Source organism: Phallusia mammillata, chromosome 5 (assembly GCF_965637545.1).
Source record: "Phallusia mammillata chromosome 5, kaPhaMamm4.hap1.1, whole genome shotgun sequence".
NCBI classification, from domain to species: domain Eukaryota; kingdom Metazoa; phylum Chordata; class Ascidiacea; order Phlebobranchia; family Ascidiidae; genus Phallusia; species Phallusia mammillata.
This window is the reverse complement of record NC_137256.1, coordinates 13,025,339-13,151,434: the sequence shown is the minus strand read 5'-3', so window position 1 is coordinate 13,151,434 and position 126,096 is coordinate 13,025,339. Positions and strand designations below refer to the sequence as shown.

At 39.2% G+C, this 126,096-nt stretch overlaps 8 protein-coding genes, 3 long non-coding RNA genes and 3 pseudogenes across 18 annotated transcripts; 8 read left to right on the top strand and 6 right to left on the bottom strand.

The window, feature by feature from the left end:
* Positions 1-134: 134 nt before the first annotated feature.
* LOC145229103 (uncharacterized) lies at positions 135-1,650 on the bottom strand. The gene is made up of 2 exons (XR_013860355.1): positions 1,175-1,650; positions 135-952 (listed from the first exon to the last, which is right to left on the bottom strand). It is a non-coding gene; the product is annotated as an uncharacterized LOC145229103 (long non-coding RNA).
* A 3,043-nt stretch (positions 1,651-4,693) lies between these two features.
* LOC145230766 (calmodulin-like protein 4) lies at positions 4,694-10,694 on the top strand. 3 transcript variants are annotated; one of them, XM_080096293.1, is made up of 7 exons: positions 4,694-5,077; positions 6,692-6,898; positions 7,186-7,353; positions 7,632-7,793; positions 8,333-8,562; positions 8,722-8,869; positions 10,600-10,694. In XM_080096293.1, exons 1-7 carry the CDS (start codon positions 5,040-5,042, stop codon positions 10,658-10,660), a joined length of 1,014 nt encoding a protein of 337 aa, XP_079952419.1. In that variant the 5' UTR covers positions 4,694-5,039; the 3' UTR covers positions 10,661-10,694. The 3 variants fall into 3 exon arrangements, with proteins under 3 accessions (XP_079952419.1, XP_079952418.1, XP_079952420.1); XM_080096292.1 differs by lacking the exon at positions 4,694-5,077 and adding an exon at positions 5,992-6,297; XM_080096294.1 differs by lacking the exon at positions 4,694-5,077 and adding an exon at positions 5,995-6,297 and having other exon boundaries at positions 7,674-7,793.
* A 38-nt stretch (positions 10,695-10,732) lies between these two features.
* On the bottom strand, positions 10,733-15,263 carry LOC145230767 (COMM domain-containing protein 4-like). Of its 3 annotated transcripts, none has more exons than XM_080096296.1 (9): positions 15,082-15,263; positions 14,094-14,254; positions 13,948-14,019; positions 13,408-13,473; positions 11,786-11,825; positions 11,474-11,593; positions 11,176-11,342; positions 10,987-11,065; positions 10,733-10,854 (listed from the first exon to the last, which is right to left on the bottom strand). In XM_080096296.1, the coding sequence occupies exons 2-9, from the start codon at positions 14,094-14,096 to the stop codon at positions 10,811-10,813; spliced, it is 591 nt and encodes a 196-aa protein (XP_079952422.1). In that variant the 5' UTR covers positions 14,097-14,254; positions 15,082-15,263; the 3' UTR covers positions 10,733-10,810. The 3 variants fall into 3 exon arrangements, with proteins under 3 accessions (XP_079952422.1, XP_079952424.1, XP_079952423.1); XM_080096298.1 differs by having other exon boundaries at positions 14,083-14,254; positions 15,082-15,255; XM_080096297.1 differs by lacking the exon at positions 13,408-13,473 and having other exon boundaries at positions 15,082-15,258.
* LOC145230764 (ephrin type-A receptor 4-A-like) lies at positions 14,592-33,090 on the top strand. The gene is made up of 20 exons (XM_080096291.1): positions 14,592-14,791; positions 17,069-17,133; positions 19,058-19,215; positions 19,291-19,414; positions 20,570-20,680; positions 20,834-20,992; positions 21,270-21,390; positions 24,987-25,142; positions 25,893-26,001; positions 26,785-26,929; positions 27,161-27,251; positions 27,628-27,851; positions 28,087-28,280; positions 28,512-28,723; positions 29,860-30,110; positions 30,835-31,044; positions 31,137-31,286; positions 31,386-31,573; positions 31,801-32,067; positions 32,457-33,090. Exons 1-20 carry the CDS (start codon positions 14,710-14,712, stop codon positions 32,596-32,598), a joined length of 3,159 nt encoding a protein of 1,052 aa, XP_079952417.1. The 5' UTR covers positions 14,592-14,709; the 3' UTR covers positions 32,599-33,090.
* Positions 33,091-34,047: 957 nt separating this feature from the next.
* LOC145227647 (ephrin type-A receptor 4-A-like) lies at positions 34,048-60,323 on the bottom strand. Its single transcript, XM_080092526.1, has 20 exons — positions 60,020-60,323; positions 55,835-55,899; positions 54,011-54,168; positions 53,817-53,940; positions 52,873-52,983; positions 52,430-52,588; positions 51,837-51,954; positions 47,768-47,923; positions 44,885-44,993; positions 43,145-43,289; positions 42,279-42,372; positions 41,166-41,395; positions 40,749-40,948; positions 39,205-39,413; positions 38,096-38,343; positions 36,857-37,066; positions 36,614-36,763; positions 36,337-36,524; positions 35,752-36,084; positions 34,048-34,977 (listed from the first exon to the last, which is right to left on the bottom strand). The coding sequence occupies exons 1-20, from the start codon at positions 60,114-60,116 to the stop codon at positions 34,803-34,805; spliced, it is 3,279 nt and encodes a 1,092-aa protein (XP_079948652.1). The 5' UTR covers positions 60,117-60,323; the 3' UTR covers positions 34,048-34,802.
* Positions 60,324-62,087: 1,764 nt separating this feature from the next.
* On the bottom strand, positions 62,088-75,646 carry LOC145228145 (ephrin type-A receptor 4-A-like). The gene is made up of 20 exons (XM_080093138.1): positions 75,428-75,646; positions 75,064-75,125; positions 73,651-73,808; positions 73,461-73,581; positions 73,227-73,337; positions 72,925-73,099; positions 72,266-72,373; positions 67,330-67,485; positions 66,669-66,777; positions 66,379-66,523; positions 66,217-66,298; positions 65,387-65,589; positions 64,931-65,279; positions 64,727-64,852; positions 64,414-64,652; positions 64,093-64,311; positions 63,801-63,950; positions 63,495-63,682; positions 63,224-63,376; positions 62,088-63,029 (listed from the first exon to the last, which is right to left on the bottom strand). The coding sequence occupies exons 1-20, from the start codon at positions 75,495-75,497 to the stop codon at positions 62,915-62,917; spliced, it is 3,039 nt and encodes a 1,012-aa protein (XP_079949264.1). The 5' UTR covers positions 75,498-75,646; the 3' UTR covers positions 62,088-62,914.
* Positions 75,647-78,508: 2,862 nt separating this feature from the next.
* LOC145230529 (1,4-alpha-glucan-branching enzyme-like) lies at positions 78,509-82,842 on the top strand (annotated as a pseudogene). Its single transcript, XR_013860674.1, has 15 exons — positions 78,509-78,708; positions 78,819-78,985; positions 79,056-79,165; positions 79,284-79,412; positions 79,504-79,730; positions 79,802-80,008; positions 80,069-80,184; positions 80,258-80,385; positions 80,786-80,884; positions 80,955-81,065; positions 81,127-81,289; positions 81,352-81,536; positions 81,753-81,883; positions 81,954-82,071; positions 82,228-82,842. The product of XR_013860674.1 is annotated as a 1,4-alpha-glucan-branching enzyme-like (transcript).
* Positions 82,843-83,641: 799 nt separating this feature from the next.
* Positions 83,642-87,169, top strand: LOC145229570 (b(0,+)-type amino acid transporter 1-like; annotated as a pseudogene).
* A 1,575-nt stretch (positions 87,170-88,744) lies between these two features.
* Positions 88,745-90,985, top strand: LOC145229569 (uncharacterized; annotated as a pseudogene).
* LOC145229301 (b(0,+)-type amino acid transporter 1-like) lies at positions 90,903-95,737 on the top strand. Of its 2 annotated transcripts, XM_080094613.1 has the most exons (7): positions 90,903-93,187; positions 93,410-93,762; positions 94,003-94,176; positions 94,263-94,410; positions 94,476-94,663; positions 94,928-95,134; positions 95,216-95,737. In XM_080094613.1, exons 1-7 carry the CDS (start codon positions 93,034-93,036, stop codon positions 95,465-95,467), a joined length of 1,476 nt encoding a protein of 491 aa, XP_079950739.1. In that variant the 5' UTR covers positions 90,903-93,033; the 3' UTR covers positions 95,468-95,737. The 2 variants fall into 2 exon arrangements, with proteins under 2 accessions (XP_079950739.1, XP_079950740.1); XM_080094614.1 differs by lacking the exon at positions 94,003-94,176 and having other exon boundaries at positions 90,904-93,187.
* Positions 95,738-96,083: 346 nt separating this feature from the next.
* LOC145229302 (uncharacterized) lies at positions 96,084-97,313 on the bottom strand. The gene is made up of 4 exons (XR_013860412.1): positions 97,219-97,313; positions 97,096-97,152; positions 96,954-97,004; positions 96,084-96,892 (listed from the first exon to the last, which is right to left on the bottom strand). It is a non-coding gene; the product is annotated as an uncharacterized LOC145229302 (long non-coding RNA).
* A 2,528-nt stretch (positions 97,314-99,841) lies between these two features.
* LOC145229918 (uncharacterized) lies at positions 99,842-101,311 on the bottom strand. The gene is made up of 3 exons (XR_013860512.1): positions 101,228-101,311; positions 100,261-100,350; positions 99,842-100,068 (listed from the first exon to the last, which is right to left on the bottom strand). It is a non-coding gene; the product is annotated as an uncharacterized LOC145229918 (long non-coding RNA).
* A 240-nt stretch (positions 101,312-101,551) lies between these two features.
* LOC145228042 (spliceosome associated factor 3, U4/U6 recycling protein-like) lies at positions 101,552-111,905 on the top strand. Of its 2 annotated transcripts, none has more exons than XM_080093015.1 (24): positions 101,552-101,758; positions 102,308-102,433; positions 102,526-102,631; positions 102,782-102,852; positions 102,972-103,085; positions 103,159-103,264; positions 103,333-103,469; positions 103,538-103,693; positions 104,263-104,394; positions 104,701-104,806; positions 106,301-106,393; positions 106,605-106,776; positions 107,258-107,456; positions 107,518-107,635; positions 108,264-108,350; positions 108,408-108,521; positions 108,754-108,828; positions 108,880-108,977; positions 109,047-109,178; positions 109,671-109,736; positions 109,814-109,966; positions 110,030-110,122; positions 110,183-110,262; positions 111,474-111,905. In XM_080093015.1, exons 1-24 carry the CDS (start codon positions 101,651-101,653, stop codon positions 111,634-111,636), a joined length of 2,805 nt encoding a protein of 934 aa, XP_079949141.1. In that variant the 5' UTR covers positions 101,552-101,650; the 3' UTR covers positions 111,637-111,905. The 2 variants fall into 2 exon arrangements, with proteins under 2 accessions (XP_079949141.1, XP_079949140.1); XM_080093014.1 differs by having other exon boundaries at positions 101,574-101,758; positions 109,811-109,966.
* A 1,949-nt stretch (positions 111,906-113,854) lies between these two features.
* Positions 113,855-123,898, top strand: LOC145229568 (uncharacterized). Its single transcript, XM_080094921.1, has 29 exons — positions 113,855-114,045; positions 114,103-114,270; positions 114,336-114,523; positions 114,592-114,657; positions 114,786-114,905; positions 115,281-115,435; positions 116,414-116,554; positions 116,620-116,749; positions 116,810-116,898; positions 117,143-117,320; positions 117,417-117,503; positions 117,621-117,826; positions 117,954-118,054; positions 118,409-118,607; positions 118,935-118,960; positions 119,493-119,585; positions 120,027-120,194; positions 120,265-120,452; positions 120,512-120,577; positions 120,640-120,759; positions 120,927-121,081; positions 121,232-121,372; positions 121,757-121,886; positions 121,943-122,031; positions 122,400-122,577; positions 122,641-122,727; positions 122,892-123,103; positions 123,161-123,261; positions 123,555-123,898. Exons 1-29 carry the CDS (start codon positions 114,000-114,002, stop codon positions 123,794-123,796), a joined length of 3,870 nt encoding a protein of 1,289 aa, XP_079951047.1. The 5' UTR covers positions 113,855-113,999; the 3' UTR covers positions 123,797-123,898.
* The last annotated feature ends 2,198 nt before the right edge of the window (positions 123,899-126,096 follow it).

Genomic DNA, 126,096 nt, shown 5'->3' with positions numbered 1-126,096 from the left:
TAACGATATTTTGCATGCGTTTACTGAATGTTGTTTAGAGTTGGCGTGTAAAAACCGTTTACATATACCTCAAGTCGTTAGTGGTCTCAAACACGTTAAAGCCTGTACTAATGAAAATGATGAAACACCAAATGCACAGTGAGGACAACACTTTATTGATGGAAAAAGCACCTTATGAACCCAATTTCCACACTTCAACATTTTCAAGTTGAGTCCCATAGTTATATGAAAGCAGAAATAAATGGGAAGAGAATAAATAATTACATTCACAGCAATTGGTTGATTGGTCAGTTAAAACCTGCATTTACAAGTACATAGTACATACTAAACAAGGATCTTTAAGTAAACAGACTAAAATAAAACAAAAAGGTGAAACAATATTGTACAGCTGAAAATGTAATGATTTGCTGAATTATCAAGAAAATTAAACCGGATATCATGTGAAAGATGAGGTTGAACCACTCAATTGTTACAACATGCTATCATGCAGACTACTGGTCAAAATTAGAGGTTGTCAATTTATGTCTGATGAATCACGTTTACTGTCCGATTCTACATCAGAGTGCAAAACATTCTCAGAATTTACATGAGACCATAATCACCATGGAGGTAAAATAATATCAACGCCTACAAATGTTTGAATACAAATTCTTAATTTGGGTATAAGAACTAATAAATAAACTTGCAGGCAGGTAGAACAGTGGAAAAGAAATAACACATATTCCGATTTGATTCATGTAAAACTAAAGTATGTGGTGCATATCTCGACATACAATTTTCTCCTGTGAGGCAAGTAACAGGTCGTATACATCAATGATTTTGCTGACACTTTAAGAGAGAGCTGTTTTTGTCGACAAAATTCTTCCGCAATGAAAGAGTTTCTTCAATTTTTTTGATATGGAATGTTTCTGTTGATTTTTTCAAGCTTTAAGCATTTTTCCCGGATGGTGAACTGCAATAAAAAAATAAAGATAAAGTGTATGCTCATTTGACTTGACAATTATGGGTTAAACAAAAGAGGCTTGAGTTTAGCCACCAATAAGCAGTCAAGTGTTATAAAACAGAGTTAATATTCAATATTGGGGGTTTTAACTGTGCTAAAATTCAAAATAACATCAGCCAGAAATACAGAAAGAGTTGAGTTTAGAAAGGCAGTAACAAGGCAGCCACTTACTGTAAATCATTTCAATTCAAATCCAATCTACAAGCCCTCATATGACATAGTGTGCTGGTCCTCACTTTGCTTCATACAAAGGTAAGAACTTGAAATTCTTCTCACTGAAAGGTCTCTTTGCATTGCTTCATTGCCAGAACCTTGATGCCAATCAGGTACTTCAATCTTGATTCTTGGCTCATTTTAGTGTTTAACATATTCGTTTCACAGCTTAGAATGCATTTGTTTTTGTCTTGCTGTTTTACAATCAACTGCCATTTTGATATAAAACCCAATTTACCTGCGATTATTATCACAGCAAAAATAATATTTGCCAATAAAAAACAAATTTAATGCTCCACTGCCATTACCGATAAAACCGTCCGCAATCGGGCTGTGTTATAACACAGGTTCTAAAGATTCTAATCCCGCCCGATAAGAAACGCATTATTCTGCGTAACACAGCCGATTTTAATCGGGGACTTCCAGACGGATCGGGTGGAAACAGATGTAAACAGTGTTTTATAATGAAACGGTGTGAAAATAGTAACAATGACACGCTTTAGGAAAATTATTCACTGAGGCAATCGACGCTTATTTTGGCAATCAATTACCGAGTTGGTCGTGAGGGGATGTTTGCAAAGAAGCACGTGGTACTGCGACAACAAAAACAAAACGTGAACGTAGACAAGTATACATGTACATTTGAAAGTGAAGATGCTTATTTTATTATTGTAAGTAAATAAATAAACAAAGACAGGTGAAGAAATTTGTTATGAAAGAATCATTACATTATTTTACGAAACAAATGCTAACAGATATTTATGATGAAACGTTGTGAAAATAATAAGAATAGCAATAACACCAAATAACACGCTTTAGGCAAAGTTTTCAGTCACTGAGGCAATTGACGCTCATGTTGGCAAACGATTGCCGAGTTGATCTAGAGGGGAATGTTTACAAAGCAGCACGTGGTACTATGACAACAAACAAAAACAAGACAGGGTATGAACTTTATGTGTATTCTTGCAGAAGGAACGTTTTGACAGCACGCTTAAATTGTGGCAGGCTGAGTTGTTTTATATGATCAGGTATATGGTCCCAAGCCTTAATGCACGCGTATTTTAGCGTTTGTTGGGCACGTGTTGATAACACACGTGGAAAGTGGTACTGCATTCTGTTAGAGCGCCTTGTTTCATGGTCATGTACGTTTGACGTTTGTTGAAAATAACCATTAAATGTTGCAGGTAACAAATTGTTTTTAAACAAGGAAACGAACTTAATTAATTCTAACTGGTGCATTTCACGTATCTTTAGAATGTTTGTTTGTTTGTATAGTTTATCGGTTGATGTACGAAAAGGACTGTTTGTAATATATTTTAACACCCGGTTTTGAAGAATTACTATTGGCTGCAGATGCGTCTTATTTGCAAACCCCCAGGAAAGAAGGCCATACAATAAAATTGGATGAACTAAAGAATGGTACACTGTTTTTAAGATGTTCTTTGGGACGTAGTAACGCAATTTTCCTATTATTCCAATGGCTTTTGCTAATTTGGCACAAATGTATTTGATATGGCTATGCCAGGATAGTTTATTGTCTATAATTATTCCGAGATACTTGATTGTTGTGGTTTCATCTATTATCTGACCATTGACTTGTAACTGGAATGCTTGTCCTTTTGTGAGGTGTGAGATGCTGTTTGAAAAAATCATGTACTTTGTTTTCCCGTAATTAAGTGAAAGTTTGTTTGTCCGCATCCATATATCAACTTTGATCATTTCAATGTTGACAGATTTTTGTAACTCATTAAAGTTTTTATGCTTCATCCAGAGACAGGTATCATCAGCGAACAGTCTTGACTGAACGGACGATGAGTTGGGCAAATCATTGATGTAAATGAGGAAAAGCAGTGGCCCCAGGACAGAGCCTTGCGGGACGCCACAAGTAATGTCATTGCTGTGTGAGGAATGGTTTGAAATTGAAGTGTATTGTTTTCTATCAGCCAGGTAACTTTTGAAAAATTCAAGTGTGCTGCCCCGAAATCCATAAAATTCTAGTTTTTGAAGGAGGATGGTGTGATCAATTGTGTCAAAAGCTTTTGCGAGGTCAAGGAAAATTGTACATATATGAAAATGATTGTCAAGGGCTGTAACAATTGATTCATGGATTTCAGTAATGGTCAAGTTTGTGGAATGCAGTGTGCGAAAACCATTTTGAAATTTCGTGAGTATGTTGTATTTGTCTAAATATGATATCATCCTGTTGTACAAAATTTTTTCAAATATTTTTGAAACTACAGATAGTAAGGAGATTGGCCTATAGTTGCATACATCATCAGCATTTCCACCCTTCAAGAGAGGAATAACTTTTGCTAATTTCAGGCAGTTGGGATAGGTGCTAGACGCAACGCACTCATTGAACAGTCTACACAGCAATGGTGTGAGAGCGGGGGCAGCCAGTTTAACCATTTTCGGAGGTAAGTCATATGGTCCTGGTGCCTTTTTTGCATTGAGGCTAATAATGGTGTTGAACACCTCATTATCTTCAATGTCAAAGAAAACAAATAAACTTTTATTGGAGTTTGTAAGATAGCTAAATGGCGAGGTTGTGGTAGGTATGATCTTTGATGCCATATCTTTGCCAACATTTGAAAAGTATGAATTAAATTTATTAGCTATATCTGTTGAATTTGTTAGAGGTGTTTGTGCATCTGCCAGGTGAACTATTGGATGTACATTTAGATGGGTCAAATCAGTAAGAAATAATCTATTCTGCCCAGAGGAAGGTCGACGAAACCTTGGGTTGCTTTTCGCTGCTAAATAGCGTTCTTTGATCGACCTTTTTGTATTCCTTGTCAGAAATGTTATGCCCTATACTTCTGTAAATAAAGCATAATTAATTTATTCAATGAATTCGGTACCGTCTTCTTATCAATTTTTAATGAGAACGAATTTTCAGCTATTATACTTTTTGGTACATGACATATGTAGACGAGGAATTGTCGGTGTCCAGGAAAGCACATAATACAGACGTTTAATACCTCAAGTGCAGTAGTAAAAAAGTATTATAATGTACAAATACATTTAAGCAGTACTTGAGCGGTCGGTAAATTGACTGTCACTGGCAATTAGAGAAAGCAATTAGCTTTTAAGACGTGGGATATTCAGATTCAGCAAAACAAGCAAAATGATGCCTTTGACTAAAGCAGTTAACAACTTTAAAGCAGTCAAATTAAAGTAACATTTCACTCGTATTAGCAAAGATGGTTACTTTTGCTTTTTTGTCTTGCTATTGATCGTTACAGCAAAAATATCTTGCGCTGAAGACGAAAGACGATTTTGTTCATACTCAACTCACACATCAAGAAACATCGATTTAAATAGTATGATCAATACAGTGACATGCACATTTAATTAGGTGCTCAGATGAGTACAACCACATTTATTAGTTAGTTTGCAAAATCAAACAATTTAGGTGGTCAGTACGCAAAAGTTAAACAAATGTGTGCAAGTACGTGATGAGAATAGATTAAGTATATTTAAAAACTTTGAAAAAGGGCTCTAAAAGTTTAGCAAAGATCGTGACAAAAATGTTCTGAAATTTTCAGTTTACAGATGTGAGTGGTTGTTTATTGTTATCATATGTTTAGTAAAACGCCAGTAAACGCATCGTAATTATTTGACTGTAACACGCTTCCCAAATCGAAGGGTTGACTTCGCTGCGAGCATAAGTTCCGAAAATAAGGTTCCTAACAATTTTGGGTTTTGATAAGCCTACAGTAGGTTAAGAAAAAACGTCTTCCCTTTGTTAGAAGCACGATTCAAATTATTATTGGTAACAAAAAACATATTCTGCTGTAAAGGCATTTTTCTTCATTTAAAAATGTCCAAAATTGCTGGAAAACTTCACTTAAATTCTACGTAAGTACTAATTAAGGAACAGTGTAACGGACAAGAAAAAGAGCAAAAATTATGTATAAATGTTTATAACATTGAAGATAAATCTTTTTGTTATATTGCAAGGTGAAAAAATTACTGTATAAAGTTCATGTTAATTTAACAATATTAAAATAATTCAAAATCATTTCCTTCAAGGAGAAGTATACTTCAGTGCTCTCTAGCGCTAATAAAAAGGAAGGTGTTAAACTTAAAGTAACTGAGGGTGTAAAATCTGTTTTCCTGTTGCAGTGGTCTTGTGTAAGAACTATTGATGTATCGAATAATCCGTTTACCGAATTTAATTAGCTATTTTTACCACGATTCGCATTCGATCTAAATCCATTGTTGCGATTAGGCTGAAACCGAATCTTTTACGAACACGATTTGCAAGCGTAAACCGTGTATTTTGACTATTATAAAAAAGTACCAAACAGTTCTAACCTGAGCAAATACTAAAATCGTATCAGCTGCAATATTTTTAGAGCACTGTCGTTTGTCCACTCAAGACAAACGTCAGGATGATAACGAAGACCAAAGCAATCCTAAAACCCACAGAACTGAGATTAGAATGTAACGTTAATAACACCACAGTTTGGTAGAAATACAAATGTATTAGCGTGACGTCATAATGAAGATGGTCGAATCACTATTGTTGGAACCAAGTTAGATCCTTGCGAGATTAAGATTGTTTTTGGAAATTACCTATAGGTGGAAAAAAATCTATTTTGCAGACGGGCGTTTGAGGGATAGCTTAACGTTCCATAACAATTATAGAAAGACGTACCTTAGTAAATGTCAATCGATGCTAGTGTAAGCAGAAATATTAATATTTTCAAAAGTAATAATAATCTATTTATTGGGCCACTTTATGACTGTGATGGTGGTCAAAAATCGAATCGTTGGTATAGCCGATCGAATTCTCCCATCATAAGATTTTCAAACTATGAGTTTGATTAGCCACAAGAGAGCGGCGTGATTGTTGCAGCTCTGCTACTGCAGCAGTTCGACTAGTTGGCTGTGCCGTAAATGTGTTAGTATTGGTTTTGTTAGTCCCGAAGAAAAGTTGGCGAAGGTGTTGTATATTGTGTATTGCTTTAAGTTTTGCATTCAGTTTTTCCTGTAGTAGCACATTGAACCATTATGACGCACAGATCTCGTGGGCAGAATATCAAGTTAATAGATTTTATGGGCTGGATGACAGGGTATGTTACAAAAAACAGGAAAATAATCATTTCATGTCGAAAGTAAATTAACTTGTTTCCCGAACCCAGCAGAAATTTAAGGAAAACCAATGCTTATAAGCTAATATTGTCAAACAAACAAAATAGCATGATGTTTAAATGTTGTTGCACTTTGTGGAAGGATAAATCTGATCACACATATAATCACTTAACATTTGTTTAAACGGCCGTATCCTGTTCTTTCCCAAATTAGCGCAATAAACTTTTTCTGCAAATATGCGAATGTACACGCGGTGTTACAATATTTTGTGTCAAAATTTGCAAAAAGTTTGTAGCCTATTATGCAGGAAAAGCTTTCTTAACATTAACATTGGTTCTGGAATAGTGCTAATTAGGTGTGCCATATTATTTGCAGAGACGTTTCTGGACGTGGCAATCGATCGAAGACCCCACTGGGGAGTGCAAAGCGACCGACGGGTAGATCAGTTCATCATGGAGTCAGACAACGACAAGAACAATACGACGCAAAAAGAATTTCGGGTTTTTCAAGCGAAGATGTTGACGAATTTCGACAAATCTTTGAATTCTATGATATCGACAATACCAAAACAATGGATATTGGGTTGGGAATTATTTATAGTATCCTTGTTAGAAATTATTTAATTACACAATGACTGGCTAATCAAGCCAACGCAGAAAATTGTTCTCAAACATTAAACCTTTTAAAGGATAAAGAAGTTGTGGTTTGTCAAATTCTAAAAATGAAAAATCCCTCATGTAAAAATTGTGTTAATCCATGTATACATCAACAAACAAAAAGTAACTCTGTATCAACAAGGGATTGGTGTTAAAAAAGAGTGCACCGCATTTGCGGCTCGACTGAATTGATATCGATTGTTTTCTTGGCAGAGATTTGGATGTGGCTTTGCGAGCTCTTGGCTACAATCCTACACTTCAGGAAATAGAAGAAGTTACACAATTAATGGACGTTGATGGAGATTCAACCTTTGACTTTAGCGAGTTTTGCATGCTAATCGAACACATTACCGAAGAGAGGGGAGAATACGGAGAGTTACGGTATTTTTTGCTCGTCACACATTTCCACACCTAGCTGTTTGAAATGGATCTGTTTGTGAATGCTAGCTGTAACCTTAATAATAAGTGGGCTACAGAAATCTATACTTAGGACAGTAAAAATGCATCAGTGGTTTGCACATTTTATCATTCATCTTTTGACTAATTAAACTGTTTTCCTATTGTTTTGAACCTTGGATTCCATGTGAATCAGGGATCTTTTCTCCACTTGAAACATACTGATAAATTTTTGTTTTTTTGAAAGTTTTATTACAAAACAGGCAAGTGCAATGTGTGCAACAAATGTTTGTGACACTTGACAGAGAGGCATTTAGATGCCTTGATCACAACGATGACGGATTCATTCTGGCTGACGACCTCATCCGAATGTTGACGACTCACAGTGAAGAAATGACGCTAAAGGAAATTAATGAAATGATTAAGTAGGACGGTCGTTCTTAAACTTTTTTCTATGCGACACCTTTGAACCAGCATAGATTAATACCAAATTTAACGCACAAGCAAAAAATGTTATTGATATTTCTTGTTAAATCTTATTAAATTATTATTAAGTGATAATTCCAATTGCACATGTCAAGATGGTGGTAGTCGGATAAGGGTGTCTGTAGTCTGGATCACGAAATGAAACACGAAACTCTTTTTTTTTGTTTTTTTTTGAATTTTTGTTTGCAACTCATCTGAGTTTTGCTACGAAACTTGTGCGACGCCCTAGAAAATTTAAACTATACGTACCATGGCATCGCCACTCTCAGTTTGAAAATCACCGAAGTATCTCCTATAGGAGATGTTAACTTATAGCCTGTGAAGTTGATAAAAGGCCCAATTTTAAATGATCTTTGTGTGGTTTATCATGTACAATGTAGCATGAAAATGGTTTGAATTGTTAAGGGAGGAATTCGTCGATAAAGGATGGGGACTGCTGGTGTAGTCATTTAGGGCGTTACTTTTTTCGTTAAAATAGGTTTGCGAAAAAGAACGAGTCGGGCTTAATTGACTACGAGGAATTCGTGGGCACTATAAGAAGAATGGACAAGATGTTGAAAAGACAGAACGCGGCAAAAAAACTTTTACAAAACTTCATTGTATCTACTCAACAAAGCAATATTTTACCAACACTACCTTCAAGTTTGCCGAGTCCTGGTGGTTCAAAGCGACCCTCTCATGACAAGAAAATTGCATCGCAAAATGATGGTACGAGATCACATTGCAGCCAATTTTCTGAATACACTTCTAAACTAACTGCATATTTTGTCAGCTAGAAATAATTTCTTTCATTGATACTCGTCATCAAGAAAGTGTGACCTAGCTGTTATCTTCCAGTAAATATTTGTTTTTAAACTTTTCGTTTAGGTTTGTCCCGAAACGTGGAAACAGTCGACACGTTAATAAAAGCTTTGGGAGGACCAATACTTCTCACCAGCGCTATAATAATCACAGCATCTACTCCCAGGAAGAGAAAATTGAAATGGCCTTCACTGAGAAGGGTCTTGGGCTTGTCGTAAGTTGGAGTATTAACATGTCTACATGTAGAAACCATAATCAAGTTCTGACTGTATTTGCCCTAACTTGAGAATTCTTACTGTGGAGAAAATCAAGGCATCAATTACAAACCTTTCGCGAATTTCTTTTCATTGATATAACATCTCGTGATTTGGCGTTTTATACTTTTTTATTTAGTGGTCTTACGAGATCGGCCGTATTGGCTAGTGTAGCCATCCAACGGCACTCCAGTTTGTGGTGAGCAACAGGGTAGGCTACAACAGGGTTGCCAGGTTGGCCTATTTTCGGCCAGAATCGCTCATTCTTGCCTTGATTCAGAGCCCTTGGGCGAAAAAACTTCGGTCTGGCCGTCTGGCCGAAAGTTTGGGCGTTCTCACACTTCCATCAAGCGAGCACGCTTCTCAGCAGGATTTGACGCTTTTCGGTCCCGACCTTTTTGTTCTCTTCGCTATCGCGATAAGCGCCGTGTCTCGAACGAGATTCTGGCCTACGATCTGGTCGATTTGCAAAATTTTAACCTGGCAACCCTGGGGTACAACCAGGGAGTCGAACCGGAACTGAACCCGAACCCGCGAACCGGTTTGAGTGGTTAATTTCATTAAACCCGAACCGAACCCGAACCGCTAATGACGATTTTCAAAAAACCCGAACCGGAGTTGAACCCTATTTTTTGTTTGGCGTTGGACCCGAACCGGAACTGAACCAGAAAACAATCCAGTCAGTTTTATATTTTGTGATTTTTTTTCAAAACAGCGCACTGAAAAACACGTTAGATAACACTTATAGGGCGTGTCAAAAATAACAGTGCACGGTCAAAATTATTTTGGAGTTTGATAAGGCCAAGTAGATGATGGGTAAAATTAAATCGAAACGAATGAAAATTTGAACCGGTTCAAAAACCGCAAACCGGTTTGGACCGGATAATTTGCCCAAACCGGAACAAAACCCGAACCCGAACATTTTTAAAAACCTGAACCGAACCCGAACCCTTAAAAACAAAACGAAGTGAACCCGAACCGAACCTGGACCCATATGACAAGCGGTTCGACTCCCTGGGTACAACCCCATGCATCACCTAGTCTGTGCGATGCGACAACTGGGCATACAGCACAATTGAAACTGGCTCACAGTGGCCAAGCAACTGCTTGGGAACCACAGTCGTTTAATTTAGTTCTTGAGACCAGGTGTCCGCAAATGCTTTTTGGCGCGACCCTAAAAAAATTGCTCTAAATTATCGCGACCCAAGCATTTTGTTAGCATGTAAGTTTGTGGAAAATACTAAGCAACTAGATATCAACACTAAGACTGCTATTATGCCTTTGTCAGTTGCTATATTCTTGCACAAAATAAAGCGAAACTCGGCACGTAAAACAGTATGTAAACGAACGTATTTATTCAGCAAAATGGTAACAGAAAAGCATGACTGCTTGCGCAGGTACGCTTAACTTATTGTATTGTTACATAGACTGTATATAACAGTTACGTAGTCATATGTAACAATACAATAATAATTAAGTTGAAAATACTGAAAGTTCATTAATACTATAGATGCGATGCTTATATTCATGGAAAATTTGAAATATTTTGCGACCCAGACTGGAAGGTCTCTCGACCCGCTATTTGCGGACCCCTGCTTTAGACTGCTATGTTTAATTTCAAATTACACACCATATTGGGAGTATTACCACGGTATCTTATTGTTTTCTAACATACTGAATCTTTGTTCAGGAAAAACAACTCTAGGCCACGGCTACTGGAACAAGCCATGGTACATATGAATCCAAAGTAGTGTGGAATATGCGGAATATAATTAAAAAGGCCTTGTTTCATAACGTGATTATCTTCTTCGTGTAACATGTAGTTGTAAATGAAAAATTTATTGCACTTGCACAAAAGAACGGAACCAACAACAGACAATGATAAGAATGGGTGAATACAATCAAATCTCAACTTGCTGCATTTGACTCTGAATAACTTTCATTTCTGAAATCAAACGTATTTTTGCATTAAAATAGTTAATACAACACTAGTTTTTATTTCTTTACTCTTTAGTGTCTATTCATTGTAGTGCATGATTTATGTATGTTTTTCAATGCTGCTTACTATTTCACTTACCATGTAAAAGAACCAGAAATTTGCTTTCATTTGCGACAAATTCAATAATCTCCTTCTGCTTTGTGCACCTATCTTCCATCTATTGTAACAAAACAAAGTACAAGTGACCAAGTTACTGCTCACTTAAGGCAACAGAATTATACTAGTGACCAAGTTAGGCTTGAATACGTATTGTTGTATAGTACCAACCATTAATCTGACATCAACTGTGCGTTCCTTCTGACCAGGTAGGATGGGGTTTATTTTCCAATCTACATCTTGTAAGCTGGCAGTTTTGCGAAAACTTTTCGAAAGTAGTTCTTGTTGTAAGGCATCAGATCTTGACTCATAAGTTTTGCACAATGCTGTTGAATGTTCTGCAAAAAACACAATTTATGGGCAAAATTAACAAAAGGGTAATGGACATTAACTTTGCAAATTTATAGTGTGCAGATATGACAATAATATTCAAAGAAATTGTGTGCAAGCAACCATAAGCAATAGTCACCTTTTGGAAGACCAAGCTGCTGTAGTTCATTTGACAATGTTTCTCCATCCACTTCATGCTTTGCAGAACTTGAAATAATAAACTCCAGTCCGGCAACACTGGCCTTTATATCTCCAATATCTTTTCCAAGAAAAATATCACAGCAATTTTAAGTCTATTTACTACTAGGTAGACATGTACAAAATGGCAAATACATTTAAAAAGACTAGTTCACAAGTAGAGTTGTTAGAATAACAACAGTTATTACTAAGAATATTTATGGATAAAACAGTTCTACTAAAATGTTCCCAGCTATATTTTATTTGCACTCACCATATTTGGCATCTGCAGTCAACTTTTCTATTTTTTCAAACTGCAATAACAAATAGATCAAAATGCTTATTTTCATGTTTTACATGCACCTAGCACCAAACGAAAATATTATAAAACTAGAAGGGTGGCTTAGCATCTATTGCTTATGCGCATACACTATAACTTATTTTAAAACATTCATATATTTATATTGGGTCTCACAGTAGCCAATGTTTTCTAATTTCATTTGTTTCTGAAATCAGAAACTCATGGGTCCCCAAATATGCAAAGTTGTAAACAATGCAAATTCTGAGATAATCAAATTTGGAGATATTTATTAGCTAAAATAACCATGCTATAGAAGGTACAAACTGTCCAGTCTCAAATTCTGGCATTGTTTCAAACATTCACCCAACATTTTTTTAGTGGTTATGGGGTAAATATTAGGGCTTCAAGGTAAAACTTTACAATTGACACCTAAAAATTGCATATTCTGCAAACTGTCCCAATTTTATCCAATTTTGACATCGTTTAAAAATTTCCACAATAACCTAAACTGCAATCCTGTAGATTTTTATGCAAATCGGCCAATGTTTAAAATTTTGATCAATAGAGGTGTTTTGAGCAATATTTGTCAATGCTTCTGATGACATAAGCTGTTAAACAACCCTGCAAAAACGTGCACTAAGCCAGAGCTTCCCAACCGGTGGGCCGCGGCCCACTGGTGGTCCGCGACGAACTTTCTAGTGGGCCGCCAACTTTTCAAACTATTACCATACCAATGTAGAAGTTAAAAAAGTTACACAGTTTGTGTGAACGTACTTTTAAATTTAACCACTTTAAAAAATTTATAATATTAGCCACTATGAACATAAGATTTCACATTAAACAAAGCTTTATTACACAACCAAACTGCGACTGTCGAGTCACAACAGTACTTGCACTAGTTGTAAAATCTTGATGCTAGAACTGTCTCTATTAGCTTTATTTGGTCTTTGCGTAGCTACAAAATGGATAGTTTTTTTTTTAAAGAAAAATCAAGAAAATTAAAGAAAATAAAAAAAATCCCAGAAAGTTGTAGTGATCTCATCACATCAAATCAGCAAGCTCAGGCTTTGCATTGACAGAAGTATTGCTTGTGCGGTTATTATTTTTCTGTCTCAATTTTAGTTCTCTTTCCGTTGTGGTTTTGTAGCAATATTAAACGGTGGTCCGCCAAACAAAATTTTTTTTAAGTGGGCTGCGAGCTGGAAAAGGTTGGGAAGCACTGAACTAAGCAATACACAAACACATGTAACATATGCCTGGTTGCCTTTATGGCACTATTACACCACAGAAACCTTTTATTTGCGTTGCCCAGCAACACACAAAAGCGTTTACACTTTGGAGGCTTTAAGGGTTATTAAGTCAAAAGAAATCGATCTGTGAAAGTTTCATCCAAATCCATTAAAGTCTAAAGCAAATCAGAAAAGAGGACAAAAAAACTGAGTGAAATCAAGATGTGTCCCCTTCAAGAAAGGACACCCATATTGATAATTGTTGTTTTTTACTTTCAACAGTGGCACCCACGTAACATTTCTTTCTTAAAATAAAATGTGAAATGGTGTTTAACACTTTGAAAATAGTAACAACATTGAGCTTACATCAATTCCTTCCTCCAGAAGCCCTTTTATCACTTGAGTAACGAGTAATTTCATTTTGACAGATGTCTACAAATAAGTAAAATCAATATCATTTTCTTTGATGTGTAAATGGTGGGTAATTAGGTTTCTCTTATAAAGAGTGAATAATCTTTATGTTTTTGACTGTGAATATCACAGGTTCCTCCTGTTTCCTAACATTTTTCCTGGTGAAAGAATAGTACTATCATCAGGTGGTAATATGAACACCAATGCAGGGCAAAAAAACTCTTCTCACATCAGTTTACCAGCAAAATTTTGGCAAGATTTCTATTAATTCAAGACCACCTGTAGTATATTTTGATATACATGTCACCAATAAAATATAATTGTATGTTGGACAACAGGTTTTGTACCCTTGTTTAAAATTACAATGGTTTCTTCCAGTAAAAAGAAGTGTTTACAACAAGTGTAGCTTAAATTGTTGTCATGTGGAAAAATGCTTGGTTCAATATTGATAAATTGATTTAACAACTGTATGGTGATAACAATGTTGATAGTTACCAATCTTGCCAATATGTTGATTTCTGCCAAAACCCAGTCGGGGCAATCTAGATCTCCACAAAACCGAAATCTCTAAAAAAGATAATAATGTTTGTATGCATTTATGCCACTAACCACAACCAAACTTTATGTTACCAAAATTTTACCATTATCCTGGAAAGTTTAAAGGTTCAGTTTCGTCAAAAGAATTAGTGTGTATTTTTTCATTAGCATACGATCTTCAACAACGCACGTCGATTCGTATTGAACAGAAGCTATGAAATTCTGGGTAGAGCTACTAACACTGAGCTTCACCTTTGGCCCGAACCTGAACAAATGACAAATTCAGTGTTTACTTTTTACGTGCGTTCTTACTTCTTAGTTCTTAGTTGGCATAGAAATATTAATATTTGTTAGCACAGAAGCATCGAAAGCACATTTAGCTAAGTCGGCCAGAAACTGCCTGCAAAAAAAGTTAACAGCCACATGGACCATAAAGTGATACAGTACCATAAAACGAGCAATGACTAGTCAAAGTACAAAACAAAATAGAAACCCACTAGCGGATTAATAAATGCACAATACATGCCGCATCAAGCGCCAAAGAGTTCCTAGGCTAAAAAAAGGAAAAAAGAAATCTTCTCAGCCGATTGAAAGCGCGGTCTGGTTTATCATTAGTGGAACAGAACAGACGAACAAGTGCGAATAACTGTTGCAGATTATATCATATCGTTCCACGTCTCAAACTGCCTTTGAGAAAGGTGTAGTTAAACTTAGCATACAATGACAAGAGTTTGTGGATTTTACTGGACATTTATTCTGTGCTTTCTGGTTGCGCAAAGCCATCGTGCTCAAGCTAATGAAGGTAAGCCTGCAGCATTGCATTTTTTGTGCTAAATGTCGGTGTCAAACAGTATCATGAAAAATCGCTTTTAAATATAACGGCACCTTCCCAAAAGAAACATTTAAGTTCCTTGCTTGCTGTACTTGGAAAGTCGTTTATACGTCGTAGTCGTGATTACAAGTTGCGTTTTTGCCCGCGGTGAAACGCATACAGTAGCTACAAAGCCTTGTCGTACATTACAATGGTTCTGCAAAACCTGTCTTGTTCGGATAACGACTGTTGTCGCCATAAAGGCGCAATATTTGACTCACTTGTCTTCAAATCGATTTTTGCGGCTCCAATCATTTGGCAAAGGTCTCCACTTCATGTTGAGTGCTTTTGTAATGCCGTGATTTCAGCCGGTTCGTCATCGCAATATTACACGCATAGGGGTTGTATTAAGTACTACCACTACTACGTCTTAATGAAAAATCAAGTGAGCAAGCATCTGAAACCCTTATGATTATTCTAATCGTGTGCACCAAAAAAACTTGTGCTGTACTTTTGCTACTTACGGAGCACAAGCTGGTATGCTGGCGTAATAAGTCGCCTGAACAAACAGGCAATCATAAAGTAAGACGTGCAGCAAACATTGTCTCCCCTGGGACAAGAGGCTTACATAGTGGTTTCCCACGAAGTAAAAAGACAAAGTGGCACAAACTTAACTCTATTTTTGCCGCCTTACCATAATCTACGCTTGGCTTTATTCATACATGGTCCTTGTTTTAAAGAAAAATGTTCACCAAGATTAGCTCACTAATTTTACATCATTATTCCTTGAGATAACAACTTTGTGAAGTTGGGTTGAACACACTGAGGACATAGGAAAACACGAGTTTGATTCTGTCACACTTATAGCGTTTATTTTTTCGGTTGCTGCAAAACTGCCCCGAAATTTAACTCGAGGACCCAAGGGGTCAACAACTGGTAACCGGGCAGCGAAATTATTTGATTTGGATTCATGAAATATTCATTCGCGTAGTCCATTTATTTCTTGTACGCGCTCAATAGCTCGTATTTTTTTGTCTGAAATCGATGCTGAAGAATCTGTTAGAAAATTTCAAACTCACATCGATTTAGGAAATTAGGTTAAAGAGAACAAAATTGTTTCATTGACTTTTCATTCACATGTTATAACAGCTGTTTTATCGCGTACATTCATGTTGGGTCATGGTAATTTGAATCAAAACATTTTTGATTGAGGTGGCGCAATCTCTACTCCAGTTTCCAATGGGGACCTCTCTTGTTTGTAAGCATCATGGGAAACAACTGAAGTTCCCGAAAACTTCTAAGAGCCCTTGACGTACCAGTACTGAAGCACTAACGGCGCGACTGTCTTACAGATTCCGCCTAGTGGCCTACATAATGAAAGTCACCTCTTGGTATTATTTTTCTTTAACTCTAGGCTGTTACTTTTGAAAGTTTTTGAAGAACCGATGACAGATTTTGTTTAAAGTGCTGATTTTTTTTCAAAAATGGCAAGTTTTCTGATAGGGAATTTGTACGCAATGTATAAACTTCATGTTTGTTCCAACGCAGCCCAGAGTACCTATGTATTTGCCACTAAACCACTGAACGTTTTTGTCCCGATTTCTGGACCTAAAATAAGTACTTTTCATTGTTTTCTGCGGAATTCATTGTGAAGTTCCAGTATCCAGGGTCCTAAGTCCAAGCCGTATCAGTTGTTATTTTTTTACATGCGCCTGTCCTGGGTGACGTCTTTGTTGGTCGCACTGTTGTCGAAACCAGTCAATATTGGCTAAAACACTTCAAATGATGTAATACCTGACACATATGCATTAACATTCAGTAAACCCGGAACATCTGTTGTTAAAGGTCAAATGAGTATAAAACAGCGACAATAGACTTGAATAGAAAATAATCCACCTGGTACGATTTCTGTTTCCATGCCGGATATTTGGTTGGTTTTATTTTAATCGATGCCAGCGTGCTTGCTCACTCAAGTATGACGCCAAGCAACGCCTCACGTGACTCGTTTTTGTTGGACTGGGATGGGCGATCCCCGATTGTTTGCACATCGTGGGTGGCTCAATGTAGGCATTTGGGATTTCAAAGAATGCCTGGCACATCAGCGGCAACGACGTCTAATGTTTGCCCCTGACAGAACGGTTGCTAACACATCGGGATTCTCTTCAGAAAGTCTGTCGCGAATCAATTTGCGTTTGCGATCGTGACATTAATATCTTGATCACATACACATTCGCATCAAATCAAAATGACAACTGTTTCGTTTTGCAGCAATTCTGATGGACACCAGAACAGCGACTTCGGACGTCGGTTGGATGATGTCTCAGGGCTCGGCGGTAAGTTTTTGATGAATTATACATGGAAAATCTGTCATTTTATTAGCGTGTAATCGGATGAAGTGGTGTAAATACCGGATAATACCTTAATTTGTCGCCGATGGTCATGATTTGCTGGTCGGCATGCTTGAGGGTCTAAGCATTATGCACTGGTATTGTTACCTGTGATTTGTGGTGTTATGTCAGATTGTAATTCAATTATGCACGATCTAAGCTGTCACATAGAGAAATCCTACAATTCATACTAATATAGGGTTTAACTCCACAGCAAGCTAAAGGTTTTCAGTTTTCCATCGTCGCCGCAGCTGCGACGTTATGGTCTTATTTTAACCTTCAATTTACATAACATTGTTCGTTTCTCACAATCATTACATGAGTCCGTGTCGCTTTTGAATTCGCGGCAAACCAGTCATTTTCTGCGTCTCGCTTATTTTGTCTACTCCCCGTGAGAAGTCAGTACCGGTGCGCTTTTCAACTAACGGCCTTTGTATTGCGTCAAAGAAAAGGCCCAAGTCGGCCTTAACCAGTTCTGTGAAAGGCAATGACCTTGAGCGCATGTTGACTTTGGAGAATTACACCTTTATAAAATAGCGTCGTCGGGTTTAGCTGTAATTTAAAAATGCCTGGTCGAGCTGAAAGCCATAACCGTGTTTCCTATTTAATTATCGCGCGTATAGTTCGGCGTTGGGGAGCGATCGGTCGCGTAACTGCGACGTAAACAAGGCACCGGTTTTGATCAGTTCAGTCCATTTCGCCGGTCGTACTCAAAGCGCTTTTTTGCCGGCGGCGTATCTTTGTAACTTCTAACAAGGGGTCAGACTGCGGACGGCGGAGGGAAAACGTTGGTCGATGGAAAGACGATCAAAGTGCGCGTGGCTCGTCAATGCCCGGCCGTTCCCACTTGGGCTGAGGTCTCGCCTTCGACTTCCGTCGTATAATTGGCGCTTGCTGTAATTGCGATATCTGACTGCCGCAAGCCATCCTTTGGTGCACAGGAAATGGCTATTATGTGGTTAACTGAAATTGTCACTTTAGTATCAAATATTTGTAAAATTAAGCAACTGTTTAATCAATAAGTCACTTTCTTCAAACATGCACTAAAGCCCTTTTAAATAATACTAATTTAAAATTATATTAGTTCAAGAAACTGTTGCTGACTTGAAAGTAATTGTTTCCTTGTCTGAATACAAAAAAAACAGATAAAAAGTATTATAACATTTCTTTTTACTTTGTAATTCACTAAAACAAATAATATGTGGATACTTGTTATATCCGTCGTATGATGATTTCGATTTACTATCAATCATGTTAAATTTACATCGATGAAGGGAATTACACAAGTTTTCACAAGACCCCAGCCGTTAGACCAATGTTGTGACAAGGCGCCGTGTGTTTGGCGACGCGAGTGGATTTTGTAAAAACAAAAATTGATAGCGAAGGCGAATGAAGATCGCGCGACTTTTACATCTATAAAAACGTGATTCAGCAATCACTTTTACAATAGGGTCGGTCGCAAACATCGTTCTTGGCTGTTGGTACTACTTTCATTTGTTCCGTTTCCCGTGACACCTGTGTTGGTAGGCTATAGCTTCAGACAGAAAAAATATTTTTGCTGTAGGGACTTTCTCCAGTTTTTCAATTTATCACTTTTTCGCATTGCAAGTATACTAGGTCAAGTTATCTAACATTAAGTTATTTGATGCCGCCAACCAAACCAAATTAGAATTTTCAAATTTGTCTTCGTGATTCCAAGATACATAATTTAGTTTCAATAAAACATATTGTGTGTCATCGTTACAAAAAACTAATTTATATAGGGTTTATAGTATAGGCTCGTTTCTCTTTCATTTTTTACCTTTTATTCCTACACCTTCGTTCAAACTAGTTATTTTCACTCAATTGAAGATAGTCTTTCAATTATTAGTGGCAAGAGGTAAGCAGTCCGCACCCGGATAAAAGCGACCGAAGAATGTTGATGGTCTGCGGGATTCGCAACGCTCATCAGGACAATTGGGTGCGTACGCCCTTCATACAAGTGGACGGAGCAAAACGCATTTTCGTTGAGTTCGAATTCACCATCAGGTATGTGCTTTGCATGTCAGGTGCAAATGATCGACCCAGCACAAATTTAACCCTAACGTTTATTTTGACATCCAGATCGTGCGAAGATGTGCCGAACGTAGCCACATGTAAGGAAACTTTCAACTTGTATTATTATGAAACTGATCGGGACGAAGCGACAACCACGTTTCCGCCATGGAGGGAAGGCGCCTACATCAAGGTAAGACTGCAGGAAATGGTTGTGTAATGACAGCAACCGACAATCGGCCCGTATCATTGGTAACATTATATGTCTTGCTAAATACGTGTGGTGGTGGGGGGCAGGTTGAACTTTAAATTTCCGTTCAAAAATCTGCCTTCGACTTCAAAGTATATGTTTCCCCTTCATACCGTATTTGCTTTTTGGTGACAAATTTGAGAATAAAAACGCCATGTTTAGCCCAGGTAGCCCAAATGTCAAACCCATGAGTCTACATTCGGTCATAGGTATTTCCCTTTAACGGCTTTGGGTAGCCCACGCAAGCGAGGGTGGGCGATGACAGACAGGTTTAGTGAATGTGTCTGTAGTATTTCGATTAATGGTTATGGCACCTTACGTCATTACATGTGAGTAAAACTATATAGAGCAGGGAATTTATTGTTAACTCACGTGATATTGGTGGATCGCTTGTATAAAAATGCATCTGAGTTTGTCATGTATTTGTTGTCATCGTAATGTGGTTTTGACATGAAATTGACGGAAAATCTGCGCGAATTCGTGGTCTCGCTTTCTGGATTGTAGTTTTATCGTGTCAAATTAACTTCCCTTTGTTGGTTGATCAATTCTGACAAATGAAAAGCAGAAAAAGGTGTGGCCAAACCAGACGGAGACGCAAAAAGCTGGTTCTCACGCTCGCAATTACACGCCGTTTAGTTTTCGTCCATCATTTAAAGATAACACTTCGATCCTGCTGATCTGTTTCTCTAAATGTGCAACGTAGTGAGGGATTTTGTTGACCTCAGTAGAGCTGCTTACGTCTGCCGTATGGGGTCCAGTGAAAGTTAGATTTATTACGTTGTTTTTCTGGGATATTGGCTTTTAATTAAGTAAACTGTACTAAATCTTATATACTAGGCGGTTAAGTAATCATATTGTTAGATTAACGTTTTGGTAAAAAATGTGATAGGTTTCAATAAACACACAGAGATTTTCTTTCCCAACAAATATATATTGCGATGAACTTATCGCACCCCAATGTGAAAGTCATACCCGTTATTAAAGGCGATACGTCCGTGATTTTCATTCAATTGCCGTTAATTGACGTACATTGTGGCTTTAGAAGGTAACTGGTACCGCGCTGTCATTTAAAGACTAATTTCCTTCCAACATATGCAGGTCGACACGATCGCGGCAGACAAACGTTTCCGGCCCGGTTCAGAAGAAACTAATTTTGAGACGCGCGAAATTGGTCCCTTGTCGAAGAATGGAATCTATTTAGCTCTGCAGGTATTATACCATTATAAACATTGTCTCCTATCCGAAAGAATTATTACACTGCCATACAGCAAAATTTACAACCCATTTATTTACATCCTCGTGTCTTTGTGCTAATTTACACGAGCAAAAGCATGTTTATATTGAGTTTCTGATTTATTGCAGGACACCGGTGCTTGTATGGCTCTAATGCACGTTCGGGTCTACTACAAGTTTTGTTCCCCGTCGACTCAGATTTTGGCGAATTTCGGACGAACTGTAGCCGGACCTGAAATGACATCGCTCGTGGAAGTGGGCGGATCTTGTGTCAGCAACGCTGTGACGGTAAACAAAGCGAAATCTCAATGTTCCCGTGCGAACCAACCTCAACTATGGCCTTGGTTTTTCTCTTTCTTTTTCTTAGTCTACCTTACACATACAGAAAAGAGCAAACATCATATGTTTGCACTTTCACTTGTAAAACGCCATAAAATGTAATCACACCAAGTTGGTGTGGAAATTGTCTGGAGGGTTGCCTGATTTATTATTTTGTTTTTTGTAAAGTTTTTTTTGCATTTAAAGCGTTGCTTATTATAAAATATTTAACAATATTATTGTGCAGGTTCCAGGACAGCAACAACCAAGCCTGTTTTGTAATGGAAAAGGCGAATGGACAGTTCCAAAAGGTTCGTGTATCTGTACAGCAGGCTACGATCCAGATCCCGATCTTACAACGTGCCAAGGTAATAACACCACATCCTATGAATAGTTCTGTTCAAAAAAAACCATCAACATTCTCCAGCCTATTTTAGGGCTGATAAAACGTTTTGCTTGTAACTCTCCGCTTTTGAGCCTGCTTGACAGGTCTTTACGATGACCTGGGCGTATTAAGACGAATGACACAAGCGCGGACAACCTCTTTCGTCCAGTAAGGTGATATATTAGTAGTTCGTCGGTTTCGCTCTTGCGTTTGCAGAGGGGGGTCTGCAACCAAATAGTTAGCATTTTTTAGTGCACAACTTACGCATTAGGCTGATCAGTTCAACTTTCCAGGCCTTGTATGGTATTTACCAGTTCATTGCAGTTCGACTTCGACTTAAGGGCTTGACTTGGCTTCAAGACAATGTTTTGTTTGTGGCGTTATCAGACACGGATTTTAGGGTCTCCTTTAGAAATCCTGCCAAAGTCTCGATGCTGGTTTAGAATAGGTGAGCAAATGTACGCTTAAGTTCACCTATGCGTCAATTTATTATTCCCTGCGGGTTAGCAGTGCCGATTCACTGACACTGCCGGTCGTTGACAAAGTCGACATGCCAGAACAACGCTTACACTGAGCAAAAATCGATTTGCTAAATCGTTAGCATCTGTGTGACATAGCATTGATTTTCGCTGCTGGTTTCCATAAACTTGAGCACTCAGTACTGCCATTCCAGACCGATGTTTTGCTGTCATATTTCTTTGCAATACACGGACAGAAAATCATTGCTTTGTCGTGCCTGCCGCGTAAACTTTGACTTTGTACCACCGAAAATCTCTTATCGGTAGCAATGATGCAATGTTGCAACAAATTTGTTACATTGTTACTTACGATATTTTCTGGTTTAATAACTTGCCCTCTGAGCTCCAGATGTCGAAGGAAACCAGTCTAATTTTTCAGTGGCACCCAACAGGATGAAAGTACCGTTTAATTGAAGTTTAGCTCTCGCAACATAGCTACCGAACAAACTTAAAAACTTACAAAAATACCGACGTTCCATCTAACGGTATTGTGCGCGTGAACGCATTTTGTATTTTATTGCTTCGGTCGTATGTCGACATTCAGTACATAGCGGGGTTGCCCTCAAGCGCAGGAGACGACTTCAATTTTGTCTGACGCCTTACGCTGGCCCCTGAGTTTTGAATCAGGCTCAATTCAACCGGAACTTTTGCGACTGGGTTTTATTGGCGTCGCCTTGTTATGACCTGGGCGGTTGCAGTCGAGTTTATACAAACAAATGCTAGCGAAATGGTGAAGTTGGATATAAATCAAAGGGTGTGGAAATGGTTAATTATAAAACAGAGTATTGTTATTTTAGGTTTTGTTCGATGCTCTGTAGACGTTCACAATGAAACATGGCGAATATTTTCTTTGTTGGCCTTTTTTGAAAATCCTATTGACCTCTGCCTGTTACATTGACTCTAGTTTCTTTGTTTGGGTCCAACGCCCAGCTAGGTATACATCGCCGTTCGTCAATGAAAATAAATAAAACCTTCCCTGTTTTGTTTCAATGCACTTGTATCCAAGATAATAAAATGAAAGTGGCACGCGACAACGTCAAATCAACCGAATTGGCAAATCTCCGGAGTTGCACTGTTTATTTGTAAACACCGCAGACAGTGGCGGCTGTTGATAGTGATAACATAAGGCGCGTGGGAAGAGGATAAAAATCATCGAAAGCCATGTAGCAATCGAACTCCGCTCCGCCCTAATCCTCGTCTAAAAGAGGGTTTTCAGTCGACGAGGGTGTTTTTACCAAAGAGCATTCGTGCCTTAATGCCGCTCCGAATCAGTATCATGTAGATAGTGTGTTTTGTAACCTATTCGAGTTATAACACACGACGAACGGCGACCGAGGCTTAGCGCTAACAATAGATCAGTGCTTCACAGCCCGCATATTTGCCGTTAAGAATAACAAACGCACGAGCAACGTTGCGAACGCTATTTCCTAAGAAAAGCTCGATTGAAAAGCCCGTGAACAAATTAGCCTCGTGGAGATTATTGCGCTTGTCTGCTGGGTGAAACTCTAGGCAAGGGGCGGGGCGGAACAGGATTTTCGTTTTAAGCCTCGTTTGAACTGTGTCAAAGAGGGAAATGTACTTGGAAACGTGCGTGCGGTCTGTGTTTGTTGTTGTCCGTTAAGTTTTCTGCTAAACACCCACAAATACCCAGGAAATGGAGAGATTAAAGCGGCATGTCGTGGGCATCGGCTCTAAATTGAATTGGCAGCCTTAACTTATGTGTGTTGTCTTTAATCTTTACCCGTCAAATCGGCAGGAAATATTCATGCTTACCTTCTATACTCTGCCTATTTGTTTCAAGCAGCCTTAACAAGGACTTACACAACTAATGGCGCCCCTCGCAATTAAATAATGGATTATGTCAGACTTTCTCCTCTGCACATAAATGTGGATTTGTACACGGCTTCCAACTACGAACCACGCACGCCTTAGGATTAGCCCTGCTTAATCTTAACCGGTGTTTATCATATCACCGCTTGTTGACGGTATATATGGCTAAGACCAGCAAACGTCAACACAGTGCCAGACTCTGTGGAGTCGAATTATAGAAATTTGTGTAGTTTTGTTCACATTCTTAGAGGTTAGCTCCCAGATGCACGAACAAATTTCACACCCTTGTAAATGACCACATACCTTAACGCTGTTGCAACCGGTTGTACGCATCGCTGGGCTAAACACCTGATACTTGAGTGTCCTGTGGGCAGGGGGAAATAGGAAGTCTTTTGTTGGGTATAAACAGCAGCGTTGAATAAAACAACTGGTAAATGTGTTGGATGTAAGAATCGCTGAGGCATTAAGTGTCATAAGATTAGGCAATTACGTTTCCGACTTTTATAGGATGCTTTGAAACGACTTTTTCGGGCAAACTTTGCCATTGTTGCATCGGCGATATGAAAACGTGCGTGAACAATAGCTGTGATTTTTCGTCGCTCGCACACGTGAATCTGTTGCGACACGGTGGCAATTGATAACTAAATGAAAAATTACAGGCTGTATGGATTTGCTTGATAGAGTCACAATACGTATCGTCCATTCCGTAACACGCTTTGTTGGACTATAAAACATGAAGTTTACATAGTCACTCTTTTCACTGTAAATTGGGGTAACCTGAACATTCACAAGATGAAGGGCATGTGTGCAAATTTTGTCGACTGATGTGAACTCCTTGTCTACGTTTTTTCCGGTGATAAGTGACAACCTATCGCATTTGCCACCTGCTCACAGAATTGTCTCTGCCTTTTTTGCTCAATGCCAAACATGAAGTGGGCCTTACTTTTTGTTTGCTGTGAGGACTTTGTAGCGTTTTCTCAGAGCATTGGGTGCTAGAGCCCAATGACCCAAGATCGTTGTTCCCGAAACTTGATACGCGACTGGCAGCCACACGTTTCCGAGTTCGCCTTTTTGTAGCTTTAAATCCAATACTATGCACTTAAATACAAACAAGGGCGTGGGCTCAAAATAGAAACGGTTTAATTTTTGCACGATGCGATCACCATGGAGAAACCGCCGAAGTGATAAACTGCCTTTTCTATTTTTCTAATTATTGATACTTTTCTTTCAGCTTGTGGACGAGGTCAGTATAAGTCCGAGGACGGCAACTTACCGTGCCAAAGATGTCCTTCCTACAGTCATTCAAGGAACTATGCAGCAACCGAATGTGAATGCATGTACGGATATTACCGAGCACCGACTGATAAACCCACAATGGCATGTACAAGTAAGTAAACAAACTTTTCCCTTCTTAAGGCCTAATTAAGGCGATCATTAATGAGTGAGCTGGAATGGCGCTTGCTAATTACTGCCATTTTAAATTGGACATGCGCTGATCCAGTCAGTTACAAATTAAGATGATGCGTTCTATGATTTAAGCGCTGAAGTTAACGCGTAAATGTCATGACTTTGAATCGAATCGCAGTGACCGGTGGACGGTTAACAACAATGAGAGGCTTTGTCGTTGCTTGTTTGTGTTGTTTCGAACAGGAAAAACTTTGGTATTCAACTGTACCCATGCGCTCAAGCATTTGCAAAACTCTTCTGTGTTCGGTTTTTGGCTCAACAAGGGAGTAGAGCGGAAGCGTTGAGAAAACCATTAATTTTTAAAAGCAACGTCACGCAAAGTCTTTGCCCTTCCATTGCTGGTGGGCATTAGTTCGTTATGGTCAGAAAGGTTGCGCAAATCGAAAAAAAACATGCAACAGTTTTAAGTTTTGTGCAAAAAGATGCATTAGCAATGACGTTTTTTATCAATAAAAAAAAAATTCACGTGTATATTCTCTGTGTAACACCACGATCATGCTGGATCAATGCAAAAACTTTTAAAGAGAAATATTAATTTTCTAACCAATTCAGTGTATCGTTTAAAAAATTGCTGTTTTAAAGTTTTTATCCAACTTTATGTCTTGTTGTTTACGACCTTTGTGTGGGTGACGGCCAAAGCACTTGTTTACGGATGTTTATCTTGCTGCAGAGACACCAAGCAAACCGGAAAATCTTCGGGCTGAAGTTAATCAAACCAATGTCAAACTCACTTGGAATCGACCCCTACATGATGGAGGCCGTGACGACCTAACATACAGGTAACCGAATCGGGTAAACATGTCGGATGACCGGAACGACGGCACATGTCACAAAGTAATAATCTCAATTGCTACATCCCTGGATAATTGAGAGGGAAAAACTACTTTGGATGTAAAATCATTAAGTTGATTTGAGCATAATTGTCAGCTTGTGGTTCAGGGCGGTACCTTTCATGCGTCAACGCATTTAAACACTGCTGTGAAAGGAAAAGAGAATTTCAGTGTTTCATTTATCACGTGACCGCAAAATTGACTTAAAATTATAACCTGTGTGCGGATTTTATGTATTACACAAACTGTCGTGTTGTTTGTTTGTCGGATATCGAGATTTTACTGGGATTAGAAAGGATTCCAGCTAATGGCATGTAATTGAATCTCTATAAGGTGTATGCAGACGATGCAGGTTGGCTTGTCACCCCAGCTGTCCAATTTGCAATAGAAAGTAGCCTGGAACTGCGCCTAATTAGAAGCTCCGCTACATTCGTGCGCATATCTTGCGCCACGAGATGACATAGCCCTGACATGAGATGGGGATTTCGTATGTTTGGGTGCAGATTACCGCTTCGGATTACTAAACAAACGTCCTTCGCTGTCGATGTATCTATAGTACATTCCGTTCAATCACGCAGCAGCAGACATCTGGAGCGAAATTATTTATTGACAGTTTACAAGATTTGCAAAGCAATGGCAGCAACGCTAAACTTTTATTTACATTGCTTCATGCCAATCGGATTGTTAAGTAGTTTTGCAAAAGTTTGATTAATTTTCCAATATATTGTGCAGAGTTGAATGCTTCCAATGTCAAGACGACTTTCAAGTCTGCAACCCTTGTCCCAACAGCGTTGACTACGAACCTTCACAAAATGGCCTCGTCTCCACCACCGTTGCAGTGCAGGATCTCAGCGCTTTCGCTTATTACAAATTCAAGGTACGATTCTAATATTAATGAGTCTGGGAAAGCTGGCACACGATCAATATCCCACTCTGCGTCCGTGGATGCGAATTTACTCTGACGCTGCAAGATAGACAGCCAGGCGTGCTTAAAAACGCATTAAATTCCCATGCTAGTGTGTCACGGTTGCCTTCTGCGGCGTTTTGTTGATTCTTTTTATATTTACCAAACTGATTGAAAACAATATTTTAACGTATACTTATTTAGGTATTTTCTCGCAATGGAGTGAGCAGCGTTGCAACTCACGCAATAAACGCAAAGAATTTTGCCACCATAACAGCTGAGACAAGCCAAGCAGGTAACTTTGACATGATGCATGCGGGTGTCGATGTCAGGCACATGAATAATTTCTTTCCACCAAAATGACAAGCTGCCCAGTTGGTGCATGAGCAAGCTTATATAGGCACGAAAGGGTGCCTCGCTGAAGCTTGCTGAAAATAGTTTTGCCTGTGTTTATGTTTTGTGCGTTCAATCGTGACCCCTATGCTTTTTGCATCCAAAAATAAACCAAAAGCAAATGACTAGACTGGGGTTTGAAGCATTAAAAATGTCGTATTAAAAAAATAACGTTCGTTTTCATTTTTCAGCATTAAACACAACCAAATTATCGTGGTTCAAAATACACAAATCTGTGGGCATTTATTCATGGTTTCAATGCAATGTTTATGTTTTAGTGCCCGAGGCCGTACTTCACTTGGAAGTCTCCGATGTTACGCCAAGCAGTTTTGTGATAAGTTGGACGGGACCATCCGCTGCAAACGGTGCTATTCGTCAATACGAAGTGACCGTGATTGGAAAAGGAATTGAAGAAGGTGCTTCCGAATCGATCGTGAAGTTTACGACCAAACAGATGATGCAAGTAACCGGTTTGTCTGAAGATACTCAATATATTATAAAGGTGAGATAAGGGGACTTTTAATCGTAATTTGTGCTGTATTATAGTTTTACCACCTTGCCACCTTATTGTTTAAATTAGGTCCATAGTGTTGTTTATGTATGATACAAACACAAGCGCAGGTGCAGGCAAACCCATACAAAGAAAAAGATTATAGGTTGAGCATTTCCGCAACTTACAAATTATAGGCGACACCGCAAGTTCGCTTAGAAAGGTAATGTTTGTGTCCATAATTTAGGTACGTGCAAAAACTTCGGCTGGCTTCGGACCTTTCAGTGCTGCAGTGAAGACCTCGACATTAAGTTACGAAATAACAACGGCTGATGGTGACAAAAACAAGCCTGTCCCAAACACTCTACATCTTATTGTGGCTGTTATTGCCGGATCCCTTTTTGTGCTCATTATTATCGCATTGGTATTCTTTTGCAAAAAGTAAGTTTTTTTCCAACTTTGTTAACTTATATTTTCAAGACCCCTGTATACAGCTGATGCACAAGTAGCTCAATCAAGACAAAATGCACAAGTAGCTCAATCAAGCATTTGGATGCATTATAAACTTTTAAAATGTTGCACTTTTTGTGCGGCCAGTAGAACGGTCATTTTAGTAATTTTTCTAACGCCAAAGAGTCTTAAGTAATCAAAAAAATCTTTGCGCTTCCGCAGACGCACGCATAAATTCCGTTCATCAAAGATGGATTTCGAAAAGTTTGCGATGTTGCCAACAAACGCTCTCAGGTGCAACAGCGTCTATCCACCGTCCATACATAAAACATACATTGATCCAACCACGTACGAAGATCCACACCGCGCAGTGCTCGACTTTACCAAAGAGATCGATGCAAGTTACATATCGATCGAGGAGGTGATTGGCGGAGGTAAGTACCATGTAATGCACAAATAACTGATGTTTCTACTCGATAGTTTATTGCACGTTTACCTATTCATTATAGACTGAGGGCCCTTAGAGACCTTATGATACTGTTTTACTTTATTGACATACCAAGTCGTCAGTGTAGTAGGCAGAATACGACGTAGGCTAGAACGTGTGTCGAACAAACGACAGAGGTCAAATTGTAAAATTATTGTAATTTTTCGCTTTTGCCCTGACGCAGGCTAAAAATTATCTCTGTTTTGTCAAAATCGATTGTGCATCTGTGCATATATATCACAAAAACAAAGAACCAATCGAACAACAAAGTTTTTTTGTCCCTTAGCGTATAGATTGGAGTTGACTGTTGCTAAGTCATTGACATAAATTTTGACACACTAAACGCGTGGTGAACGCAAAAAAGGCGCTTAAATAGAGATTAAATTCGTGGCGTTCCATCAACGTTATCGATTGCTTTTACAGTGCGCATTGTCTAGGTGTCGCACTAAAGCGTGAGGCAACAAATAAAAAAAACATGTAGTGTTTTGAAATGTTTGAAGACCCACGCTGAAAATGCTCATAAATGATATCAAATCGCAACAGATTATAATCTCACAATGGAAAACTATTGGTTTTCTATTCATACCGTTGCGCAAATCAACGTACAACGGTCCAATCACCAATACAGGAAAATTTGCCTGAGCTTTCTGGCATGCGAGCGTGCTTATTACGCAAAGCGGCATGACCATTGTGCAGGTGCATCACGGCCGCCATCAGATAAGAGAGCAAATTGACTCAAACACCCTTGGTTTGCGGTGCGCTTGAATTCGACTGATCGCACCAAAATATGCTTTTGCCCCATTTCGTCATATTTAAGATGTTGGTGTGATAACTTAAGATGGATTGATTTTATGGTTGAAAGTATAAAACGTTCGAATTTGCTCATATATATAGCCTCGATTGCGCACAGGTCTTAAAATGATATCAGTGGAGCTTTGGGGGCGTATTGATCTTGGTAATTGCCAGACCATAAGACCATTATCATGACATCACGTTTATATACCCGTGCGGTGCGATATCCCCTATGCCTTTAAAGTTGCTCTAAAGGCGATTGTGTAAGAACAAAATGTGTTTCCATTACAGGTGAATTTGGGGAGGTTTGTCGAGGTCGAACCGGACTACCTTGTGGTAAAGGTGAACAGCAAGTAGCGATCAAGACCCTGAAGTCAGGCTACAGTACGCAACAAAAATTAGATTTTCTCGGCGAAGCATCAATTATGGGCCAATTCGATCATCCCAATGTCATTCGACTCGAAGGCGTCGTCACTAAGAGCCGGCCGCATATGATAATCACCGAGTACATGGAAAATGGCTCGTTGGACGCCTTCCTTAGGGTAAGTGACATGCAACTTCGGTACGGTAATGAGCGGTGCTAGGCGCGATTTCGCACGCAACCAACACACATTATTGCCTTGTTAGCATTTCCTTTGACATACTTTAATTCTACCTTACTCGGAACGTGTTCTGTACAAGAAATTGATAAAACCTACATTGTATTTTATAATGATAGATTGGGGAGAATATTGGCTTGGTATTCACTCCCAGAGCTTGCTTAATTTCCATAAATGATTAAGCCTCGTGTTGTCAAAGATAAGATGCAATCAGTCTAGTGCAAAACCGCTGATAGGCAGATAGGACAGGGAAAGCATATACTCTCTCCTATTTCGGTATGTTTACGTCTCTCTCCACGCTTGCTAACCCGTTAAATTTACTGTTTACCTTTACTGTTCGTTCCGCACCTTCCGTGCTTTGCCGTACCTGTTTGTTTAAGCCATTCTTCGTCACGCTTTTGTACGTGTTAGATGCCAATCTCGATTCGAATAAATAGGAAAATACAAGGCAATATTTACGTGTAAAATATTTTCTATATCTCAACAAGTGCGCTTGTCATAAGTAGGAATCTTTCGAAAATACGGCGCACTTGCTTGCCACAGTAATAAAGTGTCATTAGTATTCAGATAGTAGAATCGGCCAATTTTGTTGGCACGTTTGTATATTGCACGAAAACACTTTTCACTATCGATTGTAACCGGTTTGTATTAAATGAATTTATTGCAGAAACACGATGGAGAGTTTACCGTGATCCAACTTGTCGGAATGCTCCGTAACATCTCAGCAGGAATGAAGTATCTGTCCGACATGGGTTATGTGCATAGAGATTTGGCTGCACGAAACATTCTTGTCAACGCACATCTAATTTGCAAAGTGTCTGATTTTGGCCTTAGCCGCGTACTAGAAGAGGATTCCGATGCCACCTACACAACTCGGGTAAGCTACAATGATTTGCCGTTGTTATGGTCAGTACATAAACTAACATTTTCATAGCTGGGATTATTGTTTGACCAATGAACTTTTATTAGGGAGGAAAAATTCCAATCCGCTGGACGGCGCCAGAGGCCATCACCTACCGAAAGTTCACGTCGGCCAGTGACGTTTGGAGTTATGGAATCGTCATGTGGGAAGTGATGTCATATGGAGAGAGACCTTACTGGGGAATGTCGAATCAAGATGTAAGTTTGATACATATACACATATTTACATTAACGCCTTCTTATCGTGTAAAAATGTACAGAGGTAACAACAAATTAAATTGTTTGGTTTTATTTTAGGTGATCCAAGCTGTTGGTACTGGTTACCGTTTACCTGCGCCGATGGATTGTCCACAAGTTCAGCATCAGCTAATGTTGGATTGCTGGAAGAAAAATCGAAATGATCGTCCCAAGTTTGGTCAAATTGTCGCTTCCTTGGACCGAATGCTGAGAGACCCATCGCAGCTCAAGGCTATTGCGGGCAACGAGTACGTGTACTTGTACTTACATTGTTTTCAACCCTATATGTAATGCGTTGAAGTAAATCTATAGTATGAGCCATGTCCAAAGCTACTCCTTGCAGATGTAACGCAACAGAGTAACATTAAACTTACATTACAGTAATTGTGCTTGCGCAGAGTAATGACTGGTAGTGGAGACTGGGCTCTGTGCAATCAACAAAACATCAGTAATAATGACATATCTTTATCCGCAGCCAAAATGGAAACGGGCGACTTATTAACGAGCACGGCAGTTTGGCTGGATTCGACACACATCGATCGACGAAACCGAGCGAAACGTCAACACTCCTTCTGGAACACGCACACGAGAAAGGGAGCGAACTGTCAGAGATTTCACGAAGTCACATCGACCTCTCGTCGCTCGGCAGTTGGCTAGAAAGCGTGGGACAAACCGAGTACAAAGAGAATTTCATTCAAAACGGATGCACTTCGCTTGAGCAAGTTTTACAACTAACAATCAGGTGAGGACAGTTTGCGTTGAATGTTAAATTTAAATGTCATTTTAATTAGGAATCCGATACCAGCGCCGTAAAAATGCCACTCGTGTTTGGTCTGTTTGTTTTAATATTTGATCTAATTACATTAATCATAAACATTACTGCCAAGGTAGTGGTGTATAAAGAATACATCGTTCAGACGTTTCGACAATCTCTGTTGTCATCATCAGTGCATGTTTTTCGAAACGTCTGAACGATGTATTCTTTATACACCACTACCTTGCGGCAGTAATGTTTATGATTAAACTACTTTTCAAGTCCGTGTATGGTGTTACTGATCTAATTACGTTGTACTACTATGAACACATAAAATGAATTATGGTTTTGCTAATGACGTCCCGTTGTGATTACAGTGACCTTGCCCGTCTTGGAATAAATGACATCGACCATCAAGACAGACTAATGGATAGCATACGCGGGATGCGAAGCATTAATTATCAAAAACACGATGTTTCGCAATATCATGATGAAAGACTAACGGGAATCCCTGTGTGAAAACAAATTGCAATCAACGTCTTTGATGTGAAAGCATTATTGGAATGGATCCAACTCAGATGAAACAAAAAGAGATAGACTGGAAATAACGACACGAGAATATAGGGCACCCAAAGCAATACTTTTCTATTTATACCATTTGCTCCTGCGCATTATATTGATGTTTCCTGTACTCACTTACGCTTAATTTATCATGTCCGTCTTATGCCTTTCTTGTATGTTTGACGATTGCGCTTATAGCGGACTCTTGAAGATTGCGCTGACATAAAGTATTGATTACCAAAGTTGAGCTACCAAAGTACGTTTCTAACGTGTTTAACTTGTGTCAAAGTTTTTTTTTCTATGCTTCGCCACATTTGCGTGCAACATAGTTGACTAACCAAATCGTTTCCTTGATGCTTTTGCGTTTAGCTGTTTCTCCACTTTTTATTTATTTTGTTTTGTTCACTGTGCTCAGTTTCCAATAGCAACCAATAAACTTTGCTAAAAGTATACAGATAAAATCTTTACCAATTGTGGAGATAGTAATGAGTATGTATAAGTTATATTCACCTGTTTTTTTTCTTCAAGATTGCGTCTGAAAGTAAACTGAAAAGAAAATATATTTGTCCTATACTTAACGGATTAAATTTATAATCGCTTAGGGGCGCCCCTAAGCCATTATTGTCTTCGACCATGCCTTGCAGGTAAAATTAATGCAAAAAAGACGACTTTAAATGCAATAATTATAAGCTCCCTCAGTTCCCACTAGAGGTATACAGCAAGATAAAAAGCAAATATTTTTGGTGAACAAAAATCAACATCTGTTCAATCAATCAGCGGATAAATATCATGAGACTTTGTGGTAGAAGGCTAAAACAGCATTAATCCTAACAAGTACCGTGCCTTTATTTCCAACTTAAACTTTGAATCATGCTAACCACAATCGGATAACAAAAGGAGTATTGCAGTATGAGTTTTCGGGGTGCTCTATAAATCAGGTTAAACTTTTAAAAATCAATCTTTTGATGTGTCGGATTGACCTGTGTAGAAGCAGGTCGTTAAGAAATGACCGTTCCATTGTTTGTAAAGTATCGATGAATGCCCTTGGGTAACAGTTTATGACGTTTGTGACAAATTCCAAAACAGATATCGGTTATGAGCTACGTAGTTACACGCCAACATACGTTTGATATAAAATAATCTCAATTTTATTCTAAAATGTATAAAAAATTCAGAGTGTGAACATCTTATTGCACATTTCTGAGTTGCACACGTTACTTTTTAAATTAACTAACGTTACATTTTGAAATTAATAAAATAAAACAAAAACGTTTGGACCTTTAAATTTTTACAATATACATGCGAAACATGATTATTTTTTAGCTGCAGAGAAAAACAAAAAAGAAGGCCTAAGTGTGCAAAATTGATGCAGGCAAGAAAACTGTTCGTTGAAAAAACGACAAATAGTTCACAAGGTTTTTATTTATTTAGTACACAGATCTGCCCGATTCTGTATAGCAAAGGAAATACAGCAACATATAAATAGCAGTGTGCGAATTAGTAGGAATATGATAAAGGTAAACTTAAAGTACCCACCAATTTAAAGTACCTGCGTTTTAATTTCGATGAAATTAGGCACTTCGACCAACATTGAAATATTTAAACATTTAAAAGTATTATTATTGTAGACAAATACAGCGTGTTTTATAAGCAAACCACATTCACCAGGAGTGTTTGAAAGCTTATCAAGGCATAATAAGGAGTTGGGATACTGCTGACAGCCACTTTGCGAAGTGTGCAAGCACACCATAGATAATAATGTAACAAAAAGAAAGAAAAATAGGAACATAGCGATCCGAACAAGAAACACCAGAGATGAAATAAACGATTTCAACTTACAGCAATTTTTTATGTCTAAACGTTATTATATAACTTTCAAACAACAATTGCACACAACTACAAAGCAACATACGAAATCCCAAAAGCTGACAAACAGAAATACAAATGATTGTCGATTTTGCGATTTCACGCGCAAATTAGTTGGTCATGGGCCTGAGCTGTACAATGTGTCCTCGCACAAAGTCAATTAATGTGCACAGTATGCCGAACTTTGTAATCAGCCGGAAGCGTTTTGCCATCAAGTTTTTCCTCCACTTTATGCTCTGTACTCTCGGACAAATTCAACTCATACATAGGTTGGTCTCAACCGGTTCAGTTTATTTTCACACAGAAATCCCTGTGAGACGTTGACTCTCGTTATAGGAAGGTAACATGGTCGATGCTGATCTACTTTGATCTGCATCTTGGTGCTCTTCCTGTTGTCCCGAGATCTTCTGAATTGTTTCAATGAGATGATCTTGATCTTCTGTGCTGTCGATTCCCATTCGTTCCATGTCACTGTTGAGACACAAAATAGGAAAATGTTTGCGATTTGTGGCAAATATAAATGTGTTTGAAACACACAATACTTATATAGTGAGTAATCTACAATAAAACAACATCGCGTTTACTTATTAAACTCCATTAGCGTTATGCTGACGTAGTTACCCATTATAAAAATGTTTGCATACAAAATGTTGGCTGTCAAGTCGACTTGGCAGCAGACTAAACGCGGATGCGCAGGGCCTATAGATCTTAAATCAAACAAAACAGAAAGCCAGGGTCGGGTGGAATTTTTGTGGTGCGAAGACAATGAGTTTAAGGTTTTCATCTCAGACGAAATGTCAAGAATGTACGCGAACCCAACGAAGCGTTGCCCCCAAGCCCCAACGTCAGTCGACCCAATGACCCCAAGATTTGTGCGATAAACTCTCAACTTGACTTGAACTAAGTCAGGTGGAAAACTTGACGGGGCGTAAAGTCACTGTATTAATCCCGGCACATTGGTGCCGTTTTCAGGCTTACAGGAAAAATATTGTAGTAAACTCACAACTACTACGCAGACAAATGTTAATCTGTAACCAAAAATTTCAAAATTTGAAACTACTTTTAATCGTAATTGTCATACGCATTCAGTGTTAAGTTATAAAATGAAACAATAAGGCTGCTAAACTACTAAATTAAAACAACCAATTCGTATTAATCCCAATACTATTCCACCACAGTAATATTTAATGCTTTGGTAAGTTCTTTGCTAAAACACGTACTTCCAATTTGGTTTGCAGATCTTACCTATGAGTTAGCTGCAGAACTTGTTCAAGTGAAGTGCAACCGTTTCTCGTAAAACTTTCTTTGCAGTGGGAAAGTCCAATGCTATCCAGCCATACTCCTAAGGATGAAACATTGACAGAATCCGCCTTGAGCTGTTCATTCGTTGTCGTCATGAAGGGAACATCCTCATCAGTCTCCTCATTGCTGTATCCAGAGTCGCCATTGGATGAGGAGTGCGGAGGTGGAGATGCAGTCCTGGAAGCAGGAGCGTTGTCGGTAGGTTTGGGTGTTGCTTGGCCTAGTGCAGATGTTGGGCGGCCGTGGGCATTGGGGATCCTGCCGTTTCGCGGTCGTCTAAAGGAAAAACAAAAGTGACCCAAATTAACCTTTACAAATTTGCTCAACTGAATATTGTTGAGGGATGGAAAATGCTAAAGATTGCAAAGTAGTCAGCTGGATTTTTTTACTTAATATATCGAACAGTTTGTACAGTTAACTTTAATTAGTTCGGGTTTACATTAGCCGTTTGTGACCAAATAAAAACATTTCACTTTGTTAAAAAGTTAATTTGGTTCACCTAAAAAAGATGTCAGGTTAACAACTTACTCGTGGCCGGCTTTGATCTTTAGCTGAGCTGGCTCTCGGAGCATTTTGTCAAGATTCGCAACAATCTGTGCAAACTTGGGTCTCTGATTGCGATCTTTCTTCCAGCAATCAAGCATGAGTCGGTGTTGAACTTGTGGACAATCCATTGGTGCTGGTAAACGGTATCCAGTCTCCACAGCATTCATGACCTTTAGTGCAATGCAAATTGTAAGCACGAAATAAAACTCTAGCAAAATAGGTGGAAACACATAAGTTGGAGATGTTAAAGATTACTTACATCTCGGTTCGACATTCCCCAGTAAGGTCTCTCTCCATATGACATCACTTCCCACATGACGATTCCATAACTCCAAACGTCACTGGCCGACGTAAATTTGCGAAAGGTGAATGCTTCTGGCGCCGTCCAGCGAATGGGAATCTTACCTCCCTGCAACGATTTAACAAAATCAGTACAATATTTTTTTCAGATAAAAAAATAAAAGACTACACTTATGCATTTTAGTCAGTAGTTTAAGCTTACCCTGGCAGTGTAAGCAGCTTCAGAGTCTTCTTCTAAAACGCGACTCATTCCGAAGTCGGACACTTTGCAAATCAGTTGAGCATTAACAAGAATGTTTCGTGCAGCCAAATCTCTGTGCACATAACCCATGTCGGAAAGATACTTCATTCCTGCTGCGATGTTACGGAGCATTCCGACAAGTTGGATCACAGTAAACTGGTTGTCGTGGTTCTACAATGAATAAGTGACGTTTGAATTTATTAAGTTAAGCAAAATGCAACATAATTTTTTAAACACCCAAGATGGCATTTGTGAAATGTCTGTATAAGGCATTGCTTGGGACAAACAACTCAGGCATAGCTTAATGTTCCACAAATTTGCCCAAACCAGGACGTAATTTTTCAATTTTCCTGCTTATAATCTAATGAAAATCGGTGGGTTACGTTTTTGTGAGGTTGTGAACTGGTTTCTCAAGGTTGCAGTAACCTGATACCGAGCTATCGTTTGGCGTTAAGCTGTTAATGCTTGGGTCAATAATTTGCGAGTTTTGTCCCCGAAAAACGGAATGCGACTGGGGGACATTGCTCTCATGTACTTTACTTTGCGCACAAATACTAGTTTACGTGACAAATATTCACTCAAAACGTGTTTGATCTCTATTATTTCAGTGGCGTTCACGCTCCATCGCCTGTTGCCATGAAAGGTCGTGTTTTAGGGCCAAGCGCACTGTTGTTTCGAAGATGCATCATTGGGCAGACGCACCACCTACAAGCCTCTTATCAGGTTGCGATAATCATCTGCAGAGAGCGGATTGGCTGAAAACACATGCCAAAATACGACGGGTTTGAAACTAAATCCCTCGATTTGGCACTTTCCCGGTTTCCCTGCCCTTGAGATTCATTATACTTTGCCGTTTCGCTTGAAAAGTATGGATGTTCACGGTACCCGGGCTTCCCAAAGTCAACTTCACAGCATGAAGTCTAATAGTTGATGGATGAAAGCACGGAACTGAGCAGATAACAGTTGTCAGACAGCAAGACGGACAAGCCCAACTATGCAATGCCGACTACGTAATTCTACAGGCTGATTGACGTTGACGCCCGATATCTAATGACAAACAAAGCAAATGTACACAAATACCGATTAACTACCGCGTTTTAAACTTGTGGCCAATTTAGGTCACCTGTTGGCGTAATGCTAAAATACTGCTTTTTCATGGTACAGCCTGTTTACCACGCAGTGGAAAAGCTATTGACTTACTCTGAGGAATACGTCAAGTGAGCCGTTTTCCATAAATTCGGTGATGATCATCAACGGTCGACTTTTGGTAACAACACCTTCGAGTCGAATGACATTGGGATGATCAAACTGGCCCATAATTGATGCCTCGCCGAGAAAATCCAATTTTTGTTGCGTACTGTAGCCCGATTTCAAAGTCTTAATCGCTACGTCTCGTTCACTTTTGTTGTTTGGTTGCAAACGTCCACGACAAACTTCCCCGAATTCGCCTGTAATGGAATCAACTATAGTAAGACAAAAGTATATTTCTTGTAATATTTTGTGTAAAATCAAATATTTTAGTGGTGACTGCTCCCATATCATTTAAGACATCTTCACGTTATTTGCCGACAGGGTTGGGGTGCGGATGTTTATCGCTTTTCATTTGTGTGAATCTGCTCTGGTCTTCCCACATTTTTGTGATTTTAAGATTTACCATTTGTTTTGCGCCACTTCCAGGGACAAAGAGAACAGAGAAAGACCGTCGCAAAAATTGGCGAAGGACAGGTTACTACAGGAAATTCGGTCACGCTTTATTCAAGAGAATTTTTATTGCGTGCCTACATAGCAGCTTACGTACGTAACCTTTACAGAAACAGCAGTGTCGTATCGGCATTTTATTCTATCACTGCTGCTGTTTTAGAGAAGCCTTTTAGCGTGACTGCGCAAATTAACAGGATTTAGATGCACCGGAGATAGCGTCGCGTCCTTAATCTCACGTTTTTGGGACGGAACATCGCTCATCATGCAACTCAAGGCGAGACTTTCGCGATGTCTAAGACGATGGATTAAGATTGGCACCAGACGTATTTAATCACAAAGTGCACAGGCATTTTTAACCGAAAATAATAAATATTCACCAGAAATAGCTTGTGGCAAATCATAAAATAGAAAAAAATAAAATTATGCTTAATGTAAAAAATACAGAAAACAAACAAATACTTTCCAAAATCAAAAAAATGTTAATAGTGTGCATATAATGCTGTCAGATTAGTAGGCATTCGTGTAACCTTTTATATCGCTATGGTATTTAACTAAAAGTCTTTGAGTTTCAAAACTTGACCTTTGAAATACAGGGGACCCAAACTTACCTCCTCCAATAACTTCTTCGATCTTTACACACGAAGCATCGATTTCCTTGGTAAAATCTCGCACGGCTCTTTGTGGATCCTCGTAAGTGGTTGGGTCAATGTAGGTCTTGTGTTGGGATGGAAACGACCCGTTGAAACTCACTGAACTTCCATTGAACATCGGCCGCTTCTCCTCGTCCGATTTTTCTGACTTCGCCGCCTTTGTACGCCTAAAACAACGTTTCAGCACGTTTTATTTTATTACTTCAAATAACGATTTGCAATATCTTGATTTTGGCCAGACAATCCTATTTAATTTGGAGCCTAAATCCACTGCTTGCAACAATCCTATTTAATTTGGAACCTAAATCCACTGCTCCTAATTATTATTTGTTCAGTATATTTTACGTTTTATTCAACTGCAAAACGATCGTATTTCAGTTTTGAAAACTAGATTTCTAAAATATTTATGCCCGTTACCATGCAACGCTACTTTCAACCTAAGAAAGAATGCATAAAGTCTATTTTCATTTACCACAGACACGCCCTAGTGCCGCGTATATAAAGGCGGGGTCACGCCTTGTATCACGTAAAGCTAAGAAAGAGTTCAAGCAAGTGAAAGATATTGCGTGACAAGCGGCCAGTGGTATAACTTGTCTATCTGCGCTTGCCTGATAAGCATGGGTGGCATGGATTTCAAAACTAATGCAGAAAGATTAAACACAAGCCCAGACTCATCGCAAAACTTACAACGATATGAGTTGTAACAACCGACAATGACGGGTTGCAATATCGCCTTTCGCACTCAACCTAAACTTCAGGCACATTGTGGTTTGATCGCACGCAATCAACTGTGCATAAATGCCAGGGCATACATATTAAGCTTGCAGTTTTAAAGTTTGTCTCATATACCTTACAGCGTCAATCGCATTTTATGGTCGGATAAGCCTTTGCTCAGGTACTCTGCATTGATCCTATGCAAACGGTGGAATGTTTCAAACCATTTTTAAATGTCGCACCAAACCCCGATCCCATCAACTTTACCACACCGCGGGGATTAAGTCGATCACGTGACACGTTAGTCAGGCAGGCCAGGATTTTGTGAGGCAGCAAACCGCAGATCGTGCGCGATGAATGATGATTTGTCTCGGAAACCGAAGCGCCGTTGTTTCGTAACTGCCCGTAAACAACCCTGTTTGGCAGGAACGATTTCCGCGCCATGTTTGGTCATTACCTGACCGCAAAGACCGCTCTAATACTACAAGCTGTGGATCGATACAAACCACGCTGGTGCTAACAGATCGTTACCGAATCAGCGCAATCAACGCAAAAGAATTATCGGGGATGTGCAATAAAACCAACATCCATCAGTTGCAATTTTAGCAATAAACCATGTCAGACTAACTCAATATAAGACAAGCTAAAAACAATAATTCACAATAGGCGTTTTGGCAGGCAAAAGGATCGATGTCCCCCCAAAAGAGTACAGCCACTTAAGAAAGCCATCCATCGTTGGAGGAGCCCAATATTCAAGCTTGATCACAATCGTGTGCCCTCAGACTCACCTTCGGCAAATAAAGATAACGACGACAACGGCGAGAACGAGTACCACTCCGCCAACCACAGCAAGGATGAGTTGTAAGATATCAACCCCAGGTTCAGGTCCACTCTGATGATTTTCTGCTGAGACAGTCGGTCGATTACCAGTTTTGGCGCGGGTTGGAGCGCTAAATGGTCCATAACCCTCTTTTGTTCTTGCTCTGACCTGCGTGAATTAAACAAAGTTAACATAATTGTGTAAAAAGTTGCTTAGCCTTAAATATTAGAAATGAAAAAAAACAAAAAAAACAACGAATACTGTGTGTATAAGGTCGATGCGATGTACATGCAACCGAAGCTCGATTACACGGCACCGAGTAAATATAGACGTGGCCCTGCGGCAAATTCCATACTGGTGCATGTATGTTTTTAGATCCTATTACCTTTATGATGTAGCGAAATGATGGCTTAAGAGGTTCCACTTTAATGCGCAAAGCCGTTGTACGGTTTATGTATTCGCCACTGGAAGGGGCTGGATATCCGTCCACAAGCGATGTAACCATCACTTCATAATCGACAATCTGACCATTGGTGGTTGCTGGTGGACTCCAAGACACGTAAAACGAGTCTGGTTCGACTTCTGACACTCGGACGTCGAGAACAGCCGAAGGCGCTGAAACGATATGAACTCAAGATCACAGAAGCCCGTGAAATTACTCACTGTTGACAAAAATTGGTCAAATCCCTAAGCTGACGGTAAGTGGCATGACTTATATCGGAACGAACGTCTGTCACCTGGTTGACGCATCCTAAGCTGGTGGACGAAATTTCAATACAAGTGTGCAAGTTGTGTTTATCCGAGCAGGTATCCTAGTCATGTCACCACGTGACTCACCGACGGGCATTTTCGTTCAAGCGTGAAATGGTTGTTCTTACATTAAAGTGAATCATCAAATCAAAGCGAATGTGTGATGAATAATTGGGCATTTATCATATTTCTAACTTGGAAATCGCATTACGTTCGTAAATGAAAATCTACCCCTTCCGGGTGGGGCCAACTGCATGAGGTTCGACATAATTTCCGTTTTGTCTAACCTCTACACAAGACTTATTTGGAGGTTCAAAATGTCGTGCAACCGCCATGGATTATCATTGACGTCATTTGGATTTTTGCAAAGACCAAGTATTCACCCTAAGCACGACACTCAATAGCAGCTAATGGAGCATTCGACTTTGTCTTCCCCCTTACATAAAGCACTGCTGCTCTCCCAGACATTTGAAGTTTTGAAAACAACCCCAGGTCGTTTGGGTCTCTCACTGTAACTCCCACAACCGACCTTCATTACATTACCGGCCCACCTTTAATTAAAATCGGTTGATCGATGATTTGTGAGGTTGACTTGCGTACGTTAAATGTAAAATTTATAAAATTGCTTCGTGGCACTGTTTATACGCAGCAAATCAGTTTCTCGAAGTTTTGCTATTTCCCACGCATTTTAACCAACTTGAGGCTCACATGAAATAATTAAAAATTCCTAGAGTAATTTGTAATTTACCTGCTTGGTTAGTCTGTACAGTGATTTCAGCAAAGTTGTTGATGCGATGTCCAGACGACGCGGCGATGTTTGTCACAGCATTTATCGATAAAACCTGCCAAGGCAAATTTATTAGAAGCCGACAATAAAGTGTGGAATTTATGTTGTCGACGCTAATCACACAAACTATATTTGGTGCTATATCATAAGGTCATCCGGTAGCCACAACGATGTCAATACAGCAGATGGTTGGCGGCCACAAGCTTCAAGATATGGCGGCAATGCGATAACGGCTATTCTAAAAAGCCAAAATTCGACAGCATGCACGAAAACTAGATTAAGTCCAGTTACCAGCTGTGTTATCCAGGGTAGTTGGGTTAATTTTCTTGTTATGTAGCAAATTTAGAAAGATATGAATTTAAAGAATTTAAAGAATACAAACAAAGTCATGGAGCAAGGCAACATAATTGAAACTAACCCATAAACTCATAAATCCTTCACTCTTTGATTGTTCGCAGAATTGACACAAAATGGGATTAAATTTACGGGATTTCAAGCGAATTCGTCCACGATACTTAAACATCTCTAGGTCAGTATTTCATGACCTTTTCAGGTCGTTTTCGCCTTAGTGGAATTTATCACTGATTCAGTGAAAATAATTCTCATAATGAAAACAGTATAGATAGAACAATAGTTTTTTAAGTCATCTCGTGGTCGAATATTTATATGAATCCCTTCATGTTTGACTAACTCTGGTATAGGCCAATCTCAAACTTTAGATATTCAAAAGGTAACCAAACCAAGAGCATATATACTTGAGTGTACATGTTGCAACAGAAAAGTGTAATAACTTATTTTGATGTCACCAAATGTGCATAAACTTTTACCTGGAACTTGTAAAATGCATAGGAGCTCAGAGACTTGATTGCAATTTCCGTTTGAATGAGTTTTTCTGGTGAGGGGTCGTAATGAACCTGGTTAGAACATGGGGCACAGGCCACAAAACCAAGCTGGCATTGAAAGCATTGGATGCTGAAATGTATTTAAAAAAGCATTTGTCATTTTCCGTCCTCAAAATTTTAGACCAATATTCTGTGAATCTGGAACGCTGGCATCTCCAGATGTTGCATAACAACTCCATTACGCGCTGTAACTATGATTGACAGGTTTGTAACGATCAACGCTGCATTAAGTACGCGCAATAAACAGCCTGGGCGTTTGGGGGATTATGTTCAAGCCGGAATTTTGGTCTGGGATAAACGTATTCGTCTATGAGATGTCATCCACCGCGTATAGTTTATTTCGAATTTAACATTCCTACATTATGTAAGCTCACACTTCAAGCTTTGCCACCTAATGTGAGAGGTTTGATGGGTATAGACCACCCGTCGGGCGTCTTTGCTATTATCACCTGCTGCAAGATGGTTCGTTCTCACAAGCTGGCACAAGCAGCGCATTAGCAAGGCGGAGCACATTACGGGATTACGCTATTGCAGGCTTACAATCAGTCGTACAATCAATCTGTATTTGACTGCGGCAGATGTTGTGGCGTTTGCGCCCGTCAAAAACAGTGTGCTTGACAAGTTAAGCAAGCGTTAAGTCGAATTCGGCCGAGCACGACAAGCGTTTCTTCCATCGTACACGAACGTTTTGCCGTGGGCTGTTGTAGATACGGATATATTCTGTGTTATGCATGTCATATCTTTTGCACACATCAAAGATTGTCGTGATACTGTGATGTGCACACACGTTGCCTTAGATTGCAATGCTACTTCTAACATGTAAAGTTACCAGTTTGTGAAAGCTGTGTAAACTAAATGCTATTTGCAATTTTAATTTTAGTTGAAATTGAGACACTTAATGTTTAAGGAAATTTTCAATTTTATTTTTGAAAGGACTTAATACCCTTAAGGGGTGAATGTTGTTTCTAGCGAAAGCGGTCTTTGAAACCAGACACTGGTCGCATTCCATAATTTTACTGCTCTGCGACTATGTTATTTTGACTGGCTTTTACAGCACTAACGTGACAGGTCGTTAACTTCGCCACTTGGTTGATGCTCGGTGCCGGGTTACATTAAACTACCAGTGCGAGGGTTGTACTTATAATAGAATACACAGGCGAAGGTGAAGAAAAATTTGCAAACCTTGCCATTTAAATTCAAATAGTCTAAAACGCCCATGTTGAACCGTTCTGGGCCAGTCAATTAACAATCAAACATACAACTCACGAAGCGAATTACAAGTCTGACCAGCAATCATAGGTTGGTCGAGAGGGCGGGACAGGACGTAGACACGTGATTTTCACATGGAACTTATCAATACTTTTCATTTAAGCCGATGTTTCCGATCGGACCTGGCGCGTGTGAGGTGTAATTAACCACCAGCAATTGAATTCCTCGAGAAAAACGATTGAAAGACGCGATCGTTTGTGTAGCAATATGGCTGACACATGACTGTATGAAAGGCCTTACTGCAATGTGTATCTTACTTTGCATTCCCAACATGATATTTAAAAAAGATTTATATCTTACAACGCGAATACACATTAAACATATATGTTTGATTTCTTTAGTTCACTTATCTCACTGATCTGCAACAGAACTGTTTTAAGTAGAGTATAATCTTACCTGTACCACAGCTCACTCCTCCCGCCATCATTCTGTGGTCTTTCCCAATAAAGATGAACCGATGTTTTATTAACAACGGAATATAGGTTTCGAGGTTTAGAAGCAGGCACTGAAAAGCAAAATTACAAATCTGAACTCACAACATGGTTATAAAGTAATAACATTTTCAAAACGGGAAATAAGTATCCGCTATAAATTTTACAGTATAAAAGCCTATAAGGAAGAGATAACAAGAATTTTGTGAACGGATAGGCTATAATTTTAATAGCGTTGTTTTCCTGAGCCAAAACCGAAAATAACGTAAGTCAACAAAAACAAATACAAACATATCTCAGTGGCAACGATTAAGTTCTGTTTAACTGTTTTTTATCGCCTACAGTTGGCAAAGCAAAATTGGTTTAGGAGCTGGATATCAGTTTCAGTGACACTTGCGCGTCAGATCGTCGTAATCCAACGTAAACAGTGCGACGTAAATGTATCAAATAAGGTCGCAACCCAGATAGATTTGCAGGATCGCTATTTGCCGATCCATTAAGCCTCAGAATTGGCGTGGATGGCAAACAGTGAAGGGGTGATATGCGGCAATACTGACGGGGTCAGGCTGGGCGATTGGAAGTTTACGAACTGGCTGGTCCGGTGCGATGTGGTCAATTTGCAGCGTACAAACAAAGGAACTGGACAAAGAGGCGTCGTTGTAGCCCTGCACTCAAGGTTTGTTTATCTGGTGTGGCCAGTGAGGTGTATATCAACCTTATTCCCAGCCAACACAAGTTTACCAAAATAGGGAAATTGTTTGGGATAGCTTATACGTGGTTTAACTGCACATCGTTTGATACATTCATCTGATAGATGCAATAAAACTGTACCCTTACACGTAAAAATGCACCAAGCAGGATTACACGCATCAGCAAATCCCATTTTGTACACTGGAAGGCAAGCGTTGTATTACCTCCATTGTTTTGGGAACTTTGTGGCGCGCATTTTACCTCGTCTGTCGCGCAGAGAACCGAACCGAATTCCAGTGGTCTTTTTGCCAGAAGCGCATGGCAAAATATCAACATACGATCGTCGGCTCAAGTGGCGGGATTTGCCATGCAAGCACTGCGCAAATTAAAACAAACGACCCGCAGATGGAAACTTGCTGCTGGTCAATCGGGTCACTCGATCCTGACCGATCGCATACGACGAACAGCAGCGAACATTGCCTCTCCGGTGTTCGAAATCAAAGCGCGACGCTGCGTTAAAGTTTTTTCAGCAAATCCTGGTTTGGCCACGCTGCCAGTTTCAGGAGTTCGAGGGCGATGACTGATTTTGCAAAACAAGCTTCGGGTCTAAAAATAGCTTTATGACCACAAAATATAACAGGTATATAGTTCCGGCTAAGTTGTCCGACAACAGGAAATATAATTTCGCGTGACATTTATACAGTTGTGATTAAACGAACGTACAGGTTTGCGGTTTTGTAACATTGCTCTTGACAGGTGTGGGAAGCAGACTGTGGTGAAAGAGTTAGGACAAAACCGGTTTAAATTAAGAAGTGTTAAACTTTCCAGACGCATTTAAACCACGCACAAGTGTGAAGTACCTTAAACCTGTCTTTGAACCAACGACGCCGACAGGCAGTGGACGTGAATGCGACCAGATCTAAACGAGCACCAGAAGTTAATTTACAACTGTCGACTGAAACATCCTTTCGTTACGGTTTGTCGACTTTTGCAACCAAAAAGTCAACACGCGCTTCCTTGCAAGTTAAAAATGTGTTGTGACACCCAGCAAGGTCACCAGCCATTTCCACGCTACTAGTAGGAATGGCATGTCACGAAAGGTTTTGTCTTGTTCCAAAAGGCCTCAAGCACCAGCGGAAGCAGCACTCAACATTCAAACACGGACGGACAATTGCCAGAGAAACCGCACGGTAGCTTGTAAAAAGAGGAGTTGGATTTCTTCGACAAAATATCCTAGACGACTGCAGGTTACTCGGTTGCTGAAATCCTATGCATTGATACCGCAATGAAATCACCATGCCCACCTGGTCGCCAACCTAACAATCTTTGACTGTGACGGACAGGGTCAATATTTAGTCACCGCGGTAACAGTTATTCGTAAGGAAATAGGGAGAGAAAGTAAGCTGGCACGCGAAAACCCAGCTGACCCAACATATCTCGACATTCAGGATCGAAGCTCGTTGAAATCTTTGCGGTCTACTGGCATTTCGATCTCCGCAACACAACAGAACTGGAGCGGGGCTCGACTTACGTGCATCACCCCCAACACAACCTTATTTGGCACGAGAGGCATGTTTTGACTACGACGAGCCGCGTGGAAGTTTATTCACGGCAAACGACCGTGGCCCGTCGGAACCTTGATGAACTGGTGAAATTTTAAATATTTGCTGAACGAGCAAGACAACAGTTGTCTGTGCAGTGCAGTTCCTTGTATAGTATTTAAATCAGACAGTTCCTTATAGCAGATTACACACTTTCACAAAAACGCGCGATGACCCAATGCTGTCCAACAATATTACTACATTCAGCGAAATATTGCATAGTGCCAGTGACAATTTTGTTACATACACTTGACAAATCCGGTTAGGCACCTGAAAATGGTCCATATGGTACGGCGTTGCTGTCGGCAAAACATCCAAACATAAAGCACTTCCTAAAATAAACTACGACCGGCGCCAAAAATACTTCATTCCGGTATGTTAACTGGGCAATGAGTCGTCAACGCAAGTGGTTGGTGTTCAAACTCAGTCCAAGTCTAATTCAAAGGAAACGCTTGTTCTTAAAGCCTCTCGGCGAGCCGGGATGCGAAGTGCTAGTTGAAAACCGAATGGTGTAATCCAATTATGGTGGCTTTGCCGGTAAATGCATATTCACTCACTTGTACAAGCTTTGTCCACGCCGTCGGTGGGAGGCCGAAAATAACCGTACGTGCAGCGGCAGAAAGTCGACGCTCGTCCGCGGGTCGAACTAAAAGCAGGGCAGCGCTCACAATCGCTGTTTGCCACGCTCGATTTGAAGTATCCAGGGGAACAAGCTGTGAAAGCAAAAGAGCAAACGATAAGAAGGCTGAAATAAAAACTTGCAGCCAAAAACAAATTCACTTGACTTTTTTCAGTGCAAATGTAATAGCATTAGGCGTTAAATCAAGCATGCATTTAAAAAAATTACCTCAGCCCCAAATAATTAGTGATTATTCAACTACAAGTGGTAATACCCTCATTTCCGCAAGTTCGAACAACTGTGACAGGACAAACAAACATTACATTGATCGGTGGGGTTTTGGAGGGAAATGGAAACACGTAAAATTTGCTCTACATTTTTGTTATTGGCACAGCACAAGGCTAAATTTACTGTTTAGCGGATTTAATCCTCTTCCAGCCCAACAACGTTTTATGGCAGTTGTTGTCTGACATTTGGAGTGATTTATTTTCATTTGTTTGAAAGTACGCTCGTTTCTTTCCACTTCACCAATGTAATCTCCAAGCCCATTTTTTACGCAAGAAAAAATTCAAAGTTTTGCAGACACCGCGGCTTTTAGAAAAGATTGTTCTGTGGGATTATCGGGATATAACAGACTCCTGCTGCGCACGCAAAGTTAATGGGCAGAAAACAAGCTCCAAAGTGGACGGGGCCATTCAGAGCTAACGACCAAAAACAAAAGTGTTTAATTTGCCACGCAGGAGCCTTTTTCCGAACAACCGATGCTTCAAACTCGGGGTTAAAACAGGCGCTGACAGCCCCCGATTGTACAGGTTTAACAGCGCACGACTAGTTGAAATGTATCCAGCAGTTGGGGTCTGGTGAATGCAGCAGGCCTGAAACGCGATCACCGTAATAAAGATTTACCGCAAGTTTCTCACCGCGGGGCCAAGTGCCGGGGTTTACAATAAAGTGCAACTTTGACCATCCCCAGTTTTTTAGCCAAGTGTTATAAATCGCGGTTAATTGCTGAACGCATTCGATTACATCTAAAAATGGGGAACGCACAGGTGAGAAAGTATTGTGACTGAAAACTGCCACCATCACAAAATGAAAATCAACTCCGAAAACAGTATTTTTTAGCTTCCAAGCGGCTATGAATCATACAATCAGTTTTTGCAAGATTGCCGTATGTCAACCGCAGTACTTAAGCCAAACAAACAATGTGTATCCCCTTAACAATTCCACACATGAATGCACACGTACATGTACGACTTTTGCCCTCGCAGCCGTTACGCTCTGTCGTCAAATTAAGTCATGAACTATCAAAATCCCGAAGCCATCGTAAAATAATTGCTTGGAAAATTAATTTCGGCAAAGTACGAGAATGCATTGTCCCAAAAATTACCCTTACATACACGTTTGGGTCATTTATAGCCGCTCTAGTGTTTGGGTCATTAATAGCCCAAGGGAAGCACAAATTGACGTATTAAAGGATTTACGTGGATTCGATGGTCCCTGGTAGGTTAGGAGGTGAAACCTGATTGACGTAAAGGTAAATTATCAGCAAGAATTGCGGTTGATTAATTATTTAATAAAGCCATTTCTAACATTGCCCAAATGGTCTACTGGCTTGAAATTAAGTTTGCAGCAATAACATTAACAAAAACAAGTTCAGCAAGTTACCACTGGAAAGGTAATAAAAAGTGACTGGGCAAAACGGATAACTAACGAATAATTTACAAACAAACAACCGTATCGCAGATCTCGCAGAGAGCGTTGACCCGGTCAGCAGGTCACTTGGGGTCAGTTGTACACGTCCAACCAGCTCGCTGTCGTAAACAATAGGCAACCAATACTGATATGAGAGGCGAACATAAGAAAATTAACACAAACAAAACAAGGACTTTCACAATAACACGTCGGGCGGTGTGACGAGAATGCGGGATCGATTGTTTAAATTGAATTTGATGGATTGCATTGGATAGAGAAGCTTTATTACTCGGTTTGTGTGCAGCAATTTCGAAACGTCTCCATGCTACACGAGACATGCAACTGTGATGAGAAGTTCATTAATGCCATACACGACTTCGTATTAATCGATGTCAAAACTATCCTATATGCGCAACAAACGATATCTGACAGTCGTGAATCGATATGTTCAAATTAGGTTCTGTTTAGGACGCGGCGGTTACACCAACGTTTAAACTGTAATTAACAAAATGCGATTTCAGCTGTTTGGGAAATAAGTCATACGTAAGTGCTAATAAGATTAAGTTGACGAACTTGGAGGAAAATTTGATGGGTGGCCGGAACAGATTTTTACTCGGATTTGGAAAGGCGCGACAAAGTGTCGTTGTCAAATCTGTGAATTTTGGACGTCTGCAATAAAAGCTCTGCATCATTCAAATCAGCCTTGCTTTATTTTGCGTTTCACTGCACTTAATGTTTCAAACATATAGCAAAAGTCACTACCCTAATAAAGACAAAACGGGCAATAAAGTTTCGTGTAGTTTTATAAAAGATGCTAGGCTTTAAAACATATTGGTTTAAAATGACCGAAATACTGTTGGAAGGTCCTATTCTATGAGTGATTGATATTAACTGAAAACCTAACAGAATATCTGCTTCTGTCAGGTGGACATTCTCCATGAACTAATCCGTTCATTAGAAGCAACCGTTTATGTATACAAACAACATATTAATAACACATTAGTGGTTGCCTGTCGCTGCTTGGCGCAAGTAACCGTGTTTTGGAAGAATTAGGCGACGAAAGAACGCGAGGAACTATCTGATCCGTGTACCGGGCCACTTAGGATCTCAGTCACATGGCTAAGAATTCACACTCAAATGTCGGACAGTTGTTAACAACACGCAAAACACCTAAATTTAATCAAAAACTAGACGGTCAAGAGAAAAGCGCAGGTTAAAGTCTACAAACTGCGAATTCGGTGTATTCAGAATTCCTCCGTGTAGTTTAACAACAGGATTTGGCTTAAATACACCGGATTTTAATGCTTATTAAAACAGACATCGGAACTTACAGTGAGGTACGCCATGCTAATAAGTTTGTTCCCAAACAGACAAGTGGTTAAATATAAGGATTAAAAGCAAACGTCACATGTCACGATTTTTGAGTAATTCGACGATTAAATCCTAGACTCTGAAGGTGGCATGGTGCAAACATGTTTGTTGGTAAATCATTTGCAGGAGGCGACCTGAATATGAAAGAATCTAATTAATTAATTAATTGCATTTGTAATCAGCTTTCTAAGTTTCGCTCAATAAACTCCAAGGTATTTGCCTTAAATAGCAACCAATGCATTGTCAAAAAACTTTTACAGAAAGAAACAGACAAGCACTCTACACGGTAACCCGATGCGATTCGATCTAATCTGCAGCGATCTGGCGCTGCCAAGGGGCTATTAATCAAACATTAGAAGCTTAGTGGAGGCGTGCTGCTTATCGCCCGGTCACCGTGTCCACTGAATGACGGGCAATCGACCATGACAGCCGCGCGGCATTGTATTCACTTCAAGACGCTCACACTATGGAGCCCAGGCGACTTAATTGTGTTTTGGGTAATAAATCACCATTGAGCAAAGCAATGAGGCCTGGCGGACAGAGAAGACGAAAAGAATTAACAAGAGCCGCGTCTTATCGGAGCACACAAGAGCGCTTGAGAATCCGAACCGCCTGCAACCCCAAACTGGTCCTTGCATCAAGTAGCATCAATCGCCAACGTGAAAGCTTTCTGCGAGCCACACGCAGATAATGGTAGCGTTTGTTGCAATGCAGAGCATACACGCCAATGGGTTGGGACGTTAATAGCTTACACGCCGGCCCTAACTAGCTGCAACCAAGGATTTGGAGGGCGGCAATCCAGCTTAATCAAGTCCCGATAAATGAACGTGCAAACAAGGTTATTAAGTATCGACCAGCAAAACAGTTTTCGACATTCTACCTGCCTATATTCAAATCTGGGAGCAAAATTAAATTTGCCTGCACAAGTTACAAAGCAGTAATACCTGTACACTTGGTCGTATCGGCGTTAACTTGATATCCTTGGTCGCAAGTACAAGTTCCAGAAGGAACCATCCAATCTCCTTCCCCGTTGCAGTAAAGTGTTGGTTGCATTCCGTTCGTCTGCATTCGAATAATTCGTATTCCATTTTAAAATTTCGCAAATGGATTGTATTAAATCGATTATAAATTGGTGAAAGAATTTTAATTCAATCGAAGTTTATATTCAGGGTTCCGCCTGTCACACTCAAACCACAAAGTTCTATTTGCAGACATCGGCTTTTTAATCTAAATGGAATTTCCTTCGGATTTATGTCCATCAGACTTTTGAAACAAAATTACCACCTTGATGGAAATTAGACTTTCTTAACACCTATAATGTTCATAAAACATGTGAACTATCGTGTCCTTAAACCGCAAACGTTATTACAAAGCCCTGTAAGACTTGATCACAAAACACACTACAGCAAACATTTTATGCAAATAATTTTGCCCATTTTTTCCACATGATGTAGAGACGAATTGAACGTGGAAAAAGGCGTTATGAGCTCGAATAAAAGACCTTTGAAAACTTATTTAGGAAAGAGATTTTTCTTACCGGTACTGCATTTTTCACGCAGGTTCCAGTAGTGTCCACTAGTGACGTCATCTCGGATCCGGCTGTGGTTCGTCCAAAGACGGCAAGGTTGCTAATTGATTCCTCGCAGTATTTATAATAAACCCGTATGTACATGAGCGCCACGCAAGCACCTGTATCCTGCATAATGGATAACTTGTATTACACAACATGCTTTTCTCCACGACCAACAAGGATGTGGTAGCTTTGTTTTAGAGTAAATCGTGCAGGCAACCGTAAATTCTGTAATCACATAGAAGTTGGATATTTGTCGGAAGGGGGATCTAGTATTATCGGACGTCCATTACGAAAACGTGCAACCTGCTTTGTTTACTCGTCTTGCTCGGATCCGGGTTTAGAGGTTAATGTGGGTATTGGAACACAATCGGAAATCTGAGATTTAGCTTTTCGTTACAAATATTTACCTGAAAGGCTAAATATAGCCCATTCTTTGTAATGGGTCCGATATGACGAGTTTCGAAGTTACTGTCGTCTGACCCTGGTGAAAATCTTTGGTCGGCTGCTATAGTATCGACCTAAGATGAACGTAAAATGTTTGTAAACGGGTTATGAAACGTTTTTTTCCTTGGTAAGTCAATTTGTATTTTCCCAGGACATGATTAAGATTTTATGTCATCACTAATCAGTTTACCTGACGGAATGATAATTATAAGACGAATGCTGCTGTGGTGAAAAACATCTTATGGAATTGTATGTGAAAGGTTAGTGGTGAAACGCAATACCTGACGCCGAAGAAGCTGGTTTTGTAGCAACAACAAACACTATGAAGTACCTCCAAATCAATCGACGCTTGTCAGACGCGTAATCTAGTTACTTCGCATTTGATCTGGTACTACTGTCACATTTGTTAGTCCAGTTGCGTTGCAAGCAAATGTGAAATGGAAATCGATAACTTTGCTTTGTACAGCTACCAACTAATCCCATTAGTCATGCAGGTATCTTGTGGACGGGCAACTAAAGCACTGCGAAAGGGCGCAAGTTTCTAACAGATTTAGACGATTCAAACGTTCAAACGATTTCTCAGCTCGACGCACTTAGCAACGCTGTAAATCCTGGAAATCTTCTTGTTACGGGTGACGAAGCGCCAAAGTTAGCAAAACTATCGGGCGGTAACAAACTGTAAGAAAACACCGCTTGCCGGCTCAGCATCGTTCGGAGCGTGTATGACAGATAACCACCTACCAACATTTGTTATCACAGGGGTGTGGAGGTTGACAGCACAGCCATCGGGTTTGTCAATACAGCAATAATTTTATTATGTGCCTCTTTGAGCATGTAACACAGGTATGTAAATAAATCATATGGAGCTGATACAAAAGCTTAAAATCCTTGTAAACGAGATGCACACCTTGGTATAAGCTCCTTCCCTCCATGGAGGAAAAGTCGAGGTGGCTTCATCCCGATCAGTTTCATAGTAATACAAGTTGAAGGTTTCTTTACAAGTAGCGACGTTCGGTACATCTTCGCACGATCTATGAACGCATGTTTAAAGTCACCATGCCCAAATCAAACACCGCATCAAAATCAAAACGAACAACAAACCGAATTGTGAATTTCACTTCGACGTATACGCGACGAGCTCCTTCGGCTGCGATGTAATCTGTCCTCAGCCAGTTGTCCTGGTTCGGTTTGGTAATTTGACATACCATGTTCATTCGTCGCTCATTGCCCTGAGCATCAGGGCTGGTCATTTCTTGCCACTGAAATAAGGTTTCTACCATGAAAATTCTATTTCATGTTGAAACTAAGCAAATGTATCAGACTATTTGTGTAATTGGACCTTGGATTGTTTTAGGCACCGGAGCATTTTATGTCCAAGAACCTTTGAGTCGCCATGTTAAGTAGCTGAGGGAGCCTTAAACATACTTCAATGGCACTTTTCCGAAACTAATTACGAAGGGCACTTGACAAGAACATTCCTAAAAATCCTTTTCTATCCTTGACGAACTAAACACTCTTGCCCAGTTTGTGTAGTGTTAGGATTTTGAGGGTCAATTCAGATTTTCATACATTCAACAAACTCGTAGTATTTTTTTCTATTAACATGACTCACATAGAATTCGCAGAAAAATCGATGACTACGTTACACTTTAAGCGGCACCGACACTGGACAAAATTTGCTGTCGAAATAAAATCCATTTTAATTACGTTTGTTGAATGGACAGCGACCGCAGTTTGCGTGTTTGGGGGCAGGATTTGATTTCAACTGATGGCTTCTTTGAGCGCGACAAATTGTATGTGACCGATAAAAGCAGTTTATGGAAGCCATTGTACGTTTGAACTCTTATTTACATTCTTACTTCCAATTTACTTTCTTATCTTTGCAAAAATCAAAGTTAACATTCGCACGACAGCAGTGATTTATTGACGTGTAAGTCGCACGCTAACTTCACATTTTTACTGATAAACTTATGAATGTACGTCAGTTTGACGAAATCATACCAAAGAGGGGGACGTTTTCCCTCTACACGCTCACAAAGGCTGAATGACATTCTTAAGTGACCAAACGCCCACCCATGAGAATTCAAAAAAAAAACTCGCCGGGTGTAGTGTTATCGCCAAATGTAGTGAAGCAGTATCAGTAAATCGATTGCCCTATGTGAACTGAACGGGGCCCCTTGAAGCGGGTTAAACATATGTTTCTTCGCTCTGCTTCTTGCTGTCTGTTGATCGTCAATCGTTCCACCTTTTCCATTAAGCCTAGAAACGGCGCCGTCAAAGTTCGATCGGTCAAAGAAACCGTCAAGTATTCCCTGCGCTGTTTCTTGCACACGTCATTAACTTGATAGAACCATTACAAGGTCGATGAGGCGACGAGTAGCAGTTGCATACTACACAGGCGTAATTTATCACAATTTCTAATGACCATAGCCATCAAGCCGATAGGGTGCGCCAGTAAAATCCGCATTAATCAAATAAAATCCATCAAAACCATACCAAAATTGCGGAAATTACGAGGAAAAATGCGTTGCATGCTATACCTTAGATCTTAGCACCCTGTCTCTGGCGATTAGGCCAGAGTGAAGTATTAGTTTTTGTGGTTTGTGGTCTTCCCTTATCGTTCTGACACACTTAGGACAGAATCAAGGTGCGCAGGCGCACGAATCGTAAGTTCGCGTCACAACAAAGGAAACCGTTCTTGCAACGAAGCAGAACCGCTCGTTTGGCGGGGAAGCGTGAGCTCGCAGTTCTGTGCTCAAAAATCCTTTTACGGGATTTACGTGGAAATATAAGCAGTGCCGTGGCAGCTGTGAAGATAGATCGGACTGCAATTGGCATTGGTTAATTTTAGTTCTGCAAAGTCCTGTTCTCTTCAAAAAAATGCTGCCTAATTTAAAGACAACTGATTTTAAATCGACAACTCACCTCTGATCCTGGAGACATGGTCCATCCCAAGTCGGACAGTGCTGTTCTTGTATCCAACAATATAGCTGTTAACAACAAAAAATATATTGGTTGGAATTTGTATGCACGCTTTTAATGCCTTTGTCCACAAATTACACAACTGCTAGAATTTTGCTCCGAATGCACGTATTTGCTTGGCAAACACAGAAAATTGTTGTGGCAATACAAAAAGAGACCAACTGTCAAGAACGTGCGATCAATCAAAGATCAAAGGCCCTCGATGAAACACGCGCTTGCTAACTGAAACTAAGGAATTTGTAAAGTTTGTAGCTTGATTTCGCTAACGTTAATCCAAACGAAAAAGCTTAGTGTTACAATCTAACAATCAATTTTACGCGTAACTGTATCGACATCAATGTAACACGGTGTACGCCTTTGCTAAATAATAATTCAGCAGGAAAGGGCAAACTGACGTTGCGAAAAGCGACAGTCAATAGCGAGTAAGTTTTGTTGAGTTCGCTCGTTTATTCTGTTCATTGAAAATTCGTTTGTTCCCAATTTGGTCGAAATGTGCAGACTTGTTTGCTCTGTAGCTTTAAATAGTGAGTCATAGACTTGCTATACAAATCAATGATTACTTATAACTTAAAAAACAAAGCCCGAAGTCCTAAACGCAATTACAAGAGCATGTTACGTGAAATGTCTCTGATCCACGATAACTTTCCATTCAAACTGATATTGTACCATTTCGATGCCAATATTCGCGTATAATAGGCCACCAGTGTTGCGCAGAGAAGCACGACCAAACAAGTCACGCAGGCGCGAGGCTGAGAAACGAAAATTAAATTATGTCGACAAAACGCCTCTGATCTGTGATATTGCGTGAAATTGTCAAATTGTATCATCAGAATTAATATTGTCCATATGTCCATCAGTATAACCCATATATTTTAAGATCATGCGGTCATTTGTATCCCATACCACATTAGGATGTCAATATTTTTCTTTTTTTTTACATTAGGATGTCAATCATTGAGGTGGAATGCACAATCACTGCAGTCGGACACCAAGTGAACGGCATCCACCAAGCGGATATACACACTCGGTGCGGCAGGTGTACCATATTAAGTTTCGCAAGTACTTGATCCGAGCAGCTTCGACCAATAGTAGCAAAGCACGCCAAGCATTTTCCGAAAACAAAAAAACCTACGAATTTTGCCGCAGTATGAGATGTTTGGTGGTTTTTGTGAAATTAAGTATACAACAAAGTTTTTAAACAGAAGTCAATATTTGACAACCGTATGTTTAATGACTACTTTATTAGCTTCGGACAAGCCCAGGCGCCTCAATTTGGGTCACAAATTGTCAAATCAATTATTAATGCAAGAAAGGTCGGCACATAATAACATATAGGCAACATCAAACAAAAATGGGTATAGGGCGCATGTTTGCTACCGGAAGCTTCGAGGTGGGAGCAAACCTGCAGTAAAATAAGTTTTGAACAATAATAGGTTTGTTCCCTTCATAACGAGCCCGAATCTACAAAGTGAGTAGACTCGTTCAACACCAAATTGTCAAACACACACGAAACACAAGACTATAGTAAATCTTAGCGTTGTTTAGAGTTGATTCAATATAGTGCACAATGCGTTGGATCCATTTAGGACATGAATAGAAAATGCCATTGTGAAATGGCGACTTCCTTAACACCTGTGTCGGTCAGTTGCTTTGTTCGGGGGAAAAATTTCATTTTAACCTGTTTTGAGATAGCAATCTCCGTATCGCTATTGTAGTCGATGCGACACACACAACTCTACGAATGGCCAGCTTGCTGATCTGCCTGAGGGTATGACGTGTTGGAAGGTGTACGAGAGACACCCTGTCATCATCGAAATTGATGTTGCAGCGGGCAGGATGTTCTAAGCACAGACGACTGTAATTTACCTCGTTATAAAATATTACGGTCACAGACTTCGAATTGACTGGTATTGCGCATGCGGCTGCAGAATCTTGTGCCTTGTGTGTTACGAAATCTCCGACATTAACTATCTTCCGATATTGGCCAGAAACGAGTTTCGTCAGTACAGTCAACCTTTCTATGCTGCCATTTCCTTTGAGAAATTGGCAGATTTATGGGATCAAACCTTTCCCTATTTGGCAATATTACAACGCTCAATAATTTGGTATTTTCAATCTGCAATTCAAAATCATGGCGGACAAGTCGCCCTGCCGCCCGCAACCACTTGATTTAAATTGGAATACTTGTGGTGTGGTTTAATGATATAAAGATTTAAATTGCCTTTCATTCAAAATTCGGCAATCATTTAACTGAACTAAGTTCAAGCACCAAAAACCTTGTCAGCAAAAGGCCAAAATGTAGCAATAGTTTCTATAATATTGGTTTTACAGTTATGCCTTGTTTTCATAACAATGCGAAAGTTTTTTTTAAGTATGCGTTTTTGTTCGGAAAGACTAGAAAAACAAATTTGTCTTTAATATCTCACAAAGATTGCGCTAAAATCAAACACTCTTGTCGCCACAAAGGAACCAAGCGACAGAGTGCGAAACCTGAGGGTATTGGTAAACACTCCAAGTGTCGCTTTGTGTGAGAAGAAGTCGTACTAACCCCTGTCGCGTCGCAAATTCGCCGTCGTCTGCCCAGACTTTGACGAGCCAGCCCATTAGCAAATACAACGGAACACGTCGTAAAAAGCACGAAACTCGGACGAAGACAATGTGTAAAAACGCAGGTGAAACTACAAAGCACTTTTCATGGCAATTCAAATGTGGGTATCGAATCAAATTGAGTAGTTTGAAAAACCACGAATCATCTCATATATCGTTGTAACTTGTTGGATAGCGGGTGATAGGGGAGTAATTGCAATCGTAAACCGTGCTATTTTTATGAACTGGTGCCGCTATGGCGCGCGTGGAACGCCTAACACCAATGTGGCATAGAGATACTAATTGGGGTTGCATTAAGCTGGCGATAAAAATTGAGCTGGAGTTTACGGTATTTAGCTTTAATCCCGAGGTCCGAATAGCACCGATATATGGGCACATGATCGGGTCACGCTAAGGTTCGCATGTAATTAGGTCGAACACAAGCTAATATGGAAATGGTGGACAAACAAACGTGAAAACGGAAACTATTTTAAACGGTAAATAGCGGAAATTAGCATTTGACGATTCTTAAAAACTAAAGTAGCATCCAAAACACAAGTAACTTGAGGTGCTCAATGGTATTGTGCGAACATAAAAAGCCACTTCATTTGTGCGATACAAAACCTGTAGCTAACTCGTTTTTGCCCCAAGCATTAGGCTACTTGCGAGTCGTGTTAGAGTAACGGGTGAGAAGAAAATCACCACATACAATCATTTCGACTTGCATTGACTAAAATGCAGACGGGTGCGTGGGTTGTATACAGTTTCACGTAATCTGATACCTTGGCCGTCCGTTTGGGAGATGCCAGTTCACTGTCCGAACTATGACGTTACTACATGTACAGTTGAAGCAAGAGAGCAAAGTGTTTTGCTATTAGTGTACACGTCGAGTGATTCATTCGAAGACGTTTGCTATAAACCCAAGGTTTCCGTTTTCGCGTCCGCCCTTCATTTGTAGGAATGGTCGTTAAGATTTATGTTTAGCCTGCTTGATATACGAATTAATGTTTTGTACATTTTTGCGGCAACGTTTCACACAAACGCCATCAAATATATAACCGTGTACTTATTTTTAGGCCTGTGAAATCTATTGTATTTTTACCAAAATTCGAAAAGGTCTGATATTGGCTTGTACCCAATGAGTAATTGTTTTGTTTATGTCTCACAAGCACAGACCCGACACTGCTTGCAAAGCTGGACATTTTTATCAGGATTATGAGAAACGCTCCCACGACAGGTTCGGCCAACACTTTGTCGGTAGGCGGTATTTTCACATACATCTGCGAAGTCTTGCTAATTGAACTTTCCGCAAACGCCTGGTTATTACCGGATCGCGAAACTCTGCGCCGACGGATTAAATTAGCTTTTAACAGTAGCGTTCAATGGGTTTATGAAGCGACTTGACTGGAAACGCTAATTAAACGTCCTGGTCAGGAAACTGCTTCGACCATCTCTAAGTTTAGCTATTCCGAAAACGATTTGCGTGACAACTGACAACAATGACAAAGTAGGTGTGGACAATTCTGATTTGAAAGCACTCACCTTCTTTTCCGCTTGTTAGGTTCACAATCGCCGCTAGTAACAATAGGGCGATCGCATTTCGTAGACTGACCAAAGAATGTCTTCTCTTAGACGACATTATGCAAAGGTTATATCACAGTTTTGATGCATATAATATTTCCACTAAGCAAGGTATTTCCACTGTTGTGTAATCTTGAACTTGGCGCCAATCCGCTTTTTCACGCCCACACAATGTTTAAAGCATTCGTTTACTCAGCGTTGTTTTTCTCTGGTGGCGACAGATTGCTGTCTGCAGTCCTGTTGAATACATATTGAATTAGTTGCGACATTTCACGTACATGTTAATTATTTTCTAGCTTTCCTTGTTGTTTTATCTCTTAAAGTTTATCTGTCGTCTCATGCCAATCGAACTGAACAAACACAACGACAACAAAGCCATTGTATTCCACTTCAACCTGTTTAAATATCAAATCGACTCAAACTGTCAGAGGCCTTGAGACAAATAACAGCATTACATACTACGTGTGCTGTACTTAACGTGAAAAACTGACCACGCAACAACAAAACAAAGCTCGTTTTGCTGCCTTACTATGCGGGACATTGCAAGTGGCACTCTGGGAACAGAGCGCATAGAAAAAGCATCTTCTCTTTTCTTCAAGCCTTTTTCGCCCACATTCTCTCGATTTCGCACCGACACCCGCACAGATATTCCAACAATTTTTTCAAGAAAAAATATTTTACTGCAGCGATGCTTAAAACCATATCGGAATAATATAATCAATCCTCTGAATATTTTGTATGTCGTATTTATATATGGACACCGGTAAACCTTTTTTAACAAACAAACGGATACAGAAGTTTGACAAAACAAAACTCAGAGATCATGTTAAAACTGTAACATGTTATGCATAAACAGAGAACACTATACTAAGTTGACGAAATGGGCTATTCTTGAGACGACCCGATCCTGCATAACGTTACCCAACTATGATGTAGTTTTCCAAAGCCGCATCGATATCATTTAACATTTTCTCGTACGCCGGCGGGCGAGCGCTGTCATATCACAGGTGTGGTGCGAATTAACACAGACCCGGGAAAACCAAACTGCAGGCTTCCTGTTTGTGCGACCCACATCTCCGTGACAACGACAGCTTAATCTACTTGCTCTTTTAATCCGCGTTAATCTGTACACGTTCTGCCAATGACAATCGCCACACAATAGGTTCGTCAAATGGCCCCTTTCTACGACGCAAGCTGACTGACGAAATCTGTCGAATAGGCAACCTGATTAAACTGGACAATCACGCCCACGTTTTACAACTTCCACATTCTTTGTGCGCTGCTGACTATTGCTGTCTTTTCCCCTTCAGGTGAAGCCAGATCACAGTCGGTGTGTGAAAACGAAACGACCCCACATCTGTTTGCGATGAATCATGAATTACCGTCCTCTCCTGCCGAATTTGTCAAACAAAAAATAATTTCCCAGAGATTTCGGGAATGTCTTAAAACCAAAGTTGGAACTTTTTCTACAAACATCGTGATTTTTTGCGGCAGGTGAAAGATACGTATAAGTTCAAAGTCACGTTTTACGGGTACGTATGCATAGACAAAAACGACAATATAAGCATGTAAAAGTCAATAATGATATGTAACTTTTATTTTAATGTTGAGTTTCGAACTGAAAAATACTTCAGCAAATTTACCTCTGGCGTGTTAAAGTAAAAAACATTCCGATTCATACTACTCGTAAAAAACACTGTTTTGGCACTGCACTGACCGAAAAAGAACAGGAAAATAGACCACTATTGGTAAAGTCATTAAAGGTGTTTCAATTGTACTATAGCTGTACGTTTACGTGACGTAGAAAAGGAAGAGATGGTCTGAACTGCGATGCCGTTTTAGTCATAGAGCAATCCCAGATTATTTAACATACCTAACAAACCTGGGTTTACATAAACCAATTAGCTCTTGCACATCCCTGCATTTTATTTGGAAAATTAGTTATCGAATAAACCCTACCTGTTGACAATTTTGTGTCACTGGCCTCTAACACACTTTTTTTTGAAATTTTTAAACTCACACCATCAACTCGCGTGTTATTTTATATTTCAAGTTCATTTCACTCAAACAACAAGAAGCAAATGCCGTTGTCAAACAACGAAGAAATATCCAATGCAATATTTTCAAGACAAATAAAAATCTTTACAAAATTTTAGGTTACACCCTGCAATATCGGAAGGCAACATTCGCCTTCTAACGTTTAATAGACAGGATATAGCTGATACGCAGTGAAATAAACAGTCGCAATTCCGAACGCGAATTTTTCCAGATGTGACTTGTTACATAAGGTCCCTTGCAGTTAAGTTACGCAACGCTTAATAATATTGGTGTCGCGCTGTGCATGGTTAAGGTTAAGACCTTTATCCGGTAGATATAGATAAATTGAAGGTGTGTGTGGGTTTAAGCTTAATTATTGTGTGGTGTACATGCAGTAAACAGTGGAAGCGCATGAGTGTTGGGACCTCCCAGTGTAATAAGCGTTGTGTCGGCGACTATAAAGCAAAACAGTGCCATGACGGATGACGGATTGGCATCTTTAACAATATCCAATTAATTACACAAGGAGAAAAAAACGTTAACACGTAAAACGTAAGGTGATCGGTAAAAGGAACTCAAAACAGATTGTCTTTGATGCTTCGAGCAAAGCAGATGACAAAAACACACAGTGAAATAATTGAAGTGAAGTGAAAAACAAGCGGACCGGCCGCTATTGTATAACACAAGTGTGATGTGAGTTGGTGGGTAGGTGGGGGTGGGATTCGACTTGATATCTTCCCTCTGAGTTTCGCCTCGAACATCTCAGACCTCTCGGCTTCCAAGGGCGGTTTCCCACGTTATGTGTCGAAAAGATTCAATTCACACAGCAATCCCTTTGTTGTTCACTTCCTCTATCTTTTGACGTAAAACTTGCGCTTCATGAAGAATAGTTTGAATGTGACGTGGGTCTTCGATGCCCATGATTTCAAGCTCACTGCAAAAAAATAGTTAATTTAAAATCAAACGCAAAACTTACTATACTTCGTTATCTCAAAACGTTTGGTTGTTAATATTGAACAATTCGTAACGATGACTATTTGTTGGGGCAAAACTATTGGCTTAATACTTTTAGCGTTACGCCTTGGTCAAAACATACTAAAAGTAATAATTTGTTTTGTTGATTTATACCTCAGACTAAGTCGCATTATTTGTTCAGCAGTTACACATCCGCTTCTAAGCATCGCAGGTTTGTGTTGGAGAAGATGCATTTGTTCAAGCCACTGACCAAGTGAAGAAAGATCCAATAGTTCAGGAATGCAATCTTCCTGTTCTCTGTAAGGCCTGAACGGAAAAAGGGGGTGTTAAACAGTGTTTTACTTGTAACAAACCCATTAATAACAAAAAGTATGTAACACGTATAAGGACATTTTGTATTTGAACAAATGTTTTTTGTAAGTACCTGTTGTTGATGGTATCGTTGAAACACAGGCCGTCATTTAAGAAACGGTTTAATTGCGACACCAAGTGTTTAAATGTAGGTCGGTGCGTACGATCTCTGTTCCAACAATCCAGCATCATGCAATGAAGGATTCTGGGGCAATAACAAGGGGCTGGAAGACGATATCCACTATCCACGAAATGCACCACCTGTAAAAAGGTTTTGTTTATACCTGTCCGAAATTTTCATCGGTTGTTTGCATCAAAATCCTCATTTATAAATTATTTTAAATAAGACTATATGTGCAAAAATTTTTAAACGACTTACGTCTTGGTTAGACATCTCCCAGTAAGGTCTCTCTCCGTACGAAAGTATCTCCCACGTCACTATGCCGTAACTCCATACGTCACTAGATGAGCTAAATGTGCGTTGCGTAATTGCCTCTGGCGCCGTCCAGCGGATTGGAATCATGCCTCCCTTCAGAAAAAAGGTCAACGTTAATCAATTGCAAATAGAGAATTCATTACAAAACATTCAGTAAATGGCAATTTTTGGCAATGCAATTCATGATTCAGAAATGCCTACGTTGTGAAACTGTTCGGTAAACCGCTGAACTTACCCTAGTGGTGTACATAGCCATTTCTTCATCCCCAACTTCTTCCAACACCCGACTTAGTCCAAAATCGGATACTTTGCAAACAAGATCAGAATCAACAAGAACATTACGGGCAGCCAGATCCCGATGGACGTATCCCATGTCGGAAAGATATTTCATTCCAGACGCAATATTGTGTAGAAATTGTGTCAGTTTTTCAACAGGAATTTTTCCTTCGTTCGCCTGTGCAAATAATACATGTTTAACATCCGACCAGAACTTTTCAAACAAATCGATCTTAAAGTTACGGCTTTTTTGCTAACTTTGTGCATTATATTCACATACCCTGAGGTAATCATCCAACGACCCATGTTGCATGAATTCCGTGATGATCATGAGCGGTCGACTTCTGGTTACAACTCCCTCCAGTCTTATAACATTGGGATGTTCGAATTGTCCCATGATCGACGCTTCGCTGAGGAAGTCGAGTTTTTCCTGGTTGCTGTAACCAGCTTTGAGAGTCTTGATAGCAACCGCTTGGCACGATGGTGTAAGCACTCCTTTGCACACCTCACCGAATTCACCTGAACAGATCAGTGAAAAATTGAAGTATTTTCGAGAGTTTCTTACAAGGAGTTAATTGAGTCCAAATATTTACCTTTTCCAATCACTTGCTCAATTTTGACAAATCTATAGTCAATTTCGTTTGCAAATTGCTGAACAGCTGAGTAAGGATCTTCGTATGTGCTTGGGTCAACATATGTTTTGGTGCTGATCAAATCCACTAAACACAAACAACCAACAGTTAAAACTTACTCATAGTGTATTTGGTTTGACAGTGCGGAGGGCACATTTGACTTACCGGAGCTGTTGATAAATCCCGGATACTTTTCGAAATCGGCAACGGCGGATTTCGCGTATCGTCTTCTCCGTCCGTAAAGAATGAGAAGGACTCCAATTGCGATCACCAGAAGGCTACACGTCACAACTATAGCAAGTATCAATTGGTTGCGGTCCGGCATAGGTTTGGTGATCGTGTTGACTTCATCGTTTATCTGGCTCACTTCTACTGCTTTAGTTTGAGTTTCAAAGTCGGCATGGGGCAAAAGGTTGTCGTGGACTGGAATTATGGTAACACGAACTTTGGGTTTGGTGCGAAAAGCTGACTTGCGGCCGAACAAACCAAAACCAGCCTTGCTGCGGGCACGAACCTGAAATACGAAACACAAATTTTGCATTGCCATGCAGACAATAAATACAAACTTAGATCATACTACACAACCAATCTGTTTGAAACAATAAATACTATGGAACCAACCTGAACTGTATATGATGTAGAGGGCTTAAGATTAGTAAGTTTAAAGTGAAGATCTTTGGTGACGTTGGTACGAGTGTCGTGGACACTTGAGTAGCGTATCTGGTAATCAACAACAGAAACCCGACTTGGTGGCCGATCCCACTGTAGCTCAACTTTGCCGCTAGTGGTTGACATTATGCGAACTGGATAAACGGGAGATGGTGCTGCGTACAAGAGTGAATTATTTAGCTAGGTCATTTGGAATGATCCGAAGCGTTTCTAACAAGTTTGTCAACAGCGTCTCAAGCCACAAAACACATCAGTTTTAAGAAAATCATGTAAGAAAAACAAAGCAACTTTGCCATTATCAATGCCCGAAAACTAAATATTTGAACTTTTTCTAAATGAACGTTTAATAGACCTATCGCCGATTGCATACATATCCCCAGAATAAATACGACCCCAGCCAAAACAGCGGGGAGGTTTGACCCAAATCAACAATCGCCCGTATTTGACCAATGTGGTTGCAATTCCCAAGTCCGATTTAAACCCTCTTCGTCGCGACAAACATTTATCTTCGAGTGTGCTTTATTTCCAAAAAGCGGACGCACTAAGATCACTTGACGTCATTCTGCCGCCGTGTCATGCACCAGTTTGTCTTATTGATGGCCTCGAATGTAAGTAAAAACCAACGACATTGATCGAATATTGAGGGACAATTTTGAATTTTAAAAATGCAACCATAGCAGAAGGCAACTGACCTTTAAATTAAATTATCTCTTTTCTTTAAAATATTTACTGAATGTTAATCAATGTTACTTCTAAACCGATTTAATCAAGAAAATATGCACCTGCTTGATTTGTCTTGAGTGTTATTTCTGCAAACTTCGGTTCCAATCCGCTGGAACTTGAAACGCCATTGAACGAGTAAACCTTAAACAGAAAACAAAGTATTCAGAAAAATGTTTTTACAGTGATCGCCAAAAGAGGTGGTTGGTTAAACCGATTCTCACCTCAAACTTGTAGTAAGTGAACGGTGAAAGATCTTTGACAATGACGCGTCCAGTGGTAAGGCGATATTTACGGGGAAAGAAATCGACTTTTCGCAAACAAGCGTCGCATAAGGTGAAAGTGGAGTCGCAACGTTGGCAAGACACGCTGTAAGCAAATTATACAGTTTGGTATATTGACATTTTCATTTGCTCGGATATTTCATATAGAACCCCATAAGTAAGAGTGTATAACTAAGCTACAAAGAATAAAAATTAACTTATTTTTAATATTTTTAAGATCTATTCCTTACGTATACGTGATGTCAGCTCGTCCGCCATTTTCTTGAGGTTCATTCCAGGTTAGTATGACTTCGGTTTTGTTGACTAATGATTCGAGAAGGATCGGTTTACTCGGTGGTTCTGCAGAAAAAAAAACGATATTACACTTTTCTTCACACCTCTCCTATGGGGCATACGGTCAAGTTGTCCAGACAAGATTTTTAATTTGCCGTAAATGGACGAAGCACGGTTCGTGACATGACAAGTTAACAAGGAGAAAGAAGATTAATTACAGCTGGCCACGTCCTTAACTCGATATTGATTGCCATTAGGGACTGGTTTCGCGGTAAGAAAATCGACTTTCGATCAACCATTCCTACACGTACACAAGCTAAGGCGACTTTTGCACCTCATGCTCTATCGATCCGTCATCAAGGTCAAGTACTTGACCCAGGAAACGTGTACGAAAACACTAATTCCGTGCGCACCGGACGAGGATTAAAAACAAGCATTTCTCATCGGTCTCCCTAAAGTTGGTTTAGACCAGTTGGCCTTTGATCGTCCAGGTTGCGGATTACATGACCAATACAAACGCAATTCACGCAAACATGAAATATATGGGTATTCTGGCTTATAAGCCTACATCAAACTCGACATGTTATTGTAGTTTGCATTTGTTTCGGATTTACATACTTGTGCAAGATGCATCGGCCCGATCATCTAAGGCCCGAAAAAATCCGTCCTTACATCGACACGAAGGCGATCCTGTGTTCAATGCATAACTATTAACAGGGCAGTCCTTGCATAAACCGTTGCCAGATTCCGACTTGAACTTTCCAGCTGGGCATTCTGCAAACAAACACAGACATTTCAGAAACGCGTATAAAATTAAGATGGAGCAATTATGGCCAAAACTCGAGCACGTGAATAGGGTATGGTTGGCCAAGAAAAACATTGAAGGGAATGGAGGTTTAAACGGGGAAGCCAACCAAGCAAATACTCTGTCTGACTGGACAGTGTCTGGTCGACTGTAAAATTTCAACTTGTAGGGAAGATGGGTTGTCCGATAAAGATGAAACATTAGGTATAGGTGCACTAGGGTTCAGTTTCACGATGACAAGACACCGACAGCAAATCTATTTATCTGCATGCCATCGGACGCGAGTCGGGAGGTGAGAAAGAAAAAAATATTTGCACTGCATTCGAGAAATTGTTGGCAGTTTACCGGTTCACTGACAAGGCCAGTGATAAGAACGCTCCCGGATAATCCACTACGCAAACACGTAACTTGAGCTCAAAGAATAATGCACTTGTTTGATTTCAGATTTGTGAACTGTTGTATTTTAAACCACGAATTGACCTTACATTTTTAAAGTTGGTTTAATTTTTTTATGCTTTGGAGATAAATGCACAAGCATTTTCACGACTTCACTGCTATCCCGTGGAGTACACAAATAAGTGGTTGTTTGGTGGTGTCACTACTGGGATTTTCTTCAGTAGTCGAAATGTCAAACGAACAACAACTGGGCCCAACAGTTATGTCGAGTGACGCCTGGGTCCCATTGGCCTCATTTTGTAGATCCACCTACGCCCATACTCGCCTTTAAGGCATGGCGTATAACAAAGCATCGAGTCCCTTGAGTAGGCAGGTGAAAATGACGTCACTCGCTAGAAGCGTCTGGGCAAATAATAAAAGCCCTGTGGTTCATATTGGGTTCATTCTATTGCTTTGCCCGAACTTTAGTCCGAAGTTTGTTTCTTTCCCAGAGCAACCGACGCCCCTTGTCTTGTTTAACATTAGTCAAAGGTTTACATCACAACCACTTAACTTCCCATTCCATTTAAATTTTGTGGCGTAAAGTTTGCCAAGCACATATTTTTCTGTGTCTCTGTAAAGTAATTTTTAATACGCCAGAACAGAGATTGCTAAGAGCCACTCGAAGCATTCAACCCATATGCTTCCGGGGAATGCTTAATTGCAATCACTCTCGGAAGTCATTGAGTGGACGAAAGAGGATCACACATCAATCACGCACTGATCGCAATAACACCCAAAAAATCATACATCCTGCCTTTAAAAAGCAACTTGATTATTTGCGTGTGACACGACGGCACAGAAAGAAAAAGTTCACTTTCTCATTGACTGCGCGTCACCAAGCAGAAGTCACATGATTTTGGAACATGGTTTGTTGGGAATACACAATAGCGAAGGGTTCGTAACAGACAAAGACCGATGATTGAATTAATGACAGCTCCGAGCAAAAACGTCATCGTGTCGCTATGTGTGAATAAAGTGAAAAGTAAATACGTCCAATACCTTGTTTGACAACATGTTAACACTCTCCAGGGCGGCAATACAATTTTCGTGCATGTTTTACGCCAAGGAAGTATTTGGTTGATACGAAACGTGACATTGGTCGAGCAGTAGGTTTTACTTTTAATGAAAATTGCCTTCCATCTCTTCGTTTCAATGTGATTCAACCAACGGTTATCACAAGGCGTTTTTGGAGTGACCTGAACAATATAAGCAGCGGCCGTTTAACGCTTACTATTACAAACAGCGATATGAGACGGCGCATCCATGGTTGTATACTTTGCGCAGGACAAGGCAGCCCTACATAATGGATATGACTTTCAATCGCCTCTATACGTTGGTGTCAGCGAAAAAGTTTGCGAAAGATTAGAATCACAAAAGTAAGCTCGCTATTTCGGTGTTCGGTTTCCTGAAGGCAGATAATCAAAAAGGAGCAAACATTTTATGACGGAAATTAATCAAACTACAAAATATTTTTAACGCATCATCACCTTATTTTGTTATTTAGGGTGAATCATCAAACTTAACGTGAGCATTTTGTGAACTAAATGATCGTGGAAATCTTTTTGGCAATGGAAAAACTGTCAGAACATGCATATGAATCATTCAACAGTCTGCAATACTCTACAAAGCCTCCCAACAGTGTTTCCACACGGTAAGCAAAAATTGTTTGCCAACCGCTCTGACAATTGCTGCGGAGTCAAACAGTGGGGGTACATGCTATCTCACCACTTGTCGAAAGATGGGAATGTTTTCTCCCTGACAACATCGAGTTAACATGGCGAGCAACACCAATTCATTGTGAAAAATAACGCGAAAACTGCCCAACAGGCAAAAAGACTTTTGGCTCCAGCAATCGCTGACTATATGTATCCGCGACAATACAGTCTTATTAGGGGGCGACATTTTCCCGCTGTGAACCCAACATACAGTCGATCCATCATTTCAAACAAAGCGCTCACGATACGAGGATGTCGCAAACAACAATCGACAATCTAATGGAGTCATCACTTTATCAGTCTTAAATCGAGGTCGATGTATGGTGGAGTGTGCACAGTTCATTTAAAACGAATATTTGTGACTAATGTGGCAGTTGAAATAACGGTACCGATTGAAAATGTGCCAACATAACTTTAAGTGTACCATAGTTGTCAAAACAATATGTTTGTTGAAACGTTTGTTGTTAAGGTCACGCTTATACATTTACAAACAGAAGATGATTTTTAAATTACTTTCTAGCAACACATAATTACACCATTCAGCGGCAACAGACCAGTTGAATAGTAGCCTAATTACAAGCTACAGCTCGGTAGCAAACAACAGAATCCCTTTCACAAATTGAGATGATTGAAGAATCTAATATCTAATTACCTTCGGATCAAGTGTCGCGCGAAGCATGCGAGCCGCACCACTGAAAACATATCAGTGGCAAATTGTAAACGTTTTTGCGTCTGTGAAAGCAAAGGGGTGGATTGGGGCTCAACAAAAGCGAAACCCTAAACGACACTTCGACTCTTAACTGAACGCGTAGGAAGAATCGGCCTGGCTTTAGTAAACTTTGGCGACATGCCTCTACCGTGGGTCAGGTCCTATTATTCTCCCATTTGGACGGATTAAGTTACAATTGGTCCATTGGTGTGAAACATGTAAGTGTGTAGTGAAGTTTATTGTACGCAGCTAATGTTACCGGATGATATACGTGTAGCGCTAATGTGACGCCTTTTTGTGTACATCCTGGGATAACATGTGAAAACTGCGACGTCGTGAATACTTTGGTGAGAACCAGATGGCAAAGATTGGAGTCTGAAGTGGGTGAATTCCATCCCAGTTGAATTAACCGCCAAAGTCTCAAACAAAACATATTTTACTGATATCAAACTAGCCAACATTGTAAACTGTGTTCATGATTATTTAAACGGTTTGGTAGTGCTTTTGTCATCTTAAAATGATTTCCATTTGAGCACTTGAAACAAAGTACGCTTTTACTGGGTTAAGAGTCTTACTGTATAAGTGCGGAGTTAATGAAACATTGGTTTATGAGACGCGAGTTTTGACTTCACAAGGGTCAACCAAGTGGCAAATATTAATCCTCGGGGGTCTTCAGATCTCTGCGCCAGAAGTGCCAGACTGTTGTTTTAGTTACTGAGTTACTCTTCAGGAGCCACACGGGAAAGTGGAATCCCGCAGCAACGGTTATTACTCCACCCTTCAACACTAGTGTGTGGTTGAAGCATTTGTGTATTTCATTGTTACTTGCACAATACTAAATACAGTTGTATCGGAAAAACACATTTTATAATTGGGCTAAAACTTAGTCACAACTCATTGCTTTTAACCAAGCTTTTTCTCCGTCGTCATTTGTCTTTTATCGATTTAAGGCAGACCTTTTTATTCCACTTAATATTGACCGATTGGCGAGCCTTCTAGTCGCACTTACATATGGCAAAGGGTGGCATCGAAAACTCGGGTTGCGTTAAATTGCGATTCGAGCACTTCCCGTTGGGACTCAAGCCCACTCCAGAAACAATTACATACGCATTAGAAATTCATGTTGCACTGAAATATGTCAGCGTCTTACTTTGTCGGCGAGACGTCAAACATTATCTGATACTCGCTGCGGGATCAAGCAAAAAACTATTGGTGCGCTGCAGGCGAGAATTCAAACATGACCCCCGCCGTTCGAAACAAAGTAATTCTTCAACAACCCGCTGCTGACAGGAAAATGCAAATCAGTGGCAACACGAGAATTCATATCCTTCTAATTACTGAGACCAGTCGTCGGGCCAATGTTTGCCTTTGTTGCTGGCGTAGTGTTTCCGTTTGCCCTCGGTGAAACATCCAAATGATAAAGTTCGCGACTCTGACTGCTCGCCGAATTTGATCGATGACCAACGGACTATGCACCGATTTCGAACAACGATAAAGGCGGGAATATGCTTTGCATCTGCGGTGCACAGTGATGCAGTGGAAGTTATCTGGACATATTTTTGCGATGCTTCAGCAACGGTTATTGGCACATTCGTACGATTTTTCGCAACCATCTGCCTAATCCAAATAAGACTGAAGATAGCACGAAGAATACCGCCCCCTGACAACAGCGCAACGATATAATCCAACAGGATGCAGCCGACTGGCCACGAAACGATCAATCGCACCAATTTCTTGCTGATTGGTATTGACAAGATAATAGGAAATGTGTGCCAAGGCGGCTGTGTTGTATAGTTAATGGACGATGTAGCCGCATGGTTTAAATCGATTAATTTGCATTGCACCTGCAAGGAGGTAATGGCTAAACAACGATGCACCAACACTTACCGTTGCATTCAGTTAACTCTTCGTTTGGTTGAAAACCAGCTACACATTCACAAACACCTCCTGTTGGAACTTGCCACTGGCCTGCTCCGTTGCAATGTAGGCTTGGTGCTATGACAAGAAAATATAAAAAGAAATTAATTTTACATTTAAGACTTGACGCAAGCTTGTGCTCATTAAACATTAATGCCCGAATTTTGTTAGCAAAGTCATCCCAACTCTGCTTGGCTCATTTTATCGCAAGCCATCTCGATGGTCTATAGGGGCGCACCTAATAATAATCCATTGTGGTTTGCTATCTGCTAGTAGGTTGCGGTGTCTGACATATGACAACAGATTGGTCTATATCCCATCGCGAGTGATGATGTGTTCCCCGAGGGATCGACCAAATTCTCAAAGGTAGTTAGGAATTAAGAGCAAGCGCCTGCTGGCCAGTTGTGTGTAGCGATCCAGCTTGCATTCAATTTGCATTTTCGTCAAGCGCATTCCATTACACAACTGGCGTATTTAATGCGCCGTGCAATTTGCAAACCGGTCCAAAATTAGCGCTGGTGACCGTGGCCGCAGGCACTAAACCACTGAGAGTTTTAAACGCAATACACTTCTTAGATTTTTTAAATTAGTTTGTTTTGGCATACAATAAAAATCAAGAAAACCCGTACCTGGTGAATCGGCCATCCTCTCGGCATTTGCAACGCAAGTTCCAGAAACATCCAACAACGAAGTAAGTTCTGGTCCTGCTATCGTTTTTGGAAATAGCGCCAGACCCTTCAATATTTCCTTGCAAGTTTTGTAATAAATCCTTACGTGCATGAGCGTCATACAAGCTCCAGTATCCTAAAAAGTAATGAACAGTGTCATCGGGTAATAAATTACTGTGTTGGAGAATGGTATTCTTGGATTATCGCTTGCGGATGCAAAAACGGAAATTGCTTGATAATATGTTTCTGGTTCCTGGATTTACCTGAAACGCAACGTACAGCCCTCTTGTCCTAAGTGGAGTGAGGATGCGAGTTTCAGTGTTGGTCTTTACTCTGTCCGGCTTAAATCGTTCGTCGGCTGCAATGGTGTCCACCTAAAAAAGCCACAACCGGTGTGTAAACAAGATAATCTGACAACCATATCATAGGAAACAAATGATTAAAAACGGGTTCGGTGAGCAACGGATTACGAACATACAAATAGTGACAGTGTTAACCTTAGTATATGTTGTATCATCCATGTGCGAAGCGCGAAGATTATCTTTTCCTTCCGAAGGCAGGTAATACAGATTAAATGTTTCTTTGCACGATACGATTCCTCTAATTCCTTCACACGATCTGTTTATAAATACAACATGTTTGAATATGCACATACTTTTATTTCGGTTCAGTAAGTCGAAGACAAACCTGGTGCTGAATCGAATTTCAATGTAAACTCTTTCTACATTGCCCACTTCGATGTACGGAGTTCGAACCCAGTTGTTCTGGTCAGGTGAACGAATTCGACAAACTTGAAACGTTCTTAAAAGTGCTTCGTTCTCATCGTGAGTACTCACTTCTGTCCACTAAATAAACCAAAAAAGCTTTCAGTTTCAAAAACAAATTTCGCGGCTTAATCTGTTAAGAGACAGTACTCATCAATTTGTTAGAAAGCGGATTTGTGCAAATTCTACAAACAAGAATCGGTGGATAGCGGACCTAAGAAGCGCAAAGCGTATTTGAGGTTTAATTACTGGTTATTAGGTGCAATAAACGAAAGAATACGCGTGGATACAATTAGTGCCTTTAAGATAATCCGATTACATGTCATAATGGACAAAATAGGTACATACTCAAAAACGATAGATACATCAAACTTCAATGCAAACTTTTAAACGAAGACGCGTTTGACGATTGAGATTTTGGCGAGACTTCAATAAGATTGGCAAATGTCTATCGTCCCAATAAGTTCACAGACCGGCAGCTGTCCGAGGCCACCATCAACAACGGACAATAACCTGCCGTATGTCGAGAAAAGCATAACTGTCGTTCCTGTGTCGTGCCCTCGGAATTTCTTGCTATTCATGGGTACTGAGCGTGAGCTTTGTCGTCGCAATTGAAAACAGAGTTGGTGTGCGGCGTGCGACAACCGGACGCAACCTGTATCGCCGAGCCTACAACGTCTCGAACACCGCATAAAGTGCGGTGGCTGAGCAAACAAACGACCCACGTGGCAATTAATTCGACGACAGTTGTGTAAAAAAGAAATTCGCTGATGACTTTTTGCTTGATGTATAATTTACATACACTAGCAGTAACATCAAAAAGCAATTGTTTACCGTGGGTGTCAAGCATAAGTAACTATTAAAGCGATATTCCTTTTGTGCGAAACTAACAAACGACTGCGCCACAAGAAAACCATCAAAAGTTGCACATCATGGTGTGCATTACATTTCAAAGTTTGTTTCCTGCCTTTGAAATGCGGCCGGTGCCTTTTATGTTACCGATGCGCAGAACACGGGATGCCCAGCATGCTGCACTCGATAGAAGTCACGCTTAGTCATGATTGTATCACCTTGCCATCCGCACAAACAATGCTTTCATGATCAGAAGGCTCTGTGACTTTAAACACACAGTTGGAAGCCTTTCATGAGGTGAAAGACTATCAACTGCCCGAAAGCGTGCTACAGGAAAACGAACACGCCTCCAGCGCATGTCTGTGTGATTAAGCTTGCCCAATGACGATAATTATGTTCGGTTTCTACAGAGACCGTGTTGGTTAAGTTTTGTCGCAAAATGTAACAATGACGTGTTAAAATCATTTAGGACATCCTATCTTACCCCATAACTCGATGTTGGCCATCCGAGGTCTGTGGTGTAGTTTCTTGTGTCCAACAATGTTTCTGTGGGAAAAACAAGTTCAGGTCACCGCAATGTAACGCAAGAGATCCATATGTAATGTGTAATAGTGCTGACAGCGTAATCGATGATCGAACCAGATAGTCATGAATTATTTGTGATCATTATGATACAAACTTACAAAACAATGATCGTAGGCAAAAAATGTCGTTTTACAACCTTTTCGTTATAGGACACAAACTTTATTGACGCCTACACTTACGCCTTTGAACTATTATATTTTATTAATCTATTTTTAGTAAACTGTTGTGAGTTCTGGAGCGGGAAATATGTGTCAGTTTCATACCTTCAGCCGCCATCGTCAGTGGAATAAGTAATCCGATAATGGCCAGAAATAGGCCGGGATGATAATCCATTTCAAAGGATTGGAAATAACGATGAGGATCACTCTTTGTGTACGTAGCCTTGATCTCTTTGGTTTAGGTCAGACAAATGCGTTCATTTGCAGCGAGACGCAAGATCTAGTGCACTGGCTGTGTGAAAACAATGATAGCGTGAAATAAGCGCCCACATTTAAATGCCTTTGATATGTTCAAAAAACAAGGCATATAGTTTCTTTTCCTGCATGCTAGAGAGTTGAAACAAACAAAAAATACCACAAAGATTGCGCATAGCGCCTGAATATTCATGCTTCACTGTATATGAATAAATGGTGATTATCTCCAATAAATGTATTTCTACCTCGAGTCCTCGACAGATGTCAAATAACAAGCACACCACGTAAAAAACTTAAACATTTACCATGCTTGCAACATATACACACAATTAAACTGTTTCCTCTTTTTGATTTATTTCTGCCCTAACACTTATCTTTCCCTTTACGACCGCCTATTTCCTTTCAACGTAAACCACACACCGTCAAACAATAACAAATCTTCCCTTTGCAAAAGACGCGCAGTTACAAACCTCGTGGCGCGCGTTTCCAGAGAAATGCCACTGAATTAAGCGGAGTGCGCCGCACGTCCACAAACTGCCCCTTTTTTCTTTTTCTGCTCCACGACTTATCGGCGGGAATCGACTTTTGATGAAGAGTGCGACCGATGCCGAACAAAACATTACAAAAACATTCTGACTTTTCACTTTTCAACAAACGTTTGTCGGTTTGCAACCTTATACTAATCCTTCCCACTCTGTGTGGATAAATTATAAGCGACATATCTTGTTTAGAAATTATATGTTCAGTGCTAACGTTTTTACGTTGTACTGCCAAGGTTTGCTGGTTGTCGGTGCTGCTGAGCGCACGTATTTATAGGAATGTATCTCTGAACCAAGAGTTAAAGTACGAGTTTACCTTTTTTCGTCTGCCTCTGACCTCACATGCAGATGTCAAATATTTGTCCAGGCAAGCACTTCACTTCCATCTGTAGTTGATTAATTAACTGACGCGCGCTCTTTTTTCGACCTGTGCCAGCGCAACATACAGGATGTGCCCGTGGAGGCAGAGTCAAGGCTTGATAAAAGGTCAATTTCGCACCTACATTTAATGGCAAACATTTCTGTCTCGCGCCGCTGCTGGCCGTCCTGCTCCACAAGGCCGAGACAATCAATTCCCTCAAGACCTTGTTTGCTTATCTTCATTGCGTTACATTTAAGGCCAGCTTTTTAATCAACAATGCAAACATTAACGTATTCTTTTGCGCTGACCGATGGCTTGCATGAATGAAAACCTACCAAAAATAACACACCGTTAAAAAAAATTTTAAGTCCATCGCATGAGTTATTGACCTTGACAAAGTCATGTTTCAGTTTAAATACTATTGAATTAAAAATTCATCAAAATGTTTCGCTACGAGCGCCGGTTGGTCTAGTACCGGTTTCATGTTCTTTCAATTTACTTCTGACATTTTTCTGGCAAGCAAAGTAGAAAGATAAAAAATACCGACATCTGCTGGCAACTTTTTCAAACCACAATTTTGCTTTGTATCTAAAAAGGGTTGCGGCGTTTAAACCATAATCCAATAATTTCCATGAATCGATTAGCTTTCACGTGTGTCAATTCCAGGCCGGATTTTATTGAAATAAACTTGGTCCGAAAATAAGTTATGATGAAGGTAAACAGTGTGACAACCCTTGTTGTTACAAACTATACGAACAATTCCCAAGAATAACTATCTTTTTGACTTTTTTAGGTGTGATTGATTATATGCAAATAAGAGGATATTAAAAGTGCTTGAGGAAATCATGCTTTAAGCTTAAGGTTTCAAAAGTTCATTCGAACCGAACTTTTTAAAGTACGATAATTTAAAAGCAACATTACCCCAGTAAAGTGTTTTGTCTTCTGAATCTCGTGACTCACGAGTCGTCAGTCAAGAGGCGACCATGTTGTTAGTCGCTTGATTTATTTCGTTCGTTGACTGTTTTATTTTACATCATATAAATGTCGTTTTAAGTGTTTAAGTATATTTAATGAAATTTTTTGATTGGATTTGCTACCCTATCATCGCAGAACATGTTGCGGCAATTTAATATTTGATATCAGGCCGCGTTGAGAACTTTACCTTGTACAGTTCCTTAAGAATGCACAAGACATTCGTAAATATTAGTGGAGATGCAGTCCCTAGACAAAATACTCATAGATTTGCTCTAGACAAAATACTCATAGAGATTGCTGTGTTGCTCGAACTAAACGGTGCTTGATAATCTTTTCTTTTGTACTCACATTTGAACAGAAAGGTACGATATATTTCTGTTTTGCAGACACATGGAGCGCTCGAGAGCAAAAACAATCAAGTCAGAAACAAAGACGAGGACGTGTTATTAATATTTTACACCCCAAAAGGTTTGTTTGTGGTTTTGTCGAAACAACTTTAATTTACTAAAAGTTACGTTAAATTATTCTCCGATAAAGTTTAAGTGATTTCGGCTACATTTTTGTGATCGGATTATGCATATGCAACACATTCAAAATACGTTTTTTTGATAATCAACATTGGTTCGTGACTTTTGTTGTCAAACAACACCGATTGTTTTGAAAATAGGAAAAACAAAAACAATATTTACTGTAAATATTTGCTACACCATACAACTTACAAGTGTCAAAAATGTACAAACAATCCGTTTATTTTTTAGAAAAAAAATAATAATGACATTATCATTCGCAAAATGAAAACCTAACCGTCGCTTATGGTGCTGTTTCACAAAAAATTTAAGCACATTTCATCATGTTAACAGACCTTTGCACGCCGAGTTTTAATTTCGATCTGATTATTAATTTGATACTATTAGTATTTATTGTTGCATCCAATTTCCTTCCGCTTATCTTAAATTAATATAACACCACTTATACCCGGATGATCCGTTTTGATTATGAATACTCTCGACACTTTCTTCCGCTTTTACTCGTATATATACTGGGCGTGTAATACAGTACTTCACTCACAACATTTGTTGTATCATCGATCGATTGTCTTCTGATTACTTTGCTTTGTATTTCTTTATATCAGCACCACTGTGAAGAATGGATTTCTCTACATGTGACAACCTTCAACAATGCGATGTTCCTTGCATTGAAAGTTTGTTTGCTAACGATCCCCAACTGAGAAGTTATGAAAAGGATATTCGACTAAGGTTGGTACAACGTGAATAAAATGTAAATGTTGGGATTTCTATTGATGTTTTGACATGTGCTAAACACAAAGTTACAAGTAATTTTATGAGGAATTTATTTTCAATTTCAGGTATGGTTTGTTCGAAAAAACTTTGATGGCAATTGAACGCGAGGAAGGGTTTGATCGATTCAGTCGCAGTTACGAAAATTACGGTGTTGTACTTACCCATGATGGAGGAGTGAAGTGCAGGGAATGGATTCCAAATGCACGGGCTGTCTACCTCAAGGGGGATTTTAGTGAGTTTTTGTACAGCTTGTTAGTACAGCTGAAACACAAACGTTGTAATTCACTCAATGATATATTCAGGCAATTGGGAGAGAGTGAATTACAAAGAAGTTGGATACGGACAATGGGAGATTTACATTCCACCAAATCACGATGGAAGTTGTCCAATCCCACATCTTTCCGAGCTTAAAGTAATATTACTGCTGATAATCGTTTAATGACAAGTATTGTATTTTTGTTCTTTCGTTTCACTTTTAAAGTAGACCAAATTTACAACAAGTATTTGCAAAGATATTTATTTTTGTTTAGATTGAGATCGAGACAGGAGACAACCAAGTGTTGGAGAGAATTTCTCCTTGGGCAAATTACGTCACACAATGGGAATCGTCATTAAAGTGGCTTTACTGGAATCCACAATCGAACGAGATTTCCAAACGAGTGAGTTAAATTCGTTTTAATCAGATTGGTTTGAACCCAATTGATACACAACGATCAAAACATTATGATACGAAAATGATTTCTTTCGCAGTTTGTCGCAAATCGACTTCCCAAACCAGATCGTCTGCGTATTTATGAAGCTCACATCGGGATCAGCTCCGATCGATGTCAGGTTTCTTCTTATCGCCATTTTACGTCTGAGGTTCTTCCACGAATCAGAGACTTAGGATACAACTGCGTCCTATTGATGGCAATTATGGAACATCCTTGTTACTCAAGCGTTGGTTGCCAAGTTGCCAATTTCTTTGCTCCATCCAGGTGATTATATCTTCCATTTCAATAAACAAACAAGAAAAACATCAAGCTATGGCCATTTTTTGTGTTTCAAGTCGGTACGGGACACCAGAAGACCTCCGAGAGTTGATCAGCGTTGCGCATGAAATGGGCATTTACGTCATGATGGACGTCATGCACAGTGAAGCATCGAGAAATTCTTCGGAAGGTTTAAACCGATTCGATGGCACCGATGATTGCTTCTTTCGATCTGATAAGCGTGATTGTCATGTAAATGATACAAGAAAGTTTGATTTCACAAAGTATATCTTGTTTTGTATTCATGTTTGACTCTCAACAGAAAACTAGCAACATTTTTTTAGATGAGAAGTGCTTCGGTTTCTTCTTTCCAATTTACGTCACTATGTGGACAACTTTGATTTCGATGGCTTTCGCTTTAGAGAAGTGACGTCAATGATCTACCACGATCAAAGTTCGGGTAATTATTTTAGCACTCAACCTATTGTGACAGCAAAATACGGATTTTAATTCATTTTTCCTTACGTTAATAGATCGTCGATATGTCTCCGACTACCAACAATATTTTGGAATGCACATGGACATTGAGGCGATGGCTTATTTGATGCTTGCCAATAAGATGCTGCATCAGTTCTGTCCACAAATCATCACAATTGCCGAGGTCAGTTTCTAATATTAGGTAGAGCATAAGATCTCATAAAAAACAACGTGAGAATGAGGGCCGTAACTGTGGCAAACGGCCTGGTTTAAAAATAATATTGCTAAAGTTATTCGCTTTGTAACAACTAGACCCACTCTCCTCTACACAGACATAAAAAAACTTTTGATCATAAACTGTCACTCCAACCCTAATAGTTCTAATCTTAAGCACTTAACAAAATTTACTTTGAAATATTAGCAAATGTCGTTTGCGACACCTATCGGCATTTAGAAAACAATGTCTATAGTAAGTTCTTACGTTTGCTTGAATTTCCACAATATTATGCTTGATATGATTCTTAATTTTAATAAAAATCACTTTGACAAAAGGTATAATTTGGCGATTTTATGATTTCATGCAGGAACATTCTGAATATCCTGGTTTGACACATTTGGTGCGTGAGGGTGGGTTTGGTTTCGACTACAGACTATCAATGCACATTCCAAGCAAATGGATGCAGGTGATTCATGAATCAACGTTAGGCTGATATATTGATTTGGCTTTGGGTGAAGTTTATTGTTTGTGATTAGTTGCTAAACGAGCGCAGAGACGAAGATTGGAATATGAACGAAATTTGTGAGATGTTTTTGAAATGCCGAAAAGGAGAAAAATATATCACTTATCCGGAAAATTATCAGCACGTAAGTCTTTTCTTTTTTTTACCCATTCGTGTTTGCATTTTATAAAGAATTTTCTTTGAAGAACATTGATGACCAGTGGACGATAGCAAGACAACTGATGGGTGACGAATGTATGTTGGATGGACAAGAAATGTCTCTGAAGTTGGATAGAGGAATAAGTCTTTATAAAATGATCAGATTGTTCACGAGTGCTTTTAACGGACAAGCTTTTCTCAACTTTATGGGTAAGAAGTCAAACAATGGCGATTTTCTTGTGGAGTTAGTAACAAAGCTATTTTGCAAGCAGGTAATGAATTTGGTCATCCTGATTGGGTGGAGTTTCCATCAGTGCAAAATTTTGACAACTATCATTTGGCCAGACGACAATTTCAGCTGGCCGACAACCCACAACTGAGATACAAATTTCTCAATAACTTCGATATGACAATAAATCGATTGGAAGAACGGTTCGCGTGGCTCATCTCATCACCAGTATGTAAAATAATACAACTATAAGATCTAAAATATTAAAGGGATTAACCAAAAGATGAACAAATGAAAACCATCTTGAAACAAGCATAGGATTGAAAGTATTTAGAATAATGTTTACAGAACACACACAAACGTGGTATAATGAGTAAAAGCTTCTGCTAAACAAAATGTGTATCTGATGCTGTAAAATAAACACATGGTATTTTGTGTTTAAAGGCTTTTCTTACTCGTCAACATAACGATGACAAAGTAATCATCTTCGAACGTGCTGGTCTTCTTTTCATGTTTAACTTTCATCCAACAAGAAACTATCCCGATTATCGAATCGGTGTGCGAACGCCAGGAAAGTAAGTAGAGTCCTAGAATGGTAATGGAAATATAACTATACTTGTTTACATTTACTAAAATTCATTAAAGGTACAACATCGTGCTGGACAGTGACGACAAAATGTTTGGAGGTCATGGAAGGAATCAAGCTTCAACTGATTTTTACACCCAACAACAAGCTTGTGACAACATGAAATGCTCTTTAACGGTGAGTATTAGTATATTAAAAAAAAACAATAGTAAAACAGTAAATGTTCTATTGTCATTGAATGTTATTGGCAATATGTTTACTTGATGTTATTCATATCCAACTAGCTTACAAACGTACGTTTTCAAACAACGCGTTAGTTGTATTTTGTTTTAGGTCTACTTGCCATCGCGATGTGTTGTCGTCATGGCAAACGAAACGATTTATTCCAAACAAAACTGGATAAACGCCAACCGCGTTTATAACGAGTATGGGAATTGTGGCGAGCGTGGTCGAAACTTTAATGACGTCAGACGTGGATCGGAATGGCGTCGACTCCGAAGTCACAGTCGAGGTCGTCAAGGTTTTCGACAAACTTCTCCTGGATTTGAAACACGTTTTAGTGGAATGTGTGTCACTGAACCGAGTTACCGAAGAGAAACAAGTCCTTATAAAGGCAGAAGTTTCAATCGAAGTCAAAATCGTAGTGATTATCGTGATGGACCGGATTACAGCAGTCGTATGTATCGTGGTGAAAATATGATGAAAAGTGATGTTGGACGCAGCAGCCGAAGTCCTGTTCGAAGCAGATCTATTGGCTTCAGAAACTCTGTGAGCCCAACCCGACATTAGCTGTTGTTCATTTGTTGTACTTGTGTTGGTATATGTTGTTGTTTAATGTACTTGATGGGTGTTAGTATAATATTGTATATTTTCAATCTATATATTCTTTTCATCTCACAAGTATATTCCCAAATGTAAATAAAGTACTTTTGTATTGATTGATTCCAATACATATTAATTTGTTTAAGATAGATAAGTACAAAAAAGACAAATGTTTTTAATTTAAAAATGTTTAAATGTGGCGTATTTACGATTGAATTCAATCGTGATTGAGAATGCTGGGATCTGAACCAGAGGTAACTTCTTTATACAAACTTAAAATTACAAAATCGAAAAGGCCAGTTGTCGTTTCATAACCAAATCAGAAATTGTCCAAGTATAAATCTGGCGTTTGTTTGAGGTACTGCTTAAGTGCTTGCAATGGACAAACCTATAATTACAATTTACATCTCCCCCGCCTTTTCATATCAGTCGCCTTTTCAAAGTCACGTAATAAATGCACTTTAAACTTTTTACGTTATAGACAGATTTAAAAAGTTGCGAAAAACAATTAGTTGTTGCAAAAAACACACCAGGAAACGCGGCAACCGGTAACGCGCAAAACAAACCATATGTTTAAGAACAGTAAAGAATATGGTTGGTTTTCCTCATATGTTTGTCACTGATTTTATTATTGTATGCATAGCGCGTTGACTAACGGTTCGCTGCTGTCACACCGGGTTTTACTATGTGTCCAATCGGTGATAGTAAGGATATTGGTGGTTTAATATTAATTAACCTCAACTATAGATAGTGAAAATTGTTTTTTTAAGAAACTATTAATTTTAATGCATCAAAGTAACACCAATGCTGTAACCGGACAAAGAAAATATGTAACCTGATGGAATAGCTTAAAAACGAGGTTCAAAACTAAATATTTTTGAATTAGGTTAGCCTCAACAAGTTCCAGATAATTAGGAAGAATAACATGGAAGTTAATGAACAAAATACAAGAAGTAACATGGTTGTTGACATCAAAAAATTCCAACTGAAGAAAAGTATTGGATTGTGGAGAGGAGTATCGATTCTTTGTGGAGTAATTATCGGATCGGGAATCTTTGTTACACCAGGAGGAGTATTAAGTAATCACAACATTGTATTTAAGTTTATTTTCAACTCTATCGTTGCGCTAACGTTTTGATAAGATATGACAGTGGTTGTCAAGTGGGTGCCTCTTGGCTCCCCCGAGGGAGAAATTTTTAGTTTCTTGGGAGAAAAATTGTTCCAGAATAACTGTCGGTTGAAATGAAAATTCGTTAAAACATTTATTGTTAAAACACAATCGGTAACATTACAGAAGCCATTTCATTTTAATCAATGGCTTTCAGTTACACCTTCATAGCATGGTCCAATGCAATTGATTTGTGTCCTTTTAAAACTGTGTTGATTGTTTGCAAATCATCCGATGACATCAAGTACAAGAAGTGGCGATGAAGTAAAGAAGTGGTAATAAAGTGAGTTGCTTAGCTATAGTTGCAAACAAACAAAAGAAACGAATTTTACAGCCACCAATATTTTTAAGTTGGACAGTATTTTTTTTAAACAATACAGGGGTTATATTTCTGCCAATAATAAGGACTATTATATTTGGTGTAAAGCCAAAATAAGTCGTCCTTTTTTGTCAGGTGAAAATACTGTTTTTTATGTTAAGATATTATTACAGAGACTTTTGGGTTTGTAAAGCGACGAATATGAAAAAAACACTTTGAGAACCACTGGGCTACAATAAAATACATATTTGTACTTGTCCAATCGACGGTTTAGATAGGTTAACTCGTTCTTACTCACAGCGCGGATGGATTCTAACGTACAATTTGCCGACTCAAAATTTTGATTGGACGTTTACTTTTAACTGACCTGTTTCCATGCTTGGTCATAATATTTTGCTTAATAGTAAATAGCTGATGTCTTATGTCATTTTTACCTTCCTTGGTGCATTCCTTTTAAATACGTCGATCCTTACTAATTCTGCTGGATTGTTTCTCATGTGCTTTTTTATTCATATACAGGAGCATCGAATGGAAGTGTCGGATTAAGTCTAATAGTGTGGACGTGTGGCGGAATAATCGGATCACTCTCTGCCTTGTGCTTTTATGAATTGTCAACAACAATTGGCGAATCAGGTGGCGACTACATATACTTCAATTTGTCTTATGGTCCAGCAATTGCTTTTCTTCTTCCATGGATAATAGCTGTTGCTCCATTCGGTAACGCAGTGCAACTACTGACACTTGCTCGCTACTTCATAGTGTCATTTACAAATGGATGTTCACCACCCAATTCTGCAACTACCTTGACTGCAGTTTTATTTCTATGTTTGTTTGTATATTTCAACTGCCTTACAGCGAAAGGGTCTTTAAAGGTAAAGTCCCAATGATTTGCAAATGATGTTTGCATTAAACAACTGAAAATGTTTTTTCTTCAAGGTTGAAGTGGTTTGTACATGTGCTAAATTTTTAGCCATGTCAACGAATGCTGTTACTGGACTGGTGATGTTGGTTAGACAAAATCCTGTTGGAAACAATAACTTTAAAACAGCGTTTGACCCAAAACCATTTGAAACCATGCACTGGGGTAGTTTTGCCTTAGCCTTCTCACAGGTTGATATTTTATCTCGTTTTATTACGCTTTTTGAAATGCGTTTTAATAAAATATCCCTTAATTGCAAAGAAAGTTTATTCTTTTTTATTTGTTCTTTTAAAATAATGATACTTTATGTTTCGTAAGTAAACAGTAACTAAAGCTTTAGGTAGTTTATTTATACCTTTGACTTTGTTGATAAGCATGGCTATAGTTATAGTTTCTAGTGTGCTTCAAAAAAAAAGTCAAATAAATTGAAAGAACATGTTCCGGTATATCATCATATGATTGGTAAAAAATTAGACTACTTTCCAAATTGTTTTAGGTAGTATGGCCGTACAGTGGTTGGGATTCTGTACCTTCTGTTATCGAAGAAGTTCACAATCCATCTAAAATTGTTCCTTTGGCAACGATTGGGACTTTGATGCTGGTTACATTAAGTTACTTGCTGTTTAACATTGGATTATTTGGTGGTACGTTATTGATTTTTTGCAAGGTTTGTCACAAGCCATCTGCACAATTTTTAGTAATGATGATAAGATGTACGTCAAAAGTTTTGATCATAAGATCACTATGTTTATGGTACTTGAATGACATTTTTGTTTTGTAGTTAAACAATTCTTTAAGCCTGCCTCTGGATTATCATACATATGTACATAAATGTGCTTATACAATAGAAAAAAAACTAAACTGCAAGTGAACTAACATAATGTATTGCAAAAGTTTTAACCGTCGAGGAAATACTGGAATCGAAAGCAGTTGCAGGGTTGTTCGCGTCTCGTGTGTTTGGATCCGCATCTTGGCTCGTTCCACTTCTCATTTGCGTCTGTATAATCGGTTCATACAACGCCAGAGTGTTTGTTTATTCTCGTCCAGCATTTGCAGCTGCCCGACGCAATTCTTTCCCCCAGGTACAATTAGTTTTGAAGCCTATCTCGTGTAGTATAAAAGTCACAAGAAATTTTTACAGATTCTGTCCATGGCACACATTCACCGTTACACCCCATCTCCGTCTATTGTCATGAACGCTATTGGCACCTTTTGTAGCTATATCTGATCTTGAAACTGTAATTGAGTCTGCGGGCTTATTGGAATGGTTGATTCTGGCTATGAACGCTGGGGCCGTCTTAATTTTACGAAAAACGTTTCCGGACGTTCCAAGACCATACACCAGGGGTGTGCAACCTGCGGCCCGCGGGCCAAATGCGGCCCTTGAAATATGGTTGCGCGGCCCGCAGAGACTCTTGCAATTCAATTATACTGGCAAACGAGTCCAATTATTACATATTTTTGAGCAGATTAATGCGCTCGGTGCTGTTTTTATGTGACCTGGTAACATGTAGCTGAAATCAAATTTTTTTTTTACTTTTAGTTAAGCATATTTGGTATGCAAAAAGTAAAATCACCTTGTGTTATATAAAGGTGCGGCCCGCGATCTAATTTTGGCAATTGTATTTGGCCCCAAAGCAAAAAAGGTTGCACACCACTGCCATACACGGTACGGATTTTAGCTGTGTAAGTTGTATGTTTGTGAACTTTACGTTTGCGTTAATTTATAAATCGAGGTTATGTAATTGAAACACCTAGTAAGGTAAAACGTTGTACGTTGAAATTTTGTCTTAACGTTTTAATCATCGTTTGTATCAGGCACCAACATTCGCCCACATCCTGGTGATCCTGTTTGCGGCGGTCACCCTTGATACGACAACCAAGAATTTCTTATCTTTTTCCTGTCCTATACATCGGTTCTGGATTTTTTGTGTATTTTGTGATAGTGAGACCCAACAGGAATTTTATCATAGTTGATCGGTTAACCAAGTTTTGCCAAAAACTGTTTCAAGTAGCACCAACAGACTTTGAACCGAAATTCAAATAGACCACAAACACAATTTGCAGAGATTTTATTTTTAGAAAAACAGATTCAACATTATTGTGACATACTAAAGTTATTTTGTTATATCGCTGTTAAAGCATATATACATTGCTCCAATGCCCCTTCAACATACAAATATTTTTTTGACTTTTTGAATTGAATCTGTATAACAGTCGTTAAAATGTTAAAATATATTATACATATCCAGCATATGACTTCCTGGGCAGTTTGGTTTTGATGGTTTCCAGTTTTCCTTGCTTAACATATAATTACACAGGCTTTCTTGTTTAAATATAGTTGTATTTGCCTCCTCAAATGAAAACAACAGAAACTCAATGCTCCAATACTTTCAACAAGATTTGGACCGGCTTTAATATTAAACGTTACGGAGCAAATGTTTAAACTTGATAAAAGTGAGAATCTGATTAAATGTCTTTTAAACTGCTTGACAAAAAATACAAAGCAATTATTTGTCAAAACGATATAGCAACATGCACTTCACGTATTCTGACTTCTGGTCATATATACAAAACATCAGCAACATCACTCTGCCTCAATTTGACGTCTGATTCCAAAAACGGCGTTGAGACTGTCATTGGCAATTTGCTTAGCCGTCTGACTGCAAAAGCGTGACGTTCAGTTCGAATTCCGAATGACGACAACACCAAATAGTTTTTCGAACTTGATGGCTATGTAGAAGTTCTGTAAAACATGAAATGCGACTTAATGATCTATTGGAGTTAGAAACTGTGTGAATTTTTTGCACATGTGTTGGCATATGCTGTTGTTTAATGTTTAATTTACTTGATGTGCGTCAGTTTTATATTGTGTATTTCCAATCTATATTTTATTTTCATCTCACAAGAATAATCCCAAATGTAAATAAAGTACTTTGGTATTCAGTATAAACTTGTAACATGATGTATTCTATTTGTCCCGTATAAGTATATATCCGAGTAGAAATGAAATGCTGTTGTATTGACTGGTTACAAAAGATATGTGCGTAAGACAGGCATAGAGATGAAAGAAAAATTTGGTGAAGTGAAAACCTGGTAATGTTTCAATATGGCGTAATTATGCTATTAAATTAAATTGTGATTGAAAATACAGGGATACGAACAAAATGTAACTTCTTTCCAGACTTGAAATTCCAAAAAGAGGAGTTCAAGAGAAAATAGAAACAACTCTTTTGATTTGATTAAAGAGTTAGTCTACCATTTATTTTATCAGTAATCTGGAGAAGTAAGTTGTGAGGAGGTTTTGAAAACGTTTTGGCCGAATACGCCATTTTTGTGATTTTTAGTAACTAGCTGAAGCGTTTCCTAGCATTTCGCTTGGGTGCAATAACTTGCTGTTATCCAAAAAACAGCAAGAATCCAATGCACTTTCTACTGTGCTAATAAAAGCGAATATAGATTTTTCACGGAAAAAGGAATATGTACATTTTCGTGTAACACAAGTCAAAATTTTATTTGCATTGTCACTAAATCATCACAGTTCCATTGTTGGACAGTTGAGTAAACAGCAAGGACACCGAAAAAAAACGTGGGTTATCGAGTTAAGTGTCCTGTTATTTGAATGGTGGTTGAAATCCGTTTTCTGGTTGTATTCTGCCGTAAGATCGCAACCGACCGCACGAACCTGACGGGGTACGTCCGCTGCATAGGACTGTGGTTGAACCCGTGGGTTCTGCTGGCCACATGAAATTCGCCTAAACGGAAACAATAGACGCGATGCCGAGGTTGCGCAGAGGAGACGCGATGCCGAGGTTGCGGCTGCGCGGAGAAGACTCGAAGCTACGAAGAGAAAACTTGAGGCCGAACGGGAATTCCGCGAGCACGAACTGGCTATGAAGAAGCTTGAGTTGGAAGCTAAGCGCCGCCGTGCAGAAAAAACAAACAGGGTTACAACAAATGCAGGCAAGTGTTCAGGATGCCTGACATGCGTGCATAAGTTTTGGCAGAGAAATCAAGAAAGTGGACCTGGATCGTGTCCACCTAGTGGAGGATGAGCGAGAGCGCATTCCATAGCCATTGAGTAAACGGCTTGTGACAACGTCTTACGAGAAGCCGGAAATCAGCGAATCAGTGAAGCAAAACGTCGAACCGAGGTACGAGCAAGACAAAGATTCTTCGCAGCGATGCATTGAAGAGGAAGTGCAGATGTTTGACAAGGAAGAGTCGGTCTCTGTGGCACAACAATCGACGGAGCAGACCGCCACGATTCAGACGAGCGCTGATGAGAACAAAGTAGAGTCATCGCAGAAGCTGATTAAAATGCAATTACATACAGTGGAGGGAAGTAAGACGTTTTCATTGAACCAGAAGACGACGAAGCAGAACGCCATAACACCAACTGTCGTCGATGAGCGGGATCAAGAATTGCTTCAATGTCGCCCAAGTGCTGAAGTACAAATGGTGGTTGCAAAACGTCATGTTCCTCCATTACAACAGATCCTCGAGCAACCAACTGAGGACAATGGACAAAACGTTTTCGTGCCAACCAGTGGGAGCACCAATCAGAGCGCATTCGCCTGTCTACTGTCGTCCGTGACAACCCGCCGTCAGATAAAACAGCCCATGCAGTCAGGTGGCGAATTTGCGGAATCATCCTTCCGAGATTCGAAGTCATGTCACTTCCGGGAGGATTTCCACAAGTTGTTCAAATGCAGAAGTAAGCAAGAAAAAAGCAAAGAAAGAAAACATTGGATAGAGGAAGCAATACTTTCAGCAAGGGCATTTGACTTTCAGGTGGCACTGATGAGTTGTGAGAACATTTGTGCTAGATTGCGCGAGATTTTCTTCTTGTTTGAAGAAAATCTCCTTTTAAAAACGGGGTTGTGTCACAAATATTCTAGACCGCCCCATGACAATATCCCACGACCCAATTACCACGCATCACGGGTAATTTATGTACGTCTAGAGCAGGGGTCGCCAACCTTTACTACTCAAAGAGCCACTCGGACCAGTTTCACATAGTAAAAAAAACACTGGGAGCCACAAACCCGTTTTAAAATTTAAAATAAAATGCAAAACGTTTTTTACTCTTATGACTTTCGACTTTTTGTTGTTAGCAATAGTGTTTCATTGCATATTATACACAATCACAAACTAGTCTCGTCAGCAGAGAAAACAACTGTACGTAGCGTTGCATATTGTGTTTTTGCAGATTTCTATTCCTTTGTTTACGCGTTTGTTGCATAACAATTAACAAATAGCTATTGTTACGCGCGCACACACACTGCAAACAAAAACAGTATTGTCTCATATTGCGTATTAACCTGCGCGCCTCTAGTTTGCCTCTTTCAGACTTCACGTTTGATGGTATAGAGATGGGGTTGCAGTTACTACAAGCGAGTACAGTCATGCTACTGCACTTCAATTTTCGTGTTCGACTTTTGTGTTCGGCATAATCGTCACATCTTTAATCAAATGTACAACATTTGGTAAATTCAAAAACTGAGCCGCATCAGAGGGATCAAAGAGCCGCATGCGGCTCCGGAGCCGCGGGTTGGCGACCCCTGGTCTAGAGTATCGTTGCAGGCGCCTTTGTGTTGTCATTGTTCTAGTGTGCCAGTATTATCGCATCGCTGTTGCCCGTTGCAGTGTTCATTGTTTTATCTACAGGAAATGCTCACAGTGAGTTAACGCCTTTTTCCCATATCAATGTTATGCAAGCGATATAAGAGCCCCTATTTCACGATTTAAAATATATAATATATATGTATAGAATGATATAGAAAGAATTGAGAGATAACTGCGAAGTAGTGCTGGATTGTTTGTTTGTTGTTTTGATTACGTGTGGTTGGACGTGAATAAATGTAAAATAAAGGGTTTGCTGCCGATCAGAGTACACGAGCGTTAGCTGTTAAAGGAACTTCCGATAGTCAGTCCCAAATCTTTTGCGTAACCGTGCAAACGGGAACGTGACACAAGGGTAATTTGGTATGAGTGAACAAGCTGTGTTTTATGTAACCTGGAATGAGCGAGGGCACAAGCGTGTTGTACTTATTGAGGGGTCGTATTGCTTCAATAGATATGAGCGAAACCTTTTTTTGCAGAGACTTAATCTCTTGTGGTATTTCTTCCCATTCTTTTGGACCTAGATGGCACCGATCGCGGTGTTTACCCGGGGATGAAAGTAATTCTGGCTGTCAGCCCTTGGGATGTTGTGGCTATGTACTGACGTAGTAGGTGTAAACAGGGAGTTGTATGTGGAAGGTAGTGCACCAGAACGAAACGCATGTAACAATTTAGCTACCTCGAGGTGGTAAATATCTTTAAATTTTAGAAGACGCAAGTCATTATATAGTGGGGTCGCGCGACATCGGTAAGTACTGCGAGTGATGGCTCGCAAAATTTTGTTGTGTTTGACTACTGCCGCGTAGCCGCTACCCCAAGCGGCGACGGCGTATTGCAGATAGGGGTACCCAAAGGAGTAATAAATCATACACCGTTGTCTAAAGAGAAACTGTTGTCCAAAGTAGTCACGCAGCTTGTACATAATATTGCAGGCTTATGCTGGTTTTCGTTCCACGTGAGCTATCTGTTTTTCCCATTTTAGCCGTTTGTCGATATAAGCCCCAAGGTATTTTGTTTGCGTCGCTGTATTTGCTGCGATCCTATAGAAATCGAAAACATCTGTGTGTTTGGGCGCTTGGAAGGACAAAACAGTAAATATGTTAAATATAAAAAATAAAAATTAAGCGTAACAAACAGTATAAAAATGACACTGAAATTTATTTGACACATGGAACTTCATTGTCTAACATGTTTGTCCAATATAATTACATAGGAAAGTTCGCCTCAACTTTGAATGCCAACACATACCTATATAGGAAGGCCAATCATGCTACAGTACCCCAGTAATCGCCCATATACAATTACGTACAACAACGAAAAGCTAAGCATAGATGCCACAGAGATGTTTCTATACCTAAACATGAGTATTCGGTGTTTTTTTATGATTGAGGAACACTTGAAATCGGTAACTATCATCATAATGAGCCCCCTCTTGACCTTACATGCCAGCGCCCATGAGCACAACGATGCCCAAGACACTAACACAAGAACACTCGTTTGGGATGATGCGGGAGCTATCGCCCGTTAAAATGACACTGTGCTAAAAATACATCATAGCACAGTGGCTTAAGAGTGTGGTTGTGGTACTAACGCCGACAGTCATTTTACTGATTTACTTTTTTACTGATTAGCCAATTTGTATATTTTTAGCAAATTAATTAGTAACGTAATATCCGAAAAACCTTTGATTTTGTGCAAACGATTTTTGCCAAAGTTTTTGGTACAAATGTAAAACGTGCCTTAAGCAGTTGGTGCATTCGGATGCACCTCTCGGTATAAAAAGACGAGTAACGATGAAACGGTGTTTAATTGTACTGTCTTCTCCGAGTTTGTAAAATGGCAAACACTGTCTTTTGCACAAGAGAACTATAATATTCATTACACATTCAATAAAAAAACGTTATTGCTACATTTCCCCGAAACTCGTATTTTTTCTTACGTCTACAGATTCAAAACATTGCTGGAAGCACTAATAATAATTTGAAACCGGACAGAGCAACGGAAGGCACTCATACATTATTGTCAATCTAAAATAATTAATTAATAATTAACTGTCAGGATATACTGTTTTGACAATTTGCATCGAGCTTAAAATTAAATTATTATTGTAATATAGACCTATTGTGCACAAACCAATCTTACTGAACTTTAGATGAAAGTTTGCTGCAATTAATGTGGCAGAAAGTGACTTCCTGTGATCTTTCTTTCGGCTCGTAAGCCGTTTACATTTTTTATTATAGTGGTAGGATAAATAGATTTCCCCACCAACTTTTACATTTGTTCACCATGGCCGCTGAAACGAGTTGTGAAGTGGAAACAGTTTTGGGTAAAAGACGTAAATTTCAGCTCAAAAAAACTATCGGATTGTGGAGAGGAATATCGGTTCTCTGTGGAGTAATCATTGGGTCAGGAATTTTCATCACTCCAGGAGGAATATTAAGTAAATATAACAAAGTTGTTCGTGAATGTTATAACGAAGCTGTTTGTTATCAAAACTTGACATTGCCTGGTGATTATTATTAATTGTTTTTACGTTCTAAAAAAATAGAAATTAAAAAAACTACATGTGCCCGTTTGAAACGGGTTTAAATATAGTCGTAATTTGGAAAAACGTATTTTTCCTCTTTTTTCGCAAAATTTCAAAATTTCCTGACATGGGCAGGGGCTTCAAACGGAAGTGTTGGATTAAGTCTAATAGTGTGGATGTGCGGTGGAATAATCGGATCACTCTCAGCACTCGGCTATTGTGAATTGTCAACAACCATCGGTGAATCGGGAGGAAATTTCACGTTTTACAGTCTCACCTATGGCCCATCTATTGGATTCCTGTTAGTGTGGATGAACGCCATTGCCCCATTCGGTGACGCTGTAAAAATCATATCACTCGCTCGATATACGCTCGAATCTTTTACTGGCGGATGTTCACCACCAAACTCTGCAATCACCCTGACGGCGGTTGTGTTCTTGTGTTCCTTTTTGTACTCAAACTGCCTCTCAACAAAAGGAACACTGAAGGTAACGAGAAACACCAAAAGTTTTGACATGTTATTAAATTCTAGTAAACTGTTAAATCCACATTTTACTATGTAGGCTACGGTTGTCCAGTTTAATTTCCCGCACATAAATCCTATAATTGTTCAAAAACTTAAAACGCTGCTTAAAAACATGTCAAGTTAATTTGATTCATGTTTACTTCTTTAAATGGTGCTAAACCAAAAACCTGAGAAAAAGTTGAAAACTTGTTTAACATTTCAGATTGAAATTGTTTGCACATGTGCTAAATTTTTAGCCATGGCAACGATTGCTGTTACTGGAGTTGTGATGTTGGTTAGACAAAATCCAGTTGGAATTAACAACTTTAAAACAGCGTTTGACCCCAAACCATTTGAAACCATGGACTGGGGGAATTTTGCTGCTGTCTTCTATCAGGCACATACAATTAATACTCTGTGTTTATTTTTGTTGTGTATGTTAAATGGTTGGTAAACCAAAGTACGCTCGAACATTGTTCGCAGGTGGTGTGGCCATACAGTGGTTGGAATAGCGTATCTTATTTGGTGGAGGAAATTCGAGATCCATCTAAAATTGTTCCTTTGGCAACTATTGGTACACTTGTGTTGGTAACAATAAGTTACTTGCTCGTAAACATAGGATTGTTTGGCGGTAAGGTTTAAATCAGTTTTTCGAATAGCATGTTGACCTGGGTCTACAAGGCTGTGTCTTTACAGTTTTAACTGTGGAGGAAATAATGGAATCGAAGGCTGTTGCAGGCTTGTTTGCATCTCGCGTTTTCGGGTCCGTTTCCTGGCTTGTACCGCTACTGGTTTGCGTCTGTATAATCGGTTCATACAACGCAAGTGTTCTCGTTTACGGTCGGCCACCCTTCGCAGCTGCTCGCCGCAATTGTTTACCGCGGGTAGGAACGTTTTGGACAGTAAATAAAATGGGATAAATTCAAAGCTTGAGGACCTTTAGTGTTAGTTTCTTTACTCAATGCCTTGATCACCATGCACGTCATTACGTTACGTCATAACAATGCTCTGTACCCACTTCATCTTGTAACGCAAAAATAACTAAATTTGACAATTAACTTACTGCAGTCTACTCTATATCTTATAAGTATCGCGTCAACACAACAATTAGGACTTGCAAACGACAATCTTATGTTCTACCATTTTAGATTTTTTCGATGGCCCACATTCATCGCTATACACCCTGTCCTGCATACATTTGGAACGCTGTTGGTACTTTGGTTTTAGTGGGCATTGCTGATTTTGACACTCTTCTTGAATCAGTAGGATTTATAGAATGGCTGATAACAGGATTGAATGCCGGTTCCGTTTTAATTCTCCGAAAGAAATTTCCGGATGTTGAAAGACCATACAAGGTATAGTATTAATGCAAAAGTAGTCATATAACTTCTATACAGACTGAAGCAACGACTTAAAAAAATTCCTTTGTTTTTAAGGCGCCAACGTTTGCCCCCATTCTTGTGATTTTGTTCAGCATTTTTTTCATGGTTTCACCAATAATCACTAAACCAAAAGTGTCTTATCTCTATTCTCTTGTGTACATAGTTTCTGGTTTTATTGCATATTTTGCGGTAATTCGACCCAAGCGCAATTATGCTTTTGCAGACAAGTTCACACTGTTTTGTCAGAAATTATTTCAAGTGGCACCAACTGATTTTGAGCCAAAACTAGCTAAGCCCGACAACTAGATTTACCGAAAATAAAATATTTAGCGGTTAAAACAGGCCTATGTATATAGCTTTGCTCAGAAAAAAAATAGGTCAAAAATGTCATTAGCTTCAACAACGCGTCTGACTAAACATTACTTAAATGTTAAAGCTTTCGCCAAGAAAGTGAATGCATCACCGTTAAACATATTCCACAGCACCAAAATTTGGAAATTATGTGTAGCACAAACCATGATGTACAATGCAATTATAAATGCCACAATAAAACAAATAAACACTTATCGTTTTCCATTTTGGTTGGCTTCTTGTCCAGTTTAGCTCTTGGAAAAACTCCCACTCAGCAAGCCTGTTGTAATAAAACGGCATAGATACCAGTTCACTACGTAGAGCAAATTTCAACATGAAGTTAGAAATCAGACAGTTTCGAAATATGTAGATTAACTCTGCTGTCGCCGCGACGTATCATTTTCGTGCTAGAATGTTGCAGAATGTGCCTTAATTTTGTCAGTAATCGAACTAACCCTTGTTTTGTCAGCTGAATGCATCCTAAACGCCCATATATTTCAAATACGTCACAGGTATACTTTAGTTCAAACATCACATACTTAAATACACAAATGCGTTTTAAGGTGCCTAATTTACATACTGTATTGCATATACCGCGTGTAGCGTTGCACCTTCAGTGCAGAGCCTGGATAAACTGCCAGTGCTAGCAACAGATTTTTATTGGATCAAGCTTGAATGACGGGCGCAATAAACGCGGTTAAACACGAGCAACAGCAAAAGCATACGTCCGACAAACATATGTACAGTAAGAAGCAACATACGAAACTTTGATCTGTCCGAGCTTCTCGATTATGTATGGTGTATGCAATCACAAGTAGACTGTAAGTTTTGTCGCAGGTATACACAGGTTGTGACATAATTGTGCATTAAAGTAAAGCATAAATAAAGACGCTTTTAGGCACACAACTTACCGGTAAATAAACCGGGTTGCAGCAGTATAATGCACAACACAATGTATGCAGGTCCAACTTGGATTCGCTATAATATAAGACAACGTGTTGTCAATCACTGGTACTGTAACGAGTAAATCGCAATAACACAGAATGCTCACCAGTAACTCAAGTCTTTACACTTAAATATATTCGTCGACTGTTTGCATATTCAGTTAACTTCCTTATTTAAATATATAGAAATAAACACACATATCAGTTAGTTGTCACTGTTGCGCTGTCTTTAATTATCGGAAGGCGTGACTCCCTGCGCCTCCAGACAGCACAGCAGGGGCGATCGCTTGTGTTCCTACAACTGTCTTTAACGCGCCTTTCCTTGCGCTCAAAACTCCAAGAGCTATACAACGAACTCTTTTATTGTACAAAGTGGCCGAATGATGGCGCTCGAGAGTATGGCAGCGCGGCGAGTACAAGGGTCAAAAGGCGGTTTCTGCAAACATGTTCGAATTAAGACAAGGCAACAGGCAGAAATTCAATGACATTACGCTTACCAAACTATTGAAGGACTGGAGTCGTTTAAATGCAAGCGATCAGTAGAAGGTCTGTAAACACAGCATCAAATTACATCACATATTCACAGCACTTAATCACACCAGTGACGGACGGCAAAACTTTAGGCAACAATAATCTTACCGGAATAACACAGTCCGGTTCAGAAAAACACGGGGGTGGACGACGGCGGAATTTAGTCTGAATACAGGTTTCACATAAATTCAAATCCGAAAGGTTAACAACAGGGTTTAAACATATACTTACCGGTCACTAAATGTACAAGTCACACATTGGACGATTCAGTTTTTAAACAGCATAATTTTCCTGTTTGTTACACAAAAACAAACATAATTGACCAGTTAAAACACGCATGCACACGCTGTAAGTTCCAGTCACAAATAAACACGAAGCGGTCTCGCTTACAAGACGTGATACCAATAAACAATGCCAAAGTTGTGACATCACAATCACCGATAGTGTGACAGACAATGTTCCAGGTGGCACAACACTGCGTCATACACAGGAATCAAGGCTACTGGCGGGAAACACAGAAAACATAAACATATGTACAAGGCGATGTAACAGTCACTTTCATGCGGTCAGCAGTGCTGGATTAAGGGTCTGCTGGCCTGAAGGCACATTTTATAAGTGGCCCGAAAATCAGGGTTGCCAACTAAAAAATTAGAATTATCAGTGTTGCCAAATCATTGTCGCAAAGATCGTTGTTGTAAAGTGGCCTGGATTTTTGACTGGCCTGTAGGCACGTGCCTACTTTGCCTAATGGTTAATCCGGCACTGGCGGTCAGCACCAATGATGGCAGTACGGTACGTTAGGTATTAATTGACCGTACCACGTACCTCGTTACGAAGAGCGTACCGTACCACCGTATCGTACCAAATGTAAAAAAACGAAACGTACCGCACCACCGTCCCGTACTTCGTACCGTACCATTAAACAAACCAATCGGAATCGGGTTGGATAAATTTTATGACATACACTTAAAGTAAAGGTGTCTAAACAAGCTGCCGCACTAAAAAAACCCGCTTATTCGAAATAGCAGGTTGGTGTATTTTCTACGATGGGCTCGTGCAGCGGCAGTGTGCTATTTTCAACAGCATGATTTTAATATTAACCAAAAGCGTTTCGTACCCGTACCTCAGCTTTATTTGCGTACCGCACCTACGTACCGTACTTTTTAATGTATTTGCTGCGTACCGTACCGTCGTATCGAACCGTACTGCCATCCTTGGTTAGCAGATCGAGCAGGCACCAATAAACGCAAACCATGCGGTCTGCCACCAGGTAATTGCACCACAATGGATTTGACGTCACAGCGTCATTGTTGGAGTCAATAGCAATGCCAGGACGATAAAATTTTAGTCGCATTTTTTTTTAGTTGTAAGGTTTAGTTTAATTTTCGGGCTATTTACATAAACTTCCGTCTTATGCCAGTTTAATTCTTTACTGTAACATCACGACAAATTCGTAAAATACGAGACTCAGTAGGACAATGCTTGTCATCTCATCTTTACCTATATACACACATAGGCGCCGAGTGGGCTGTGGCAGGGTGGCAGTGGCGGCCACCGTGGATATTTTGTTTTTGTAGCAGTTTCGTAAGAAATAACATCAAATCTGAAGAAAAACGGAAACAATTTTGCTTTCAAACAAGCTTGTTGGCAAAAAGCAACAAAACGTGTCTTAATACTGCAACCTGTTTTGGTTAGTTGTTTATGACGTCAAACACACATTTGTCTGCCAGTGAATGTTTGGCCATTGTTGTGTACAACGCAAACGTGTCGTTATAAATGGTTATCTCAGGTGATATGAAGCAGCAACAACTTGACGAAACATTGTTTTAAACCAGCGTGGTCCAACTGCAGGCCCGCGGGCCAATTGTGGCCCGCGAGATAATTTTTTTGCCCCGCGAAAGTCCCAACATTTTAATGACAACTATAAGTTTGTTTCAAAATGTGAGGATTACACACACTAAATTCTGCAAAATTTCCTATTGTGACGCATGACAAGGCATTGTTATGTAATAAAGGGTTCTGCTTCTATAAACCGTTCGGGAGCAGGGGTGAAGGTGATACGAGTGATGACTGGCTGGTCAAACTCTCCGATTGTGATCATCACCCTTCGTCGGGAGTATCCTACTTCCTCTATTAATTTACGAAGATACCTACGAGCTACCCGTAATCGCAAAATTGGACATCTTGAACTCTTTATCTCACATAAATCTGAAGAAGGATAATTCACAGTTTCAGATAAAATCATCTCGTACTTCGTGAATCCAATGAAGCTGTTCGTAACATTGAATCATACAAAAAAGAACAATCAGCACCCAGTTTAGTTAATCAGTTCTTGAATAAAAAGTTTTTCTCTGTTCTTTCCTTTACTATCTCTTCTTGGAACTACTAGCTACTAGCAGTCGGTCGCTGCGGAAACCACACAGTTATGACAAAACAAAGTGCATTATTACCCCAAATGTATATATATAACACCTTACGCAAGGTTCACTTGAGCACGATAATAGTACGCAATAAAACGATTATATAACTCTCATAATTTGTGCTCTGGCCAATTTTGATAAAAATCCGTAGAAATGTAAACACTGATAAAAATGATAAATTGTCTGGATGGTGTAATGGTCAAATTTTCAAAAAAAATGCACCCTCCCTCACTTTTATGCACCCCTCTTTACCAGAAAAAACAAAACAGTAAGTAACAAACTGCAATAACACACACTTTGTTTACTTTCAAGTGGCGACCCATGCGCAAGTTCAACTAGCTTTAATTCTGTATAAGCGTTTGGAGGGACCAGAAATTTTGCGTAAACGAAAACACCAAAAGTTAACGATACTTTCTTTATCTACATTTACTGAATATCTCATTAAACACGCGCTTATTATCCACCACACACACTATATACGATGCTCACATTTCAATCTGAAAATAGTCGAGCCAGATACTCCACTTTCTTCTGGCATCCACATCTTCCAGAACGTCGCCCAACACTTCTCTTGCTTTAGCAATATTACTAAGAAGCCTCGCCTCGCAGCGAGCCCAGTAACACCACAAGGTGAAATCTGGATCACCGGTTTCGTTGAAGGCTGCACGAGATTACAAAATATCGTTATTCTTGAAACCCCAAAACGAGATAACCAAACTCATTTAATACAATATTTTTGTTAAAAGAAAGTTTGTAACAATGTTCGACAGTAACAAAATAATTTTTTAAATGTGGAAGTGTTGGAAAATTTTGACACGTTAAAATATGGCGTGTTAGGGTTTGGCGTCCTTACCTGGCAAAACAACGTTAAGTAGATGGGATGTGGCGTTTTTGAAAACATCATGCAGAGATTTTTTTGTTTCAAGATTTTCATCGTCGCTTTCTTAAAAAAACAGTCAATCATTATAAACAAAAATTAGCTGTTTTATTTTTGACATTAACATAATACGAGTTAACACCTGAAGGTGAATTTATAAAAATTCCTTCTTGGTTGCGTACGTTTCTTTTGGGCTACGTTTTCCCAATCTCAAGCAGCAAACTTCAGTCAAAATCGGAAATAAAAATTAGGCCAATTAATTTTCAACAACCATGCATGCAGCACAACAAGCTGGCGATTTCCAACCAAAATCCGTATTTGGCTGTTGTTTTTCCAACACACGATGTACATAAACAAAAACAATACAAAAATGTCAAACACGCATATTACGTATTTATATGTGCAAAAAACGCCGCCATGGCAGTCTAGCCCATGTCGGGTGAACCAGATACCAACAATAACACTGTTATTGAGCAAAACAGCTTAACGCTCGCAGAAATTACCAGAATGTATCCCTTTAGAAAGGGCATTTTTCAACACAAAAGTTGACATCCAGTTTTTATCACTTCACTTTTATGCACCCCTCTTTACCCCCGGGATACTAGGCAATGTGGTAGTTTGGTTTCCAATCCTTGTCTGATGGTTTTATTATTTTGGGGAAATAAATAATGCACATTGGGTTTTACACAAAGGAATGAAGGTAAACATAACAACATCGCGACGAGTTTTTGACTACGTTGAAGTACAACAAATGATTTTAAACGCTCGATTGGTGTATTAGTAACATAATGGTTTTTGTGCTTCAATACACCACGTTGGTCCATTTTGAGAGTTTATTTGTGTATAATTAACAACATGGGTCTGGTGTACTTTCTTGAGCAAACGCCTAAACTTCCCAACCCTATGACACATTTAAAAAGAAACAAAGTATTAAAGCACTCACTAATTATTCTGCATTCCCCAGTGCTTTTGCTAAGGAAATCCAGCAAATGCGTATGTCGTCGTGTGAACAGTTCGTGGTATATCTACTAATTCCAAATGCAGAATTACTTTGAAACTTTCAATCAAAGCCATTTCTTAACAAAGAAAAGAAAGTAGAAAGCGTGTGGGCGCCAATTTGAGTTTTCTTGTGACGTCATAAAAGGGGCAATTTGATTTTTATGGTTGCTAACATTTTTCTTGCGATTCGCAGCTCCGCACGTTTTGTGATATACCATGATTGCAAGAATGCAAGTACAGACATTAAAACATGCACTTGTTCTGCAACACCTCAAACTAATTCTTGATTTCTCTTTTGCTAAAAATACACTTAGAAAATGTAGGGGTTTTGTTGTGTCTTTCCGAAAGGCGAAATTCAAACGATTCGATGGATCCAACCGTTGATGCCAATGAAAGCGACGCGTCGTCCAATGAAGAAGATATGGAGGAGGATGAGGGATTAATTCAGAAACAAATTGAAGAGTTAGATGAAAACGTATAGGCTTTGTTTTAGGACACTTATGTTAAAACAGTTTTGTCATTGGTGTGCATTTAAATTAAAAATCGGTTTTATATCTTAGGAACACTATACACACACTTGAAGAGTAATATAATCATAAACATTACTGCCAGAACTTGTGTATGTAGAATACATTATGCAGACAACCTGCACTGATGATGACAATAGTGATTGTTGACATGTCTGCATAATGTATTCTATATACACAAGTTCTTTGGCAGTTATGGTTTTATCTTTCTGTAAAAATAATTCATGTCAATAAAATATACTTCAGCAACAAACACATCATGCAATTCACTGGAAAAAGGCAAAGTTTACAAAATTTTGTTCTGTATTTAATAAATAATATATGTTTAAAAAAAGAAAACAAATGTCCAGTCTTTTCCCAGTATAGGACGTTGAAACGTCGGAATAAAATTAATTTGCCAGAAGAGCTCTACAAACTTGGTATTATGCCTGGCAGCAATAGCTTATACAATCTTTTCCGAATTAGCTAAAGAATATTTTTCCTTCTCATTAAAATAGATTAAAACATCACCCTACAACTACCAACATCATGTTGACCGCATTGAACTATTGAGAAAAATTGGTGAGTTTGAGCAGTTGCGGACAGCAAGAAAAGGCATGAGCAATATTTTTCCTTTGACAAAGGTAAAGTGTTGAATGTAGACCAATAGATGTTTGCCGTGCCAGGGATAATTTTTGTATGAACCTAAAACTTGTCAACAAACTTTTTTCACCAGGACCTGTGGTTAAACTGGCTTGAAGATGAACAAAAGTTTGCAGAAACTGATGATGACCATAAAAAGTTAGAAGAGCTTTTTGAACTATCTACCAAAGACTATTTGTGTAAGTTTGTTATGTGTGGTATTTATATTCATATACTGATATGCTTCTTATCTGTTTTTTCAATCCAAAATATCATTTGGCCACTGCACTTTTGTAATTAGTTTTACCGCACCATAAAGGAACAGTATTTTCAAAAGATCTATCTTGTAGGTCCAGAAATTTGGTTGGAGTATGCACAGTATTCAATTCGTTTAATCGGGAATGAAGGTGGAATTGCTAAGGTTAGTGTGCTCAAATACTTTTTTTGGAATCAACAAACCAGTTCTTTAAATGTTTTACCATATAACCCATTTTGATGAAGAGTTTTTACATAAATTAAACAGCTGTTTTTTTTTCTTAGTTGCGTTCAATAATGGAGAGGGCTTTGTCTGAGGTGGGACTTCATGTGTCAAAAGGATCTTCAGTTTGGGAAGCCTACAGAGAAATAGAAAATGCAATTTTAATGACAATGCAAGCAAGTGTGCCTTTATATTTAGTTACTTCAAAACAAATTCAAAATATCTCCTTATTTTATATTTCTACTACAGCCACCACCAGGGAGTATAAGTTCTGCTGAGCAGTTGAACCGCTTATCTGAACAAACTGATCGAGTTGGTTTACTGTTTGTACGTCAACTTGCAATTCCTTTATTGGGTGGGGATTGAAATCTCATTGGTGTAGGATTCTTAAGATGAATTGTGTTGCATTGATACTTTCCACAGACATGGAGAACACCATGACTGAGTACCAAGAATGGAGAAAGAGTGTTGAAGATGGGGAAATCAATATTGAAATCACTGAAAGCTACCAGGAAAGCTTGTCTCGACTGAAAAAACTTGCAGAATTAGAAAACATACTGGCAAGTGTTATTTGCTTTACAAAACAAAGGTTAAATAAAAACGTTAAATATGATGCACTGTATTTTAGGAGGAAGCCAAGATGCCCAAGCTTGATGCTTACCACCAATACATTGAATATGAAAAGGAATCACATGATCCAGCAAGAGTGCAATGTATTTATGAACGTGCTATTGCAGACAATTGCTTAAACTCAGACCTTTGGTTTCAATACATAAAATACTTGGTAAGTTTTCAGATATTTCTTCAGTAATAAACGTCACATTTTTATAAATAATATTTGGATTTCATTTTTTTTCTTGTTTCTATGGCCGAGTTTGTCTATTTATTTTTGCCATAAACTCTTTGAGGGATTTGGAACTTTAACAGCTGATAAGTATAGTCGTGTCATGTGTCATCTGTTTAGTTTAACTAGATAGCCCTAGTGGTTACTCTTAGGCCACAAAGACTAAATTGCTTTGGTGTGAACATCTTATAAAAGCAACTTTGTGTTTGTGATCTACTTGCATTTAATGGTGTATATTTTTTCCATTTACCAGTAGGAGGGATGTTAACAATAGACATCATAAGCATTAAGAGTAGCTGCTCAAAACAACTCTAGTGGTCAAAATTTTACAGAACTGTAGTTTAGGTGTAGAATCCCAGCTTACTAGCTTTTGAAATGTGTAAATTACAAGGTACGCAATATAACATAAGTCTAGTGAGTACTTCAATGTTTTGAAAAGGTTATAGTGTATGTGCAATGACAGTATGTGCTAAGCCACCATTTTAGTTAGTGACTGAATCTTTCTTTAGGTGGAAACCATCAAAACTGGACCAGTGGTTTTGTCCGTCCATGAACGAAGTGTTCGAAATTGCCCTTGGGTTGCACAATTGTGGACAAAGTATCTCATTTGCTTAGAAAGGAATAAAGCTTCTCCTGAAAAGGTAAACTTGTTTTTCCACCTAAGTTAAAATAAATAATCATGTTGGTGTAAACAAGTTTACTGTGTTGTGATGTAGAAAAAAATATACAGAATTTTGATATAACATTTATCTGATGTTTAACTTAGACTACAAAAACATTTTTGTGTGCATATAAGAAATAAAATGTTTTTGTTTGTTTTGTAGTAGCTTGCACATTTGTATTTTGACAACAGGCAAATAGTTAAATCTAAACTTTTTTTAATTATGTAAACCAAAAACAACAAAGCTTTAATTCAAAAAACTACATTAATTAACCATGTTGCACAGATGCAGAAAGTGACATCAGATGCATTGGCTGCAGGGTTTTCTTCTGCTGGTGATTATGCCTTGTTATGGCAAGTTTCCTGTGATCAGGCTCGTCGACGAGTTACTGGTAGGTTTTGTTTTTGGAACATGAATACAGAGAATCAAGCGGAAACAAATATATTTCAAATACCAAATAAGAAACAAAACATTTCAACACTTTTTCAGTAAAATGATTACATGCCGGATAGCAAACGTTAAAATTTAGATTGGGTTGTAATTTTATATGTCATGAGCAATATACACTTGGGCTATTCAAAAATAGTTGCACCCACACAAAAATTTAAAATGAAAGCATGTAGAAAACTTATTTTAGGCATTTCATTTCTTTACCGGACCAAAGGAACAAATGGCCGGCGTTTGTTGTTGGGTTTTGGTTCTTTGCTTGGATTTTCTTTGCCTTGATCCTGACTGTTGTTGTCGCCTGGCCAGACAACTTGCCGAGAAGGCCCACGTGGTCTGTTCATTGGCCACATTTGCTGGACAAAAGTACTGATAACCACAGTCACGTTTCCCATCTTGAACTTCTAGTTGCTCAAACGAAACGGAAAGTTTTTTTTCGCATACAGGATATCCTATGTTAAGACAAAATACGTATGCATATAACAAACTTAAATTAATTTTACGTTTCGATTTTTAGAAATTTTTATTTCCATGATTTTAGAAAAGAAAACGACCTTACGCTCGCACACATTTAGTGCAAATTTTTCATATCGGCGTTGACCCAATACCTTTTACTAACCTTAAATCTACTTGCATTTGCAACTAAAACTGGCACGTAGACTTACACTAAAAATTTTACTCGTATTATCTTTATAGGCCCTTTCTAAAGGGATACATTCTGGTAGTTTCTGCGAGCGTTAAGCTGTTTTACTCAATAACAGAATGTTATTGGTTCTTGGTTGGTATCGGTTCACCCGACATGGGCTAGACTGCCATGGCGGCGTTTTTTGCACATATAAATACGTAATATGTGCGTTTGACATTTTGTATTGTTTTTGGTTAAGTTCAGCGTGTGTTAGGAGAACAACGGCTAAATACGAATTTTGGTTGGAAAGTACCAGCTTGTTGTGCTGCCTGCTCGTTAAAACTTCATTGGCCTAATTTTTTATTTCCAATTTGAAGTTGGTGACTCCAGTACACCAAGTGTGAGGTCGCCGACTTATAAAGCTGTATGTATGCTTTTATACCAGAACTTTCTGCTCAGGGACAGATAAGATCTGTTTATCAAAAAATAAAAAATAAGAATGTAGTATACAGTATACTGTCGGAGCAACGCCAAAACTGGTCTACCAAAGAAGCAAAATTAAAATTTGCAGTACTTCCGCTTTAAGGTTTTCGATTATTTTTTAATTGATATAAAAATTTCTTCAGTGCATTGAGTCGCACAATCGCTTGTTTGAGTGAATATGCTGCTTGAGGTTGGGACAACGAGTCCAAGAGAAACGTACGCAACCAAGAAGGAATTCTGATAAAGTGCACTTTAGGTGTTAACTCGTATTATGTTAATGTCAAAAATAAAAAACTAATTTTTCTTTAAAATGATAGACTGTTTTTTTTAAAGAAAGCGACAAAGAAAATCTTGAAACGTCCAAAAAATCTCTGCATGATGTTTTCAAAAACGCCACATCACATCTACTTAACGTTGTTTTGCCAGGTAAGGACGTCGCTCAACCGTAACTTGGTCAGTATCGTCTGTTGCTGTGTATTATATTTTGTAACCAATTTACCAAAACGCCACATTTAAAAATTTAGTTTGTTGCTGTGGCACATCGTTACAGACTTTAAAAATATATATATTGTATTAATGAGTTGGGTTATCTCGTTTTTTGTTTTAAGAATAAGGATATTTGTTTAATCTCGTGCAGCCTTCAACGAAACCGGTGATCCAGACTTCACCTTGTGGTGTTACTGGGCTCGCTGCGAGGCGAGGCTTCTTAGTAATATTGCTCAAGCAAGAGAAGTGTTGGACGACGTTCTGGAAGATGTGGACGCCAGAAGAAAGTGGAGTATATGGCTCGACTATTTTCAGATTGAAATGTGAGCATCGTATATAGTGTGTGTGGTGGATAATAAGCGCGTGTTTAATGAGGTATTTAATAAATGTAGATAAAAAAGTATCGTTAACTTTTGGTGTTTTCGTTTACGCAAAATTTCTGGTCCCTCCAAACGCTTTACACAATTACAGCTAGTTTACCTGGCGCATGGCTTGCCTCTTGAAAGTAAACAAAGTGTGTGTTATTGCAGTTCGTTACGTACTGTTTTGTTTTTCTGACTTTTTAAGAGTTTGATAGGAAACAACTACAAGATTCCGGGCAACGACGTAATAGCTTTAACGTGAAAAGCTTTGTGTTCTACTAAACAGAACACTCGTGCTGGTTGATACATATTTGTGATCAGTGGCGTATCGAAGGAGAGGATTTTGGGGGTCCGGACGCCCCTATTTGTGATAGACAGCGACTCAATACGATCCCGTTATGTAATCATTTATCCAACCATTTTTTCATTGTTAATTTGGAAGGGAGTTTGGTGATGTGAAAAAGGCAAGGACTGTTTTGCGAAAAGCTTTACAAAGTACAGCAGCTGACGATGGTTCGGCCGAATCAGCAGCCTCGCATCTAATTCAGTTCGAACGGGAATTCGGAAGTTTGGAAGATCTGGAAGACGCTACCCGCAAAGTAGAAGGAAGAATGGCCAAAGTCGCCAAACGTAAAGAAAAGGTGGGTCATGGCTACATTTTGAATTTTAATGCAGATTCTCAATGTTTTAGTTTGTTCGTAGGTTGCTACACATTTTCAAAACAAGACGAAACGTCGACAACAAAATCCTCAGTCTGACAGAAAAGAGAAAGTGTCACCGAAATCTGGCCAGGACGCAAAGAAACGTCCACGGAGTAGTAGTAAGCGTATTTTCGCAATTATTGTGGGTCCACTTTTCTGAAGGAGGAAAAAATATTTTTGTTCATTTTTCTGTCCAATGCAGCCCATTCTCAGGCTGTTCTGAGAAAAAACTGGCTCAAATGTATTCAAAATTTGACATGATGGATGTGTGTATCTGAAGTTGTGCACTTCAAATTTGAACCAAATTGATACACTGATGCAGATATATTTAAGACCACCAAAACGCAATCAGATTTAAAATCGCCAGGGTTTCTTCTAAAATCTAAATCAATATCGCTTGTAATTTATTTGTCTTTCCAAATGTAAAAATGATTGCACCTTAATAATAATACTTTATTACCAATTAATTATGTGGGGGGGGAACATGTTTATTTCTGCCTGCATAAACGATTACGTACACTGTAAAACGCCAGGTAAATATAGGAACGAATTAAATTTTGTTAACCAATGTATATCTATAAGAACAACAAAAAATGATGGATGTGGTATACATAATTTGAAAATATTTAACGAAGCCACAATTGTAATTGGTGGAGTTTTTTTTCCAATGAAACAAAATTTGGGGAAACAAATAAGGATAAAGTTGTGTTCAAATCATCTTGAGCCATCATGTTTTATTGATTACAGAGTCTGACGTGGACTTCATTCCTGAAAAACGCCAACGAAATGATAAAGATGAAATAGTCCAAGATACTGGTTTCAAAGCTCCTTCAGGTCAGCTCCCTAACAAGTCAGTCGCACTTTCCAATCTAACTGTATTTACATTTTCAGGTTTGCCTGCCAGGTTAGCCAAACCGAAATCCAAACTGCCCGAACAAGGTCAAGGTGAGAAACCGAAAGCTAACGCAAAACCACCTCCGCCAGGATTTCATCAAACCACAACAGGTTTGTATGTTACTTCCTAAACCTCGCAGTGAATACATATTAGGGTATTGTTTTAATCAGGCGGCGGTAGAAACGGCACCGATCCGCGAGAGATTTATTGCCGAGCTGAGCAAAAACAAAACGCACAACAATGCCAAGCTTACACCTAACTTAAAGAAATCGACTTTTGTTTAATGCTGAAAACGTATTTGTTGAATAAGGATGTCTATCTTCAAACACTGTTTATCTTAAGGTAACACAACAACTAATGCGAAGCCACTGGTCAAAATTGAACCTACCAATGATCTCAAAAGCGACGAGGGCAAAGGTAAAACACCGATATATTGCCTCTACGATTGTAACTAAATTTCGTTGTCAGGCCAGAAGTTTACACCCACGGCGGAATCCGATGAGCGAACAATATTCGTCAGTAACCTCGGATACTCGGTGGAAAACCTGGACGACAAGTTGCACAAGGTGTGATTATGTAAAATTTGCGCTGTGATCGATTTCATTTTGTGTTGTTTCAACCTTGCTTTGTTAAAGATCTTCGGTGCGTGTGGTGAAGTTGAGTCGGTGCGTTTGGCAAAAAACAACAAAGGACAAATCCGCGGCTTCGCCTATGTTCAATTTCTTGCCAAGTCAAGTGTGGATGATGCATTGAAACTTGACAGAGAGGTGAGCGCTAATCTTTATTACTGCAGTCAGGCAAAATACCACCCGCAAATATTTCGTCCATTAGTTGCCCTTATTAAACGCTTAACATTTCGCGTATCGTTTTGTACAAGATCGCAATTTACACAAAAACTACGTTGTAAGCCTAGGAACATTAAACAGCTCTTTGGTTTTCATCATCCTGGCCTCAGAGGATGGCAAAAGATGTTTTTTTTGCTACGTCAATATAAGCTGGCAAGCGTTCATAAAAATTTGCCGTTCTGGTAGCGGTTTGTGGGCACATTTCGTTTATGACTGTGTAGCCTACGTTGAACACGGCAAAAATGCCATATTATACAGGGTTTTTTGTACCCGAATACTAAAATACGTCCCCTTAAACTCGAAATGCGATAAGTTTTGCTTTGTTTGTTTACATTTTGTCCATAATTTCAAGCATGTTTAGTAGTTTTTCCCGATATCAAAACAGTGAGACCGACTTAACAAAATATCATGCAGGTTTTGGAGGGACGACCGATGTTTGTTTCACCCAATGTCGACAAAACGAAAAATCCGGATTTCAAGGTGTGTCAAATAATCACTTATACGCGTATATCACCCAAATCCTTTACCTTTAAAATACATTTTTTTCGTGGCAGCAGGTATTTAAATACGACACTGGCATGGAACGACACAAGCTATTTGTATCAGGTCTGTCCTTCACAACAACCGAAGACGAACTGCGTCAAATTTTTTCACAACACGGTAAACTGAAATCGCTTCGAATCGTCACGACCAGAAGTGGGAAGCCGAAGGTTGGTTCACTTAAGGTTTGTCCGTTATTCCGAGGTAAACATCTCATAAACGTTTTTTTGTAGGGTTTAGCGTATGTGGAATACGAGACGGAAGCAGATGCAGCACAAGCTGTAATGAAAACAGACCAAACTGTTGTTGGCGGATTCACTATTACGGTAGAATTATTTTGATACGTTTTATGGGTTCATTAAATTGCATATAACTCTTTATTGCAGGTGGCGATTAGCAATCCACCGTCACGTAACAAAGGTAGTGAAGATCGAACAAGGCAGGTTTCAACAAACAGGGGAGGAACGTAAGTTGAGAATGAGATTCAACGTAGTTACGTTCGGTGGTTCGTTTTGTAAACAGCCAGTTTAAATTTTATCTATTAAGTCAGCTTTGTGTCTCTACGCGTGGTTTTGCAAATTCACAAAGAATATAATGATTTGTTTATTTTCGCTGTTTTAAGTCCATACGAAGTTAATGGTATTTGGGGTTAAACTGGAAATAGTTGCATATAAGATCCAAGTTATTGACCACTTTGTTAGCGGGCAGTTGTTTTGTTGAATGACTAAATTTGAAGCCAATATGCTAGATATGGGTCCCTGAAGGGGACGCATCTTGATTTCACTCAGTTGTTTTTCTGTTTTTTTCTCCCCTGCAGTTTGTCCATGCACTTTTGGCATGAAATCTTTGATGGATTTGGATGAAACTTTTACAGGCCGTAGATATAGTTGTGTAGATGTGCCATTTGTTTTGTTTGACTCGTTAGCCCCACCATTTGCCCCGCTATTCCCCAAAATGAGTGAATTTTTAAACATAGCTTGTAGAGTTTGCCATTCATAGGTGTTGATTGTTGTGTTTTACCCTGTAGTCCCAATATTTACCCCACTGGCCCCCTAAAATGGGTAAATTTTTTAAACAATGTTGAAATTAGCTGAAATTTGAATAGCTTGTAGACTTTTCCATTTATCAGTGTTGATTATTGTGTTTCAGGCTTTAGCTCCACTATTTACCCTGTTAGCCCCTGAAAATGGGTAATTTTTTTTAACGATGTCCAAATTAGCTGAAATTTGTACAGTATGTTGATTTTGCCATTTATAGGTGCTGATTATTGTTTATCAGCTTGTAGCTCCAATATTTACTCTTCTGTCTTTTAAAATAAGGCAGACTTTTAACAGTGTCAAAATTACATGGCAGTAAATCCTGAAATGCATTATGTACAAACTTGTGTGTTTGAGGACCCATGAGTTTCTGCCTGCAGAAACAAACCAAGGTTATAAAAATGTTGGCATATGTGCAATGGCAAAATGTGCTAAGCCACCCTTCTAGTTTTACATGCTTTCTTTATCCTCACTTAACAATGAACGGGGCGACGATATTCATTTAATTCAGCTGGTGGTACATGTCGTTAAACGGGTTGAGCACAACTGACCTAAGCAGCAGTTGCCCAAAGTTAATGACCCGTCACCAACGTCCGTTTTGCTTCATTGGCAGCTTCGGTTTACTTTTACTTTGGTACAGGCGCGGCCGAGCACGAACACAGGTAAACCTGCTCCCACGAACCTTGCAACGGCCCAACACAACCACTGATAAACCTAAGTTGGAGAGAGATGCCAATTATAACGAAGTAAAAAGCCAGGCACTAAGCAACAAGGATTTTGCAAAGATGTTCACTCATCCATGACGAGTGGCATTTGTTTCCAGCTTCAAAGAAGTGGCTTGTGCATGCGCTTGCCACGGTGTAAGAACTAAGTTGACATTATCGCGGCAAATACCGTCCGATTTTATGGTTTCCTGCCGCTTCTTCCGTTTTTTGACTCATTGTTTTGATGGAGCTCGTGATTTGTTTAGTTTTTAAAGCTGGACATTTCATTTTATTGCCAAAATCGTTTTTTTTTTGTCATCAAATCGTTGTGTTTCGCAATACTGATTTCGAACACGGCCGCCAACTTCCGATGTTGTGGTTTTTTCACCCGAGATGCTTGCGCCTTGTGACAAGCTGGGTCTTGTTACGTTGGATGTTACTTACACACAAAACCTAGTACGACCCAAACCGAACCAGGTAATCTGATGTAGCTATGAGCTTGAACATAATCGTGAAGAACTTGTTTTTAACTTCCAAACAAAAAGTGGAATTTTACAAGAGCGTTGCTTTCTGTGACCACCTAAACTTGAGAGAGAGAAACTGTGCACAACCTTTAGTACTTGTCAAAGGTCAATCGCACCAACCCATAGTAAAGAGGAAAAAATGTTAGTCATTCCGGATTAAAGGGAATCGGGGGTCGAGGAGTGTTCTGTGTTTAGACAAACCACTTTTTCCAGAAAAACAGCATTTCCCCCAGGCCCCACAAGAGGGGGTGCAGCCGGTGCGCCGAACCGGGGCCCATATAATTATTCGGTTAAAAATTACAGGGTCAAATATGTTTGTAAAATTGTTTAAAAAAATTAAAAATTGTTAATGCTGACTGCCGAATATGGGAGTTTGATTTGTAAGTAGTGCAACTAACTCTATGCAACAAGTTTTATGATTGTTACGTCGGTACATGCGCGAATTGTAGCGAGATGTCTTTTAGATGTTCCTATTTCTTGTTCCATAGTTGTGTCCGTTGTTTGGTAAGGATTAGTAATGTTAACAACGGTAACATTTATTGCAGTATAAGTCGTGTAAGTTATGTTGTAAATTGGGATATACCTTGTAATTTGGATAAGCGCTGTTGAGTTTTCTGGACGTTATACTAGCATTTGTTACACTTATTTGATTTGGTCACAGCTTTGTTCTTTGGAAGTTAACGCGACAGTTGTGTGTTTGTTTGTTTGTGTGTGTGTGTGTTTTTGCTGTCTGCCTTTCTATTAAGCATTTTTAATTGGTCTGAACGTAGTGTACCTATGTGAACAAAACACCTCAAACAAGTTAGCAGTTATGGGGTCTCGAGTCCGACTTGAGTCAGCATTTTCAAAGACTTAACTTTAGTTTTAGTAGTGAAAAAAATTGACTTGACTCGGTATACCAACAACAAAAAGGAAACTTTTCACAAGATAAACGGCTCAATTGGCTTAACAGCTAAAACAGCAGCAGAACTTTACCGTGCGATTCGTAGTTATTTTTGCTTAATTTTCACGTAAATAAGTCCTTGCTATATGCAAAAACTTTCTCTCGTTGGCATTAGATGTTGTAGTTTGCCGTTTGGTTAAGAGGCCACCAAACTTTTTTCACTGTGGATCGGATAAGTTTAATAATAATTCGCGAAGGCCGCATAGTTTTCATGCCCTAGCGCCGTTTCCAAACTTGCCCCACGAGGCGTTTTTCATGGTCTCTTGTACAATCCTATTTGAAGTCTGGTAATACGACTTTTAAATTGTATAGTAAGTCCCATCTTAAAGTACTGCTTCTAAATTACGTCACAAGTAACAAATGAAGGCAATTGTTCGCTCACAATTAACACTTCAAAGAGCGTTGTAATCATATGGAACAATATGTAACATATCGTTATAGAAAAAAAGAGTAAACTAACTTTTGAATGTTACAAAGTTATCGATAAGGTTTGGCAAATCAAAAAATCGTCGGATGAAAATGACGAGGGCCAGATCCTGCCCGCGGGCGGTAGTTTGGTGACCTCTGGTTTAAGCGAACGCAGTACATGTGAAGACCAAGTATTTGCTTTTAATCGTGTACTTTGCAAACGCTCTAGCTAGCGCATGCAGTAAATATAAGAATTTTAGGTTTTTAAACTCCAAAGGTTTCACGTTCTTGTCCAAGCTGTTTAATGAGTGTGAATTACCATTGGCAAACATCCTCTGCGCATAAACTATAGTGCAACTGAACAAAAAAATCTAGAAATTAGTATAGTGTTCAAGGGAGGCTTTTGACTTGCACCAGCATATTTTTTCTCTCCAGGGCCCTGATTGCCCCAGTTTAGATTTGCTGCAGAAAAACGCCTCTTTGCTCGTCGTTTTGCATGTTGTTGTTTCTTCACCAACAACAATATCGTGCTTCTTGCGTGCTGGGTCTCCTCTGTGCAGTTCGACTGTTAGAGACTGTTAACAAAAATGGACTTAACTACAGAGGGAACGCTGTCTTCTGCCAACATTCCAGGTATGACAATAATGATTTCACAACAAAAAACATCTGTTGATACTTTTGTTTTGTCAGGTCGTGATGGGGTGATAAAGAAAACCTTTCATTGGGTTGATTACTTAATTTTTGCTTTATTGCTTGGAGTTTCGGCAGCTATTGGAATATTTTTTGCAATTCGGGATAAAAGACGAAAACATGTTGGAACGCAGGATTATCTAATGGCCGGACGAAAAATGACCTACGGTGTGTGTTAATTTTTTACTACAGAAACAAAGTAATTTTTGTACTTAAATACATTTTTTCACCAGGTCCTGTTACGATGAGTCTTATTGCTTCATTTATGTCCTCAATCACAATCCTTGGTGTACCTGCAGAATATTACGTTTATGGTACCATGTTTACATGGTTTATTTTGACCTACGCGGCAGTAACTGTGATCACTGGATGGGTTTATATGCCTGTATTCTACGACTTAAAAATTACAAGCACGTACGAGGCAGGTTTACATAGTAGTCTATACGCAAAAGCGACATGCATTTATTTATTTGTTTCCTTTCTTTTCAGTATGTGGAGCAACGATTTAATCGCGCAACAAAGTATATAGTCACCATCATGTATTTTATACAATCGGTAAGTAATTTCTGTTACTTTAGTTTTACGTAGAACTACGCAATGTGAGCGCTGTTCCCAAGCCATCGTGGCTTTTCCAAATCTCGACGTATTTAATTTCCTTTTTATTTGACTGGTTGTCCACGCAGTTGATGTATGGTGGCATCGTAGTGTATGGGCCAGCTTTGGCGTTGAGCGAAGCAACTGGATTTGACTTGTGGATTGCAATCCTTTCGACAGGAATTGTTTGTGTGTTTTACACCGCATTGGTAAGTTGTTGATAAAAATGTGAGGTACCTAAAGCATAGCACGCTTAAATTAAAAATAAACCAACTTTAATTTTGATACATTGAGACAGAATCAATGAATAAATGACTTTCTATTTGCCGAATGAAATCGCTCTAGAACCGCCAGTTTAAAAATAGAATTGATGAGAAAAATATATACGTATGGTGGCGCTACAGAGTATTTTCGAGAATTTTTTACAACAATTTAAATATGCATCGAGTGCAGGAACTTGGACGAATGGTCCGGCGGGCCTGACCCATTTACAGACATAAAAACCCTGATCGGGATTTGTCCCCGGGAGTGTCCTGGGTTCGAACCCCGTGAAAAAAATTAAGTATAGTTTGGAACTATTTTAGGGTGGGCTGAAGGCGGTAATATGGACTGACGTGGTGCAGTCAATAATGATGATCACAGGATTTTTGGCTGTTATCATCCAAGGTAGCATAAACCACGGAGGTTTTGGAAACATTTGGAATGCAGCCGCAGAAGGTCAAAGAATCGACTTTGTTCAGTAAGCACTATCTCTAATTGACGGACAAGTTTCCCAATTGCTGCGATATCGAGTTTTTGCGTCAAAGTTACCACATTGTGGCACTAACTAGCCTACTAAAGTGGTTATCGAATCAAATACGTTTTTTAATAATCAACTAATTAAAATTAATATATATATATATGTATGAATTAAGACTTTGAAATACAGTCAAACAACAATTTTATTGTGGTTATGCTGTTTGTCTTAACGGTAGATAGAATAGTAGACACTAAGGTTTATTATTACAATCCAAATGAAAAACCAGTGATAACCACTGCAGTTATATATGATGTATGAGCCAACTAGCCTTTTTTCAAGTCAGAAGTTTCTTGTGCCTTCGTTTACACCAGGGGTGTGTGACCTTTTTCGTCGTTGGGACATATAACCAACTTCGGACATCAAGCGAGGGCCACACAATGTTTTGCATGTGCCCTATTTACACGTTTTACACTACTGTTGGTGCGGCTTGCATTATAATATCATGTCGATATGATTTCCACACCCCTGCGTTTTGTTTTATTTTGCGTTTAAAATCAACTTGAAAATGTTAGGTGCAAGTTAATTTCGTCGCAACACTGCCTTTGACAACAAGTAATTGTTTACCAGACTAATATATTACGTCACATTCGGTATGGATACGCAACCACCACCTAGTGCGCATAGAAGACCATAGGTCTGGCTGAATTAAGTTCCATTCGCTGGTTTAGCTTATTCTTGTTATGTATAGCAACTTAGGAGATTTACTGAAAACTAGCGGAGATTTTTTTGCAAAAATGTGCATTTTACTTGCTCTGAATCAGAGCGTTGTTGAGGGCCACACTAAACGGCTTGGCGGGCCGGATTGTGGCCCGCGGGCCGCGGGTTGCACACCCCTGGTTAACACCTATATAATATGACCATCATCAGTCCTTTACAATAAGAATACACGTTTCAAAAAGTTTTTTGGGGGATTTTTAGCTTCGAGGCAGACCCCCGCATTCGACACACATTCTGGTCAATTTTGTTTGGAGGAACAGTGTTTTGGATTGGAATCAACGGAGTTAACCATGCGCAAGTTCAACGATATGTTTGCATCAGGACGAAACGCGACGCCCAAAAGTTGCTGTTTTTCTGTTAGTTTTTTGTTTATGTCGTCGCTTAATGCAAATTACTTTAATTTAAAGGGCGATTGTCTGGAATGGAGTTGGCCTTGTAGCGATACTGGTTTTGGCTGGAATGACAGGATTGACAATATACGCAACTTACAAACACTGCGATCCCATTAACAGCAAGGCCATTTCGAGTGCGGATCAGGTATAGACTAAATTCAGGTTGCAATTTTATTATTTAATGGGCGTTAAATCTTTACTTTAGCTGTTTCCTTACGTTGTAATGGACACTTTAAGTCACCTTCCTGGAATGCCTGGACTATTTGTGGCGGGAGTTTATAGCAGTTCATTAAGGTACTTATGTGTTGAATAACGTTTACTCAGTAAACTTTACAGGCTATGATATTTGTTGTTGTTTTTTCGCAAATAAATAACACTAAAAGTATTACGCATTAACATGGTAGGCTATTCCGAAAATTAGTAGATTTTGCAACATTTTTTCACTTAATGCCTTTGGATCGAATCTGAGAATTTGATCATAATTGATTATTCCCTGTGCTGTGCCCCTATTTATAACCATATTTGATTTGATAAACAGCACTATATCTTCCGGGATGAACGCATTAGCTTGCATTGCACTTCAAGACTTCGTTAAACCGCACACGAACTGGACGCCCCGAACTTACCTTAAGGTGTCCAAGATTTTCGTTGTCGCTTTTGGCGTCACCTACATCATCCTTGCATACCTAGCTTCAGTCGTTGGTGGCCTGATTCGGGTAACTGTCTCTTTCGTTAAATTCACTAAACTTTAAAATTCAGTATGTGTGTGGTAAGACGTCCTTTGCAAACTGGTTTTCTTGCTTTAATTGCAGATGGGGTATAGTCTGAACGGAATTGTAAGTGGTCCTATCGTTGGAGTTTTTACTGTTGGCATGGTATTACCGTTTGTCAATTCATGGGTAAGTTTTTTAACATTTTGCAATTTTTTCTTGTCCGTTAACACAGGTCCAAACCGTTTTCTTTAATACATCATTAGTAATGAATTTTCCCAAACCATTTCGGATTATATTTTCCAGGGCGCCATAGGTGGCGCATTAGCTGGTTTGACTTCGACCATTTGGGTGGTTATTGGTTCAGTAGCTTACCCTCCTACAAGTGACGTGACACGACCATTGCCGAGATCAACTGATGGTTGTGCCTTTCCTGATTTATCTGTATCATCGTCATTTAGGAACGCTACTAAAATTGCAAGCAACATGCCCGGGATTCAAAACGAGGAAAGGTATCCGGCCCATTGTCAACTGTGTGTTATTTCACTGTACATGTATTTTCGCTAATGTTTTTGATCTACAACCACATTTGACGGTTTGCGACTTGCGTAGTTCTATAACAACTCTATATTTTTTTAGACCAGCCATTGCCGATTTCTACTCTCTGTCCTACATATACATTTCACTTCTTGGCTTTATCGTTACCACAGTTGCAGCAATTCTTATCAGTACATGTACAGGTAATAAAGCAAAAACAGGAAACCTCGGTTAAACCGGATTCGCTTTATCCGGATCTTCGCCCAATTCGAACAAAACTTAGGTACAAAAGGTTTGTAATGTCGTAAGGCTTCAACTAATCGACATTGGTAAATCCTAATCCGGACAATTTTAGGTCTAAACGGGCCTCGATTAACTGAGGATTACTGTAGTATGTTTTCTTGTCTTATATTACCAAATTCTTCTTCAAAATAACAAAATGTTTGCCGGGACATATTTACTGATGGCATTCTCCCACATTTTATAAGCACATATTTTAAACTGCTGTTTGATCGGCAATACAATAGGTTTTGTCGTAAACCCCTTTTACTTTTAAGGCTTGACAAAAAAGAATCCACCGGACCCAAAACTTCTCATTCCACTAGCAAGGGGTAAACCAACAGAAAATCACAAGAAGAACGTTGAGAAAGTTCAGCATCAGCTTATGCGTGACGAGAAAACAGATTCTTGGTCGCATACACAGCGTCCTGGGGCATCATTCCCTGCTTCAACAGCGGAAACAGATTCATGTTTTGAGTAAATTACATTTTAAAGATCAACACTACAGATGTAGGTTAATAAGTAACTGTACAATTTCGGATGTTTACCGAACTACATTGATGCACGCTATTTTAATCCGAATTAAACATCAGTTATATATTTGTTTTGATATGTGGTAATGCAATAAGGGTGTTCGTTCTTTTCAGAAATTCGTAATATTGTGCCTTTGGTGTCATGCGCCACCTAATGGCACGTTTGTTTGGTTTTTGTCAAGCCTATTTTAGCAGTCTAAATGTGCTGATAACCTGTCTAATTTAGTGGTTAATTGTCAATAACTAGAATAACATTATTACTGCTTCTAAGGGTAACGGCTACTTTCCGGAAAACAAGTGTGAACAAATGAATGTACGTTACTTTCGTTCTTCGTTGAAAATCAGTAAAATAAAGTTATTTGATGTGGTTTATGTAAACTATTGTTTTCAAAGAAAGCAAGAATTATAATTGATCTGGGTGGATTCGTGAAAGCTATTGCCCAGGGCCGTTTGCAAAAGCACTACAAAATGCCTTCGTTCTTCCTCCACGCTTCGTTAGTTTTTGTCGGGAAGCCTTCAAGAAAAAAAAATGCAATGTGTCAGAGCTTGGTTTTGAAAACGACTTAAAACAAACTACTGGTCAAGACCGGCAGATATGATTTGCCTCACTTAGCTGCTGATGGGCTGTTCATAAATACAGATAGAGTAGTCATTGAGCTTAGTAGTTTGCACACATTGTGCGCACATTGTTTTAAAAGTGCACGTATGCGACCTTCCTGTTTGCGAACATATTTTTCTTGTATTACGCGAAAAAAGCGGGAAGATTGAGTTAATCATTAACTACGATAGACGTTAGTTTTCATAGCCTTTTGCACAAAGTTTCAGTAAGGTGTAAAGTTTAGAAATTGTTTTTTTTTTTACTGTACGAGCAGCGGCATGACGGCTTTGACCGAAACCGCATCGGAAGGTTTTACCACGACAGGTGAGTTGATCTTTCAAGTTATTTAACAACCCATAAAAAACGACAAAATATTAACAACTAAAGATTGGAAATTTCCTATAGACTTCCTATTTGCTGTGCCTTTCACGCAAAGGGTCATAACAGTATTGACTATTCGTTATTTTGTTTTTGTGTTGGTAATTAAAGGGTGTAAATTTACCTTTAAGATCTAACTTCAATTTACAAATTTTAATTTTATGCACTTTTTTTACAATTTTGGGATCAATCCTATCTATTTACTTTCACAAAAAAATATACGGTTAGTTCTGGTTAGTCTACCAATCGCTTGGCCCGTTATATTTTTGTGATAGTAGTTTACACGCTACTAGTCTTGGAGGTAAAAATCAAACATATTTTAGCATTGTGCAAGTTATAAACCTTTCAGGCAAACATTATGTTTGGAAAATGTTGTTACTTACGCAGCTTCAAATGGCACGAAAAACTTGTTTCAACCAGTCGACTACGTGATATTTGCAATCATGCTGCTTATGTCTGCCGCGATTGGTTTGTTCTTTGCAATACGAGACAGACGAAGGAAGTTTCAAAACGACACTACTGAATATCTAATGGCCAGTAGAAGAATGACCTTCGGTAAATTTGTCATCAATACAAAGATGAGTTTTAACAAGGGCAGTTTTTAACTAAACCGTTTAAATTTTAGGTCCGGTAGCAATGAGTTTGATTGCCAGTTTCATGTCGTCGGTTACAATTCTTGGCGTCCCTGCAGAATACTACATCTATGGCACAATGTTTACTTGGTACGCCCTGGTCTATGGAACTGTGTGTTTTGTGATAGGCTGGGTTTACATGCCCGTTTTCTACGACCTCGGAATTCATAGCACATATGAGGTAAACAGTTTGCTGGAAATCAATTTAATGTACTGATGGCCAACCGTTTGCATTTTCAGTATTTGGAGTTACGATTTCATCGTCCGACGCGGCTAATCGTGACCTACATGTACTTTTTGTTGTCGGTATGTGCAAACATTGCTGATGGCGCACCATTTTGACCTACTTTAACGCCAATTTGCTTTAGCTCTTATACGGAGGCGTAGTTGTGTATGGGCCAGCTCTGGCTCTCAGCGAAGTGACTGGCTTTGACATATGGGTGGCAATTATGTCTACGGGACTTGTCTGCATTTTCTACACCGCTCTGGTAACAAATTTGATGATTTGGGTTTTGTTGATCTGTTACGATATTTAGGTTTCAACCTAAAATAATATTCAAATCTACTCCTTAGAACAAACTCTTAGATTTGTTTTACCACGTATGTGTAAATTTTCTACCATTGTTGTTGGTAAGTTCATACATTGCATTATCAGGGTGGATTGAAGGCTGTGATCTGGACCGATGTCGTCCAAACCATAATAATGATGACTGGCTTCATTGCAGTGGTGGTGCAAGGCAGCATAAATCATGGCGGCTTTACAAATATCTGGAATGCCGCTGCGGAAGGCGGTCGCATAGACTTTGTCCAGTTGAGTTAACCTGCTGACTTCTGTAAATCAAGGGCCGACTTAAGCCATACTAAATGCAACGTACAGCGCCTCTTGACCGAATTCCGCTTTCATGGTTCGTTGGTCGGCGTCTTAAGTTCTCCTTTAATTGTATTGGTCTGTTTTTTCAGCTTTGAGCCAGATCCTCGCATACGTCACACGTTCTGGTCTATAATTTTCGGCGGGACCATATTTTGGCTTAGTATCAACGGCGTAAATCAGGCACAAGTACAGAGATATGTGTGCTGCAAGAGCAAGGTACATGCCCAAATGTAAGTAAAAAAATCCCTAATTACAAACGCAGAATAAAACACCTGGAAACACTTGTCTAATAAAACAATTTATGTCGGAGAGAATTTAAAGTATATGCCGTATTGCGATAAATTTTTACAACAAAAACCGCTGATCTTGATTAGACAAGTGTTTCCAGGTGTTTTAGCGATGTACTTGCAGTTAATTACAACCATTTCATTATCAGCATTGTCAAATTTCCATGCAATAGTTTTTGGCTTATTTTGAATGAATGTCATGAATGTCGATCCACTTGGATCGCTTGCTGCACTTTGTTTCACAATCGCATAAATGCATGTTCACATCGCTTGGTGTGTAACCACCTACTGCATTTCCCCCATGTAATAGTATTTTTTAATCCGCAGAGCAATCGTCCTAGATGGGTTCGGGCTGATCGTAATTCTGGTCCTTGCGGGAATGACTGGTCTGACAATTTATGCCACGTACCGTGATTGCGACCCTTTGGATGGCCTTGCTATCAACAAATCTGATCAGGTAATATTGGGCGTAAATATATCAAGAAACAAATTATCGAGCCTAATCTTTCCCAGCTGTTTCCTTACATTGTGATGGATATTCTGGGATACCTTCCGGGTATTCCAGGTCTTTTTGTAGCTGGGGTCTACAGCAGTTCATTAAGGTAAGTCAATTGGATTTATTTTTTTAAAGCCGCACAGTGATTCACCTACACGGACCCGAACCCGATCCGACTTACTCACTTTTGCTATGACTCATTCCAATAAAACCTAAACTCAAAACAACAACAACAACAAATAAATCCAACAATACTCAAAAACAAGGCAAAAACAAAGTTTTATAGAGTTCGTATTTGTACGTAGTGAATACATTGTAATGCAGACGTTTCACAACCAATTGTCATCATCAGAGCAAAGTCGACTTTGTTTCTAGAAACGTTTGCATTTTAATGTATTTACTTACACAAGATCTCTGAAAGCCATGCTTTTGGTTATACCATATCTAGTATTCAATAAAACTGTTTGTGCGCAGCACTATTTCATCAGGCATGAACGCCATGGCATGTGTAGCCCTCGAAGACATTATTAAGCCAAATACAAACTGGGCTCCTCGTTCCTACCTCATAGTTTCAAAAATTCTCGTCATCTCATTCGGTATTTTGTATATTCTTCTGGCATACATGGCGTCTGTTGTTGGAGGACTTATTCGGGTAACTATCATGTATTTGTTTAAGAGGCATGTGAATATTATGTATAGTATTTGCCGTTTTTAGATGGCATACAGCGTTCTTGGAATTATTGGAGGCCCGATTGTTGGCGTTTTTACAATGGGAATCCTTATGCCGTTTATAAATGAATGGGTAAGTGAGATTTTTTTGACCTACATCTGTTTTTCGAATTGACTTTAATGAACTGCCAAGTACTAAAGGGTTTACGTTCTTTGGCATGTTCCCAATTCATTTTGCTGTCTTTTGGGGAGAAACTTATGTAAGATATTTAACAAATTGTTTTGTTTGTACTCCAGGGTGCCACGATTGGTGTTTCGTGTGGATTTATATCAACGATCTGGGTTTTTGTGGGTTCTATTATTTATCCGCCACCAGCCGAGTTCTTACGAGTCCTACCGCGCTCGACGGACTCGTGTCCAGCTGTTCCAACGACAACTATGCCATTTAACGCAACTGAATTCAATACTATTAGCTACAATACTGCTGAACAAACTTTTACAGACGAAAGGTAGGTTGTAACTATTCACTTGATGAAAGAACTTTTTATAGTTCTGTTTTGTTTTAGGCCCCCGATAGCTGATTTCTATGCATTATCGTACATATACATCGCCCTTCTTGGCTGTTTGACAAGCATGGTGGTGGGAACGGTCATAAGCCTCGCAACAGGTAATATTTTGTTTTCGTATTTTTTTTCTACTCGCTATTTCTTGATTTAAAATGCTACCCGATATTATTTGTGTTTTCGTCAAAAAAACTTAAACAGTGATGAATTAAGAGGTCTGCTGACTGGGTACAGCCATCAGCGGCCTGTTTTGCCCTATTAACGGAAGTTTTATATGTTTAAAACTATGCATATGTTTTCGCATTTTATTCTGTTAGGTAACTGCCGCATGTGAGTAGCCTAATGACAGGTTTGCCATCCACAAAAACCTCGTGTATGATTTTTACTGGTATATTAGGTTGCACCAAGAAACGTAAACCAGCGCGGAATTTGCTTTGTCCCTTGTTTTTTAATTCGAACGATGACGGAAACACGTCTGTCTTGGAAAGATCTTCCAGTTGGTCAGCCGCATCTCATCATATTATTCGTCGTGAATCAGAAGAGCCCAAATCACCAGACACACATCTTTTAAAAGTAAATCCGAGTGGAGAAACAAACACCAAAAATGCATTCACCGCTGACGGGGAATCAAATTTTTGAGGACAAAGAAACAACAAAAACTTTTTTCAAATACAGCGATCTCGTTTTGTACCGCCCGCTTTAGAACGAATGGAATTAATAAACTGCCTAGATATTCGTAAAGACCATATTACCTTTTTTAGGTTTCGAGTAGGTTAGAGATTAGTTGAGTTAGTTTATTTTCGCTTGGTGAAAGAAAACATAGCGACACAATTGCAACAAACAAACCACCAAGCCGGAAATAGCTGCGCAACGTTGTAACGTTAGGCCTACAGAGCGCAAACAGTGGCGAGCACGATTAATGGATAAATGGCTGCACGCGCTGGAGCTACACCGTTGAGTCACTTTTTTATACGCCTGAAAAGTTTTGACTTGTTTGTTAATATTGTAAAATCTCTATGTAGGAAAAGAATAGGCCTATGTGAAAACTGTGGGCCTACTGCATGAAGAAAAATATGTGCAACAAAGTTTGTTTATGTTTGACATGAGAAAAAAGTAAGTTACCATAATGTAGCGCAGGGGTGTGCAGCCTGCGGCCCGCGGGCCAAATGCGGCCCTTCATTAAAGGTTGTGCGGCCCGCAGATACGCTTGGATTTCAAATATGCTTTTTTTCTGCGACCTTGCAATATGTGGCTAGAATCAAATGCGAATTTAACTTGTAGTTAAGCATATTTGGTAAGCAACAAAGAAAAATCCCCTTGTGTTATACACAAATGCGGCCCGCGATCTAATTTTGGCAATCGTATTTGGCCCCACAGCAACAAAGGTTGCACACCCCTGATGTAGCGCATGAACGTAACCTTTAAACAAGTGTTCCAATTGTCGGTCCCAACATGAAAAAATGATTATACTTACGATTCATTTTAGCATTAGAATTTTTCCAACAATTTTGCTATCGGATATTTTATTTACCGTGTGTGGGCGCTAAAGTGATACATGTTGTTATGACACGTGACCTAATGCATAACGCACATGGATTGTGGTGTTTGTGTGGGGTAGCACTAATTTACGGAATGATGAATGGTCGGAATGGTCGGAACGCTCACTAATTTACGGAATGGTCGGAATTGTCGGAATGGAATGAATAGGGCCAAAACTAATTTGATGAATGGTCGGAACGGAATGAACTGTCGGAATAGAATGAACTGTCGGAATGGAATGAATGACGCTGTAAGAGCAGAATGAACTGTCGGAATGAAATGAACGAAGTTGTATGAACAGAGTGAATTGTCGGAATGAAATGAACGAAGCTATAGGAACAGAGTGAACTGTCGGAATGAAATGAACGAAGCTATAGGAACAGAGTGAACTGTCGGAATGAAATGAACGAAGCTGTAGGAACAGAATGAACTGTCGGAATGAAATGAACGAAGCTGTAGGAACAGAATGAACTGTCGGAATGAAATGAACGAAGCTGTATGAACTGAGTGAACTGTCGGAATGAAATGAACGAAGCTATATGAACAGAATGAACTGTCGGAATGAAATCAATGGGGCTGTAGGAACGGAATGAACGTCGGAATCGAATGAATGTTATCGTATGAACGAAACAAAATGAATTTAGATGATTTCAATGTTATATTATTTCCGGCTCGATGTTTGTTAATGATACAATTTACTTGCTCAGTGTTCTTCGGTCAGGCAAATATATTAATCTGAATAAAAGTTTTAACAAAGACTAAGCTTGTCCAAAAACGGCAACCTACGGCCTTTGACTTTCTTAAAAACGAAGCTAGGTTACTTTGGAAAAAATACTTTTTAAGTAAAATAACGTCTCCCAAGTGGATAAATGTTATTTTCAGCACAATCGTTAATCTTCACAAATTGCATAGTCGTGAATTCAACGTAGCGTTGTCTATTTTATTTTTCAAGTGTGTTTGGTTTCGCAAAGTAAGGTAGAGCAAGGATGGCAGTACGGTACAGTACGCAGCGAATTTCATCAAAAACTACGGTACGCGACGAAAGCTGAGGTACGGGTACGGTACTTTACTAGAGCGTACCACCGCACCGTACCACTGTACTGGTACGCATAATACATGTTGAATAAACGGATCATCTTTGAATTTTTTCGAAACTTGAATTTAAATTGTTTATGACATGATTTTATCACAATGTCCCTGTACTACAACAGTACTCAAAAAAGTTTGTGACGTCACTGCTTATTTGTGCTTACGGGCTGACCGCTACGCAAAAGGAGGGTTACGCGTACTGTGGGCGTATTATTAAAACGCGCACATGACAAGAACAGAGATTAACTCGACATTTGTAATTGATTCTCAAGTTAGTTAAAAATCTAGCTAGTGTTGTTGCTGTCTCTTTC

Excerpts from the sequence above, each read along its gene's own strand:
- LOC145229301 (XM_080094613.1), top strand. The coding sequence starts at position 93,034 with ATGGCCGCTGAAACGAGTTGTGAAGTGGAAACAGTTTTGGGTAAAAGA. Across the intron at positions 93,188-93,409 it reads CACTCCAGGAGGAATATTAA|GGGCTTCAAACGGAAGTGTT; the intron begins GTAAATATAACA and ends TGACATGGGCAG. Across the intron at positions 94,177-94,262 it reads TTGCTGCTGTCTTCTATCAG|GTGGTGTGGCCATACAGTGG; the intron begins GCACATACAATT and ends CATTGTTCGCAG.
- LOC145230767 (XM_080096296.1), bottom strand. Across the intron at positions 11,826-13,407 it reads TTCTGGAGGAAGGAATTGAT|TTTGAAAAAATAGAAAAGTT; the intron begins GTAAGCTCAATG and ends TTGTTATTGCAG. Across the intron at positions 11,343-11,473 it reads GCAGCTTGGTCTTCCAAAAG|AACATTCAACAGCATTGTGC; the intron begins GTGACTATTGCT and ends TGTTTTTTGCAG.
- LOC145230766 (XM_080096292.1), top strand. The coding sequence starts at position 6,236 with ATGACGCACAGATCTCGTGGGCAGAATATCAAGTTAATAGATTTTATG. Across the intron at positions 6,298-6,691 it reads TTTATGGGCTGGATGACAGG|AGACGTTTCTGGACGTGGCA; the intron begins GTATGTTACAAA and ends TATTATTTGCAG. Across the intron at positions 6,899-7,185 it reads ACCAAAACAATGGATATTGG|AGATTTGGATGTGGCTTTGC; the intron begins GTTGGGAATTAT and ends TTTTCTTGGCAG.
- LOC145229568 (XM_080094921.1), top strand. The coding sequence starts at position 114,000 with ATGGACTTAACTACAGAGGGAACGCTGTCTTCTGCCAACATTCCAG. Across the intron at positions 117,504-117,620 it reads TACCGTTTGTCAATTCATGG|GGCGCCATAGGTGGCGCATT; the intron begins GTAAGTTTTTTA and ends TATATTTTCCAG. Across the intron at positions 117,827-117,953 it reads GGGATTCAAAACGAGGAAAG|ACCAGCCATTGCCGATTTCT; the intron begins GTATCCGGCCCA and ends ATATTTTTTTAG.
- LOC145227647 (XM_080092526.1), bottom strand. The coding sequence starts at position 60,116 with ATGTCGTCTAAGAGAAGACATTCTTTGGTCAGTCTACGAAATGCGATC. Across the intron at positions 43,290-44,884 it reads AGGAGTGAGCTGTGGTACAG|CATCCAATGCTTTCAATGCC; the intron begins GTAAGATTATAC and ends AATACATTTCAG. Across the intron at positions 40,949-41,165 it reads CATTTCGCTACATCATAAAG|GTCAGAGCAAGAACAAAAGA; the intron begins GTAATAGGATCT and ends TAATTCACGCAG.
- LOC145230764 (XM_080096291.1), top strand. The coding sequence starts at position 14,710 with ATGACAAGAGTTTGTGGATTTTACTGGACATTTATTCTGTGCTTTCTG. Across the intron at positions 27,852-28,086 it reads ATACTCAATATATTATAAAG|GTACGTGCAAAAACTTCGGC; the intron begins GTGAGATAAGGG and ends TCCATAATTTAG. Across the intron at positions 28,724-29,859 it reads CGAGGAGGTGATTGGCGGAG|GTGAATTTGGGGAGGTTTGT; the intron begins GTAAGTACCATG and ends TTTCCATTACAG.
- LOC145228042 (XM_080093014.1), top strand. The coding sequence starts at position 101,651 with ATGGATCCAACCGTTGATGCCAATGAAAGCGACGCGTCGTCCAATGAA. Across the intron at positions 106,777-107,257 it reads GACTATTTTCAGATTGAAAT|GGAGTTTGGTGATGTGAAAA; the intron begins GTGAGCATCGTA and ends TTAATTTGGAAG. Across the intron at positions 108,522-108,753 it reads ATTTCATCAAACCACAACAG|GTAACACAACAACTAATGCG; the intron begins GTTTGTATGTTA and ends GTTTATCTTAAG.
- LOC145228145 (XM_080093138.1), bottom strand. The coding sequence starts at position 75,497 with ATGGATTATCATCCCGGCCTATTTCTGGCCATTATCGGATTACTTATT. Across the intron at positions 73,100-73,226 it reads GGCTGTACGTTGCGTTTCAG|GATACTGGAGCTTGTATGAC; the intron begins GTAAATCCAGGA and ends ATTACTTTTTAG. Across the intron at positions 64,853-64,930 it reads GGGATTTATCAACAGCTCCG|TGGATTTGATCAGCACCAAA; the intron begins GTAAGTCAAATG and ends GTTTGTGTTTAG.